The sequence below is a fragment of the Hyaena hyaena genome, unplaced genomic scaffold (genome assembly GCF_003009895.1).
Source record: "Hyaena hyaena isolate Hyena2069 unplaced genomic scaffold, ASM300989v1 scaffold_168, whole genome shotgun sequence".
In the NCBI taxonomy this organism is placed as follows: Eukaryota; Metazoa; Chordata; class Mammalia; order Carnivora; family Hyaenidae; genus Hyaena; species Hyaena hyaena.
In genome coordinates this window covers 2,716,319-2,859,119 of record NW_024080800.1, presented here as the reverse complement: position 1 = coordinate 2,859,119, position 142,801 = coordinate 2,716,319, and the positions used below count along the sequence as shown (strand labels likewise).

Genomic DNA, 142,801 nt, shown 5'->3' with positions numbered 1-142,801 from the left:
ACAAGTCCCATTTATCCCAATGTCTGCAAAATGCAGGAAGTGAGTCTATAGGATAAGATTATACCCTAACCACAAAAATAAGACTTTAGGTCAGGATTGGGCTTGATGCTAAGTTCCAAAATGTTAGACTAAAGCTTTTTAGGTTATTCTCAAATAACCTAAATAACAATTTTAGAAGTTAAGATGATTCTGAGCCTGCAGGTTAAGTCAAATGGCTGAAAATCTGGAGAGAAGATAGAGAGGCTGGGAACCAGGAAAGTCCTAACTAAGGGTCTGCCTAAATAGAACTGAATGTTGGAACTGGATATTTTAATATGTAAATTTTTCACTACTACCAGAATTTGTATTACTACATTTCCCCCAACCTAACAGCACTCACCCTAACCTGCAGTAGCTATGGATTCCCTTGATTTCTGTAGAAACATAGAGAAAAGTGAAACTGGTCTGGCTTGCCTATATTTCCTATATGTTGTTAGCCTCACTTTATATACTAATATCATAGAGGTAGGCTATCTGAGGTATGAGTCTTAGGGGGAAAAAGCCTTGAAAAAATTTTATAAGCTTAAGCCATATCTCTATGCTGCAACACCCTTCACAATTTCTTCTCAGATAAGCATCACCCCCCGTCACTGAACAAATTCATATCTCATAATAGTAAAAATAGGCCTAAAAATGAAACATGTGTCTCTGGAGGTACCACCTGTGAGCTATCTTCTTGTGGGTTCATGGCATCTTCTATCATATACCTCCTACTCTTTGGCACCAGAAAAATCCATAGATAGGTTTATCTGGGCACTCCTAAAGGCTTACCATTGAGGAAAATGACTTGATCCATAGATTTCCTCCCCCAAACCAGCTTACTTCACATAAAAAGCATTAGTAACTCAGGACAAACTCACTTTATCACAAGGACAAGAGTGGTCAGTGAGAAAACCACTAACCTGGGGAACAAAACCAGACATAATACAGGCCGGTTCCAGCCAGCTGCAGACATCTTCCTTGTGCTTGGGTGCACAATATAACTCATGACAGGGCCTTTCTCATGGACCCTTTTTAAGTGTCTCCACAAAATCCAACAGGTCAATTAGTTCATGATGCTTCAAAACAATCAAGAGAAAAACATGCAATATGTCTTATAATGCTACGTTCCTTTAAAATACAAGGGAAAATATAGAAAAAAATGGAGCATTTAAAAATAGCTTACATTAAATGAACGTACCAATCAATGATATAAATGAGGTAATATGATATAAAACAAAGTGAAAAATATGTTTAAGATTATCCTTTTTAGTGTACATAGTTCATAGCAGTTGCTGCACTCTCTGGTTGCATAAATAAATATATTTATTTAATGAATATAAGATATTAAATACTAATATATGTTGTGTAAATTATATTATAATCAATATATGATATATGCTTGATATTACCATTGCTATGTCAATGTTATGTTAATATATAGGTATAGATTTACACTTATATGTATATAATTGCATGTTCTGTTACTATGAAATGAGGCCAAAATGTGTCAACTTGTTTCTCACAGAAACCAAAAATCCACCAGAGGCTCTTTTTTCCTGTACGCTTTCACTTTGCATGTTCCATATTCTCGATGACTGTCCTCTTCTTGCTCTGACTATTCTCTTCATTTTGCCTGATCTTGCACCCAAGCATGGCAGGCAGAGAATCCTTGAGGCCCAAGATTCTACAGCGGCTGTTTGCAAAGGGGGTAGGAGGCTATGGTAACTGCCATACTGGATACACTTCTGTAAGGGGAAAGGGAAAGTACCCTGAATGCCCTGAATGCCTCTCACGTATAAAACAGCAGGATGGCAGATGCCTGTGTGGCCCAAAGAGCCGGAGGGAGCAAATTATGGGCAAAAGAATTGCACCCAAATGCTGGAAAAGGAAACATTTGCTATCAGCTGTGTCTTCCAGCTCTCTGGTATTTGCTTCTAATGGGCAGAATTCATTCTGCAAAGCATCAGGCACTGAACAGGACTCCTACTGCTGGAGGTAGACAGGAAGTAACATGCATGAGTGTAAGAATGCGAGATCAAGACTCCTCCCGGAAACAATGCCTATATGAAGGAGAGAAGAGAGATCCAAGCTCAACCTGGCTCGGCCCAGCCCAGTCCAAGGAAGGTAGGATTCAAGGAGGAGAGCCTTGCACCACATTGTTCCCCACAAACTTCACCCTACTCTTTAACCAGGTTATGAAAAGAGCTCCTTAATCCCTTCCTTTGTTCCTTAAAAGCTGCGGTAAGTTCACTAATCAAATCCACTAATATTATTTCAGAGCCCCTTTAATTGTTCAACCTAGATGTGCCTTTCCTTTCTAAGGATTTTAGTTAACTGTATATATAATTGTAAGTGTAGAATACAGATGATAAAATGTAGTACACAGAACATTAACTATTAATATAACTATTCATTATATTAAAGAACACCTCTAAGAAACATTGAGATGATTTCCCTAACATAAGAATGTGAGAGAAAGTGAGACTATCACATCTGCCTTATAGGATGAGGTAGCACTTAGGTGTTGTTTTAGTTTCCTACCACTCCTTCCACCAATCCCGTCTTCTTGTTGGGAATCTGACCTCCCTATTGGCTACCTCATACCTTTAAACTGCCTGCTTTGTGACATCATTCTCCCACCAAACCCACTACCACCTGGTGGAATCTTGGGGTTTCCATGGAGTCGTCTGTAAATAAATTTGGATCATCGCAAGTGACCAGTGACCAGTGACCAGTGAGCTTCGTACTGGACACATGCGCTCTTTGGCTTCAGCCACTCAGACATCCTCTAGTATCGTCTCCTCATCCCTTGTATCCGGAGTTGATGTTTCCTCTTCTCTGACCATGTCTGGTAAGGAAAGAAACTTTTAACACTTTTTCATTAGAATTTTTTTTTTTGCCCCTAAATTTAGTAGTAGATTTAGTAAATTTAGTAGATTCAAGATAGCATAGAATCATAAGAGAAAGTATTGAACTAAAACTCTGGAGGCCTCATTTCAGTTTTGACTTTGGCATTTATTACCTATGTGACATTGACTCACAAAACCTGTTTTTTCTAGATCTGTTATATGAGGATGTTGGATTGGTTGTTCTCTCTGGTCCCTTTCTTTTCTATTACTGAGTCTTAAAGGGCACCCATGTAGAAAATGAAATCAGAGACTTGTTGAAGAGTGTTTCAACAGAAAGAGAGAAAACCTAGGTTATGTAGAAAACTAGCGATATTTACCAATATGTTTCATCTGTAATGGTTCCTCCACTAATATTTTAACTTTAGTATTTTTAAGTTAGTGCTGCTCAAAAACTCATATTCACATGATTTGAAGGTTTTTTTTTAAACTAATGTAGGTGTAAAGGGAAAACAGGAAAAGAGGATGGAGAAGAGTGGGCTCTAAGGAGGCAAGTCTTTAAAAGTAAAGAAGTTTAGGATTGTTTCCTCTCAGCACAGGCTACCAGGAACCAAGGAGGAGGGGAAAATATAAGAATGAAGGGAAGGAGCACAGGGGAGCTCTCAAAGTGGGGCAGGGGGAGGTAGTTTAGGGTAGAATACTGAAGGAAACCAAAGATTTTAAATTAAAGCAGAAAGAGCATAAAATGAAATCTGCTTAGAGCAGGATAAAACAAAGTTGTTTTTCACTAATATTTACATTAATAGACTAGGAAGGAAAGTAAGGCCGGAATCGGGCATCACTAGGAAAAACAGCTTACTGAAAGGTTGTACTCAGTTGTTGTTGTTGTTGTTGCTGTTTGGGTTTTTGTTTTGTTTTGTGTTTTTGGTATTGCCTCTCTGAACATAGACGGCACTTAAAAGTTTTGAATGTAAACACTTTAAGAAATATGCTTTAGAAATGATGCTTCTTACAAGTGGCTGTCTAGGGGGCTGGAGAAAACTGAATTTTCAGTTTTATTTCATTCTGATTTTTAAGCTATGTAGGTGTTTTGCCTATTAAAAACAAGACTAAGTTTGTCTAAAAATTAGTATCTCCTAGACTGAATCATAAGGACTAACTCCTTTGTGTGATAGGTAGGTTCCAAGTCAAGGCTTCCTTTCATCTTTGCGGTTACTTTCTTCCCAGCACAGGGAGCACACATCTGTTTTCATATCTTAGTTAGCAGCCTAAGTAAGAAAAGTCAAGCCCTACATCCCTAATTCTACATTTACCTAAAACAATCTTGTAGAGTCCTTTGAGTTTTCTTACATTAAAATTTTTTTTAATTTGATTTTACTGATGATGTTTTTTTCAGGCTTTGGGGATGACCTTTTCCTAAATGGTGAAGATGATTAAAATATAATTTTGGATAAATAGAAAACCTTCATGATGCTTTTTAAATGCTCTTCCTTTTGTTATACGATTCTATTGAAATATACGTTTGTACTAGACTTAGTATCTGTTACTTGCTGGGTAATATTTGGAAAAATGTGACTGAATGTAATAACGGAATTCCTTTACACTTATTTTCCTCTCTACTTTGTATCAGATTTTATTGTAATATTTGTCTACAAAAATTGTGACTACGTATTCATTCACATTTATGGCATTTGCTACTGCTTATGCAGTTTTTACTGATCTATCCTTCTCTGTATGTCCTGGCTAGGAATTCATTCAAAATCATTTCCTATTGTGGGCTCCGTTTTGGTTAACAGTATTCAGCAAAATTGGGTAGGCAATATTCACTTCTGTAATATCGTATGTATGATACAGAACTTTATTAGTAAACTTATTATGCCTTGATGCTTGCTACATATCCCAGTGTTCATTAATATCTATATATTTCTTCTTAGTTTTGTAATGTATGTTTTTCATGATTTTTCTCTATTTCCAGAACATATATCTTCCTTCATATAAATCAAATGTAATATATCGCTTTTACTCATGTGCGAATTATTACTACCACTGTTGTCATTGCTATTATAACCACTTTATAGATGAGTAAACTGAAGTGCAAAGAGAACTTAAATTAATTTTTCTATCAAAAAGCACTTCTTGAGAAACTTAGTTTCAGGTAGTCACTTTAAGGTAAGATCAGAAACCAGGCTTAAGAAGAGTGACCCTTAAAAAGAAAAGATTTTATTTTTAAGTAATCTCTATACCCAACGTGGAGCTCAAACTGGCAACCCTGAGATCAAGAGTCACATGCTTCTCTGAGCCAGGCAGGAGCTCCAAGAAAGACCCTTTAAATTTACTGGCTGGACTGAGCTGTATGTAAACTGCACAAGCAAAACAAGACCCTGAAGATTACAATGGTAATATTGCATTACCTTTTTTGGACCCCATTTTCTAATGGGGGGAGGAATCTATATTTGTTGTATTTCTCCTGGTTTCTGGCAGTGCAATGTTTAGAGTAGGGTCCTGGCAAGGATGTCACGATACTTGGGTTCTGTAACCTCGTGATGAGACCTAACATAACGAGAGAACTTGAACAAGTCGATCTGACTTTCTTGGCCTCTGTTTCCTCACTCATGAAATGAGAATATAGAACAGAGTTTCTCTAAGGACCTCCAGAGACGGAAATGCTTCACTTCTAGGAAACAGTATGTAAGTGGATGCTAGTTCAGGCTCAAGGGAAAGACAGGGCAGGGAGAAGGCTGCTTCTTGCCTACGGAGTGATGTACGAAGCACACCGCCTGGGTCTTCCACACATCTGTGCCCAAGTTGGGAGCACGGGCAGTTAATATAGAAGAGTACCCACCAAACTACTTCAGCCCTTGCAACCATCTTTTTTTTTTTTAAGATTTTTTATTTATTTCTAGGAGAGAGAGAGAGAGACAGCGTGAGCAGGGGAGGGTCAGAGAGAGAGGGAGATACAGACTCTGAAACAGGCTCCAGGCTCTGAGCTGGCAGTCAGCACAGAGCCCGACACGGGGCTCGAACCCACGAGCCGCGAGATCATGACCTAAGCGAAAGTCGGACGCTTAACCGACTAAGCCACCCAGGCGCCCCACAACCATCTTAAACGGTTTGATTTTTGGTATCTCAGTAAGTATTGGTATTTAGAGACTTCTTGGTAGCAACAACTTTAAGATAACGTGGTTCCTCAAACATAGTGAGAATTGATCCATCTCCCTGATTTTTCATCATCCTCTTGTTCTCTACAGAAAATTTCCAAAATCCATCTTTACTTGGAACTCCAAACTCTCTGCAGCTCTCTCTCCCTGTGGTGAGCAATGCAGCTTCCCTAGCAGGAAGTGTCTGCAACTTCTCCAGAGTCTCTGCTCCAGCAGTCAGTTCGGCATGGCTACTGCCATCAGCTTCTGGCACTTCTTTCCAGCCACTCCTGGGTAGTGCCCACCTTTACCAACATTCCAGTACAACTATGTTGTCTGGAGATACTGGCCAGAGCCAGATCTCCACTTCAGCTGCTTCCTATCCAGGTATTTTTGAGTGGGATATCACAGGAAGCACTGAAAAGAAGTCATCTTCACTCGGAGACTTCACTGTGACTATCATTGACCAGGACACAGCTGTTTCTTCCATGTCTATGGCAGCCCATTATGATAAAACTTTAGAGGCCAATAACATGGTCCATGTGTATCCATCACTTTCTGCCACCCTTGTTCAGGGAACACCATCTCAGATTCCAAATCAGGGACATAGCCTATCACTTCCCTACCAGGAAGGAAGCCAGGTATATTACTATAATCAAGGCACACTGGGGCCTCTACTGTCTGGAGAACTTAGTCCCTGCCTGCAGTCCTATGGCTCTGTGTCATACATGGGAAGTAGGGCCTCTGCCCCCCAACCAGAAATGGTCATGGTACTAAAGGAGATTCAGCCCACCAATGTCCTACCACCAGCCTCTACCTCTGGAATCTACTACTCTGTATCTGCTCAACCCATCACAGAAACAAGTTTTCAAGGTGAGTAGAAATAGCAAGAGGGAAAGAAATAAGGTCAGCATTCAAAAACAGGGTCCAATCTTCAGCCAAGAAGCAGTGAATCTACAGATAAGCAGAATTTTAGTCCTGAGACTTTAATAACCACTACCACGCTCAGTGCTCTCCATTTTCAGACTCTGTATAAGAACACCAAATAAGGGTGGGAAGGTGGGACACTGAAATGGCCATCTATGCTACAGGTACAAGAACCCCATGTGCATGCCAAGGGCTACCACACTTCACTGCCCTCTCTGATCAGTCCCTAGTACTACCACACTGTAATGAACTCCCTTCCCTTCAGCCTCTTTGGAAAGCATTTCGGAACTCTTATTGTGATAGTGCCACTTTAACTTCCCTTCACTTCCTTAATTTACACCAGGATTTAAGACCTTGCGTTCCGACATCCTGTCCAAAGTGAGCAGGCTAAGAATCTATTCTTATATATTTTATCAGAAAGAGCTCCATTTCCTCTCCTAGTCCATTGTGTGAAGTGTTCTTATTCTCTAAGGAAAGTAGAGAGAATTGGAAGGATTCTGTATAAGAACACTAGGTTTTGTAGAAACATTTCATAATTTAAAAATCACCTTAGCTTCTTATTTGACTAATAACAACCCCATAAAATACAAAGAAACCCAAGAATCAATGACATCAATTGATCACCGGTAAGAACTAGGAGTCATCACCTATCTCCTAGCACAGGGTGCTGTCCTTGATCCTTAAGAAGAGCTGTTAGAACCACCTTGCCCATTGCTGGAAGGTGCATGATTCTGTGTTGGTGTCTAGGGGGAGCATCTCATTTACCAGGGAATGACTTCTTCCTTGATTTCTTTGTAGTGATGGAGACTTCCCTGGGATTGCAACCTCCAAGTCAGATATTTTGTCTGCCCCAAACTCCAGAATTCCCCAAGTCCTGCAGTAGCAGAAATATCCAGATACTTGAAAGCAACCCACCACCTGAGCTTGGAGACATCTCAATGATAGCTCCTGTCCAGAGTTCCAGTAATCTGCTGGCACTGCCTCCAGCTCCAAGCCAGGAACAAACTGAGAAAAAGAATTTGGAAGGTATTAAAACCAAGCTTTCAAAGCCTCTGGATGCCTACCAGATCCCATTAGAAAATCAAGATCCTCCACTACTTCCTTTAGAAATTCCTGATATTCACCAGCTCCTGGCCTGCATTGATCCCCTTGGCCAAGAGGAGCAGCCTGGTTCTGAAAACGCTGATATGGGAAAAAATGGCCTGAGTCTTGAGGACCAAGGGACCCTTGACAATGGGATTGAATCTAGTGGTGGTTTCAGAGACATCACTACACTAGTGGAGGACATTCATCTTCCCCAGCTCTTTAATTCCTTGGAAGACCTCGATCAATCCAAAGGTCCCAAGGTAATCAAAGCCAACGATACCAGAGTCATCAAGTTGAATGAGGTGCAAGAAAAGCCAAGTGTCATAAAGTTCTCCTCTGATCAAGCCAGGAAGAATAAACGCAAAACTGCTGAGCCTATCAATGGTACTCTCAAGACCAAAATCCAGGCAAAGAACCCAGAATGCCTGTTAGGGGGAGAAGCAGTTATTTGCAATGCCGCAGATAGTGACAGGGCTCCTGTGAATGCAGCTAAGCATTCCAACAGCAAATCTCAGAAAGCTGCATCAAACAGGGTCAGCAAAACTAAGAACCATGGGCAGGAAAAGACCAAAAGGACCAGAGAAAACAACCTCAAGAAAGATGAAGTGAATAAGCAATCAGGGAACACAGTCAAGGCAGAAGAGAAGCCAACCATTCCCAAGGTTAAGCGGAAGAGAAATCAACCTGAGCTTAGCCAAGAGACTTTTAAGAAGCCTCGAAGCTGCCTAGGCATGCACATGCTGGAGTCTGTACAGGTTTTTCATGCGCTGGGGAAAAAGAATGATAAGAAAATCAGACTCTCTTCCTCCTGGGCCCTGGGAAACTCCAGCAACCCTAAAGATGCCCAGCCATCCCCAGTTATCAAACCATGGCTGGATACCCCACGTGAGGGTAAAGGTCCAGAGAAAAATCAAATCAAAGTCCAGAAACCTGACAGTGGTGCTGACACAGAGTGTCCATCTCCATCCCAGTATGAGCTGCCACCTCCTGGGAAGGTCAGGTTGGTGCCTTTGCCTTTTCCAACCTTGGAGAAGCCTCAAGCTCGACCTGCTCCTCGGAGGCCACAGTCTCTGGCTTCACATCGGTCTGCGGTGGCTTACCCTGCCCGGCCAGGGTCCACTAGCTCAGCTCAATCTATTGCAGTCAATTCATCCCGGCCAACCCCTGCCTCCTTGACAGGTCCTGCCAGAGCAGTTCGGCCAATTTCAACCAATCCAATCCGACCAGGTTTGACCAACCCTACCCGGCCTAGTGTCCCTCAGTCTGCTGCGTCTAGGCCTGCACCCTACAAAACATCATCTTGCACTTCTCTCCAGCAGGAGCCCATTCCTACTGCTGTGACCAAACGCCAGTCCCCACCAAAAACTCACACCCAATTTCTACTCCAAGACTTCTGCTTTCAACCAATTCCATGGAGGAAACCCAATGTTCCTGAGCCAGTAATGTCAAAGCCCATCACAGAAGAGCAAAGGCCAGAGCGAGAGGCCATGAAGAGGCAGGCTCAACAAGAGCGTGAGAATGCGGCCAAATACACCTCTTTGGGGAAAGTGCAGTTTTTCATTGAGAGAGAAAAAGATATGGAAATTGCTCGATACTATGGCTATGCAATATAAGAGCTGCTACATGTGTTGGTACTACTCTGGGTACCAGCCATTTACCCATAGATAGATAGATAGATAGATAGATAGATAGATAGATATAAATTCCTCTATTTATTTGGATATATTTTAAAACTTAATAAAATGTAATAAATATAATTAATAGATGAGAAATAAAGAAGCCTTTTGAGTTCTGAGATGCTGTTAACTGGGTTTTTCTTTGGTGGGGTTGGGATCAAAGTCTGCATGAGAAAGAAAGAACCAAAAGTTGGATGGCAGAATGAGGGGAAAGGGAAAAGAAGAAAAAAGGAAGGAACTTGGTCCAGGGCCATGAAGGCCGAAAGGGGAGAGATTTTCTGGATTTCAAAAGGCAGGAGTGGGGGAAATGGCAGAAGCAGGGTCTGAGGTTAGGGTTAAAAGAATAAAGAGGGTTGAAGACGACAGAAGATGAGTCAGTGTGGGCTGAACCAGGATAAATGTAAAGTCTTTTGTGGAGGCTGGCCTTACATCTCATGTCCACCAGATAGTTATTTTACAAAACAAGAGATTTAAGACACACCTCCAAAATGTGGATAGACACACCTATCCACATATGACTATAGTTGGGTAAGGTTAAGTACAAATCATAGGGGAATGTACCTGATGGATGGCAAGGGCTCACGTTTATCGCGGGGGAGCTGATCACTGGAGCCTAGCCAAGCCTACTGCTGCAGCAGGAGGCCCACCCAGAACAGGGCCTGGGATATAAACCACTGTTTATTATAAACACCTCTGCACCAGGCCCGTGAACGCACTACTTCAATTAACCGACACAACGACATGCAAGGCTAGTATCACTGTGCTACTTTACTAGTGAGATTCAGCAGCGGGCTAAGGTCACACTGCAGGCAGAGGAGCAAGACTTCAATTTGAGGCCTATATATGCCCCCAATGCCTTCAGTATTAGGAAGCGCGGGTAGATGGCCAACCTGGCTTTCAGAGCGGAGCAGCCGGAAGTTATACAGTGGTGGAGATGAACTTCCGGAAGGACTTCAATGTTAACCCGACGGGCCTGCCAAGTCTCCTCCGTCGACACCCCGTGTCCGTGCCTCTGTCTCTAAAACTGACCAACCAAAGCGCGGAGGAAAATCCGCCGGAGGGGTCCATTCCCACAAGGTAAGAGCAGTGGGGACATGAGGGCACTCGGTAGCGCTCCAACGGCTGCAGCACGCAGGCGCCAAAGGTCTGGAGGTGCTCCGTGGGACTTAGTGGGACAGCTAGAAAGAATCTGGGGGTGAGGGGAGTGGGGGCGTGGAGGGGGTGGGGCAGGAAAGGAAATGGAGTGGGGGGAGGGGAGAGACAGGGACTGCGGAAAGTCACCATGGAAAAATTGGCAATTTGCTTTTTTTTTAGTAATTTGCTTTTTAAAAATTATCTTGTATTGAGATATAATGGACATACAATTCACCCTTTGAAACTGTAAATTCAGTGCCATTTGAAACTAAATTCACTGCCATTTAGTACAATTACAAACGTGCACAGCCATCACCATTATCTAACCCATAACATTTTCATCACCCCAGAAGGAAACCCTTAGGCACTAAGCAGTCGCTTTCCATTCCCCCAGTCCCCAGATTCTGGCAAAAACTAATCTCTTTTCTGTCTCTCTCAAGTTGCCTTCTCCCTTTACGTCTGACTTCTCTCATTAGCATTATGTTTTCAAAGTTCATCCATGTCCTGGTGGTATCCACTTCATTGATTTTATGACTATAATATTCTATCGCCTGGCTCTACCATATTTGTTTATCCATTCATCCGTTGGTGGACATTTGGGTTGTTTCTGCTAGCATTTTATATTTAGTCAGAGTTTATTCACTCCACTCCACAAATAATAAGCTAGGCTTGGAGAGGGTCAAAAATATGCCCAAGATTAAGAGCTAGCGATTGGGAGTGTTGGGGTTTGAACTCAGGCAGTCAGAATTCAGAGGTAATAAAGTCACGTGACAGAACAAGGTACAAAAGGTACTCAGTGGAAATACCCAGCTGCCATTTCCCTGCCCCCTTAGAGACATCTACTTTTGCAACACTGTAGGTGAATCCTTCCAGAGAAGCTGTTAGTCTCAACATGAATGTATCACAATGTATCGACTAATCTGCCTCACTGATTTATAATGTCACTTTGATAGCACACTATCTTCTTGTATGTATTTGTATGACTCTTTTAAGAGTTGTGCTGGAGTTTTTGCCTTTTATATTTGCCATTTCTCTCGTATTCTTTTTATCTTCTTTTTCATTTTTAAAAGTTTCCCACTTTTCTTATTTGTTTCTCTTAGGGCATTATCCATTATGCTCATTCACTCTTGTATTATTTTTCATTTCTTTATTTCTTAATTTTTTTCTTTTCTTTTTAATTCTGCCCTGAGCTCTATCATCCCTCCTAGTTCTGATTTATGTTGTTCTTTCATCTTTTTTTTTTCATTATGGCAGAATATACACAACACAAAATTTACCATTTTTTAGTACATAATGTAACCATGCTTAAGTACACAACTCAGTGGCATTAAGTACATCTATGATGAAGTGCAACTATCACCACCATCCACATTTAAAATAATTATGTCAAAAAACTGAGCAGGACCCCAGAAAGATGGAAGCAGCAGCATCGTTTTTGGATGTCTCCAACTGCCTCATGGAAATAGATCAACAAAAACCAAATACTATTTCCAGAGCTTTTTCATCACCCCAGACAGAAACTCTGGAGCCATTAGATAATCACTTCCCTCTCCTTCCCTCCCTTACTCCACATTGTTTCATCTTATACATTGTTTCTTCTAATGTCTTTTAGCTTGTTGTGAATTTTTTTAATATTTGTTTATTTTTGGGTTGGGGAGGGGTAGAAAGAGAGAGAGGGAGACACAGAATCTGAAGCAGGCTCCAGGCTCTGAGCTGTCAGCACAGAGCCCCACGCCGGGCTCAAACTCATGAGCTGTGAGATCATCACCTGAACTGAAGTCACACACGCTTAACTGACTGAGCCATCCAGGTGCCCCATCTTTTAGCTTGTTTTGAAATAGCATGTTCCAATTTTGATCTGTTTTGTGGCCCTGTCTTTTCGGTCTTGCTTTCATTGTCTGAAGGGATGCTGTTCTGCTCATTTTCTTATGCTACCTTTAGAGGCCACTTTTAGAACACAGGCTTGAGTGATGGAATGTAGAAAGGGCCCACAGCGACCACCTGGCTGAATACAGACAAAAGGACCCACAGTGACCTCCAACCATCTGGCTGAATCCAGACTGGCTCATCAGGTGACCCACCTCAAAATATCCATAGGCCCTGACTAATGAATGGGCTACTTATAACCAAGCACAGTTAGCAAAAAGGAAAGTTCCACATGTCCCCATATCTCCTCACCTTCCCCTTTTAAATATTGCCCCCACCCACTGCCTCCTTGCAAACAGTCTCTCCTGTGCTGTCCTGGTCACTGCTCCCTTCTGGTGTGTTCAATAAACTTCTATCGCCTTTGTTCTGCCTCAGGTGAATCCTTTCTCCTCCAGTGCCACCGGCTTCCACCTGATTGCTGCCGGGCATGTGAGAATCCCCCATCCTACTGTGTAGGACTTGATCTCAGTCCCTTTTCTGTTACCCACTTTTTAAGTGAAATCAGTATTAATGCACTTTGAAAAGGAGTTGTGGTTGAGGATCACTTTTCTAACTTCACAGTATTTGTTTTTTCTTTTCTCCAAATGTAGTATTCAAAAATGGGTGGCTTCTTTCTGAGGTTTTCTGGCTCTGTTCCCTTCTCCAGACTTTTATCAAGACATTTCTCTTTGTGTCTGTCGTTGCTGTGGGAAGTTTCTCCTCTGTGTGGGCCACCCCTGGAAAGGAGCTCTGGCTGCTGAGCTCCAAGACAGAGAGGGGGAAAGAGCACCCCTAGTCCTTTAGACACCCTCGGGGGCTCCTTGTACTTTCTCACTTTGTGGGTGGACTGCATCACCGGGTCTCAGCTGCTGGTCTCACATCAGCCCACCTGCCCAGTGAATGCCAGCTGGCAGGCTGAAGGCCTCCTGACCTCAAGGCCATCAGGTGCTGCCTCCAGTCTGCCACTGCCGTGGGTGCAGACATGGGAACCAGGCGGGTCTGTGCCTATTGGTGGTGCTCTTCCCCAGTGTCCTGTGTGGGTCTCAGCCTATCAGCAGCCAATGTGGTTGGACCAGTCTTCTGGTTCTTACTGTGATTTCTAGATGTCCTTTAGCAAAAACCACTAGGAAGTTTTGAAAAAATAGAGGTTTATTACTTACACAGTACACCTGGGGCCACACAGTGAGGTCTCAGGTAGAGACAGAGCACTGGGACCAGGGCTTCGAATCAGGACCAGGATCAAGAGTGGGGGCCTTAGTGGTGAATTTAAAACAGGAGTGGGTGGGCATGAAGCCTACTTAGACAAAATTGGGGTGCCTGAGTGGTTCAGTGGGTTAAGCGTCTGACTCTTGATCTCAGGTCAGATCTTAGAGCTGTGAGTTCAAGCCCTGAGTTGGAGTCCATGCTGAGTGTGAAGCCTACTTAAACAAAAAACATGGGAGTAGGGATTTAAAACACAGGGAGAAAGAAAAGACAAGTGGCCCAAAAAGTCAGTTATTGCAATTGACCAAGAATTCTACATCAAAGAAGTTGGGGGAAGGTGGCCTGGCTATTTATCCCATGTGTGGCTAGCACTGTGTTTGCTGGGGATAGCTGTCTTTGAAGTGGATGCCTCTTTGAAATTAACCGGCAATCAAAGCTTAAGTCAGCCATGTGCATTACAAAGAAGAAAAAAAAGCAACTGTTAAGGCTTATGTTACACCTGCCCTCTTGTTTTGGGGAGTTTCTAATTTCATGGTAAATGCTACCAGTGGGCATTTAGTTTTGATCTATTTCCATGAAAGTTTGGGGATAAAAAACTATGCTGCTGCCTCTTCTTTCTGAAATTCCACTCCATCATTTTGCATAATTATTTTAAATTTGAGGGTTCTGTAATTTTCAGCTCCTCAAAGGAGAGCCCCATTTGTCCATACTCTTTAGGACTCTGGCTGGGATGAGGCTTTCTAAGTCTCCTCTGTGTAACATGGAACCTCGTGTCTGTATTTGCTCAGTCCATGTTTGGAATAAGAAGCCAAAACATGGGTGGTGTGACATTTAACCACCCTGAGAGGTAGAGTAAGCCTGTGGGCAGGTGGAGGGTCTAGAGACAGGCCCTAGTTAGGAATGCTCATATTTTCCTTCCCTTTGTTCCTTCTTTTTGTACTGATTCTCTAAACATGTACAAAATGGAACCATCACTCTGCTCTCCTGCCCGGCAAAAATTCTGATCCATGCACTGCTTTCTTCATCTTCATTTCTGTTTCTGGAAAAAGTGGAAGGGGCCTTTGCGGTCTCTTTTTCCCTGCCAACTGCACATCCAGAACATCAGCACACTCCATCTGTCTTACCTTCAAATCCATCTGTCTTACCTTCAAATTGTATCTGGAACCTATCTACTTCCAGCCCCTTTTCTCCATTTCCACTCAAGTCCAAGCCCCCATCATTCCCTGTCTGGATTATTGGCAGAGCCTCCTAATTCAGAGCTTCCCAAACTTTATATATTTACAGAGCCCTTGGTGTCTCACCTATAGGTTCAAAGAACTACTTCACAGTCCCATTTATTAAGTAGTTAGGTGCCAAAAAGGTAGTAAGGATTTATGCCTGTAGTAGGCTGGATAATGGCCACCCAAATTGATCAGGTTGTAATCCCTGAAACCTGTTAAAATTACTACCTCATTTAGAAAAAATTTCTTTGTGTATGTGATTAAGGATCTTGAAGGGCACCTAGGTCTCACTCTTCCTGAGTTCGAGCCCCACATCGGGCTCTCTGCTGTCAGTGCAGAGCCTGCTTCAGGTCCTCTGTCTCCCTCTCTCTGCCTTGAATATGCACTCTCTCTCTTGCTCTCTCAAAAATAAACATTTTTTAAAAGAGGATCTTGTTATGGAGAAATTATCCCAACTTAGCAAGGTGAGTCCTAAATGCAATCACATATATCCATTTATATATGTATGTATTTAGTAATCTCTATGCCCAACGTGGGGCTCAAATTTATGACTCTAAGAGTTGCATACTTCACTGACTAAGCCAGATAGATGCCCTTCACACGTGTCCTTATAAGATTGAGGCAGAAGGTAGGGTGCCTGGGTGGCTCAGTCAGTTAAGTGGCTGACTTTGGCTCAGTCATGATCTTAGGGTTTGTGAGTTCGAGCCCCGCATTGGGCTCTGTGCTGACAGCTCAGAGCCTGGGGTCTGCTTCAGATTCTGTGTCTCCCTCTCTCTCTGCCCCTCCCCCGCTCACTCGCCCCCCCCCCTCAAAAATAAACATTTTAAAAAATACTTTTAAAAAAAGATTGAGGCAGAAGGAGATTTGATACAGATAGCAGAGGAAAAGCAAGGTGACCAGGGATGCAAAGATTGGAGTGTGACAGCCAACAGCCACCAGAAGCTGCAAGAGGCAAGGAATGAACTCTTCCCCAAGAGCCTCTGGAAGGAGAGTAGCCCTGCTTCCACCTTAACTTTCTCCCAGTGACACTCACTTCAGACTTCTGACATCCAGAACCGTGAAAAAATTAATATCTGCTTTTTTAAGCCAGTGAATCGTGGTGATTCATTAGAGCACCCACAGGAAAAATGCTCCAATAACACAGTACATTGTACAGTAACACAATGCTCCAACAACTGAGTAGACATTTGGAAAATAATAGCTGTAAGTGAAAAGAAAAAAATATTTTTATTTCACTCTTAAATAATCACATACACTTGCTGATGGAGGGTGCGCAACTGTTGGGCACTGCACAACATTTCAAACCTTGGAGTTAAATTGAATGCTACCAGCCTCATTTCCTTCTCCACATTGATTTTCAAAGAGTACCAGCTTTTTTTTTTTTTTTTTTTTTTTACAAATAGTTTATTGTCAAATTAGTTTCTACATAACAGTGCTCATCCCCATAAGTGCCCTCCTCCATGCCCATCCCCCCTCCCCCCCACATCCATCAGTCCTCAGTTTTTGTCAGCATTCAAGAGTCTCTCATGGTTTGCCTCTCTCCCTTTCCCCCACCATTTCCGCCCTTCTTCTCCCCCTTGGTCCTCCGTCAAGTTCCTCCTAATCCTCCTATACGTGCAAACATATGATATTTGTCCTTCTCTGCCTGACTTATTTCGCTCAGCATAACACCCTCAAGGTCCATCCATGTTGCTACACATGGCCAGATTTCATTGTTTCTCATTGCCATGTAGTATTCCATGGTATAGATAAACCACATCTTCTTGATCCATTCATCTGTTGATGGACACTTAGGCTCTTTCCATGTTTTAGCTATTGTGGAGAGTGCTGCTATGAACATTGGGGTACATGTGCTCCTATGCCTTAGCATTTCTGTATCCCTTGGGTAAATTCCTAGCAGTGCTATTGCTGGGTCATAAGGGAGTTCTATTGTTAGTTTCCTGAGGAACCTCCACACTGTTTTCCAGAGGGGCTGTACCAGTTTACATTCCCACCAACAGTGTAGGAGGGTGCCCGTTTCTCCACATCCTCGCCAGCATCTAGAGTTCTCTGATTTGCTCATTTTAGCCACTCTGACTGGCGTGAGGTTCAAAGAGTACCAGCTTTTTATTATAGGTACTGCGAAAAACCCAGCCTCAGAAAGATCTGACAGCACTGAAAGGAAAATAGCATGACTTCATGCTGCAACTGTGAACTCTACCTGCGAGCTGGAAGCTCACATGGTGTCTGACAGAAGTCACATACTGCTATGAATCCTTCAAAAATCTAGACAACCCTGCTACACCCTGATCTTTGCTGTGGCATCTTGGGGGCATCCCAGCATCCCTTATGAACACAGCACTCACTGGCTTCTCAGCGACCCCCCTTGCCTCTCTAAACTTTGCCAACACAGTCACCGCAATGATCCTTTCAAAACATGAGGCAGATCTTGTCTTCCTTCTGTGACAACCCTCTCACGGCTTATCATTTTTCTCAGTCAAACCCAATGTCCCTACAGTGGCCTGTAACGTCCAACCTACATCAGGGGTCAGCAAACATTTTCTATAAAGAGCCAGACAGTAACGTTTGTTTTTGTGGGACAGATTGTTTCTGTCTCAATTACTTAACTTTGCAGCTGTAGCATGAAAGCAGCCACAGAAAACATGTGAGCAAATGGGCATGGCTGTGTCCCAGTTAAACTTCATATACGAAGACGAGCCACAACATCATTTGCTGACCCTTACCCTACGCAGCCTATTGCTTTGGCCCCTGTTCCTCATCTCCACTCCAGTTGCTCCAAGGCCTCACTGTTCCTCATGTACACCAGCAAGCTCCTGGCCCAGAGCCTTTGCACTTGCTGTTTCTTGCCTGGAATGCTCTACTTTAAAAAAAAAATTTTTTTTAAGTGTTTATTTGTTTTTTGAGAGAGAGAGAGAGAGAGAGAGAGAGAGAGAGAATGAGCAGGGGAAGTACAGAGAGAGAGGGAGACACAGAATCCGAAGCAGGCTCCAGGCTCCAAACTGTCAGCACAGAGCCTGACTCGGGGCTGAAACCCACAAGCTGTGAGATCATGACCTGAGCTGAAGTCGGATGCTTAACTGACTGAGCCACCCAGGTGCCCCTGGAATGCTCTTCTTACTCTCAAGTCTTCACTCAAATTTTTTCAGTGAGGGTTTTCCCCACGGCACTATTTGAATCACAACTGTCTCCCTGTGCTTCTCTTTTCCTTCAATCTGTTGTGTCGCTTTTCTCCCATAGCCCTTAGAATCTTCTAATGTACTATGTAATTGACTTGTTTATCATGATAATTGTTTACAATCCATCACTCCGTCACCTATCACTAATATGTAAGATCTTTGAGGGCATTGTTTTCTGGGGGTTTTTTGTCTGCTTTTTCACGGATATATGTCCAAGACCTTGAGCAATGTTTGGCCTATAGTGAGTACACAATAGATATTAGTTGACTGAATGAATGAATACTTTTCATAGTATAAACATAGGGGCATGCAATTTTTTTAAATCTCCCATTCAAAGTTATAATGCCTGGTTGTATGGCAGTGGTTTTGCAAAGCAATGTGTCAACCAAATACAAAATGATAAAATCCCTCAAACCAAAGTGTCCAATTCAAATAGCCCTATAGATTATAATGTCATTTAACCTTAGTTGAAATTTGTAATCTTCAGATTGCCAATCTTAACCTAAAACAAAAGGCTTTGAATTATTAGGAACCCAATTGTATAACTCACAGCTAACTAGCAAATAAAAAAGGAATAAAATATGTCTAAAATTGATCCCTTATGTATATATTTAAGCATTAATGATAACAACACACACAAATTAAAAACCTTCTCAAGCATGCGTAAGTACTCATTTTCCCAACTAGACATTTTTCTTGGCAACAGAGACACCAGTCTTCAAACAGACTATAGGTGGAGCTCCAATCCTCAGATTCAGCTTGATGTTACCAATTTTACCATAGTTGTCTTCTCAAGGAACAACACTTCTTCCTCAGGTAATTCCAACTTCAACTCAGAAGGAACATGATTTGCATGTGTGTGCAATGTTGCATATGTTGTAATATATAAGCATTAAAGATCCCAGTGCGCTTGCTGCCTTTCCTCTCTCTCTCTCTCTCTCTTTTTTTTTTTTTGGAACAGTTCATTCTACATCTTTTTTAAAAAGGTATTTACTTTTAAAATTCTGTTTGCCATTTTATATTTCCAATGGATTCACAGCAAAAATTTTAACAATGTGAACAATTTGTCTTTTGTACACATTCCACTTCTGCTTTCAGAGCACCCCCATTCCTTAGCAATGTTCAAAATAGGCTGTTTCAGTGTTTCAGGGGATGGAGCTCACCTAGAATCCCCTTGAGAAACTTAATCTTTTAAAGATTTTTTTTTCTCTTCTGATGGCTCTAAGCCCTCATCTGTTAGGCCCTTAAAACAACAGAAACTGAGTTTTTCATTGTTATTATTGTAGACCTATTGCCTGACATTCATGAACATGAGACATGCTCAACAAATATTTGCTCAATTAATGAATGTGTCTACCCATGGTGGTTTTCTGCTCCTACTTAAAAAAAAAATTAAGTAAAACTGTATGCTTTCCCTATGACCAGCACCGCCAGTGTCTCAATTTCTTTAGGCTCTGCCCACTATGTTTACATTCTGAAAGGAAAGAGTCAGTAGAGAAAGAGAGTTTTGAAGACAGAACAGAGTGTCCTTTACATCTGTCTTCCCAGAGTTATCTTCAGAGGACCCAGGATAATTGATAGTGGATCCTTGCACTGACATGCCTATTTATGCTTTAGGGGAGAAAGAATCTGGTAAGTGCTTTCAGCCATAAGACTGGAAAGCCAATGACCACATAGAATCACTTTGGGAAAATCCCAGAGACAGATACACAACAGAAAGCCAGAGAAATTAGAGGTCTGGACACTGACCTGGTAAAAGGGCTAACACCTGTACAGGGGCTTTAACCTAGACCTTGAAGGATAGGTCATGTCATCACATTAATGGACTTACAGATGGGGTCCCCAAATTTGGTGGGTAAAGTATCCCCAGAAAGTATAACGTTTCAGTGGCAACATAAAAAATCTCCTGAGACTGTTACCAACAAAATTTAATAGAATAATAATAATAAATCTCCTGAGAGAAAATGAGTAGCAGGCCTGAAGTGAAAGGCCTCTTGTGAAAGAGGCTGTGCATATATTCATACATACACACATCTATATACAGAATATGCCATTGTCTGGTGTAAATAACTATTTCATGTAAGTAACTGCCTGTCCTGGCTGTAGGGGCAGGAACTGTGTCATACAGATCACTGTGGCTCCACTGCTTTGCACAGTGACCCTTGGAAATTAAACACTCGATTTCAATAAATTGTGTTGGTGTTCTAACATTAAAAAATTAGTCTTGTGGTGCCTGGGTGGCTAAGGTTAAGTGGTTAAGTTGGTGAAGCGTCCAACTTCCCTTGGGGTCATGATATCACCATTCGTGGGTTCGAGCCCTGCGTGGGGCTCTGTGCTGACAGCTCAGAGCCTGGAGCCTCCTTCCGATTCTGTGTCTCCCTCTCTCTCTGCCCCTCCCCACCTCAAAAACGAATCAACAGGTTTTTTTTTTTTTTAAAGTTAATCTTAAGTTATTTTTCAGGCAATAGAAAGTGATTGAAGCAATTAGAAGCCTAATACCTCAGTCTATCAATTTTGTGTAGGCAGTGACACAGCAAGCTAATATTTTAAGGAGTTTTTCTTTCATGGATTTAGAAACCCTGATCAGTTTAGCCAGGTACTTGCATCAGTAATCTCTCCTTGAATGTTGATTTGTGGATTTGAGTGAGTGTGGTATAGGGGCTATCTGGCAGGAAACTCGATCCCAAATCATATTAATTCTAAAAACACAAGCGAGCTTGGTCATTGGTTCCTTTAATTACTTGCCTCCCTTATTCCTTGTTGTTTTTCCTTTACCAAGATGGCCGTTGTGGAGCCCTCTCCTCATTGGTCGTATTTTCGCAGGTGGCGAGTTTAGCCCCGCCCACCAGCTCGCCCCTCCCGGGTACGAAGTTCTTAAGCGTATCATGAGTATATCAGCGCGGGCGGGCGGGTGCCGGATGTGACGTTTCCGGAAGCTTCGTGTGGCGTCCGCGGGGACAGGTGGGGAAGGGTCCTGGGAATGGGGTGGGGTTGGGCCGCTGAGCTCGGTCGGATTCTGAAGGGGAGCGGCCGCCGTGAGTGTGGGGCCTGCAGCCTTCTCCTCCCCCCGCACCCCCTGCCCGGCCCGCCGCGCGCGAGGCCACCGATAGCTTCTGTCCCAGCCAGGCCCAGTGCATCCCCGCCTGCCGCGCTTGAAAGACCCGAAAACCTTGGATAATTTTGCCCTGGGTTGGCAGCTTGGGCCTTCAAGGGGGCCTCAAGCAAGTGTCAGGAGGTCCCTCTCCACTGAATACACCCCCTCTGCGTATTCCTGCTACTTCCTTGACCTCCTCCTCGTCTTTCCTCCTCAGTCCTTTATGCCACCTTCCCCCCTCGTTGGCGGATGCCGCATCTCCTCTTTGGAGGGTTGCTCAGCCTTGGAGTACCGGGCACCCCTTGGTGGCCTCGGGAGGGGGTTCCATTCTCCTAAAGAGCCTCTCCTCAGAGCTACTGAGGCGCAACAAGCATCCCTGGCTTTAGTTAGCTCTAATGAGCTCTGCACGGAGTTTACTAATTAGGAAACCCGGGAAAGTTTTAGATTTGCTAGCGGCTTTCTGAGCCTCTGCAGCGGCTTTGGGGAGATGGAATGCCTGTGCATCCCTGGTCCTCTCCCCTCGTGAGGGTGTTTAGATAGGAGCTTGGGGAACTGTGACCTAGAGATAGGATGGCCAAGAGAAGTCTCTTGGGGAGGGTCTGGAATGGGAAACAGAAAAACAGTGGCCAGACAACTGAAACAAATGTGCAGATTTCTGGGCAGATCAGAATCCTGGCTGAAGGAAAAAAGATCTCTGTTGGGAAGGAGTACGTTTAAGATTGAAGACAAAATGGGGCCAGTGGGCTTAGGGTCTTGAATTCAGTATATACAGTTTGTACGTACCAGATCATGCTGGCTAGGGTGTGCTGGTATTCAATGTGTAACAAATATCCAGATTCTTTTTGAAGATGATGTCGAGTAATATCTGATTGGAAGGTGGAATCTGATTCTAACAGCAGCAGTATCTAGAATGTAGAATTACTGCAGTTTGAAACACAGGAAGGGAAACACAGGGTTTTTATTGGCTTATTTTTTTGCGTTCAAAGTTACCTTTGTGCCCTTTTGTTGTTTGAAGAATGCTTGGTCTTTGAAGATAGATTTGAGTAAATTGTTTTTTTCAGATCTAAATTCCTTACCCTGACATGATGAATGATGTTGTGGATTGACTGGAATAGTGGCTTAGTGAGCAGAACTAGGATTGTGAGCCTTTGTTCCCAGACCAGTTCCCCTCACCTTGTGTTCAGATGTGAAAAAGCACACCACCGAAAAATGTCAGTGACTCTCGTTAAATAAAAATGATCAAACTGGAAATCAGCTAAAAATCCTCATGAAAGTTCCTTGAGTATACTGTGTCAAGTACTGGAGTAGATGGAAATGGGTAGCTGGTAGGAGAAATAATGCAACAAACGTAAGGTACCATCCCTCCTTTTATGGCAGGGCCACCTAATGATAGAATGATTAACATGAAGAGTAGAACCAAATGCCCATTATAGTTTACTCCCTGTACCGCCTAATTATGGCACAGGGATTGTAGGCTTTTGAGTCTGCCAGTACTTCTGTCACTGTGATGTGGGCTTCCTTGAGGGTCTTAACCTTCCTGTGGGAAGGAGACTTTCTTTCATACAGACCACAGTGTATGGTATTTTTCCCTTAATTTCTTCATAAGGTAGAGAGAGGTTTGTGGGATAACCAATTACTGTGTGCTAGGCTGTGATGGGGACCGTGGTGCTGATGCCACCTGTTTTTTCTGTCTCAGAACTTCTTGGTCCTGATGTCTGACCATGGAGACGTGAGCCTTCCGCCCGAAGACCGGGTGAGGGCCCTCTCCCAGATGGGTAGCGCAGTGGAGATAAGTGAAGACATTCCACCCCGACGGTACTTCCGCTCTGGAGTCGAGATTATCCGAATGGCATCCATTTACTCTGAGGAAGGCAACATTGAACGTGCCTTCATCCTCTATAACAAGTATATCACGTAAGACACCTCCAGGTTCCTTTTTCTTTTCCGGTGACTGATGCCTCACTCATTCTGCTCATGTGCTCATTTATTCTGCCCAGAATTGCTAAAACTAGAGAACTTTACAACATCATTAGCATTAATCATTTTTTGCAGGCAGCTCCTACATACTGACTGTCCTTGACATTCAGAGTCATGAGTACTGAAAGTGTTATTTTCATGACTCAGTGATTTCATGAGTAAGAGACCTAGCTTTTCTGGCCTGTGCCCACATGGCCCAGCTGTTAGGCAAGGGAGATGATGGTTACACTACACATGTTTTGTATTGATGAGTGTTTTTCCTGTCCTCTGTTGAGGCAGCTAATCATAGCATTATTGCTGAGGTGTAGCAGAGCCATACTTCCTCACCTCGATTTATTTTGTCACAAATTGAGTGATTCAGGAAAAAAGGTTTTTCTTCTTAACCTTTATATTACAGTCACGCAAATCATCAAATAAGTATTGACCGCCTACAGTTCGTGTGACTCATCATAAGACCTTTCCCTTGAATTACTTAGCTTCTTAGGGTAGGCAGCATACATAGATGTCAGTACAATTAAGAGGGAACAACTTCTAAAGCCCCAGTGATGATGAAATGATGTATAATTTAGGAAGGGAATAATTCTTGTTTATAATCTCTGGTCTTGTTCTCTCATAATACCAGGGCCTTTAAAAAAACAATAATTATAATGTGTGTGTATGGCTCTTCATAGTTCCTAGGGTATTTCACCTGCATTATTTCATCTGATCTTCAAAGTTGTGTGTGCATTGAATAGGACACATCATCCTTCCATTTTACACGTGGAGAAACATGCTCTGGGCTTGGTGATCTGCTTTGTTCCGCACTTTAGAGTGACAAATCTCAGATTTCCTAACTCTTTAAAAAATTTTTTTAAATGTTTATTTATTTTTGAGAGAGAGAGAGAGAGAGTGCAAGTGGGGGAGAGGCAGAGAGCGAGGGAGATGCCGAATCTGAAGCTGGCTCCAGACTCTGAGCTGTCAGCATACAGCCTGATGCGGGACTCAGACTCACAAACCATGAGATCATGACCTGAGCCGAAGTCAGACACCAACTGACTTAGCCACCCAGGCGCCCCAGATTTCCTAACTCTTAATTCAGGACCCAGTCTACAATATAGGCCCTGTTTTTGTTTGTTTTCTTTTTGGTAATCTTCTGTGAATTGAAGCTAGAGTTGAGATCATAGTTTTGAGCCACACTGACCATTTTTGGTTATTTTTAGGTATTTTTTGAAAAGGTAACATTGTACATATGGTACAGAATTCAGAAGGCACAGAAGGATGTATATATTTAAAAATGGTCTCCCGATCACGTCTCTTCCCCAGACTCTCAGTGTCCCTCCTCAGAGAGAGTCACTATTATTAGTTTCTTAAATGTCCTCCCAGAAATGATCAATTCAATTCAATTGTATCACATTAAGTCTTTGATCACATACTACTCTGCGGCAGGATTTGTCAGTCTTGATATTATGTACATCTGGGGCAGAATAGTTCTTTGTTGTGGGTACTGCCCTGTGCATTGTAGAGTGTTTAATAACATCCTTGGTCTCTATCCACTAGATGCCTGTAGCACCCCTCCCCCCTCGCTCAATTGTGACCACTAAAAACATCTCCAGATATTATTGGATAGTCTCTAAGGGGCAAAATTGCCCTGGGTGAGAACCAGTACTCTAAAGAAAAGTAGCACAGAAGCAGACTTCCTGGGATTCATGCTGTGGTTTTAGTGCCCCGTTAGTAGAAAAGGGACTGCTGTTGTCTCTTTTTTAAGTTTAGAAGTAGTGCCTGTCTCCTCAGTGATCATGCAGTCCATCCATGCCATCAGGCCCTGGATCTGACCTCAGTGTTGATAAAGTTTCATAGAGTTATAATTACATTTTTGCCTCTCTTTGCTATTGTGAGTTTTTCTTTCCTTGGCACAGTGGGCACAAAATTTATTTTCCTGAGACGTTTCTTTGACTACTGTCCCTGTCTTTTGCTCCTAGTGGAAATAATATTCTTGTGTGTTTCCAGCAATCTTGTAGAGAGTTCTCCCAGAATGAGGCCCTAGGGCACAATTTTTCAAAGAATCATAATTGAGGAAGTTAAGTAGAATCACAGAATCACTCTACCAAGTATTTTCTGAAGGACCTTCTGTATCCTGTTTTCTCTGAGGGCAAGGACCATATTCATTCAACAAATACATATTGCATACGCCTGCTACCTACTTGGCACTGCTGTAGGTCTTGGACACAGGAAGTAACATGGCCCTTGCCCTTTCTGGTGTTCCTTTCTAATTATAGGAGAAGACGGTAGACAGGTAAGCAAGTAAACGTCTAGTCACAAAGTAAGGCAAATGCTATGAAAGCAACAAAGACAGTGCTGTGACAGAGTATAACCAAGGGTGTCAAATAGAGTAAGGTCGGTCTGAGAAGGTAAGATTTAAACTGCAAGTTGAAGAATGCTATAGAGTTGGTCATTCCAGGAGCAAAGATCAGAGTGTTTAAAACAGTTGTAACTGTATTCATAAGCTCTTGGGTAGGAATTACCTTAGTGTGTTCTGAGGATTGAAAAAGATCATCGTGTTTGGAGAGCAGCAGGTGAGGGGGGAGAACAAGGTGAGGCTGGAAAGCAGGTGGGGCAGAATCGTGCAGGCCACAGTAAGGAGTTTGCATTTTATCTTGACAGCATTAGAAAGCCATTGCGAAGTTTTAAGTGAGGTTATGACCTAATCTTTTCTTCTGAAAAATATAAATTTGGGCTGCCATGTGCAAATGGTGAAGGGTGTGTTAAGAGAAGGCAGGAAGATTAGTTAGGAAACTCTTATGGCTATTCAAGAGAGAGGCTGATGGCTTGGTGGAGTGTGGCAGCTTGGGAAGAAGCAGGTGGATTTGTGTTCTGGGGGTAGAGTCCATGGGACTTACTGATAGTTTGGGAGGGATGATAGTGTCAAGGTTGATCTTGGGTTTCTGCCCTGAGCAACTTAGGATGTGGTGGCCCATTTACTGAGATGGGGAGAATCATGTAGAAAAGGAGTTGAAGAGGAAGGATATTCAGGAATTCAGGCCTGGCTTCTTTGACATGTGAAGCTGTTAAGTTTAAGCTGCCTATGAGATATTCAGTAGGAAGTTGGATGTACCCATCTGACCTGATGAGAGGTCTGGGTTGGAGTCAAACCCAGGAGTCCCCTGCATATAGACAGCTCTGGAGCCATGAGAACTGCTGAGATCTTCTGGCATATAGGAACCCCACAGGGATTGATTGATAGAATTTAGGTTCCATGAATTTGGTTGGGAAAAAGTTTTCTTGTTTTTTGGTTTTTTTTTTTTAATTTTTTACAAATAGTTTATTGTCAACTTGGTTTCCATATAACACCCAGTGCTCATCCCAACAAGTGCCCTCCTCCATGCCCATTCCCCCCGCCCCCCATCAGTCCTCTGTTCTCAGTTTTCAGGAGACTTTCATGGTTTGCCTCTCTCCCTCTCCCCCATCATTTCCCCCCTTCTTCTCCCCCTTGGTCCTCCCTTAAGTTCTTCCTAATCCTCCTATACGTGCAAACATGATATTTGTCCTTCTCTGCCTGACTTATTTCGCTCAGCATAACACCCTCAAGGTCCATCCATGTTGCTACACATGGTCAGATTTCATTCTTTCTCATTGCCATGTAGTATTCCATCGTATAGATAAACCACATCTTCTTGATCCAAGTTTTCTTGTTTTTACTAACCTCTAATTGAAAGTCAGCATTTCCTTCAATTTTGCACAATAATATTAATAATATTTGTAATGTCACCAATAGAAATCGCTATTTTTATATCACGTGACGATGCTGATATCTCGAAATAGCATTTACACTTGCCACTACTTCTGAATTATACTGTTATTAAGGCCACAATTAGATCCTTTTTTAATGTATTAATAATATATTAATAAAGAGGCACATGTTACAGTTTTGTACTTTGCTATTTCAGTAGAATTGGCTTCTTTTGTTTTTAAAAAAAAATTTTTTTTTTTTATTTATTTCTTAGAGAGAGAGAGAGAGACAATGTGAGCAGGGGAGGGTCAGAGAGAGAGGGAGATACAGAATCTGAAGCAGGCTCCAGGCTCTGAGCTAGCTGTCAGCACAGAGCCCGAAGCAGGGCTCGAAGCCCCAAACCATGAAATCATGACCTGAGCCAAAGTCGGACGCTTAACCGACTGAGCCACCCAGGTGCCCCAGAAATGGCTTCTTTTGTAATCCTTTCTATTTTGTATTATGTCTTTAAAAAATTATTCTGAGGAGACCATGGGCTTCATCAGATGACAGAAGGATTCCTGACACATTTAGAGATCAAGAAAGCTTGATAATAAGACTGTAGAATAGGGGCGCCTGGGTGGCTCAGTCGGTTGAGTATCTGACTTCAGCTCAAGTCATAATTTCATGGCTTGTGGGTTCGAGCCCCGTGTCAGGCTCTGTGCCGACAGCTCAGAGCCTGGAGCCTGCTTGAGATTCTTTGACTTTCTTTCTCTCTGCCCCTCCTGGCTCATGTTCTTTCTCTCTCTATCTCAAATATAAAAACATTAAAAAAAACTTTGTAAAATAATAATAAAAAGAAAAAAAAAGACCGTATAATAGAAAAGGCCTGAGGTTGGTTGGGGACGGAAGGTGAACCACCAGTGGGAGGTTTGAGAGGCAGGAGGAAATCCAGGAGAGAATGGCGTGCTTGCAGGAGAGTGGACAGGCTGCGTCAGAGTGGGTCAGATGGGGTGTGTGAGGTTTGGGGTTTGGTGTCATGATGTCATTGGTGATCTTAGTAAACAATTTCACCAGAAAGACTAAGAAGATACTAGATTGGAGTGGGCTGAAAGGTCAGTGGACAATGAGAAAGTAGAGATTCTGAGTATAGTCCAGAGGTGGGCAATGTTTTCATATAGGGCCAGATAGTACACGTTTCTGGCTTTGCAGGCCCTTTGATCTGTGTTACAACCTCTGCCTTGTAGTGTGAAAACAACCACTAGATAATACATGCACGAATGGGCGTGGCTGTGTTCCAACGAAACTTCATTTACAGACACAGATGGCAAACCAGATTTGACCTATTAGCTGTACTTTGCCAAGCCCAGGCATAGATAACTCTTCGGAGGAGTTTGGATAGGAAGTGAAGTGGAAAAATTAGGAAGTAATTGAAGGGAGACAAAGAGTATATGAATGTGTGGTGTATTTTTTAAGATGGGAGATTCTAGAGCGTATTTTTTTGGTGATGGAAAGGAACCTGTGGAGAAGAAGAGGCTGATGGTACAGCACCAGGAGAGAGAGGTTAACTGTAGCAGTAGACGCTTGGATATGCAAGAGGGGGTAGGATTAAGAGCACACAAATACTTAAACTGATTTTGTTCTGTGACTTGGGGTTACTCTGAGTGACATGAATGTCCATGTTAACAGCGAGATCAGTATGGGGAATGTGTCCCTGTATATGGTGCCCACTTACAGGACCATTTAATATGGTGAAGTAGGGCCTGGAGGAGAGCTCAGTGAGAAGGTGGTGGCGTGTAGCAGCTCATTGACTTAATTTGCTAGATTTGGAGTTAAATTTGGGACTTTGTTGGATTGGCTTGACCTGAAGTGAAACAGGTAGCTACTTTCATTTTTCTTGCAGGTATCGTCAAGACCCTCATTCTGATTCTGTGAACTGACAAGCCGTAGGAGTTGCAAAGAAGTTCTGGTTTAATATTCTCAGTCTGTTTTTCCACCGCATTTTACTTGGTATATTCTTGTCAGTAACAGGGGCTCACTTTGGCAGTTATTACAACTGAGGAGAGAGGAGGGAAGGGAGCAGGCATGTACCTCACCTCCTCTGCCTCCCCCACTATTGCAAGTCATTGTTCTAGACCTTTTGTGGATACTTCAATTCCAGGTTTTAAAAAGCATGTTTGTTCTTTTCCCCGGGGCAGTTCAGGCATCTTAGTGATCTGAAGCACATTTCCCCCCCAGAGTAGGCAGGCTTTGCCTTTTGCAGACCCCAGCACAGCAGGATCTTCAGCGTATTAAATCAGTACATATTTTCATGATGAGCACAGACAATAATCCAGGCAGTGAATTCTTTCACAGCTTTTTATGGTCATTGACTAGGCTACATGGAAGGAAGTTACAGAGGACTTAGGCACTTCTCGTCTGCTGTGGGAGCCTCCTATCACACAGACCTGCTTTCTGAAAATGGTCTGTCCCCTGCATTGACAGTATTTTCCACGGGAGTTGGGGTTTATAGACTGAAGAGAGTTCTCACCTGTGATCGTGCTCACTTTGCTCAGTTATTTCTAAGATAGGAAGACACAAGAGGAGAGTCCTTCAGCCATCCACATTATAGACTTTCTGCTTGGCTTTTTAAATTAATTTTTTTTCTGAAACCATCCAGCGAGGGAAATGCTAAAGCAAAAAGAAGAGTCATGTCCACCAGAGGTGACCACTGTCCTTTCGGATGTGTCCAGGAAATTGTATATGTCTGTGCAGGCACATGGGCTCACATGTTTATCCTTTTTTGCTTAAAGTGTGAATGAGACCATACAATATATCCTGTTCTACAACTTGCTTTCTTACCAGTCATGTCCTTCCATACTAGAACATATTGATCCCTCTCGTTCTCCTCAGGGCTGTTTCTTCTGCCTGCAACAGTCTTGTCCCGGATCTCTTCATGGATTCCTCTCTCTTCCAGTCCTTAATTAAATGCCATCTTCTTGGCGAAGCTTTCCTTAGCTGCCCTATCTAAAATCTTACTCCCTCCCCTGTCACTTCCTATTCCCTTCCCCTATTAATGACTTTCTCCTAGCACTGATTATCTGTATACTGTTTTGTTTTATTGTCTGTACCCCTCGCTGTAATGCATACCCTCCGGTGGGAGGGATTTATGACTATTGTTCACTGCCAGATCCCCAGCCTTTACAATAATGCCTGACCCCATAGCAGATACTCAGTAAATATCTGTTGAATGAATGAGGGAATGCTTATGTTGTTTTTCACATTTGGATGCAACATAATTTATAAATATTCGCCTATTGATGGACATTTAAGTTTTCCGTTTTCTCTACTGTTATGACCAATGCTATATTGAATAGTCTTATACATATATCTTTGTACTGTTGTGTAGGATAAATTCCTGGAGGTGGAATTGTGAGTTTAAAGGATAAACAAAACTTAAAATTTGAATAGTTGTCTCCCCTCCCCACTCTCAAGAAAATTACAGTCTTGCGATGATACAGTGTATTATCAAGTTACAGCCCTGTTAAGAGTGTAAAGGACACCCATTTCCAAACACCCTTGTGTACACTGGTTACAATCAACCTTTAAGCCTTTGCCAATCTGATAGATGGAAATGGTACCTCATCTTAATTTGAGTTTCTTTCATTATAAGTAAAGTTGAATACCATTTCATAGACTTACCTTTTGTGTGTCCTTTTCTGCGAGTGTCTTTATCCCCATCATCCTAATAGTTTGCTTTGCTTGCGTTTTTGCCAACACATCTTTGCTTTGGTATGTTTCCCTCTCTAGGCTGCAACCAGATCTAACCCAGAGAACAGTATACCTCTGGGCCACAGGTATTCTACACCTAGAATGCTTCTAGCCTTGGTGTTAGCATCTTCATCTGTTCTTGCTCACACTTTTTGTTTAGTTATTAGTAAAAACAATCATATAGCATACAGAGCAATCACAGCGGATGTTGCCAATGTGCTAGGCACTGTGTTCAGCACTTTTTTTTAACCTCTTTAAGTGTCACAGCAACCCTATCATGTAGTACTAGTTTGTCTCCATAAGGATAGTGAGACTGAGTAACTTGCTGGACTTCACACAGCTTGTAATGGCCGAGCCAAGATTTGAGCCTGGGCAGGGTGGCTCCGGAGCCTGCTTCCTAACCGCTGAGCACTGTTGCCTCTTGTTCAGGCATTGGGCAATGTTGCCAGTTCTGTTTTCAAGAGACCCTTCTGCCCATGTGTTCCCCATTCAGAAAATTGACTACAGTTGTGGAAACAAGGGAAAGGTATTCATGTACAGGTTGAGAAGTTTCATCTTATAAAACATTTTTTTATTAAAATTTTTTTTTAATGTCTATTTTTGAGAGAGAGAGACAGAGTATGAGCAGGAGAGGGACAGAGAGGGAGACACAGAATCTGAAACAGGCTCCAGGCTCTGAGCTGTCAGCACAGAGCTCAACGTGTGGCTCAAAATCACAAACCAAGAGATCATGACCTGGGCCGAAATTGGACGCCTAACTGATTGAACCACCCATCTTTGACGAGGCGCCCCTCATCTTTACTTATAAACTAGATTCCGCTGCATAGTTCAAAATCAAAGTGGTAGGAAAAGGTATATGGTGAGAGGTTTTACTCCCACTCTTGTCCCATCTACTCTCTTTCCCCTGACCTCTACTTTCCTTTGTTTCCTTACTTTGTACTTGGAAGTAAATGTATGTGTATGTACACATACAGAGTTTTCCTCCTTTTATACTTATAAGGTAGCATGCTATATGCACTTTTTTATACTTTGGGGTTTTTTTACTCAGCTCATCTGAAGGTTTTAAGACCATTTTATTCCTCAGATATTTATTGAGTGCCTCTTCATCCAGGCACTGTCCCAGCTTTAGAGAGACATGCAGAGAAGCATGAGACCCAGGAATCTCTGGCCTCAGGGACTTCACAGTCTTCAGGTTGATAGCACAAGTGAATATAAAGTGTGGTGTTTATATGACACGGTACTTTATTGGCTGATTCGGGCTTCCATACAAAGCACCTGCAGCCTGCTAACGTTATGAACAGGTACCTTGGTCTTTTAGGGCCAACAGAGACTCACTAAATTATAGGTCTCTTGAACACAAGAATTACCCTTACTTATCTTAACATCTCTTTCAAGACTCTATGGGTGAACAAACGAATCTGTTTATTTTATTTAAAAAAAATTTTTTAATGTTTTATTTATTTCTGAGAGAGGGAGCATGACAGTGTGAGCAGGGGAGGGTCAGAGAGACAGGGAGACTCAGAATCTGAAGCAGTCTCCAGGCTCTGAGCTGGCTGTCAGCACAGAGCCTGACGCAGGGCCCGAACCCATGAACCGTGAGATCATGACCTGAGCCGAAGTCGGACACTTAACCGGCTGAGCCACCCAGGCGCCCCCGTATTTATTTTAAATACAGACTTCAAGGAAACTGAACCCAAAGGGAAGAGTTTTAGAATCATTTTGATTTTAGAATTTATCCATGCCTGAACGGTCTTGTCAAATTGGATTAAAATGAAAATTTCATGTGCCTAATAAAGAATCAAGGGAGGAGGAATCCTCTAAAAAGAGTTTGCTTTGGGGCGCCTGGGTGGTTCAGTTGGTTAAGCGTCCAACATTGGCTCCTGTCATGATCTCACAGTTTGTGAGTTTGAGCCTCACGTCAGGCTCCGTGTGGACAACTCAGAGTGTGGAGCCTGCTTCGGGTTCTGCGTCTCCCTCTCTCTCTGTGCCTCCCCCGCTCTCAAAAATAAATAAATTTAAAATTTAATTAAAATTAAAATTTAAAAAAGAAAATTAAAAAAGTAAAAAGAGTTTGCTTTGGTGGGGGTCATCTTCTTTCCCCTTACTGAGGTTTCCTTCTCCGTTTATTCCTACCCATGGGCAGAAAGGAGAAAAGAATCAGTTAGTTCCAACTATAGTACAGTATTTTACAGCTGTGGGCAAGCTCCCCTCAATTGATTTGTCTTGGGCCTTAGCTTGTATTTATTACAACTTAATTCTATTAAAAGATGTCTTTGGTCAGTACCACCACCTACCCCCTCACCCCCTCAACAGTTCTGGACGTTCCAGGAGCCATGTGGAGGCAGTATGATACAATGGTTAGAAGAGCAGACTCTGGAACTCGTCTGCTGGCATTGGAATTCTTAAGCTGCTACTTTGGGTTGTGACAAGTTGTGACAAACAAATACTTCTTTTTGCTTTCACTGTCCCCACATAGACATCATGAATGTTAGAGATCTGTGAATTGATTCAGTTTATTTTTCCCACTGAGCTTTACAGCCAAGGACAAAACAGAAAGAGAAAATCTAGCCCTTAGATTTCTCTGAGAACTTTTTGTCAGGACCATAATGCAAATTACAATGTAACATGCACTTATTATATACATATAGTGCATGTACTGTCTAAGCATCTTAATGCTTAGTATGATGCAAGGAATATTCTGCTTTGAAAGAGGATGACTCCCAAAGAAATGAAAGAAGCCAAGGTTAAGGTCACAGGGCTAGTCATAGAACATGGGTTTCCTGCCCTTGGCTGCCAAACTGTTATTTGAAGAATTTGTGACAGAGACCCTTTCCTTTGGAAGCCTGTCACTGTAAAAAGAATCTCTTTGGAGGTATATTTTTGGGCACAAAGTAGGTTTGCTTTTCTCCCCTCATCTTTTTAGTTGTGGGAGTCTGGTGCTTCCTGCATACCTAATTTGGGTGAGGAGGGAAACATAGGGTTAGGTTAGACATGTTCCCCACATGGACACTGGGTGTGTGTTACCCCTCCCCTGCATGTCTGGAAACCCATCTTGCAGTGGGTGCAGGACAAGGGAGTCCCCTTGCTTCAGAGTCTGTTGGACATTTTCTTTGCATGATAATACTTCTGATCCGTTCTTTAGGCTCTTTATTGAGAAACTACCAAAGCATCGGGATTACAAATCGGCTGTCATTCCTGAAAAGAAAGACACAGTAAAGGTGGGTCTTCACTCTCACTGTTGCTCATCTAAAAGCTTCACAGCAGCACAGACTAACTTCAAGGTAAAAGTAGTGGTGTCCGCATCTGAGCATCAAATCCGGCAACGGGAAATAAGGCCATTTCACCAGATCAGTTATGAAGTAGCAGGTATGGGACAGTAGGGGGTATTTTACATTGTTTTTGGAAACATTGTTGCCATTGCCAAGTTGTCGCAAAGTCTTTTGACCTCTCTACTTCATTAGCCGGGAATTATTCTAATTCTTAGTTTTTGATTTTTTGTGTTTCAGAAGTTGAAGGAGATTGCATTTCCCAAAGCAGAGGAGCTGAAGGCAGAGCTATTAAAACGATATACCAAAGAATATACAGAATACAATGAAGAAAAGGTAAGTATTTAACAAAAAGGAAATTATTTTGCTTCCTTACACTGTGCCCTAGGATTGTGATAGGATATTTTCCCAGATCCTGTGACTTTAGTGTCAGAGTTTCTTTTTTTCAGCAAAGGCCAGGAACTCAAAAGGGTAGAACACAGGTGTTTAGGGTGAGGACCCTAACAGACCTTGGCTGCTTGTCCAAGAGGTGATTTGAGGGACAGAAAGTCTGTTGCTTATGTGCTATATCTAGAGTAAGAACCTAAGAACAGTGAAAATTTTCACTAAAACATAGGTTTTTAGATCACCGAATTTTGGGGTGTTGATTCACATTTGGTTATAACTGTTTATAATAATTGACTGTTTTTCAAGCTATTTTCAAATGATTCTTGTGAGGAAGAGTTAGTTAGAGCACAGAGAAACTCCAAAGGCACTGCCTGTGGTCTGTGTCGGGCGTGAAATTCACACTGCCGACAATTCCACAGTACCGTGCAGTGCTCTGCTGAGCCCTATTCTGGGCTCTGATGTTGAAAATCAGCAGAGAGGTAAACAGCTCTGAGGCATCTCTTTCTAAGGTACTGGGTGAGTGAAAAACCTTAATGAAGGGGATTGGTATTTGTTAGTTTAAAATGTCACTTTGTACTGAGCTCATCACCAGGTAAATTTTAGAGGCTTCCTTTTGGGTTAAAACTCAGTAAAGACCCCCTTACTTGGGATACAGAATGTATACACGGCAGAGTTAGAGAATAAAACCATGTCTGATACAGATTATGAGGCGTGGACAATAAGTTGCATCAAGATTTCAGTTAAGGAGATCTCTTAGTAAAAAGCTGTTAGGGAAGGGTGCTGAGGGGGTCGGGACCTTCACTGTCCTTGAAGAGTACGACTGCGGTGGCCTGGTAGACATGAGTGGTGACCGCTCTGGGCAGACACCAGCTGCTGAGGGAAGTGCGCATTCGGTGTTGGGAAGTCGGGCCCGAGCAGGGGTACACTTTAGGAAATCCCTGCTGCAAAGCCTTGTCCTCCTGAGGTGTGAAGTCACCCGAGTGTCACGTGTTACGCCTAACTCCTTTCTTCGTAGAAGAGGGAGGCGGAAGAGCTTGCCCGGAATGTGGCCATCCAGCAGGAGCTGCAGAAGGAGCGGCAGAGGGTGGCGCAGCAGAAGCAGCAGCAGCTGGAGCAGGAGCAGTTCCATGCCTTTGAGGAGATGATCCGGAACCAGGAGCTAGAAAAGGAGCGGCTGAAAATTGTGCAGGAGTTTGGGAAGGTGGACCCGGGCCTAGGGGGCCCACTGGTGCCTGACTTGGAGAAGCCCTCCCCTGATGTGTTCCCCGCCCTACCGGCCGCGTCCACACAGCCTGCGGACTGTAATACAGCGGGAAGGCCTGCCAAGCCACCCGTGGTGGACAGGTCCTTGAAACCTGGAGCGTTGAGCAACTCAGAGAGTAGTGAGTCCACTTGCTCGTGTCTTCTCCCATCTCAGGGGCAGCCAAACAGAGCGTCATTCTGGGGGGTTCCCCTAAGATTTTGTCCGTGATTCCACTCATTAGGCTCTGGTCACAGAAGCGCCTTTGATCACTATTGCCATATTGTGTCCTGTCACACTGGCCATAGTATGAAAGTGGCCTTTGCTTAAGCCGTATAACTTACCTGGCACCAGGTCGATTTTCTGAAGAGCTCATAATATCATTGAAAGTCAGACCCTCAACTTTTAAGGATTATACAGACTCGAAAGCTTCAGTGAACCAGAGACCACTGATGGTTCTCTGGAGGGGAAATTTTACAGTACCAGGTACAATTCAACAACTGATGTTTAAAAAATGAAAAAGGGTTATTGAATTGTGTTTACCCTGAAAGTGTTCCCAATCCTTATGGAGCTTAGTCAAGGTAAATACCATAGATAGTTGGTGATAATTCAGTCTAGTCATAACAACTATTGGCAGTCTTTCCTCCTCTCACCAATGATCGTCTATCTGAGAAACTAACAATTGTGGTAAAATGATGAATATACCTTGATTATTAGAATAGCTCTTTTGGGGACGGAATTTCAAGTATTACATAAGGAAGTCAGCTTTGCAGAAGATCCACTTCACAGGACAACATAAGAGCAGGCAAGGGTTTCCAGACTCCGAAGCCTGGCCTTTAGGTTTCTCCCCAGGCACTTGGCAGGCTTATCTCCTACCACTGCCTCTTCCTTCACACATATTCTGTGCTTCAGTCAGATTGGACTGTCATGTTCCTGGGGCATCCCCTGGACTAGCTTGTCCGAAGGGGGTTGTTAACACTTGCCCTGAACCTAAAATCTCCTTTCTCTCTCTCTGCCTTCCCTGCTTTTTTAAAAGTTTTGCCAGGTCTCCTTCCCTTCAATCAAATTGATTCTGTTCTTGAAACTCTCAGGGCTCTTATTATCTGTAATACAGTTGAGATCATTTACCCAATAGTGTAGTCATTTGTCAATAACTAGATTTTAACTTTTCACTGGTTAGGGCTTGGGTCTTATTCATATTTGTGTTTCCTGGGGGTTATTAAGCACAGTGTATGCACTGCAATGCACTCAGGAAGTGATTATGAAATTGAAAGGAAAGGACTGTGCCAAGCCTTAGTTCAGAATCCTCAGATACTGTCAACAGACTATCATGTGACTGTGTGGTCCCTGGTCTTGTTACCTCTCCAGCAGTTCAGAACTTGCTGTTGAACGTGCAGAAACAGAACATGCTTTTGCATTTTTATTTTTTTTTTTAGTGAAAAGTGACTGTGACAAACAGCCCCTAATTTGAGCCTGCGGGCTCTCTCCCATCGCTTCTCCCTGGTGTCCGGGGACTGGGCCCATCCTTGGCATTCTGAACCAGGCTTGTAAGCTGCTCTGTGCATTCATGCCTCTTTTGAGGACCAGAATGTGTTTTTTGTGGTTTTGTTTTGGTGCTTTAACGTTCTTCTAGATGAATACATTCAGAATTAGTTACCCAAAGTATTTTCTGTTACGCAGGATATATCTGGTGTATTTCTTTATAAGCTGTACTCTCGAATATTCTTATCTGAGATAAAGGACTTAAAAGCTCAGTTAAATGAGGAGGTTATTTTTTTTTATCCCTTGTGTTAGACTGTGACAGAGAATTCCTGGATAGCTCAGGAACTTGTTTGTTTGCTTTTCTCTCTTTTGTTTTTGTTTTAAGTAGGCTCCACACCCAGTGTGGAGCCCAGTGTGGGGATAGAACTCATCACGCTGAGATCAAGTGTCAGATGCTTAACTGACTGAGCCACCTAGGCGCCCCCAAGAGCTTGTTTTAAGTAGTAGTTTATCTTTGTCTTAACTCGAATGATTAAAGCCTGTTTTCTTGAAGTAATGTACTTGCGGGGACTCTGGCCACAACTCTCTTCCTTCTGCCATTAGGATGAGGTCCCCACTCACCGCCCAGAGTCCAAGGAACCCTAGTGATTTGGCATTGCTCTCCCAGCTCTGCCGACTCCGGGGTCTGCTTGGGATATCTCTCCCTGTGGTCTTAGACTTTCCCCCTTTCTCTATTACAGCTCCTACAATCGACGGACTGCGCCATGTGGTGGTGCCCGGGAGGCTCTGCCCACAGTTCCTCCAGTTAGCCAGTGCCAACACTGCCCGGGGAGTAGAGACATGTGGGATTCTCTGTGGAAAACTGGTAAACAACAAACGTTTTCCTGAGCTGAGACTGTTTCTTCCCCCTTGGCCTCCCGTGACTGTCAGAGAAGATATCCAGGGTCAGTTACTCTTTGCAACGATCCCTCTGCAGAAAGAACCATGGATAGCATAATGCAGCGTTACTCTGGATTTGATGATCTTGTGTTTCATTCATTTACTCAGCCCCTTGAATCAAAGGGCTAATACTAGTAGTAAGAAATAGCTAATTCCAAACTTGAGGGGAAGAGTCAGCGTTACCTATATGTCAGTTTTTGACTACCTGCTTTAAACTGAACCTTTGGGGATGAAAAGGACTAAGAGAAACAGTAAGAGGGAAACTACCTTAGACATGAGCAAAAGAAGAGAAATGGTACTATCCTGGAGCTTCTTGGGAATCACAAGTAGATACTTGTGGCTGTGGCCGGAAATTCCCACAGGGCTGTGGTACCCTGTGGCCTTGCAGAGTGCCCTCCACAGTGCACATGCGCAGCTAAGGTTGGGAGCCGCCGAGGTGAGGGACTCAAGGAGCATGGGGACTCTTGCTGGGGCGGGAAGGGCCTTGGCTTGTACCACTGTTTAACTTGCCACTGCTGTGACCACGTGGGGTTGCACTAGTGCCAGGGAGTGGTGACGGGCTGTTTTCTCCTTTGACAGATGAGGAACGAATTCACTATTACCCACGTTCTCATCCCCAAGCAAAGTGCCGGGTCTGATTATTGCAACACCGAGAACGAAGAAGAGCTTTTCCTCATACAGGACCAGCAGGGTCTCATCACACTGGGCTGGATTCATGTAAGCAATTCCGAGCTCTCTGCGGGGCAGTCCTCTAGTCTCTCACTGTGTTGTAAACACATTGCTTGTTTCTTCCTCGGAGCAAAGTGAGCTGTATCCAGATTATTTAGATGATCGTTTTTCCTTCCTTCGGATGCACACTTGACTTTCTTAGCGTACTTGACTGCTTCCACTCCAGTACTGATTTCTGGGAATTACTTAGGGATTTTTCATTTTCTTCATTTTAAAAAATGTTTTAATGAAAATGAACTTATTCCCCTAAAGTCTCAGATTCCCTTTGAGTGTGAATGGTGTTAAGATGCTGGCCTAGAGTATATGTGAATATTGACTGTAGAGGCTCTGCCTACTCATACAAATGAGGTTCCTGAAAATATCCTGAAAATATTTTAATGAGCCAAGGAAGTTAGTTAATTTAAATGCTTGAGTTTGGTCTTTGTTAAAGCAGCATACACCTTTATATAAACCAGTAGGGTCCTTAATATAGTGGATTTTCAAGTGTCTACTTATCATATGCAGCCTTCTGGTGATATTTAGGTATAAGGTAACTGTTCCTAAAGAATGTTTCTGCATTTTCCTTCCTGTTTCTTTTCAGCCCATCACTCCACAGACCAAGCTACTTTTTATGTTGTGTGATACGCTCACATACAAACAAGTCAGCTCATTTCTGAATTTGGGGAGATTACACATGCTTGTATGTTAGAACGTGGGAAATACTGACCTGGGAGGCAGTCCCATGTGCCTCTGTCCTTTCTTCATTCCGCAACATAAGTATTTGCCTTCTATTGTGTATTTTCTAGAATAGTATATGGGAGATAGGAAACTTGTTTCTCATCTGCTGGGGGATACAGAGTTGAGAAAGATATGACTTTAGTTTCATAAAGGAGATTAGACAAAGAGACAAGTTATGACTCTTCCAGGGAGGCAGGATGTGCCAAGCGCCTTGAGAAGTACAAACAGCACAGTCGAATGCAGAGGAGGGAAGGACTGCACCTGGCAGGATCTACTAAGATTTTGACAAGATAGAGGCTAAGGGAAAATTCTGGACGTAGAGGGCAGCGCTGGAATAAACAGACTGTGTTCCTGAGATGTTGAGAGGTCCAGTTTGGGATTTATGCCAGGAACCATAGTAGATAAGTAAGCTTTAACGTGATCCACTGGAGCAAGGTTCTTGGGGGTAGGCTCTTGGGTGGATAGGGAGGATAGTTCTGCTTTTTAGTAAGTGGAGAACTTTTAAATATTTTTGAGTAGAGCAATGAATGATTTGATCAAAGCTATTCTTTAGAGTATCTAACATAAAGGCAGTTTTAAAGTAGGTGGAGGCAGGGAGATCATTGAAGAGGCTAGTGTGCTGATAAGATCTAATGATGAGACTGAGGGTGATGGCATTACGTTTGGGAAGGAGATGAATGTAGAATTTCAGAGGATGTGGGGAATGAGTAAGAGGATGATGAGTAAAAGCCAGTGATGACTTAGAGAGCAGGCCTGACTCACGGGGGTGGCAGTGATCATCCCATAAGCAGAAAGAGGGGCTCCAGGAGGGTAACTTACTTGGGAAGTAGGGCTGATTGTGTGTTCACTTCTGAGCATGTGGAATTTAAAGTGTATGTGAGACATTTTGTCTGTGGAGGTAGTTATCAGGCAGTTGGCAATGCGGCTGGCAATGGGGGGTAGGGTCAAGGTTGGAAAGAGATCTGGGAGACCTCTGCATAGAGCTGACCTGCGAAGCCTTGGCACTGGAGGATAATGGATGGCAAGCTTGAGGGCAGACCGCCCAGGGGAGTGCAGGGAATAGTTGGTAATGAAGCAAAGAGATGTGAGAGCAGGGCAAGGGCAGTGTGAGCCAGAGGGCATGGAGCCAGAGGAGGAAGAGCCCTGTGAGGGTTTAAGGAGTAATGGGGATCGAGGATGTGGTGATAGTGAGATGTGCACTGTATTTTCTTTAAGATTTTATTTTTATGTAATCCGTAACACCCAACCTGGGGCTTGAACCCCCAATGATCACGAGTCACATGCTCTGCCGACTAAGCCAGCCAGGACCCCTACACACTAATTTTTTGAAGAGTTTATTTAGCTCATAGGGAAAGAAAGAAAATGGGATGGTGGCTTAAGGAGTAACCAGATTGAGAGATATTTGCTTGACTTATGGTTTAGTCTGAAAGGCTTGAACACGTGTTTTGTTTTGATTTTGTTTTTTTGAGACCTTTGTATTTGAAATATAACATATAAGTACATAGGGGTAAATGGACATTTCAGTGAATCATGAAACAAACATCTAGGTATGTGTATGACGCAGGTCAAGAGAAAACATTGTGAGAGCCATGGTCCCACCTCTGTGTTCTTGCCCTGTCCACTTCCCCTCTGATACAGACAATCTCTCTCCTGACTTTTCCAGAAATCCTTTGCTTTCTTTACAGTTTTGTTACCTAAATGTATATCCCTGAACTCAACAGTTTAGTTTTGCCTGTTTTTGAATGTTATATAAATAGAATTATATGATATGTATTCTTCTATGTCTCGCTTCTTTTGCTCAATATATTTTTTTAAAGTTTATTTTGAGAGAGACCGCGACAGTGTGAGTAGGAGAGGGGCAGAGAGAGAGAAAGAGAATCTTACGCAGACTCTGTACCGTCAGCACAGAGCCCCAGGCAGGGCTTGAACTCCTGAAACTGAGCTCATGACCTGAGCCAAAACCAAGAGTCATATGCTTAACTGGCTGAGCCACCCAGGTGCCCCTTTTGCTCAACATTTTTAAGATTCACCTACATTCTTGTGTGTAGTTGTCTGAATATGTTTGTACGCCCAGTGAGCCAATGGAGCTTAGTGGAGCATAGTGGAGTCAGGAGAGATGTAAAGGGACAGAAACTAGGTAATGTAGAGGTAGGAAAGTATTAAATCAAAAGTGCAAAAAGGGAGCTCATCTTCACATGGGGGAGAAAACACTCATCGCTCAGAGACAGAATTGAAGGAAGAGAGAAAGATACAGAGATTTTGGAGATCTATTAGGAGGGGTTCACGGAATTCTTTTGAGTCAACAGTGTTGCAGTCTAGATCCACTGCCTGGCAGGAGGGAGGGGGTGGTTTTAGGAACTGGAGTAGAGTGGGGATTGTTTGGAATGATTATGGTTTAGACTGCAGGTAGAATTCAGCCACAAATGAATTAAAGGATTTCTAAATCAGTGAGGGTCCAGCTAGGAACAAATTTAGAGCCGAAGTTGATAGTAGTATTTCAGCTCTTTTCTCCTATGATAATTTCTGTGCCATTCCTAACTGGAGATTAAAAGCAAACAAAAAAGCAAACTCTAAGGTTTGCTCAGATCTTAACATTGGCAAGAGCATTATGCAGAAGATCAGTTCTTCCTTCTGTACTTTGCCAGCTGTAAAATCAGGTTCCCGGAGCCAAAAAGTTTAGATGGTCATGTACTGATCATCAACTACCGTGTGAGCCTCCAGTTCAGTATTTGAGAGTCTCCTTCAGCTGGCCTCAGCCCTGCCTTAGCTCATATTGCTGTCCCGTGGCTGCTCTGCTCCTACCCAGGCACCAAGGCGCCCCCCGGCATCCACTGTCTTCGTTCATTTCGGGTCCCTTGGTTCATTGTTTTCTCTTCATAAAAATGCCTTCCTCTGTCTCCAGCATGATGGACACAACTATTTTTTCAAGAAATCCAATTGTTAAGGGAAGGAAAAAGAGAAAGCACAATAGAGGGGAACAGAGGCTCAAGACAAGGTTTTTTGATTTAGTTTAACAATTATTTATTGAGCTCCTATGTGTCCCTATATTGTCTTTCTACTTTAGATCAGAGGCCTGGATCCTCTTGTTCCACGGACTTGTTTGTTCCCAGTTGAAGTTCTTTGTTCTAACTGTGGGATGAAAGGTGTTGGCACAGGCCATTTGTCCCTTGCAGTCTATAGGATCATATTGTTAGGTGGAAACTGCTTTTCCCTTGTGGTCACCAAAGTTCTTCCCTGCGTGTGGAGTTGCGGTCAGCACTCAGCTAACGTGTTCCCGGGCCTGCAAGCCTCTTCCACAGTGAGCTGGTCACAGCATTCCGTGGCGCGGTGCTTCCCGGATGCTGCTGCACAGAAGAATTGTTGAATGGCCTTTTTTTTTTTTTTTTTTTTTTTTTAATTTCAGGATGGCTGTTTCTCGGAGTGGGGCACAGGAGCCTGTGGTTTTGACAGGCTCCTTAAGAGTCTCATTTTGTACATGGCAGGTTTGAAGATACTGATCAAGTATACTTATTTCTTTGCTGTGCTTTCTGTCAGTGAAGGTGGGTGGACTTTTTGAGTCATACTGGGTCGTCTTTTTCCATTCTTGTTCTCTACAGTCACACCCTTCTAAGGTGAACATGAGACATGATGTGGTTATTCATTTGTGCACAAAGAATGTGCTCAATCAAACATTAAATGATTGAAAACAAACGAGAGCCGTTGAATGCACCTTTTGAGGGTGCTTTAACTGATTACCCTCAAATTCCAATATCTTGGTCCTTTTCCCAAACAAGATAGGGTCCTCTGTGTGATGTAACCACTCTTGCCTCTGCTCCTCTTGTCCTCGGCTGGTATGATTTTGGCCACAGGACAGCTTTTGTCATTTTTACCCTTAGAGCTCCACACCCATGCTTGACCTTTTAACACCTCTGTCTGGAAGAATTCTTCATCCAACCATGGTTTGTTAAGTCCTTGACTTCTACCATGTGCAATATTGGACAGCATATACCATCTGTTCCAGAATGGATGACCCTCCATTGCCCTGGAAGAGCTTGTGAGGGGCCAAAGAAGTCTTGATGGTCAATTAGAAATTATGAGTTTCCTCTCAAATACTCGTGTCACACTATACTTGTTTACAGTGTTCAAAAGTAATGAACTTTAGGCGTACCCCCTCGTGGCTGCCAGTGACTTTGTACTTGTGAAGGGGATTGTGGCCAGCTATTGAGAACCATTTGGCTCTGTTTCCTTCATGGGCCAGGCTTGGCTGTTTCACTCAGAGGGGTCTCTGACGTGTTTTTCTCTTCTCAGACTCATCCCACGCAGACCGCCTTCCTCTCCAGTGTTGACCTACACACTCATTGTTCCTACCAAATGATGTTGCCAGAGTCAATAGCCATTGTTTGCTCCCCCAAGTTCCAGGAGTAAGTACATAGATGCGGTTCCGGCATTTCAAGGAGACAGTGGGGAAAAGCATCTAAGGAAAAGCTCTCTATTCAGACAATCTTGTTCTTTGTAAAGTATATAGATTGTGGTATTAACTGGCTGTTCTAAAAGGTTTCCTGTTAGGCACCATATCCTGATATTCCTACTATGCTTGTTTAAAAAGATATCAAAGCAATAATTTTGATGCTTTTCTAAGAAGAGGACATAAGCAGTTTGAAGTGTTTGACTTGAAGCAATGAGAATTTCAGAAGGCTGATGTCAGATTAGAGAATTTAAAATCAAACAGATTATCTCAGTTAAATTTTTTTCATTCTAAAGCCTGTTATTTACTATAAATTCTCCCAGCAAAACTAGTATGGTGGCAGTGGTGAGTCATTCCCGAACTCTGATTCATTCACCAGGGAAGAGACCTGTGCGCCAGCATAGTTTTGAAGCTGTCTCAAAATGAGTTCTGTGTGTGTGCGTGCATGTGTGTGTGTGTTTGGGACTGAGTAGACACCTTTGCTTGATTTGGCCCTGCTTTTTCTTATTGCAGAACTGGATTCTTTAAACTAACTGACCATGGACTAGAGGAGATTTCCTCCTGTCGCCAGAAAGGATTTCATCCACACAGCAAGGATCCACCTCTCTTCTGCGTATGTATCTGTGTAGAAGAAATCAGGGCTGTGCTTCAAGCAGGGAGGATGGTCAGAGCTGATGAGGTGCATTGTCCTTTCTGACCCATGTCGAAGATCAGCCTTGTCACTTATATTTGTGAATCTTCCCAAAAAGGATATACATGGGAAGCAGTGTGGGATAGCAGTGGATTTGAGGTGTAGCTCTGCCATTGAAGGACTGTCTGACTTTGATCAGACTTCATCTTCCTGGGCCTCAGCCCACTCATCTGTAAAGGGGGCTGACAATGATGATAATACCAACCTGATAGAGTTATTGAGAGGATTAAATGAAGTAATTTGCAGAAAGTACCTGGTGCAGTAGCTGACTTGTTAAATGTTAATTTTTTTCCCCTTCATCAACACCAGTTGCTAAGCCTGTATTTCAATAAGAGGTTTGAATTCAAAGGAAAAAAGTCATTTAAGATAGGTAAAGTACATTTGATTTTGCAATTTGGCTTAAAAGGGGTTTTTATGACCTTTTTGGGACGCTTTTTTTCCTCAGCTGTCAGTTTCAGTTGCTGTTAGAGCAGTGTGTTTCAACTTGCCCTCAAACCTAGCGTGATAGGCTGCCTCACTCCATGCTGCCCATGGAGTGTGGTTATTTCTCTTGGCTTCATTAAAAAGTGACCGGTATAGAAAAGAGACTCAGAACTTTGTCACATAAAAGGAACTGGGGATGTTTGTTTATTTATTTTTAACATTTATTTATTTTTGAGAGAGAGAGAGAGCAGAGGAGGGTCAGAGAGAGAGGGAGACAAAATCTGAAACAGGCTCCAGGCTCTGAGCTGACGGCACAGGGCCCGATGCGGGGCTTGAGCCCACGAGCCATGAGATCACGACCTGAGCCAAAGTCGGACGCTTAACCAACTGAGCTACCCAGGCGCCCCGAACTGGGGATGTTTAGAAGCGAAACCTCAGGGAGGCTCTGAAAACCGGCTTTAAGTATTAGAAGAATTGTTGTATAGAAAGGTATTGAGTACATGTCATAGGACTCTCAGAACTAAAACTAAGACCTTGTGGAATGACAGTTTTCAGCTGAGCATGAGAAAGCACTTTCTGACAGATCTCTTGAAAATAGGTCGGTCTGCCTTGAAATGTAATAAGTGTCTAGGTACCAGGAGGGCGAAACAGAGGCTGCAAGAAAAGTGCCCAGGTTTTCTGTTATAAAGGCCTCTTTGCATGTCAAAAGTAAGTGTTCCCCATGTGACAGTGGGCATACTAATAGCTGGTTAACATAGTGAGCCCCCACCCCAAAAAACTAATGAATTCAGCAGTCCTTTCAAATAAATGGGTATTTTGTGAATGACTCTAGAATATACATCCATTTGAAAAGTAAATGAAGATAAACGGGCCCACATTGATTCAGGCGACATACAGGGAGGGATTAGAGAGTCCCTGATTCCAGACCTCTTACCGTAAGTGCCATTTAAGTAGCAGCCCGGCTTCCAGACTGGGAACCACTAGCCAGAAAGCATGTTAAATCAGCAGTTTGAACCAAATGACTTCTTAGAATTTTTCAGGACTTTCCCTCTTTCCTTTTCCCCCCGCTGTAGAGCTGCAGCCACGTGACCGTTGTGGACAGAGCAGTGACCATCACAGACCTGCGATGAGAATTTGACTTGAACACTTCCCAAGAACTATAAAACCATATCAGTGTACTGTAGCTCCTTAATTTAAACTTTCCAGAAAGCTCTGGAAGCGTTTTTAGACAGAATTGAAAGTGAGTATCACCTGGGGGAGAACTGATTTTCTGTTTCTGGTTTGAAAAGAAATAATTGGCTGTATTTCTTAGGCAAGTGTGGAGACTAGCATGATCCTGCTAAGACAACTTTTCAGTCTGTCTGCAATTAAAAAATTAAGTTGATAGAATGGTGTAGTGAACACTTACATACCCTTTGTTCTAGAGTCACCAGTTAACATTTTTTTCTTCTCAGCTAGCCTTCCGATTTCTCCGCCGATTTGTTTATTGTTTACCTTTGGGATTATTAAGGGCATCTATGCAGAAATTTGGAAGCCATTTAGAAAATCTTTGGGTTTTCCTGTGGTTTATGACAATATTAATGAAGCTTATTACAAGGATGAGGGACAGCTCACTTTGTCTGACCAGGCTTGAAAACCCTAAAGAATGATTTTTGTCCAAAAGTATTGTTATTTAACAAATATTTCAGGATATTTTTTCTTCTACAATAAAATAACCATTAACTTATTTTGTGCGTGTATGTGTGCTCCGGAGGGATCTGTTTGATCAAGCGTTGTCTAAACAGGCTAACTCAAAGGTCTGGTTGTTTGGGGAAAGGTGAGGGGAAAATGGAATTTGAGCTATACTGACATTGAAGGTGTGTCCCAGTTCACAGTTAACTGTTAAGTGGTTTTGTCTGCCTGTTGCTGCCTTCCAGGGCTGTGAGTTCTCTGTTCTTTTGGTGTAGTCTCAAGTGGGTCATCCCATTCACTTCCTCTGTCTGCCCTAAAAGCTTTCAGCTAAAGAGAATAGAGGCTTTATTTGGAGTGCCAGGTTACCCTCCAAATGAATGATTACATTCCTTTGCCACCCCACCCTACCAATTTTATTGTGTTGTCTATTCTTTTCTGACTCGGGCAACAAGTAGGAAGGTGTTTGAAGCTGCAGTTGATTCTGTATTTTCCTTTCTGTGAGTTGAGCCTAGTGTTGTAAGGTGGCCTAGAAATAATGGTATTGTGTGTGACCCCTCAGGTGAGGGCAGGAGGGTAAATGCCTCGCCTAAGAGAAAAATATTTCTTTTTATATCAAAATTCTATAGGAAAGAGTCTGCAAATGTATGAAGTTTTGCTTCATTTTAAAGTTTTGTGTCCTTATAATTAAGTTCTTTATCACGTAGGTTAGTGTTCTTGAACTTTTCCCCTGGAAGAACCAAGTCCCTCTATACTTCTTCTCTTGGGTTCTTAACTCCCAGGGTATCAGAAACTCTTTCTTCTGTAGTTCTGGTGCAGGTGGGAACGTGGGACCAAGCGCGTCTGGGAAGGAGGATGAATTCTGTCACTGCCTTCCTTTCCCTCCTGTGCCTGCAGAGGCGGCCTGGGCTGTTCCACCTTGCCCAGTCTGTGATTGCCCCAGTCTGGTAGTTTCTAGGAAATTCATCCTTTTCTTTCCATGCTCAGGACTTACTTGGACTGGTGCAGTAACAGGTTTCTACCAGGTCTCTCTTCTCTCTCTCTTTTAGGATTTCTTGACTCCAGTCTGTTCTGCCCAGTACAGTCAGGAGATGCTTCCCACATTACAGCCCTCCTCATGTTTCCTCTCTTGCTCCAAAACCTGCAATGTCTTTGCATTGCCTCAGACTTAACGTAACCTTTACTTAGAACTTTCTGCATATGGCCACATAACGCTCTTGCCCCTGGCTACACATTCAAATACTCATAAAAAAATACTGATGCTTGTGCTCAACCCACCACCAGTGAATTCCGAATCTCTGGGGTGGGGCCCCAGACAGTGTTTTTTGTTTGTTTTGTTTTTGTCTTGGTCTCTAAAGCTGCTAGGGCGCAGCCAGAGTTGAAAAGCACTGCAGGAGTCATAGTTCAGGGGCCACTAAACCTGAGAAGTGGGAGCTCTCCTATCCACCTCTACACATCAGAGACATTCTGCAAAAGTTTGTTGAACCAAAGTGAACTGATATGTCATGTGTCACAACCGCATTGATCATTTACTTTCTACCAAATGACCACTTTTATTTGTTTATTTACTCATTTATTTTGTTTTTTTGCCTCTGCACCTGTGTACAAGAAATCTCAGAGGCCGCCCAGGAGCAGGAAACCAGTCTGCACATGCCCTCTTTGCTGCTGAAGTACAGCCACTCTACACAGGGCGGTTTCAGTGTCTCTCCCCCTTAGCTCTGGGGGAGAGATGTGGTATCAAGCCAGCCCACAAGGAAGCAGGGAGACGGGGCAGGTGCATGAAAGAGAAAAGGAGCTAGAGCTACAAGGAGAGGAAAGGGTCCCATATTGTGAATGAAAGGGAATCAGACCATGGAACCTGGCGAAAGCAGCTTCTATTGAAAGAGTAGCAACTGCTCAGTAGAGAGACTGATTCCTGGGCTCCCGAAAGCCTTGCCGCTCTTCCAAGCCACAGGAAGGAGTGCCGTGCATAATGGTCGGGGCTGAGCAGGGAGAGAGAGGCAGTGTCTGGTTGCATCCCAGTTGGCTTCTGAGGCACAGAGCCTCCAAAGTACCATGGCCGGGTGCAGAGAGACTCCGGGGACGCTGTCCTCCTGGGGTTTAGGGCAGGACTGGGTTTCTTCAGATGATCACTTCCACACACTCCAGTTAAACACCGCCAGAGAGGAAGAAGAAATCACTTGTGCCTTTGTGTTTGCTTTCTCAGGTAACAGACACCTTAAAAGGCAGCATGGGGAGGAGCGTTGCCTAGTGGGGCTAGTGTGGTAGGTATTTGTTGCTTGAGAGGCTGGGGTCTCAAGTTTCATTTTGGCATCCCTGATTTTAAAATCATGATGCCTACCCCCTTTGATCGCTACTTCAGGGTTCCAGCTGCCCCAGTGGAAGGAAAAAATTTTCGCGTGAGGATTAGAAGAAATGGAGACCCCTGAGAGTGAAGCTTTAATGACGTGAAAGCCCAGTGAGTCTTGCAACTTCGGTCTATTTCAAATAGATTTTGAGAACGGTTTTAGGAACAGACCAGTTGTTCCCTAAAAACCGTTTGTCAGTTGGTATTGTGTCTCCTGACTCCTCCCTCCATGGTATTAACCCCACCTGGGTTTGGAGACCAGTTTGTCCAAGATCTTTCACACTGGTGACCAGAAGTGGAGCTTCTGAGTCAAAGCTCGTTCCTTTTTGCAAGCTTTGCCTGGGGCACTGCGAAGGCCTGTTTGGATCAGAACCATTGGAAAATTATCCTGTGGAGAGGAAGTGCCACTCTGAGCACGTAAGACCTTGCTTTTAGGCCCAGCTCTGTATTCACCCACAAATCACTTAACTTCCCAGACTTTAAAAAAAAAAAATCTATAAAATGGGATCAGCCTGATACATCTACCTCAAATAAAGACAAAATGAAATTCATGTGCAAGCCTGAGAGTTATAAAATGCTCTAAAGATTGAAGGTACCTGTTTTTTTGTATCTCCAGAAATGTTAGAGACGAGGTGCCATTGCTTCTACCTATTAGACTTTTATACCACCCGACTTCCAGCTAGAAGACTCTTGAGTCAGATCCACGTTCTTTATCACTAGCTGGGCCTGAGCTCCAAATAGCTTATCTGGTCTGCCCTGATGTTCTGAGCTGGAAAACTGAGAATCTCAAGAAACAGAAGAAACAGTCCAAATTTCTTCTCAGTTCCCGTGAGACCCAGAGCAGAGGCAGGACCCAAGGAGATTGCACCATATCTCTTATGCCGTGGTTTCATCCCACTCTTGTTTGAACCTCCCACTTTGTCGTTCCAGCTACTTTTTGAGATGAAAGAAGAGGAAGAGAACTCTGACCCTCTTCACGAAGTCTGCATTCCTTAAACCAGGGTTGAATTTTTGGGTTGACCTTAACCTATTTGGGGTTAGAAGCAGGGCCGTATGCTTGTAGGATGTGTCCAGTATCATTCACTGTGCCTGTTAGTTCCAGAAGCCAGGCCAGTTGCACTGCAGAACCATGGGCTCTTGTGTCCTTCTTTGGTGAGCAAACCTATTTCCTGTAGGGCCTCGTTCAAGTTCTGCCTCTCCTAGTGCCTTCTCTCCCTGGTAAATTCACTCTGAGAGCTTCCTTTTTGAATTCCAGTAGCATTTATAGGCTGTTTCCCATAACGTGATGTGCGGATTTTTTTTTTTTTTTTTCTGTTTCGCAGTGTTTTCTCACTGTCTTTCTATGTGGGTCACGTCTGAAGTTACGTAAATTCTATAAGGGCATGGATCACGCTTGTTTTCCAGCACTGTGTTGAGTGCCTTTCAGTCAGTATAGTACCTCCTTACTTTATTGTGCTTAGCCCTTATGTGAAATAGAGTCCTTGGTGTTGAATTGTGCGTTGGGAAGCCAGCTGGACCTGTGCCCTCGTTGAGGTCTATCTCCACTTCGTGGGAAGCCATCTTAATGCCTAGCCTCAGATGTTGCTTTGGGGGCCTGTGCTGCCACCCCACTGTCACCTTGTGCCGAAGGTCTGAATATGAGCAAGAGCTCTCAGCAGAGGCAGCCAGCAGTTGAGCTCTCTCCCAACTGCCAGGACAGATGGTTATCCTGCCCAACAGGCTCATTCTCTGGGTAGTCAAGAGAAGATGCCAGGAAGGCTGAAAGGGGGGAGGTCAGAGAGGCAGGAGGAGGCCAGGAGATAGTGGCACCACTATCTTATCACGGAAACCAAGGAAGGCAACAGTTGAAAACAAGTGGAGACGCCTGGTGCCAAATGGCTCAGGAGGGGTTTTCTGGGCTAATGACCAAGATGAGTTCATGGGCTGTGGCAGTTGGCAGTGGTCTCCCCTAACAACCCCATCTAAAGCACCTCCACCCCATCACTCTGCTACACCTCCCTTTTACTCTCTGAGTAGCACTGTCATTAGCTAAAATCATCTTGTTCTTTTTTAGCTTATGTATCCGAAGTCTACTCCTTGAGAACTGCAGCTCTGTCTTGTTCCCCCTTGTATTCTCCACTCCCAGAATAGTGGCTGACACTCAGAAATGTAGGAATACATGCACAGACTTGTCCAAAGTCACCCAGCTAATAAGCGGGACATCTTTGGGGGTTTGGGGGAACAGAGCAGTAAATGTGCATATGTTTTGAATACTGATTTTAAAGATTGTACAGTTTAAAAATTAACAAGTTAATCATAGAAGATTGTCTCTTAGGAGGTAAAAGAAGGAAAGCACATGAGAATAAAATGTGCATATATAGCCAGTTACTTATTTAGAGATGAATGATAATGCAATATCACAGATTAAAACATCTGGAGTTTCTACAAATTGTATAGAGATGGAAATTTAGAACTTTAAATGCTATAACTATTTAATAAGAAAGAATAAAAAATGAATTAAGCATTTGACTCAAATTAGAACAAAAGAACAAAGTATAGACTAGGAAAGTCCAGAGGAAAGAAACACATACCAAAGCAGAAATTATTGAATTTTATTTATTTTTAAAAATTTTTAAATGTTTTTTATTTATTTCTGAGAGAGAGAGAGAGAGAGTGTGTGTGTGAGAGCAAGGGAGGGTCAGAGAGAGAGGGAGACACAGAATCTGAAGCAGGCTCCAGGCTCTGAGCTGTCAGCACAGAGCCTGAGGCGGGGCTCGTACCCAGGAACCGTGAGATCATGACCTGAGCTGAAGTCGGACACTTAACTGATTGAGCCACCCAGAAATAATTCAGAAATTATTGAATTTTAAAATAGGAGAATTGGTAGATAAAGTCATGTCATTTAAAAAATAACTGAAAAAGGAGAAATAAAAACATACAAAATTAGAAATGAACAAGGGTATACAACAAATGTATGAGAAAGTACTACGTGTAACTAGGTTAATGAATTTGCTGCTTAGTGAAATAGGTGATTTTCTGGTAAAAAAAATTGCATGAATGAAACCAAAATTATCTTAATTATCTTAAGCTAAGTGGAAGACCTGAAAGATCAATTATCAATGAAGAAATGGAGAAAAGTGTACAAGTATTATCTCCATATGCTTCTATGAGTGAGTTCTTTCAAACTTTCAAAGAACAGGTAATTCTCATGCCATTTTCTTTATCGTATCACCATTCTGATTTATTTTAATTAATTAATTAATTTAACTTGAGGTATTATTGACATACAACATTATATTAGTTTCAGGTGTATAACATACTTATTTGGCTTTTTTTTATATTGCAAAGTGATCCCCTTAATAAGTCTAGTTAGCATCCATCACCATACATTGTTAGAATTTTTTTCGTGATGACAGTATTATTAATTATAGTTGCCACATTTTACATTATATCCCCATGACTTATTTATTTTATAGCTGATAGTCTGTACCTTTTGACCCCCTTCACCCATTTCCCTCACCTGCCACCTCCTCCTCTGACAGCCACCAGTCTATTCTCTGCACCTATGAGCTTGTTTTGTTTCTTAAGATTCTATATGTACGTGAGATCATATGGTATTTGTCTCTTTCTGACTTATTTCACTTTGCATAATGCCCTCAAGTTCCATCCATGTTGTTAAATGGCAAGATTTCATTCTTTTTAATAGCTGAATAATATTCCAGTGTGTGTGTGTGTGCGTGTGTATCTCACAATGTACATGTGATTATGTATATATTACAATTTTAAAATTATGTTCTGTGTCTTAATAATATTCCCTTGCATATATATGTATATATAAAGAACATATAAAGAATATATATACACACTTTAATATGTTCATCCATTAGTGAATGTTTAGATTGTTTCCATATGTTGGCTATTATAAATAATGCTGCAGTGAACATGGTGGGTGCATATATCTTTTTGAACTAGTGTTTTCATTTTCTTCAGATAAATACTCAGAAGTGGCTGCACTGATTTATATTCACACCAACAGTGTACAAGTTTCCCTTTTCTTCACATCCCTGGAATAAATCCTGCTTGATCATGATGTGTGATTCTTTTAATGTATTGTTGAATTCACTTTGCTAATATTTTGTTTAGGATTTTTGTATCTATGTTCACCAGGAAATTGGCCTTTAATTTTCTTTTCTTGTGGTGTCCCTGTCTGGTTTTGGTATCAGGTAATGTTGGCCTTTGTAAAATGAGTTTGGAAATGTTCCCTCCTCTTCTGTTTTTTGGAAGAATCTGAAAAGAATTGGCATTAATTCTTTGAATGTTTGGTAGAACTTACCTGTGCAGATGTTTGGTCCTGGAATTTTGCTTGTAGGAAGTTTTTACATGACTGATTCACTCTCCTTACTAGTAATTAGTCTATTCAGATTTTCTCTTTGACTTGGTCTTGGAAGATTGTATATTTCTTAGAATTTATCCGTTACTTTTACATTGTCCAATTTGTTGATACATAATTATAGTCTCGTAGTAATAGTCTCGTGATCATTTGCATTTCTGTTCTATCAGTTGTAACATCTCCTCATTCATTTCTGATTTTATTTGTTTGAGCCTTTTTTCTTCTTGGTGAATATAGCTCAAGATTTGCCAATTTTGTTTACCTTTTCAAAGAACCAGCTCTTGGTTTCATTGGGATTTTTTTCTATGTCTTTTTAGTCTCTATTTAATTTATTTCTGCTCTGATCTTTATTTTCTTTTTCCTACTAACTTTGGACTTCATTTGTTCTTCTTTTTCTAGTTCCTTGAAGTGTAAAGTTGGGTTGTTTGAGATTTTTCTTTTTTCTTGAAGTAGGCATTTTTTGCTGCTAACTTCCCTCTTAGAACTGCTTTTGCTGCATCCCATAAGTTTTGGTATGTTGTATTTCCATTTCCATTTGTGTCAAGGTATATTTTGATTTTGCTTTGATTTCTTCATCGACTCATTGGTTGTTCAGTAGCATGTTATTTAATATCCACATACTTGTGAACTTTCTAGTTGTCTTGTAATTGATTTCTAGTTTCTTACCATTGTGATTGGAAATGATGCTTGGTATGATTTCAGCCTTTTTAAATTTGTGAAGACATGTTTTGTGGCCTAATATATCATCTATCCTGAAGAGTATTCCATATGCACTTGAGAAGAATGTGTATTCTATTGCTTTGGGACAGAATCTTCTGTATATATCTGTTAAGTTCATCTAGTCTAAGTTTTGTTTAAAGCTGATGTTTCCTTATCAATTTTCTACCTGGATGATCTATTCATTTTTGTGAGTGTGTATTAAAGTCCTCTACTATTATTGTATGCTGTCTATTTCTTCTTGTAGATCTGTTAATATTTGCTTTATATATCTAGATGCTCACAGGTTGTATGCATATTTACATATGTTAAATTCTCTTGTTGGATTGACCCCTTTTATCATTATGTAACGCCCTTTATCTCTTACTGCAGTCTTTGTTTTAAAGTCATTTTGTCTGATGTAAGTATAGCTCCCCTAACTTTCTTTTGGTTTCCATTTACATGGCACATCTCTTTTCATCCCTTCATTTTACATCTGTGTATGTCCTTGCATTTGCATCTGAAGTGAGTCTCTTATAGCAACGTATAGAGGAATCTTGGTTAGTTTTTTTTTTTTTAATCTGTTCAGTCACTCTGTCTTTTGATTGGAGGATTTTGTCCATTTACATTTGAAGTAATTATTATGGAAAAAGATCACATAATATAAAATTTTCCATCTTAACCATTTTTAAGTTTACAGTTGAGACTGTTAGGTATACTCATATTCTTGTGATAAAGATCTCCAGAACTTGTATATCTCTCCTTCCCCTCTCCCCAACATCCCCCCAGTCCCTGGAAACCACCCTTCTATTTTCTGTCTTAATGAATTTGACTTCTTTGGATACCTCATATAAATGGAATCATACAGTATTTGTCTTTCCATGACTGATTTGTTTTACTTATCATAATGTCCTCAAGATTCATCTGTGTTGTAGCATGTGTCAGAATTTCCTTCCCTTTTGAGGCTGAATAATATTTCATTGTATGTATATATCACATTTTGTTTATCCACGCATCCATTGATTGGCACTTGGGTTGCCTCTGCTTCTTAACTATTGTGAATAGTGCTGCTGTGGACTTTGGTGTATAAATGTCTCTTGCTGTTTTAACTGTTGTAGAGCATGGGAAAATAAGAAAACCAACCTAATATACTTTTATGAACACAACCTAATAAATTATGTACACACACACATACCCACACTTCACACCATACTCTAATATAGATGCATACATCCTAAATAAAGCACTAATGAATGTATCCGTATAATAAAGGAATAATAACTACCATTGGACATTTATTGTTCGTCCCATGATGCATTAGAACTTAGAACACATTAGGGACACCTGTGTGGCTCAGTCGAGTAAGTGTCCAACTCTTGATTTTGGCTCAGGTCAGGATCTCACGGTTTTGAGATTGAGCCCCATGTCGTGCTCTGTGCTGGGTTGTAGAGCCTGCTTAAAATTCTCTCTCCCTCTCCCTCTGCCTCTCTTATGCTCATGCATGCTCTCTCACTTGTTCTTTCAAAGGGGGAAAAAAAAAGAGCTTAGAACCCAGTACTTTGCTCAGTTAGTAAGAGGTAGGCTAGGATGGCATCCCAGATCTACCCAGCTCCAGAGCCCTGATGCATTTGGTGAGTTTGTTGAGAAGGTAATGATGGCCCCATAAATGAAATCCACTAATATCATATTTCACAGAAGTAGGTCAAAGGAAAAAAAAACAGACTTAAGAGTCTCTCATGGATAATAAAGTATCTGAAGATGAAAATCAATATTGTTCTCTATTTTTGAAACTCCCCTAATAAATTAGGGGAAAAAAGAAGCTTTATTAACATAAATCTGAAAGAACATCCAGCATCATTCCTTTATTTTTAAAATTCCAACATAGTTAACATACAGTGTTACATTAGTTGCAGGTGTACAATATTGTGTACAATATTGGTGTACAATAGTGATTCAACACACCCAGCATGCACCTTTCTTAATAAAGAAATAATGTTGTCAGGGGTAAGACAGACCCATTCTAACCCCTATTCTCTCATAGTATCCTGCAAGGATAATCTAGCCAATGTAATGAAGCAGGATAAAGAATTTACTACTGGAAAGGAGACACAGTTTTTAGCTGCAAACTAACTATCTACCTAGAAACCTAAAGATAATCAACCCTGAAAAATGGTTAGACTTAATAGGGAGCAGCAGCTGTCCACTGAAACACATACATAAACTTTCTAAAATAGCTTTCTGAGCGCAAGAAGCAACCAGTTGTGATCTAGAGAAAGAAATCTCATTTGTCCTAGCAACCAAAACTATAAAATACCTTGGAACAAAATTAACAGGAAATGTGCAAGACATACAGGAAGAAGACTACGAAGCTTTACAGAAGGACGTGAAGAAAATACATGGAAAGGCAGATATGCTATATTCCATGAAGGGAAGACTTAGTGCTTTAAAGATGTTCATTCTTTTTTAATTGATCCATAAATTTAAAATGCAAGTCTATAAAAAAAATCTCGTTTTTTTAACTTGGAAATATTATTCTAAAACTAATTTGGAAAAGGTGAAATAACCATTTTTAAAAACTGAAAGGAGAATGTTGGGGGAAATTTTATTACTAGATAACTTATTGTAAACCTGTAAGTTAAAGTAATTATCTTACTGGTGGTGGACTAATTTAAAAATTAACAAACTTTATTGTTGAAGGAGTTAAGATTTAAACAGATAAGTTGCCAAAGACCACAGAACTCTAAATGAGTGGTGTCAGACTTCCAAACCCACACTCTTCACCACAATGCAATACTGCCTTCCTAAAATATACATAGATGCACGTATTCATAAAACAATGAGAAAGAAGCACACCAAAATATTAATGTTAGTTATCTGCAGATGAGGGACTTATGGAGTGATTATTCTTTTTTTTCCCCTTTCTATCCTTTTGTTGAATTTTCCAAATATTCTATGGAGAACAATATTGCTTTTATAATTGGACAAAAAGGACAATGCCTGCTATTTTCAGAAACCAAAGCTCCACTGCCCCTTCAATGTGGGAATTTGGCCAAGATCTTATTCTTGGACAGCATCAGTGAAAGGGCCTTGGGAATGCTCCTGGGCGCAGCGGCAGAGACATGTCATATATGGAAACCTTCCATTAGGATGACCTCACTGCTGGAACCCATTCAACATAAACCTTGCCTGTAAGAGCTAGCAGAGATCTTTGGACAAAACCTGGAGGGTAGAAAGCTGAGAGAGAACTGACCTAAAGAAGAGAGAACTAGGCTTTTGACCTATAGAAGTCCTCTGTATCCATCCAGGCTCAGCAGGTCTCTGTGATCAGTTCCTAGGGAAGGATTACTTTTCCCCATCTCACTCTCCTCCAAAAAAAGAACTTCTGCAATGGCCAAAGAGTTATTTCTGTCTCTTTCCTGGGCCTGAGTGAGAACGTAGGTTGTTACTTGTGTTGGAGAAATAGTAATGGGTTATTAGTGGGTGAAAGAGGTGGAAACATCACCTAGACTAAAGGAAGTAACACTATTCTTAGATATTCCTCAGCCATTCCCTGTGGTTATTTCCTGATTCTGGGCAGGCTCCTCTCTTTACCTCACCTTGCCTTCAAAACAGCACTGGTGCCTTTGCCACCTTGAACAGCTCTTAAGCTCTTAACAGCTCTGCTTGCCATGCTTGAACATCTGTGTCTAGAACTTCTCTCACTCAACCTAATGTTCTATACTTCTCCCATGGCTTTGGAGTTTTAAATTCTTATATTTTTCAAGTAGGCTTCATGTACAGCACAGTGCCCAATGCAGGGCTTGAACTTACAAACGCTGAGAACACAACCTGAGCTGAGATTAAGAGCTAGCCACTCAACCAATTGAGCCACCCAGGCGCCCCTTATATTATTCTTAATTGAGCCATAGTAGACTCAGGATAAGTTTGTGCAAATATTTTAGTTCCCAGTCTTAGTGTTGTTCTGTAAGCACAAGATTATGGCCTTTGGAACTTAAGTGTGGCCTAGGAGGAGCCCATATAATGAGAATGGAATCCTGTGTTAGTTTGAACTATTTTCATTGCACTGGCAGAAACTCAATTCAAACTGGTGTTCAGGCACAGCTGGATCCAGTGCTCACTGTCATCAAGATTTGGGTTTTTTTGTTTTGTTTTAAAGATTTTATCTTTTATTTTTTAAAAATTTTAATGTTTATTTTTGAGAGAGAGAAAGAGAGTACATGCAGGGGAGGGGCAGAGAGAGAGAGACAGAGACATAGAATCTGAAGCAGGCTCCAGGCTCTGAGCTGGAGCTCAACGTGGGGCTCGAACTCATGAGCCATGAGATCATGACCTGAGCCAAAGTCAAATGTTTAATCGACTGAGCTACCTAGGTGCCCCAGATTTTATCTTCTTTAAATGTTTGTTTATTTGAGAGAGAGAGGCAGACAGCACAAGCAGGGGAGGGGCAGAGAGAGAGGGAGAGAGAAAGTCCCAGGAGAGACAATCCCAAGCAGGCTGTCAGCACAGATCCTGACACAGGACTTGATCTCATTAACAGTGAGATCATGACCTGAGCCGAAATTAAGAATTGGTCACTTAACTGAGCCACCCACGTACCCCTGTTTTAAAGATTTTATTTTTTAAGTAATCTCTATACCCAACATGGGACTCTAACTCACAACCCTGAGATTAAGAGTCACATGCTCCACCAAATGAGCCAAGCAAGTGCTCCAAGACTCATTTTGTATTCCTCTCTTGGCTCCTATATATGCAGTGTTTGTTCTTTAATTAAGTTTTTGCAATATGGTAGCTTTGATGGCTATAAGTTTATATACTATTGTTTTAGTAGTCCAACAAGAAAAAGAAAACTTCTTTGTCCAAAAATTCCCCAAAAAAGTCCTGGAATTCAATTGTTGGGTCATGAGTTTGGTCATGACTTCGTCTAGGACCAATCACCATGGCCAGGGGGATAGAATGTTCTAATTGGCCAGTCCTGGGCTATGTGCCTATACACCATCTGAACCACCTGCACTGATAGTGGGAGGGAATTCATCCTCCAAAGAAAAATCACAATGGTATTAAGAGTAGAAAGAGGAGTGGATGGTGGGCAAGCAAAGGCAACAGATGTCTGCAGCAGGTGGCTAGGAGAAAAAGTGAGGGCCTACCTTCGCCACTGTGGGCAGTATGACCTCGGGTAAGCAAACTAAGAAGACAGAACTGGGAACACCAAGTTCTACAGGCTTTGGATAATACACCAGAATCGTGAGGTAGTGACCCCTTCACTCCCAAAAAGGTGTGTCACACATCCAGGCCTGGGGTCTTCTGTTCATTTAATTTGCATTTAGTGAGCTCCTATTTTGGGCAGAGCACTTTTCAAAGTACACAGAAGTAAATGCCGTGCTCTCTGTCTTTAAGGAGCAAATAATGGAGTGAGACGAAGGAGCCATACTCCCATGAAACAGCACAAGAGCAAATTGTTCTAATTGATGAGTATACACAGGACAGGCAACAACTTCACATACGAGTGTGGAGGGAACCCAAGCAAGGGAGAGCTGAATGTTTTCACTTTATTTGTGCTCTACTTTTATCATTTAACTCATACTTTTTATAATTATAATTTATTTGTACTCCACCTTTAACTCTTTCAACAAATATTTGCCATATGCCTACCAAGTGTCAAGTCCCCAGACTCTGGAGACCTAGCAGAAAGGTTTTCCAGGATATGTAAAATATTAGAACATAAATCAGTTGAACATGGGGGCAAGTGAATATAGAATACAAGGATGCAACAACGTGGATCCAGTAATAGAGCAAAAAATGTAATCCACAATTGCTTACATTCCCATTATGGATGAACCCCAAGCAACACATAGAGGGTTCTGTTTTGCCATGTAAAAGATGGCACAATATATAGTAAAATATGTGCATATTATATATCTAATATATAATATAGCAGGTACAATATATAGTAAAGCACAATATAGAGTAAAAAGGAATTCTGCTGGAACTCAGTGCAGGCATTGGGGCAGTATACAGAGCAGCCCCAACAACTAGCTGTCTGCTAACCTAGCTTAACCTAGATGGTGGACTGCATGAATTTTAAACAACTCCAAGTTCCTTTTCAGTGACATTTTAATAAATATTTAATGACAGCGAACTTGGAATTGTAATCTTTGGCAAGTGCTTGGGGGTGCAGCTGCCAATCTTTATTGGTGGCCGAGTAAGATCCAAGGCTCTCAACTTTCAAACTGTTCTTGTTTTGTTTTAACAGCTCACCAAAGTTTAGTAAGACAGCCTGTGGGCCACTTTCTACATCAGTTCCCCCTTCACAGCAGAAAAGGAACTTGCAGTAACCACAAAGGGTTTCTGTACAAGCAATTTTGGGGAGTCAAAATTTGGACTATGTGGTTGTCTCCTTATTTGTGAAGTTGGGAAAAACATGGGAATACCTATGTGGGGAATACCTACCCAAAACCAGTCTTTGAGGTTTTGATCTTGTAGCCTTTCTTTCTTTCCATAATTGGCTAACAGGGTCTGTTGTATATACAAACCATTCTTTGTCCAGGAATATAAAGCCCTATCATCAGAGTAAAAAAGAATATCTTCCTTCCTTCCTTCTTTTTTTTTTTTTTTTTTAATAGCAAGGGGCTCTGCAACCAGCCCATCCAAAGATAGTATCAATTTTTTTTTTTTTTTTAATGAGTGGAAAAGTACTGGTGTTGGAATTCAGCCTGGATCAGCCCTCAGGAAAACTGTTCTTCCCCCTCTCCACTCCCCGTTCTGGCCCATGAAGTAGAATAGCAGTACCCAATCAATTTGTCCATGGCCCAGACTAAGGAAAGGTCAATAAAAGTTGCAGATAATTTGATATAATTCTTGCCACTGTAGGGCAAAAATTATAGCAGTGACCTGTGGTAGAATTGCTTTTTAAAGCCTATCTGTTCCTTATATCCAATAATCATCTGAGAATTCTGGATTTTCACGACTTGTGAAAGAGCTGGCATAGAATTAATAAACTAACCGGCTTTTTAAAAAGAAAGTTTAACATTCTTTTTTTAAGAAACAGAGAGAAACAGAGTGTGAGTGGGGAAGGGGCAGAGAGCGAGGGAAACACAGAATCTGAAACAGGCTCCAGGCTCCGAGCTGTCAGCACAGAGCCCGATGGGGGGCTTGAACCTCACAGACCGCAAGATCATGACCTGAGCTGAAGTCAAACGCTTAACCGACTGAGCCACCCAGGTGCCCACACATATCAACTTTTAATTTGAGTTAGAGGAGGCACAGATTGTTCTCACTCAAGAAAGTGAACTGGATTCTGGGTTTAGCTCAACACAGTGAAGTCCAAAGAATAAAAAAATAAATAATAAACACAATCAATACAACCGGGGATGGGATCCCACGGTTGAGGAGAAGCATTAACGACTCCAGAGGCAAAAATTCCCTCGTGGGTGCTTTCTTTAATCAAATTTTTAAATTGTCTGGGCAGTGAATTGGGCTCTAGTCAGAGATCGGCCTCATATTTATAAAAATGGGGACAGTTGACCTTATTTTGTGAAAGCCAGAGGAAGTGAACTTCCTAGGTGTTTGGTCCCACATAAACTCACTTTCCAGAATAACAGCTCAAAACCTTCCCGAGCCTGCCCTTGTCGCCAGAGTCCATTCTCACCACAAGGTGTTATTGAAGTAAAGTATTTTTAAGGCGGTGAAAAAATGTATTCTAAACTTTAACTTTTATGAGGTCCTGAGTGGCCTTTTTCTATTTTGGGTTTTCACAGCTTCTTCATTTGATGTGTTAAAGGTGGTTTCAGCCAACCAAGAATTCTTAAACCAAATGTAGGATAAGTAGGACCCGCGTATGCTGTAACATTTTGAAATTAAGACTGATTCTAAATTATCCGCACAGTGTTGTTATGGGAGAACCTCACCCTCAGACACTTCTAGTAGTTCTCAGCTAATCCCATGTTGCAAGTATATTTTTCCTCTCAGCACTAGGGGAGGGCATAATGCTCAGGTTACGATTGGGCTCCAGAGCCAGACTGGCCTGGGATGGATTCCTGGCCTCCTCACTTACCAGCTATGTTATTTCAGTAAGTGCTTTACCCTCTCTAGCTTCAAAGTCCTCAACTTTATGAAATGTGAATAACACCAGGAGCGAATGAGAGAAGGCATACACGGGGCTTCGTATAATTCGGGGCACAGAGACACGACTCAATAAGGGGTAGTATTGATAATAACAATCATAGTAATAACGATGAGGCCTAAGCCAATAGTTTGCTGTGAATCACCCTCTGGGGACTCTAATTGTGCAAGGGAAACCTCTTTCTCTTGCCTAGAGAGATGGGCAGAGGATCCTATCACCCCAGGGAAACCATAGCCCCTGATCACAAAATGAAGGGGGACAGTTCCTGCTTTCACTCACAAGCCAACTTTCTGGGTGGTCAGTTCCGAGTGTCAGGTAGATCTTGACTTTTAAAAGAACCATCTAGAAGGGAGGCTATCAATCCTGCTTTTAAATCCTGTCCCCCTGTCCCCGCCCCACCATAACTCACCTACAGCTCTTCCTATCTGAGGATGAGGGTAGGGACCTGGGGCACCACGCTCCAAGGGTTGGTGGGAAGGACAGGATGACGGCAGGAGTCACAGGAATGCACTGCCTGATAATAAATAAAGGCAAGAGTGGGGATCCTGGGGGACCTCCCAGGCCAGCCCAAGGCTGAGACACTTAGAAAGTCCAAAGGAGTATAGTCTGTTTCTAGTTTCTCTGAGGTCAGGGGTCATCTCTGAGGGCTGGAGGGGAAAAGGACATGTGTCTTTTTACTTAGATGTATGGTACATTTCAACATTCTCCCCTTTGGCTGTTACTTCTCTCTCCATTTAGCACCGACTGTCAAATGCTGGCTTTCTTGCAGCGATCACATGTGGAGTTTTGTGTGGGTCCCGTACAAAGCGCACCACCCCACCCAAGCTCACACTTCCTTGATATGGGAAGTCTGGCCTAGTCCAGATGCTCTCATCCGCCCGTATCCCCACCTTCTCCAGTGTTCACCCACGGCCTTTCTCTTGGGTGGGGCGTTGGCAACAACACTCCAGCCCCATCACCTTCCCTGTGCCCATTGGTCCTATGAGCCCCAAAGCTGAGGGCGTCCAGTCTGCTCCACAAACTTCCCCACTGTCTGCCCTGTTATCGCCACCCCCCACCCCAGCATCTTCAGGTGGCCTCAAGGCAGATCAGTTCAGCCAGTGCCCCCCTAGACACCCAAACGGAAAATGCAAAGTATTATGAGCACCTGTGTCCCCCAAACTGTCCTCTTGGGGACACTTGGGGGACATAGCCCTCCCTCTCCACAGAGTGATAGAAGCCCCTCACATTGCAACACTGCTCTTCCCCAAGGCTGGGGACTCAGCTGGGAACACCCAGTCTCCATCATTGTCTGGCTTTCCCATGTAGACACCTGGGGGATGGGACACCAGAAAGCCAGTTGGCTGATCTGCCTCTCAGTCAGCCCTGGGGGAGGTGTCGGGCTCCAGTTTTGGTGGCCTCCTAGAGCCTGTTGTTTGCAGTTGGGGCCATAGCAACAATTTCAGGGAAACAAAAATGTTCACTCAGCATTCTGTACCAGATAAGGTTTAATCCTGTTATTCAAATACTCTGTATCTTTCTTGATTTTTTTTATCTCCTTGTTCTATCAGTTACTGAGAAAGTTGTGTTACTCCCAGTATGATTACAAATGTATCTATTTCTCCTTTTCGTTTAATTAATTTTTGTGCTCTCTTCTGTGCATACATACGTGTATATATGTACAAGTACACACTTATACACAAGGCTACTAAGTGCATACAAATGCGGAATTGTTACATTCTCTGGTGGACCTCTGTCTCTTTCCTTCAGGACTGCTCCTTGCCTTCAAACATACATTGTCTGATGTTGGTATAACTTTCTTTTGACTAGTGCTTCTTACTTTCAACTTTACTGAATCTTTGTACTTAAGGTGCATCTCCTCTAAGTAGTGAATTATCAGTTTGATATCATCAAATATCCAAACAACCTTTATCTTTAAATAGGAATTTCTACTCAATTTAAATGTAGTGTAATTACTGATGTATTTGGGTATAGGCTCACCACTTACAATTTGTTTTCTATTTTTCTCTCTTCTTCCAGGAAGATCAGTCTTTTCTGTTAAGGTCATTGCTGCCTGGATAAGACCCATCCATCCCTATTGTGGAGGATAATCTGCATAACTCAAAGTCTACTGATTTAAATATTAGTTTCACCTTTTATTTTTTTACAAGAAGCATACTAAATCTTTTTTAAATGTTTTATTTTTGAGAGAGAGAGAGACAGACAGAGTGCAAGTTGTGGGGAGTGGGACAGGGAGAGAGGTAGACACAGAATCCGAAGTAGGCTCCAAGTTCTGAGCTGTTAGCACAGAGCCCGACTCAGTCCTCGAACTCACAAACCGCGAGATCTTGACCTGAGCCAAAGTCAGACGCTTAACCCACTTAACTGGCTGAGCCATCTAGACACGCCAATGTTAGTTTCATCTTTAAAATACCTCCAGAGAGGGTTGCCTGGGTGACTTGGTCAGTTAAGCATCCAACTCTTGATCTCAGCTCAGGTCATGATCTCATGATTCATGAGTTCAAGCATTCTCTCTCTCTCCCCCCACCCCAAATAAATAAATAAACCTAAGATATTAATAATAATAATAAACCTCCAGAGAAACACCTACATTGATGTTTGGCCACATATCTGGGTACTGTGACCTAGCCAAGATGACACATAAAGGTGACCATCAGGTCCCAGTGGAAAGCCCAGAGTGTTTGACCGTCCCGTCTCCACTGTGGCTCTGAACTCCCTTGCCCCATAAGTCTGGCAAAAACATTGATAAGCTTCTTAGTCTCTTAGTTACTGCTTCTTGCTCAACTTTTTTTTTTAAGATTTTATTTTTAAGTAATCTTTACACCCAACATGGGGCTTGAACTCACAACCCTGAGATCAAGAGTCACGTGTTCTTCCAACTGAGCCAGCTAGGCACATTGCTTCTTGATCTTCTTCTTCTTCTTCTTTCTTCTTTTTTCTTCTCTCTTCTTCTTCTTCATTTGAGAGAGAGAAAGAGAAAGCATGCACGATTACGAGCCAGGGAAAGGGGTCAGAGGGAGAGAGAGAGGATCTTAAGCAGGTTCCATGCTCAGCACAGAACCTGATGCAGGGCTTGATCCCACGCCCCTGGGATCATGACTTGAGCCAAAATCAAGAGTTGGACACTCAACCAGCTGAACCACCCAGGCGCCCCAGAACTTTAACTTCTTGGTGTCTTCCCTGTGCTGCTCTAATGTGGAAAGACATCTCAAGAAGAAGATGGCACAGAATATCAGATTTGCCCAAATGAGATTCCTCTCTCTAGAAACGTGGCCTTTTATATCTTACCTCTTTGATAGTTCTGGGTGCCTACAAACAGGGATGCTTTCATAGTTTATCTTAGTGGAGGATCATTCAGATGCTGAAAAGGGCATTTTATGAACTCCAACTCCCAAGGAATAACTCTTTTCTTTTTTAATGTTGATTTTTGAGAGAGAGAGAGAGAGAGAGAGAGAGAGAGAACAGAGTGTGAGCAGGAGAGGGCCAGAGAGGAGACACAGAATCCAAAGCAGGCTCTAGGCTCTGAGATGTCAGTACAGAGCCCAACATGGGGCTGGAACTAATGAACTGCGAGATCATGTCCTGAACTGAAGCTGGATGCTTAATTGACTGGGCCACCCAGATGCCCCATCCCAATAAATAACTCCTAAACCTAGAACAGAGCAATACTTCCTTAAGATGAAAAATAATGCAAATTATATGAATAATGCTAGAGTAGGGTCCTCAGTGGTGTATTGGGAAAGAACATGCTTCAGTATTATCTGTGTAGCTAACAAAGCACAGTCACCTGGAGCCCCCCGCCCCCCTCAGATTTAATGAACTAAAACCTGTGGAGGTCGGAGGGGATGGGTTGAGAACATTGAACTAGACACATCTTCATTAAAGACAAGAATGCCATTTGGAAGGGCAAAATATTAAACATTGTTCTGAAAGTTCTAAATAGTGTGATAAAAATAAGAAAATAAAAGGTAGAAATATTGGTTGAAATAAATATTTTCAGATGATAGATTACCTATCTAGAAAAGAAAAACTTCAAACTAATGCATTTAAGTAAGATGACCAGATATGTGTATATAAAATATGTGTATATAATAAAATGTTTATATTTCCTACATGTTAGTAATGAGTTAGATAATATAACAAAAATGTATGGGGCACCAGGGTGGCTCAGTCAGTAAAGCATCCAACTTCGACTCAGGTCATAATCTGGCAGTTAGTGAGTTCCAGCCCTGTGATGGGCTCTGTTTTGACCCCTCAAAGCCTGGAGCCTGCTTTGGATTCTGTGTCTCTCCCTCTCTCTTTCCCTACCCGACTTGTGCTCTCTCTGTCTCTCAAAAATAAATAAACATTAAAAAGGAAATATAACAAAAATGTTAATGTAGTAGCAAATAGGGGTGCGTGGGTGACTGAGTTGGTTGAGCATTCAACTTCTGCTTAGGTTGATCTCTTGGTTGGTGGGTTCCAGCCCCTCATAGGGCTCGCTGCTGTGAGTGTGGAGCCCGTTTGGGATCCTCTGTCCCTCTGTCTCTGCCCCTCCCCTGTTTGTGCTCTTCCTCTCAAAAACAAAACAAACATTTAAAAAATATACATACAGTAGCAAATAAAAATATAAAAACCTAGTTAAGGAAAACAGAACTGTGCGGGACCTACATGATGAAATCTTTGCGATGTTATTGAGGAAGATAAAGTTTTGAATACATGGAAAGACATAAATGGGAAGTCCAACCATATAAAAATATGAACAGTATATAAATTAGTATAAAATTCAATGGAATTCCAGTTCGGATCTCAAATTTTTTTAGGGGGATTTGGTGAAAGAATTTCACAAAATGGTTTTAAAGCTTTTCTGGAAGAATAAATGAACAGTTATAACGAAGAAATGTTTGAAAGAGAGTAGCAATGCAATATTTACTTCTGCAGATATTAAAACCTAGAGCTGTATTTAAAATGGTGAGATACAAAGATGCCTGGGTGGCTCATTTGGTTGTGCATCTGGTTCTTGTCTTAACTCGGGTCATGATCCTGGAGTTGTAGGATTGAGCCCCGCATCAGGAGCGTGGGCCCTGCTTGAGATTCCCTCCTTCTGCCCCTCTCCCACACTTATGTGTGCTCTCTAAACAAACAAACAAACAAACAAAATGGTGAGGTGCTAACACAAAAATAAGTAGGCAGATAGAGGAAGAAAGCAGAGTACAGAAAGAGAGAACATTTCAAATCATGGAGATGGTGTTGACTGGTTTGTAAGTGATATTGACTAGTTAACAAATAGTGATGGATAGTAGCTCTTGGAGGAACAGAAAAGACAGGGAAGTCTGAACCTATCTCATAGTTTACATTAGAATAGATTTCAGCAGGATTCAGTGGGGGTTTCAATATAAGATATGAAATAATAAAAGTGTCAGAATAAAATATAGGCGAATATTTATATAATTATGAGTTGAGGAATGATTTCTTTAAACATGGCCCAAAGGTACATACCATGAAGGATAAGACAGATGTTTTTATGTTAAAGTTAAAACTTTATCAGAGTAGCATTTATCTTCGGAGTATTACTGACTGGGAGAAGTTACACGCAAACCTGATTTGGGTGTGGTTACGTGGGTGTAAAGACTCACTGCACACTTAAAATTTGTTTGTATGTGTGCTATTCTTCAATTTGAAAAAATTTTAAGTAAACTTCTGGTTGGAAAATGATATCAAGAAAATAAGTTTTGAAAAAATGAAAAATAAGAAATATTTGCTATATTTACAATATACAAAAAGTTAATTAATATCTCTAGTATGTAGTTATTGTAAATCAATAAGAAAAGATTAAACACCCTAATAACAATTAAAAATGCACAAAATGAATACATATTGAAAAGAAACAAGAAAAGATGTATAACTCATTAATAACCAAATACATGCAAATTTAAACCCAAGATAGCATTATTTTTTACCTATTAGATAGCAAAGATTAAAAGGTTTGATGCTCTTAGCTAGGTTGTAAGGAAATGAGCACTCTTGTACTTGAGTGGGAGAATAAATTGCAATTACTTTCTGGAGGTCTGGCTTAGCAAAATGATTTATAATTAAAATGTGCATTCTGCTTGACCAAGAAATTTCTCCTTTTGGAATGATCCAAGGAGATAATCCCACAGGTACACAAGCATAAGTAAATACATACTCATCGCAGTATTGTCTATAATAGCGACAAGTTGGAAACTAGTTAGACAGCCAATCAGAAAAGGACTGAAATACATTGAAATATATACAGCCAATAAAATAGATGCTACTGAAAATATATATACTTATGGACACAGAAAAAAGAAATTCCAAGATATCATGTTAAGGGGTAAAAGTGGGATTTTTTTCATTTCTTCATGTAACAGATATTTATTGAGTGCCCGCATATGTGAGGCCCTCCGCCAGTCACAAGGGATGTAGCAGTGAGAGAAAAAAAGTAAGAACAATTACTGCCTTCCCGGAGCTAATATCCTAGTGGCAAATGAAAAATAATAAAAACTGGAATAAATTATGTAGTTATAAAGCAGCGTGTACAGTACAATAGCATTTTTCTAAATGTGCATTTGTATGGAAAATGTCTGCAAAGAGTTTAATTCATAGTGGCTTTCTGCATGGTGGGGATTTTCATTTTCCACTTCATACTTCTTTTTCCCCTGAAATGTCTTGAGTGCGCACTCCTTTTTAATCAGAAGAAAACATGAATCTCAATTTTGACAAAAAGAAAACGGTAAAAGGAGTATCTGAATAAATTATATTTGCCAGTTTCCTTCCCCCACCCCCAAGAAATGAAAAGATCAACAACTCCCAAGTGGAAGAAATTTTTTGACATGAGAAAAAAGTGCTCAGATACAACTCAAGACCACAGTGTGTGGAGCACCATTGCTGGTGGGGATGCGAAATGGGTATAGCCACTGTGGAAGGCCGTTTGGAAGTTTCTTACAAAACTAAACACACCCTCACTATATCACTCTGGAGTCACACCTCTTGTATACAAATGGGTTGAAAATTCATGTCTCTACAAATACTTGCTCAAAGATGTTTGGAGGAGCTCTATTCATAATTGACAAAACTTAGAAACATCTACAATGTCCTTCTGTGACTGAATGGATAAATAAACTGTGGTACCTCCAGAAAGTGGGCTGTTATCCCTCACTAAAGAGAAATGAGCTATCAAACCATAAAAAGACATAAGGGAACCTTAAATGCATATGATTAAGTGAAAAAAGCCAATCTAAAAAGTCTTCACAAAAATAAAATAATAAAGATGCTACATAGTGGGTGATGAACTATATGACTTTCTGGAAAATCAAAACCATGAGACAGTGAAAAAATCAGTGACTGCCAGGAGTTGGAGTGGGTGAAGACGGATGAATGGATGGAGCACAGAGGGTTTTTAGGACAGCAAAACTATTCTGTATGACACCTTAATGATGGATACATGTCATCAGACATTTGTCAAACCGTATGGAAAGCACAACATCAAAAGTGAACTCTAATGTAAACTATGGTCTTTGGGTGATAATGACATGTCAGCGTAGGGTCATCGATTGTAGCAAATGTACCAGTCTGGCTGGGGATGTTGATAGTGGGGGAGGCTATGTGTGTGGAGGGCTAGAGCATATATGGTACATCTCTGCACTTTCTGCTGAATCTTTCTGTAAACTAAAACTACTCCAGGGGCGCCTGGGTGGCTCAGTTGGTTGAGCATCTGGCTTCAGCTCAGGTCATGATCTCATGGTTTGTGGGTTCGAGCCCTGCATCAGGCTCTGTGCCGACAGCTCAGAGCCTGGAGCCTGTCTTCAGAATCTGTATCTCCCTCTCTCTGACCCTCCCCTGCTCACGCTGTCTCTCTCTTTCTCTCAAAAATAAATAAAACATTAAAAAATTTAAAACTACTCCAAAAAATAAATATTTATTATTATTATTATTTTTAGAACACACAAGAGATATCACCTCACACCCATTAGGATGGCTGCTATCAAAAAATGCCAGTGTGGATGTGGAGAAATTAGAACACTTGTACACTGTTGGTGGGAATGTAAAGTGGTATAGCTGCTATGGAAAACACTGTGGTTGTTCCTAAAACAAACTTAAAATAGAATTGCCATGTGACCCAGCAATGCCACTTCTGGATATATATGCCCCAAAGAATAGAAAGCAGTGTCTTGAAGAGGTATTTGTACATTCATGTTTATAACAGCATTATTCACAGTAGACAAGAGGTAGAGATAAACCAAGTGTCCTTCGATGGATGAATGAATAAATGTGATATATACTTGGAATGGAATATTACTCAGCCTTAAAAAGGAAGGAAATTCTGACACATGCTACCACATGGACGGCATTGACCACATTGAGGACATTACAGTAAGTAAAATAAGCCAGTCACAAAAAGACAAATACTGTACGATACCACTTACATAAGATACCCAGGGTTGTCAAAGTCACATAGACAGAAAATAGAAGCGTGGTCTCCAGAAACTGGAGAAAGTTGTTGTTTCATGGGTACAGAGTTTTATTTTTGCAAGATGAAAACATTGTGGACATTGCACAGTAAAGTGAAGTACTTAACATTACTAAACTGTACACTTAAAAATGGTTAAGATGGTAGGGGCTCCTGGGTGGCTCAGTTGGTTAAGCACTGAATTCAGCTCAGGTCATGATCTCACAGTTCATGGGTTCAAGCCCCACACTGGGCTCTGTGCTGACAGCTCCGAGCCTGCAGCCTGCTTCAGATTCTGTGTCTCCCTCTCTCTGCTCCTCTCCTGTTCATGCTCTGTCTCTCTCACAAATAAATAAACGTTAAAAAATATTTAAATGGTTAAGATGGTACATTTTATGTTATGTATAGTTTACCACAATTAAAAATAAAATAATGAATAAAAAAGTAAAAGAAGCACCCAGCCTTCCTAAGAGCATTACGAAACACAGACAGCAAAACGGAAAGAACTCTGATAAAATAAACTTCAATAAGGTGAGTGCTTCCAGACAAAATAAAAAAGCAAATGTTAAACTGGAAGGAAGATACATATTTGCAACTGTTGGGATAGGCTAAAGACTAATAGTAATCACTGATGAAATGTACCAAGAACTCTTATAACTCAAGAAGATTAAAGTGAACCATCCAATGGAGAAATAGATGTGAACCAGCCATTCTCAGAGAAAGCCCCCTCCTCCAAAAAAAGTTAGTAAACGCCAAATGATTTCATTCTCATTAGTTACCTAAAAATTTTACATTTCTATTTTAAAGCAAGAAGGTGGCAGGCCACCTGGCTGGCTCATTTGGTAGAGTGTGCAACTCTTGATCTCGGGGATGGGAGTTCAAAGCCCCACATTGGGCATGGAACCTACTTTAAAAAATAAAAAGTGGGGTGCCTGGGTGGCTTAGTCGGTTAGGCGTCCGACTTTCGCTTAGGTCATGATCTCGCGGTTCGTGGGTTCGGGCCCCGCGTCGGGCTCTGTGCTGACTGCCAGCTCAGAGCCTGGAGCCTGTTTCAGTCTGTGACTCCCTCTCTCTCTGACCCTCCCCTGCTCATGCTGTCTGTCTCTCTCTCTCTCCTAGAAATAAATAAAAATAAAACATTTTAAAAAAATAAAAAGTAAAACAAGGTGCTAAGTTTCTCCTTTTGGATTAAGAAAAATTTGAAAGACGGCTGATTGCCACATGGTTCTCTAGGGCACAAGGAGAGCCACAAAGGCTCAGCTGGACAACTACCTACTGAAGAATATAACTCAAGATGCAAACATCAATTTCCAACTTTTCTTTTTAAAGAAAAGCCATGGGTGTTATTACTTTTATAAGTGGGGGGCGGTTCTGGTGGTGGAATGCTTCTAAGGTGATGAGTCATGAAAATTAGCATTTTTCCAAATGTAATAAATATAATGGACAAAAAAAAATCATTGAAAAAAATCATTGATACTCAGTGTCTGAAGTGTGTGAAGAAGGAAAGGAAGTGGTCTCAGACACTATTGGCAGGAGCAAAAACTTGTACAACCTTTTAGGAAGACAGGTTGGCAGTTTCCACCAATATTTCAAATGTTCTCGTCTGATCAAATAATTCTGCTTTAAGAAAAATTATATAGATACACACACAAAAACATGAAAGCACATATATAAAGTTTTATTACTTTTAGCAATGTTTACATAAGAAAGAAATTGGAAATGATCCAAAAGTCCATCAATAAGATATGTTTAAATAATTCATAGTATATCCCTACTATGGAAAACTACACCAAGGTTTAAACAATTACCTGAACTGATTTGGAAAGACATCCAAGAATGTTATTAAGAGAACATGGCAAGTTTCAGACAGTTGTAAAGAGGTGTCTGGGTGGCTCAGTGGGTTGAGCCTCTGACTTCGGCTGGGGTTATGATCCCCTAGTTTCTAAGTTCAAGCCCCACATTAGGCTCACTGCTGTCAGTGCAGAGCCCGCTTCCAATCCTCTGTCCTCCTTTCTCTCTGCTTCCACCTCTCAAAAAAAATAAAAGCAAACATTAAAAAAAATTAAGAATAGTTGTAAAACCACATGTTATAATTCCATTTTTATAAAGTGATATAAAAGTGTAGAAAAATCTGGAAAACATTGGAAGGAATACACATCATACTGTTAACTGTGGTCATCTTTGACTCAGGTCTATGTGAGATTGCAGGAGATGTTTTCTAAAATACACATTTTTGTACCCGAGGTTTTTTTCATTGATTTTTTAAACTGGGGGGGGGGCATAAACAAATTTAAGGGTGGGTTTCCTCATAGTATAAAATACTGAGTACCTCCAGTACCTCGTTTAGCCCCTTGCCTTCCTACCCTTCCTTCTCTCTATCAAAGTCAAGGCAGCCCTCACCTCCCTAAGAATTTCCTAAGAGCTTCAATTTATTCAGTTATCCTTCCTTTCTGATCTCTGGGTTCTTTGGACTATGAATCACAACTAACTCCCTTTGATCATAGGCTTTTTATTGTTTACCAGCTCACTGTGCAAACAAAGGTGTATGTCCGGCCTCAGAGCTAAACGCTTAGAAGGAAACAGAGCCAGCCCTGACACTGTGAAGGGAAACGATGCCCTCTTTGGATTCCTGATCAGGACGAGAGACACTACCGCCCTGTCCCCACCCAAGGAGGGAGACTCGGAAGATGAGCTCATGACCTGGGCACTCGCTCTCAGCTGCCTCGGCCGGTGAGGACTGACAGCACTCTGTCCCTGCTGGACAGCTCCCACTGTATCCGCTGCCTGGCATGGCCCATCATCTAGTGAGGGCTTTCCAGGAACCTGAAAGGCTCAGGGAAGTTTCCTATGGGGCCTGGAGTTTAGACTTCACACTAAGCACTCAGTTCAATTGTCAAAAGGTAACTATACCTCATGATGGCTACAGTGACCCTTCTCCACAGGGGACAATCACAAGCCCTCATGTACAGCCTTCACTAACCTATCCTCTGGGATTTCCCCCTCCGTATCTACATCTGTTAATCCTCAGTTAATGAGGAAGACAGATCTGCACCAGGCCACTGCACCGGGTCACCCAAAACCATGTAGAACTCCCATGCAGTATCCCCAGAGTGGGTGCAGTTGTGCCTCTCTGGACAGCTAAAAGCTGAAGGGAAATGCCATTCATACCTGGAAAAAAAGTCCTGTGTGCCCTACTCACCTGCTGCCCACCCCCACAAGCTCCTTAGTCTGAGCTGAGTCACAGGGTGGGAGTGGGGGAATGTTCCCCAGGACACCTTAAGCAGGTATTCGATGCATGCTTCTTCTGATAAAGGGTAGGTATCCTGGGCACCCCCAGAGTTCCTAAGTCCACCCATTTGGGTGAAGCATGAGAATGCATTTCTAGCAGGTTACCCCGTCATGTGGGCGCTGCCTTCCAGTTAGGCTGGGGCTCTTGGGAATCACTGGGTTTGAAGATGGGGCAGAGTCAGGAAACCCAGGTGGGAAGCTGGGTCAAGACCAGAGCCTGAAGCAGAGGGGGGCCAGCAGGGGTGGGAGGGAGGCTGCAGAGCTGAGGGACATCTCCAAGGGAAGGCCACCAGGAAGAGAGCCCAGCTGGCTGCACTGCATGGGAGGAGGGTGCCTAGACTGACTTGGAGTTTCTCACCTGAAGGACCAAAGGGAAAGATTCTGAGGTGTGGAACCCAGGAGGCACAGAAGCTCTGAAGAGAGGACAGGGGTACAAGTTTGGAGGGTCATCTGGGTAAAGATGCCCGATAGGCACTGGGTCATTTCAGCCTGGATTAGGCATCAGGTGTGAGGACTGTGGGAATATGGGAGCCGAGGGTACTTGCCACAGCGCTGACGGCTGATCATGTGGGCAATGGAACAGCTACCCAGGGAGAGTACATGACTTAGGAAAAGAAGAGCAAGAGCCACACAGCTGTGGAAACTTCTACAGGCTTGTGAGTCTCATTAGGGGTGTTAAGACAGCTCCCTTGGTCTGTAATTCCCCAAACTTAGGGATCAGCAGAGGGAAATCCAGGGGACAGTGAAGTTCCAGAGGGGGCTGAAGGTGTCCTTGGATGCCCAGGTTGACTCAGCCCAGCATTTAGTAGCTCGTGTGAGGGACAGTGGGTAAGGAGGGCACATGGGATTTCCTTCTGGATGGCATTTCCCTTCAGCTTTTAGCTGTCCTGGGCTTGTACCAGACGAGGCACGACTGCACCCACTTTGGGGCTCAGCATGAGTGTCCCAGGCCGACCCGGGGTGGGGGTGGGGGGCTGCAGGCAGCAGGGCCTAAGGAGGGAGGTGCGGAGGGAGGAGGCCTACTGCCATTCTTGGTATGGTTCTCTCTCCAGGAGCGGAGCCGTATCTGGCCTCACTCTGGGCAGCTTATAAGGCCTGGTGTGAGTTTTGTTGATGCAAGTGCAGCATAAAAGGAACAAATCCGCCAGCACCAGGGCTGTTGCCACTGGAGTCCTTTTGCATACATTTCTCAAATGATAATTCACTCTACCCAGCCCCTTTCCCCACCCCCCAAGGCCGATTTATTGAAAAAACCACCTTATATGGTAATATTGTTAACACACCGTCAGCTGGCCTTTTTAGGGACTCTGTTTAAAGAAGATCCGCCTCTGGGGTTTTATATTGCTCTGGTATTTATGCCAAAGACACACCAGCCCTCCGTCACTGGGAGAAGGACCTCTCGTACACTCGGTGAGTACTATACACAGAGCTTCTGCCATCCCTTCCTTTCTGAGGCTGCCTGGCCCCCTGGGTGCGGGAGGCGCCTCCAGATTGGCCTGGCCTCCGTGACGCTGGCCCAGCTCACACGTCAAGGCACTCGGTGGGCAGTGGGGCCTCCGAGCATGCTGCTGTCTTCCAGGAAAAGGCATTTCTGGCCATGGGGCATCCCAGACAGCCCTGCAACTGGGTGTCGGGTGGGATATAGCACCTGTGGTCTCTACTCACCCTGTTCACCTGGGCCACAGCAGACCCATACCCTCGCAGCCTTTGGCATGGCTCTGAATGCCTGGGAGGCTGTTTTAGGGGACCAGGATCCGTGAGATGTCTGTGCTGGGAATGGAAGTGTGTTTCCTACAGTCCCCTTGTGGGTCTCACTATTCTTTGATTCGTGCTTGGCTGAGATGAATGGAGAATTTTCTCAGTCCTTGAAGGCTTCAGGGTCACTGGGGGATGTGCAAAGTCAGGGTTGGGGCACGGGCTAGTGTCCTGAGGCATCATGCAGATTTAGGGCCGGCGGGAACAGGAGAGCCATCTAATTTATTCTGAGGGCACTGAGGCCTGGAGAAGTTAAGTGACCTGCCCAAAAGGCTCACACCCAGCTGTGAAACTACCTACCAACGCCTTTACCCTGCCTTCCCATCCCCCTGCAACACACCCACGCACAAATCATTAAGAGGGCTGTTTCCACTTTTGTGACCAGAGTGGCTAACATCGGTTTGTGGCTGAGGCAGCTTGGTGCAATGGTGGAGCCCTTGGAGGCAGACTGCCCAGAGTCACTCAGTGACCTTAGTGTTCTCACCTGTAAAATGGGAGTGCTAGTAATAATACCTTCTTGGTGGTGATGTTGTAGGGATTAAATGAGACAATACCTTTATAAAGTGCTCAGCTGAACACTGTCAGGCCCTGGCCTTGAGTGCTTTAAGTATCACCTGCAGGGCTTGTTAAAACACTGATTGTCCTACACCCCGCCCTAGATTCTGATTCGGTAGGCTGGAGTGGGGTTTGATAATCTGCATTCCTAATAAGCACCCAAGTGATGTTGAGGCCGCAGGTCTGGAACCACAGTTTGCACAAGGAGGCACTCAGTGCTTGCTTTTTACTATTCAAACAAGTTTAGACTTTGAGGTTAGCGGAAAAGAAATCGAGCTTCCTCTGGTGGAGACGGATGGGTACTGGAGAAAATGCAGTGATCAATGAGATACTACATGCCAGGTCTAGGATACCATATGGGCAGTATGACATCATGACTTTGAGGCTAGAGTTCTTATCTCCTTTCCTTTGCTCATCTCACCAACATTTATTGAGTACTTATTATGTGCCAGGTTCCTGCTCTTTAGGGACAGTGTAGAGGCTTCTGCAATCACTAGGAGAGATGAACAAACAAACAGATAAAGCCTGGGAGTAGCCCTCACTCAGCCCAGGAGTTATCTGGGAAGGCTTCCTGGAGGAAGGTTACCTGACCTGGGTGCTGAAGTAGGACTGGTCCCCACATCAGGGAAGCATAGTCTTTGAACTGTTTAAGTGGCTCAACCACACTGAATTTAGATTTCAAGACAGGAAGCAGGGACAGTTTAGGACAGAGGGGCAGGCAGTGCTGGATTACTAGGGCTTCCTACACGAAAGGTTTAGGCAAAGGGGGACCACAGAAGCGTGACCGCAAGAGATCTGCTCTTTGAAGGGACTGCTCTGTCAGCGGTGAGGAGACTGGACTGGAACAGGCCAAGAAGGCTACCACAGGGTGCAGGGGTCCTGAGCTGGGGCACTGCTGAGTGGCGCGGAATTAGAAATAAGAAGGCCTGAGGATTGGTTGGGAGGTAAGTGGGAGGAGTCGGGGTGCTGGGCGTGGCCTCCAGGGTGGGCGGTGCTATTCTCTCGCGGTGCGGGGGCGGGGGGTTCCAAGTAGAGGATGGAGATGAAGGCCGAAGCCCCGGAGATGGAGTCGAGGGCCTAGTGGGTCTGGGGTATCGATGCCCCGCAGGCAGTCGGAGAGGGGTCTGGACTGGAGCGGAGCCGGGCAAGCAAGTGAGAGAGGCTCGGGTAAAAGAACAGGCCCAAACGGCAGATTCCTGAGGATAAGAAATATTACTAACCAGAAGTCATTTTTAATTTAAGTAAGTATACCTACCAAGTCAAGATAACATAAAGTTGATTAGAGGTGCTGCTGCTAGAAATTTCACCTCAGGAGTGTTTTTCGTTAAATTATTTCTCTCTGCCGGGCTAATTGCATGGATATGTGCGTCTGCAGATTGTTACAGGCAGCTGCTGAATGCCGTTTGAAGCCCTCACTCCAAAATATTTCTCCCACTCTTGAAGTCCCACCATCTGAGAGGCCTTCCTTTTAGGGCTTACGTTTTGCACTGAAATGAAAATGCCTTTGGAAAGTGGCGTAAATTCTGTCTTCCCTTCAGTAATCATTGATCTGTGAAGTGGATGGTTCAACCCTTCCAATATGACAGACTTCATTTGTGGGAGCAAGTTCTGATGGAGAAGAGTAAGAGGAATCATAAGAACTATGATTTTGCAGGGCTTGGCAAACTTTTCCTGAGGAGGGCCAGAGAGTAAATATTTTACGCTTTGCAAGTCTAAAAGTTTCTGTGGCAGCTACTCAAGGCTTCCATCGTAGGGATAGCGGCCATAGACAGTCTGTAAATGAACAGATGTGGCCGTATTCCAATAAAACTTTATTGATAGGCACTGAAATTCAAATTTCATATATTTTTCTCAGATCATAGAATATTATTCTTTGGCGTTTTTGCAACTATTGATAAAATGTCAAAATCATTCTCAGCTGGTGGGGTGCACAAAGATAGGCACTAGTTTGCTGTCCCCAATTTACAATTTTAAAGCGCTTTCGAAATAATGGCATTTCATTTGCTCCATGATCCCAGGAGATCGATGTTAACCCTTTCCGTCTTACAGTTGAGGAAACTGAAGGCCAGAGGGGGATTCAGGGGAAGGGGGTGCCCTGAGAGAGGAGAAGGGGAAAGAAAGCGGAGCTGGAGGGAACTCTGAAGCCAAATCTCCTTCAGAGTCTCCAGAGTGACAGGTTGGGGGGTGGGCGAGGGCTAATGTCTCTGCCCTCGTGTTTGCCTGAGGGTGGCCAGAGAGATGAGTAAGGTAATACATTTTTTGCACTCACTGTGTCTTTGGGTTTGGGCCACCCTAGGGGCGGGGATGGAGCTGGGTTTCTAACTCTGTGAAATCCTCAGTGAAGACCAGATGTAGTACGTGCTGAAAGAGCCAGAACAATTCTGTTGGCTTTCTGTGAGTGCAGAGCGGTTGTGACCCCAGGAAACCGCAGTGACTTTGGCTCTGGTTCAGCTGACACGCTCCAGCCTAGCCACAGATTACCAGCAAGCAGCTGAGGAAGGTCTAGAATTTCTCTTGGCAAAGCCATTCCAGGAGAGCCTGGCTCCGTGGTGAAACCCTTCTTCCCAGGCAGTGTGGGGCCCCGTGGAGGCCCCGCCCCAGGCCAGCAGCCCTACCCCTGCCTTCACCTCTGTCACTTCTCATTTGGTTCTAACTTCAAAAAAGCAGATTTAAGTCCAGCTAAAGTGCTGCAGGATGGCATTGTCAACTTGACAGCTTTAAGTTGCTTTGTGGCTTGTCTCAGCTGCTGCTCCGCTTGGGAAACAAAGTCCAGTACTCTCTTTCTGTGTGTGGGGAACTCAGCGGGAGACAAAAGGGTTCATTGAAAAGCCAGACAGGCTTGAACTACAAATCACACCAGAGAGGGATGCTGAGGGGACCCTAGAGGGAGATAGTCACAGAGATGCAGCTTTGCCTCTCGGCCAACTTCTAGCTTTTGAGGTGGTTTTCCCTTCACGGTGGACCACCTGCTGGAACAGGGCAGTGCAACCATTTGCCAATCAGCTGGTGGAGAGAAAACTGTCCCCATGTGATTCAGATCAGGCCCGTGTGAGCAAGCTGTCAGGAGACTGGACTGCGAGGACACAGGGATCCCAGGGGCAGGGCAGATCAGGTCTGGGAAGGGGCCACTCAGATGCTGGGGTTATCACCCAACATTTATTGAGCACCTGCTGTGTGTTAAGCACTGAGTTCAGTTTGGGGGCTGTAAACATAAACCCAAACTTAGTCCTGGCATAGGAGGGGTGCAGAGGCTCAGAAAGAAGTGAACACAGATCCTTTTGTTTAGGGCTTTTGCTGCCAACGGCTCTAGAGAGATGGAGAGGCAGAAGCAAAAACACCAAACATGGAGAAGTTAGGACAGTTTCACTAAGGAAGGTGGCAGCTTCCGGCCTTGGAACCTGTTCTGAGTTGATGCCAGCCCTGCCTCTTCTTGGCTGAGAGACCTTGGGCCAAGTTCTGTCCCTTCTCTGAGACTTGGTTTCCAAATCTGTAAATAGGAATAAGAATATCTTCCCTTGGGGCTTTTATGAGGATTAAATAGATAATCTATGTGAAGAGTCCCACAGTTTCAAAAATTAAAAATACATTTTTACCAAAAATGGAAACATGGAAAATACTGGTATGTTTCACCTAGCAATGCCGCTCATGCCTTTTCTGTTGCATTCACTGTTCTGTGTTCTCCATTGTACAAAGGTTTCTGGCCATTACTTTACAAACCAATTTATTGTTCAATAACTTCTTTTGATATTAGGTGGCTTCTAATTATTGGTTATTATAAGCTGTGATGAACTCGTTCTTAGCCAAATCTTTGAGGGTCTCCCAAGGATAAAATCCTAGAAGTGCCTTGTGGAGTCAAAAGTTAGGTACATTTTTAAGACTGCTGACAAGGTTTTTAGAAGTTCCTTTTTGAAATGCAGTACAATTTGACACTCCTCAGTTGTGAATGCAAACCTACCTTCCCACACCTTTGCCAGCTGGCGGGGGTGGGAGGGCGGGGGGGCAAGAATCAGACATGGGAGTCCAGCTAGAGGTGGGGTTAGCTTTTATCCTGGCCATAGAGTACTGCTCCTTGTCCATAACACCCCATGTCCTGCTTACAGATGTTGAACAACAGCTATCACAGTTTGCTTATTTAGACCCACATGCAAAACCTTGTATCTACCCTATTAACGTTTAATATTATTTGACTTGGCTCCTTTTCTCTGTTTCTTGAGATCATCTTGGGTTTTGATTCTTTCATCCAACATATTTAATACTATACTCTTTTCCAGCTCCGAAAATTTGTTCGGCATGCACTCCATATTTTCATCCAACGCATTTATAAAAATGTGTGACAAAGGACTAGGAGTGGGGCCTGGAGGCATATTGCTGCCTCCAGGTTGATGTTGACCCATTAATTAACACCTTTCAGTGACAGTAATTCAGGCAGCTTTAAATATGCCTAACTGATTTATTGTTCAGCCCACATGGTTTTATCAATAGGGATATCACAGGAGACCTTGTCAGATGCCATAATCAAGTTAAGGTCAATATCTCCCACCTTCTCCTGCATTCCCAGCCCACAGCAGTCCTGGGGGTAGAAGGGAAGGCTGTCACTCTGTCAACATTTGTTCTTGGTAAACCCTAGTAATTATAAGAAATCACTGCTTCTTTAATAATGCTTTCTTCTTTATAGTACCTTCTGGAAACCTGCCTACCTTGCGTATTAAGATTAACTGATGTTTTTGAAATCTGCTTTCTTTCCCTTTTTGAGCATTAGAACAAACTTTGCCCATCTTCATTTTCCACTCTTCTAATGAGGTAGGAAGTTAGGGATCCTCTCAGCAATCCAGAAACTGCTCAGACCAGAAATAATATCGTTTTAAGAAGCTCAGGGAAGGTGCTTTCCTTCAATCTCCACCTCATCTTAAACCTTGATTTCCTGTTACCAATGTTTGGTCTATCGTTGTTATTCCAAAAATCCTTCTCCTTAACACCCATTGATTAATTTGCTCCTTCATTTGGATGACAAACATTTAAGAGCACAGGCTGTGCCAGACATTGTGTTTGGGACACTGAAGAATCACGGGAGAACAGGACAGACCCAGCTCCTGCCTTTGCAGAGCTACAAACCAGCCAGGATATGCAGAGTTGCTCACTGATCACTGCAAGTTCAAGGTGCTGTGGGGCCAAGAAGAGGGGTTGCTGACAGACTGGTGGGCCAGAGAGGCCTCATGAAAATACAATGTCCAGGCAGAGGCCTGGCTGGTGATGGAGTGAGAGTAGCAAACAGGTGAGGTGAGGGTGCTCCAGATCCTGCGTCTAAAGGTCCAGCAGGGAGGGAAGACAATACAGTTCAGAGAATAGGAAGAATGTCCACATAGGCAGAGTGAGAAGGCCAAGAGGGGGCAAGAGAAAAGATGAGCCTGGAGACGTAGGCCAGGCCAGACTCTGGGGGGCTCTGTGGCCTGAGTCAGAGGGCTGGGACTTGACCCATGGGCATGGGGAGCCCCGGGGAACAGGGACACAGGCAGAGCTGGATTCAGGAAGTCACAGCGGCTTTTCCCTAGTGTGCACTCTGCTTTGAGTATAAGGGGGAAGAGCTCCCTTTTAGCCTTAAAATTGTGTTACTGACCTTCTTCTCAGCCTCAACTTTTGCCTTTCTGACCTCTTATTCACACACCTGGGTCTCTGTCTCCTCCTTGCCTTGTCCACCTTTGACGTGAGGCCATGGAGGGGCCAGGGTTACAGGCTTCTGTAGCGTTTATCTCCTTCCCGGCCAGTGATCGAATGTTCTGAATGAAGCTTCTAGGTGCCTTCCTCCTCAGCAGCCACCTTCTGTTTCCCCTGGACTGCTGAGAGTTGGCCTCCCCGAGCCCAGGGCCTTTCTATCTTCTATAGTGCACCTCCCCCCCCCCCAAGAAACCCCCAGGCCAGGAGTCAGTCTGTGCACTGTCCCCTGAGCTTCTGTCATCTCCCCTTTGTCACTAAATGCCAACAAGTCGTCAGCTGTTGTCTTTTATCCTCCCCGAAAGAAAGAAAACCTGCAATAGATGTGGGGAAAATGAATGCCCTCACCACTCTGCTGCCATCCCAAAGCAGCGATGAGCATCGGCTGACAGACTACTGCTTTCTCCATCTGAAGAGGCAGGGACTGGGCTTCCCGTCCAGAATCCTCTCTCCTCTCAGGCCACCCTTCCTCCGCGAGCCGCTTCTAATGTCCTTATCCTATAAAGATAGCCATCCTGTTAGATTAGTCATATGGAACACCAGTCATATTAGACTAATGACTTCATTTTGCCTTAATTACCTGTCTGAAGACACTACTGCCAAATATGGTCCCACTGTGACACACTGGGGATTAAGACTTCAACATATGACTTGGGGCGGCAGGGACACAATTCAGCAGGGACAGCAGGATAGAGGGAAGAAGTCGGGCTGCCAGGGAGTGGGAGTCCAGGTCCGTGTCTGCTGTTTGTGGAATTGGGCCCTGGTTTGGAGATGGAGTCGAGCTTCAGAACCGAGAAGCCTGTTTCCAGCATGATTTTTGACAAGTGGCTGACTAGTTCTCTTCTGCCCCCGCCCCCTAGGTGCTCCAGCCCCCAGTTCACTTGGCCACACTCACCATGTGTGAAGAGGAGACCACTGCGCTCGTGTGTGACAACGGCTCCGGCCTGTGCAAGGCTGGCTTCGCCGGAGACGATGCCCCCCGGGCTGTCTTCCCCTCCATTGTGGGCCGCCCTCGCCACCAGGTATGTGCTCATCTGGACCCAAGGCTTTGAGCCCCTAGGAGTAAGTGCTGCATGGTGGAGACCACCTGAGGTCTGTGTATGTGCACGCATGCATGCGTGAGCTTTGTGAGTGCATGTATTGAGGGTAGGAGACCCTCTTCCAATTAACTAACAGAGTAAGACCCTTCAAATAGAAATAACCAAGACCAAACCCGACATAACCCAGGCATGCAGGGATGGTATTATGTCTGGCTTAAGTCTTTGGAAGAAACTTATAAAAAATACCTGCAAGTAAATAAGAGCTTGGCCTTTAAGAAATGTACACTCTTTGAACTAACTTGAGATCACAGGCTACAATAGAGACAAATATTTCACCAGGGGGAGCACAAATGAGGGAGAGATTAAATATGAGTGGAGGGACCAGAGAAGGAGAGACTTTGTAGAAAAGGGATAGCTGAGGATGAGGGTCTCCTCAAGTGGAGAGAAGAGCAGGAGCCAAGATTTGGAGACGTAAACATGTAAGCAGAGGGTATCCGAGGAGAGCAAGTACTAGCCCCGTGTGCGTGTGAGGTAAGGGAAGAAGTGTATGGAAGGCCCTGCTCTCTTGGAAAATGATGTTGTCTTAGGAGAGAGGAGAGGAGCCCACAGGAAACTTCCACCTTCTCTCCACGCCACTTCCACATTCATCAATACCTGCCTCACCCTTGTCTCCTTCTGTCCTGTCTCCAGGGAGGAAAGATAGCTTTCCTATCTGCATCCTTCTTCAGAGACCCTCCAATGCCTCGATCCCCCTAAGTGGAGCCCTCAGCCAATCCGCTTCTTCTTTGTCTTTTGTATTACAGGGTGTAATGGTGGGAATGGGCCAGAAAGACAGCTATGTTGGAGACGAGGCTCAGAGCAAGCGAGGGATCCTAACTCTCAAGTACCCCATTGAACACGGCATCATCACCAACTGGGATGACATGGAGAAGGTATTGGTGGACTCCTCCCTTTTAGTATAATAATATGTCGTCATGACCCTCATCTCCCACAGCCCTCTGTCTTTTCACGTGCTTCCTAAATGTGTCATATCCTTCCTTCTTTCTTGTCCATCCTCATGGCCACTCCCCATGGGTCTGCCAATGGCTCTCACTGGATGGCGGCAATGGCTTTCTGATTTCTTTGTCTCCAGCCTCGCCATCGAAGTGAATTCTCTGCACTGCTGCAAAGCTTGTCTTTCTAAAAACAGATCAGATCATGTCACTCACCTTCTCAGGAATCTTCAGTAGCTCCTCGTTAACTGACAGTAGGTTCCTAACTCCCTATCTAGCATCTGAGGACCCGTCCTACCTAATGCCCAGCTTCATCCTTTCAAACAGCTTTCGCTCTAGCAGGTTGTTTAATGCTGCTGCTGCCTCCACGGGGGCAAATGGTTTCTCTCCCTTTCATTTTTCCTGTCATGACCTCAGGCAGCTGCATTGAAGCTGTGTTGTTATGATTCTCTAATGAAAGTTTTAAGTAGGACTCTCTAGGGGTTTCTAGAAGCTTGTGTGTGTGTGTGTGTGTGCGCGCACACACACACGTGCGCACGCACAAGAAATTGCAGGGGTGAGGGGAAATATTTTAAATGGTAGTTTGTGATCAACAAAATCACAAGTGGGAAATGCTAATAGAACCTTTCTAATATTCTTTTGATACATTCTGCTGACATCTGTCTGAGAATCCTTGTTTTTGCAAGGAGTGCCTTTTGAAGTGTCACAGAGTGCTTCTCGAACAGACTGCGACCAGAAAGGAGGATGTTGCTGTGAAATCTGTAATACGCTCTACTTTTGTCTAAATCCCAGATTCAGTTCACAGCACACCATGGAGTGGCTACGAGCACAGACCCTGGAGTCTGTGGCAGGGAGGTCTGGGAGCGAGTCCTTCCTCCTGAGCCTCAGTTTCTCCATTTGTGTAGATAAAAACACTTCCTTCATTAGGGTTGCTTTGGAGATTGAATTAGGTACTCAATATCCATCCCAAGGCATGAACACCATGCTCAGTAAATAGCATCTATTACTCATATGGATCTAACAGAATCTAATTCAAAAACATAATAGACAAAATATTTTAGTATAAAAATATTTTATCACAGGAGTAACAATGTGTGACCTCTATAAAGAAATTCCTAAAAATATATTGTGCACTTCAAAGAAAAACAGAATAGGGAAAAGTTGTCAAATCTTCCCAAATTCATTTATAGGCTCCTTGCCTTTCTAATAATTCATAATTTTAAAAAATTGTATATATTTAAGGTGTACAAGCTGATGACTTGATATACATTTATATATGTCAGAGTCACCATATTCCAGCTACTATCACCTCACATAGTGACTTTTTTCCTTGTACTGAGAACACTCAGGAAATACCCTCTTAGCAAATTTCACATGCACAGGACAGCATCGCTACCTACAGGCACCATGCTGTACATCATATCTCCAGAATTTATTCATCCTGCATAAGCCTTTGTACCACTTGACCAACATCTCCCTGCCTCCCTCACCCCCCTAGCTCTTGGTAACTACCATTCTACTTTCTGTTGCTATGAGTTTGAGTAAAAAAAAAAAATCACAATTTTTAATTCTGCAAGGAAATCATAAATTATGTTTGGAGAAATAAATAAGGCAAAATTTATGAGAACAAAATGAGTAAGAAAAACTATGAGAAGCTTGCCATGTTCACATATTAAAATATAACATAGTATAAAAATTAAAACAGTTTGGTACTAGCACAAAGGTAAAGAGGAAATGCATGATAAATGAAATTTTTGAACACCAAAGGTGAAAAGAATTAGTCAGTGAATTATTCCAGGACAACTGATAAGTTATTTGGGGGAATGGGAAGTCTTTATTGCCTCTACTTTATACCATTTCACCAAACACATATCAACTGATTATAAAAGTTAAATATAAAAGTTCAGATGGTAAAAAAAAATACAGTATAGTAAGCATGAGCATTTATCAAATTTCTGGTGAAAGAAGTGATACAGGGAAAAAATGACAAATGTGATTCTTAAAAAATCATAACTCCTAGTATGTGAAAAACATAACCAAATGTAAAAGGCAAACAATAAGTTGCAAAAAAAATTCACAGGGCAGTGACAGCTAATGTAAATTGATCATTAAAGATACAACGTCTCCACCAGATAAATAAAAAAATGACATGAACAGATAATTCGCCAAACAAAAATTATAAAAAGTTGCAAATCTGAAAAAGCTTAAACTCATTTGAAAGAATTGTAAATTTTCAAAGTAAAAGAATAAGGTATTCTATTTCCCTATCAACTTATTTCTTATATTAAGAGTGAGAACCCTGGATGCAGATAGGGGCAAAATGGGCTTTCTTATTTTGGAGGAAAGAGTAATTTAGCCTTTTTGTTGGTAAATAGAAATCAAAAAGTTTTCTGGGGTGCCAGCATGACTTAGTTGGTTAAGCATCTGAATCTTGATTTTGGCTTAGGTCATGATCTGAAGTTTGGTTTGTGAGTTTGAGTCCGTATTGGGCTCTGCCCTGCAGCATCTGCTAGGATTCTCTCTCTCCCCCTCTCTTTCTGCCCTTCCCCCCTTTCATAAATATATATGTTTTAAAGTCTTCCAATCACCATGCTTATAGCCTAGAAATTCCACTTCTAAAATTCTTTTCTTTGGAAACGCTCTAAATAGAAAAAAGAAAATATAATCTGCACAAGATAGCTATGATAGGATTATTTATAAACAAAAATCAAAGATACCATGAATAGTAATATGATTAAATATATGATAGCATGATGAAATATTGTGTAAGCATTAAAAATAAATGTTCGATTTAAAAAAGAAATATTTACTGTGAAAAAGGAGATTATATATGTTATACTCACAGAAAAGTGTCAGGAAACAAGATTGAAGGTAAAAACATAAAAATAGTATAACAATAAATAAATATAAGTATATGAAATATATAAGTAGTGATAGTAATAAATTTGAAAATGCTTAAAGGTGAAAGATTAATAAGAAGAAAAAGCCAAAATGTTAACTATTCTTAGGTGATGGAAATGTGGGAGACTTTCACTTCTCTTAAAAATAGTTCTGTAATTTTAGGGCGCCTGGGTGGCTCAGTTGGTAGAGCGTCTGATTTCCGCTCAGATCATCATCTCATGGTTCGTGGGTTCGAGCCCCACGTCGGGCTCTGTGCTGGCAGCTAGCTCAGAGCCTGGAGCCTGCTTCAGATTCTGTGTCTCCCTCTCTCTGACCCTTCCCTGGTCACGTTATCTCTCTCTCTCTCAGAAATAAATAAAGCAATTAAAAATTTTTAAAAAATAGTTCTGAATTTTAAAATTATCAACATCTTCAACTTTTAAAGTAATTTATAAAAGCTCTAAAAAGTGAAATGAAAGTGAAGTGAAGGTATTTGGCTTCAACAGCCACGATTCGGATTCCTGGACCTGGAGTCCAGCCTGGGAACCTGCACCCAATGCAATCCTCCCAGATGGTTTTGCAGCAAAGCGTCTGGGGCCCACATTTGAAGAAATACTGACCTCACTCAATTAAGAGTCATTGCCATTCACATCTCTGTTGTGAAATTTATACAGGTGGGGCCTTGGCTTATACCATTTCCTCTGCCTCAACTGCGCTTCTCTCAGCCTCTGGAGACCTTCCTTTGCCTACAGGGCCCACTCATATCCCCCAGATAAATGAACTGTCTTCTCTTTTACTCAAAATGCAGGTGTGTCTTTGTATTTTATCTTCTTGGCTGTTTTCCTCCCCTCTGGACTTTGAAAGCAAGATCAAGGGACCGTATCTGATTTCATATCTGTCCTCACCACAGTTAGCACCATCCTAGCACAAAGCTAAGCGTCCACAAATATATGGGTGCAATGGAAGTAAATGACCCTATGCCCCGCCTCTGAGGAAATCAGAGCCCTATTAAGTCCCTGTCAGTCTGCAGAAGGCCTCTGAAATAAAGAGTCCTGTTTGGTTGTCTTGGATCATTGGACACAGTGAGAAGAAATAGCTTCCTCTAAAGCAGTGACTCTCCACAGAAGCAATTTTGCCTCCTGGGAGATGTTTGACAATGATTGGAAACATTTTTGCTTGTCATAGCTGGAGAGGTGCTACTGGCACCTAGTGGGTGGAGGTCAGGAATGCCCAGCATCCTATGATGCATAGGTTAGCCCCCCATATCGTGGAAGCATCCAACCTGAAATGGGGAACCCTGCTCTAAAGCACCAGCCTGGTCAGTAATCAACAGTGACAGGTCAAGCGTATCTGTCAGGTTCCCATAGAGAGGTGTGAGCAGGAGGAGGGAACCAGAAAGGGATGTTGAGGCACCTAAGTACCAGGAACAGAGGAAAGCTCTTACATCCTAAACCTGAAGGAGTGGGCAGAGTCACTGGAGTTGGAGGAGGCACCACCCAATAGGACCCTGGCTCACGGAGAAACACCCTGACCTCTCTCCCTCTTCCCACTCTCCAGCCTCTTGCGGATGTCTTCCATCCACCAAGTATAGCCAGAAGCCAGGAAGCAAGGAATACTGAGAGATGCAGTGTGTCTGGCCCCCAGGAAAAAAAGCCAGGGGAGATAGAAGACAAGTAGAGAGGAGGGAAGTTCCTGTGGAAATAATCAACATGCTAAGTATATTGGCCCCAGGGCTGAGTCCTGCCGAGGGCCCTGTTGAAAACGAATATAAAAACTCTAAAGGTTAAGCAGAAATTCCCAGGACTGACAGTCTCCTATCCAGACCCATCCGGTGCTGTGGACATTGTGTCCTGCTCTCCCAGCATGCTTATGCCAATTGGAAATTTATAGGAGACTCCTTGGCTCATTTGACTTTTGTCTCAACCAGATCTGGCACCACTCCTTCTACAATGAGCTGCGGGTAGCACCTGAAGAACACCCCACCCTGCTCACAGAGGCTCCCTTAAATCCCAAGGCCAACAGGGAGAAGATGACCCAGGTAAGAGGCCAGGAAGTCTTAAGTACGAGCACAAGAAAGCAGAATAGATCCCTTCTCCCTTTCATGCATCAGTGCACCAAAAATTTCTGAGGACATACTATGTGTGTAGTCTATGCCAGACCCTACGGGAGGTGGGGGTGGGGTAAAAAGGCACAGCCCTTGCCCTTAATAAGGTTACAAAGCATCCTGTGAGCCAAGAGGTGCTGTGATTTCTGCCAAATCATCCTTTATTCTTCATTGTCCTTTCAGATCATGTTTGAGACCTTCAATGTCCCTGCCATGTATGTCGCCATTCAAGCTGTGCTCTCTCTCTATGCTTCTGGCCGCACAACAGGTGAGCAGCCTGTAATCCGATCCCTTCCTGACTGGTGGGGGTGGGGAGGGGTGTGCTATAGGGAAAGCTGGGCTCCTGCAGAAGTTCCTGCTCAAAAGGATCAAAAGTACAGCCAAAGTCCAGGGAAAACCCTGCTTAGGGTTAACAGAAGGGAAGCCCGTGTGGAATGCATTCAGGTCTACCCAGTAGAGCTGGCAAGAATTTATACGAACAAAGCATGACAAGTACATCCAGCAAGGGCGTTTCCCTCACAGCAGTCAGCTCCTGAGCTTACATACACTTTCCTGCAGTATTGGAATGTTTCTGCTCATGTACCTGTGATGGTGGATGTGGATGTGCCCTTGGTATAGAAAGGTGCTCAGGGAAACAGAGGGAACTTCAAGATAAAGCATTTTGTAATGGGAACTTGATAGCTTCCATGAACATTGTTCAACCTTCAAGTATTCATTGATTCAATGATTCATTCATTCATTCTTCAGACATTTTCCATTACTCCCTACCAGGTACCAAAGACTGCACCAGGCCATGGGCACACAATGACAAACAAGACAGCCCTGCCATTCCAGAGCTACTGCTCTAGTGGGGGAGAGGCAAAATGAAAAGATAGTTTCACTGCTGGTGACAAAGACACTGATGGGGGATGTATGATGGTTCTATAATTTACTTATTTGTTTTACCATTTCTCTACTGCTGGACTTTTAGGTTGTCTCCAGTTTTTATTTTCTAGTATAAAATATGCTGTGGTCAGCATTCTTGTACAAGTGTAAGCTACTGGTCCCTAGATATTTATTTTGCATCAGGCCCTTACTGAGGCATCTTATTAGCTCTAACCACGTCTCAGTTGATTCTCTTGGGTGTTCTAGGTATACAGCCTCATCATCTGCAAATGACAATTCTGTTTCCTTTTGATAATACCTCTTATTTGTATTTTCTGTCATATTACATTGGCTAGAACAGAACATCTAGGACTGTATTAAATAATAATAATGTAATAACAATGTTACAGTGTCTCTCCATCAATTGTGATATGGATTGAAATTTATTATGTTGAAAAGCTCATTTCCCTTCATGGTTTACTAAGTTTCATCAGTAGAGAATGTTATTTTTTTTAATTGGATGGTTTTTATAGTCCCTTCCAGACCTAACATTCTCCATGCAGGTGCATATGTGTTAGTTTAATGCCAGAAGGATGTGCAAATTACCCAGTCTCCTTAAAGAATGTGCAATTGAGATGCACATTGACAAGTATGCCTTACTATGGAAGTGTTTCAAGGAATATAAGAAGGGAAGATGTTTTACTTGCCTTCCAGAAAGCTACATTCTCATTTGGGAGAATAAATTGATGTACACAAAAATATTGTTGATCCTTATGGTGGGTGAATTTGCTTAGCTGCTAAAGAAAAATATGGTAGTTGAGGATCATTTGGCAACTGGTCCCAGAAAGATGAAAGACAAGAAATTTTCATGGATCCTATCCCCTCTGTCCATAGGCATCGTGCTGGATTCAGGGGATGGTGTCACCCACAATGTCCCCATCTATGAGGGCTATGCACTGCCCCATGCCATCATGCGCCTTGACCTGGCTGGTCGTGACCTCACCGACTACCTCATGAAGATCCTCACAGAGAGAGGCTATTCCTTTGTGACCACAGGTATCCAGCCCCTTCTCTGATTCTCACTTGAGCTCAGAATGAAGTCTGATCTAGGACCAGATCTTCTCTGATGAGAAGTTTGTGGGCCCCCTGCCCTCAAACTCTCCTAGGGTAGATGAGGAGGCCCCTAGGCTGGGCCTGGGCTTCTGGACAAGACCAGGTAGTCAGCGCAGCCTTATTTATGGGGGAGGTTTCCCAACCAAGATGGCCTGGGGAGGGCAACAAAGCCTCCTTAAGTGCCCTTTCAGATCATTCCCTCCTTCCCCAGGGACCTGCTACCTTTGTCTACACCAGGATCAGAGATGGTTTTTACAGGGCTAAATGGTAGCAAAAATCTGATGATGCATTTTATTACTTAGGGGAATTTATGGTTTGTCTGAGGACACATGGAATAAATAAGGTCTGAATTTCTAAGGGGAAGTTGTCATGCCTCCGTGGCCACACTGGACAAGAGGAGATGTTAGGCAGCGCCCTTCCTAGAGTCTGTAAGATCACAGCAAATCCTCCTACATCTAGACCAGAAATGTGTCCCGTAAGGCCCTCAGGAAGGCCTGTAGCTTTGTCAGGGCAGAGTAAAGATAGCAAGGAGAAAAGCCCATGCAAAGTTTTGCCTGGGAGATTTTGAACTTGCACTTTAGGAAGAGGAATGAAATATTAACTAACATTTATCCTAAGAATGAATTCAAAGTAGAGGAGGAGGTTTTCATGGAGATCAAAACAGGACAAACTAACAGAACATAGTATCTACTTTCTGTCATTTCTCCTCTTACTAGCTGAGCGAGAAATTGTGCGAGACATCAAGGAGAAGTTGTGCTATGTCGCCCTGGACTTTGAGAATGAGATGGCCACAGCAGCCTCCTCTTCCTCTCTGGAGAAGAGCTATGAGCTGCCAGATGGGCAGGTTATTACCATTGGCAATGAGCGCTTCCGCTGCCCTGAGACCCTCTTCCAGCCTTCTTTCATAGGTGAGGTCCTGCCCACTGTCCCTGCTAATCGAGAGAGGAGGGGAGGTGGAGCAGTGAGGGATGGAAGGAGAAGCACCAGGAGCCACCTGCACTTTGTTTATGGTTTATACATAGCCCATATTTTTCCAGGAAGGGCCCAAAACACATCAACAATACAACTAGATACAATCTAATTTTTTTAAATGTTTATTTCTTTTTGAGAGAGAGAGACAGACAGAGTGTGAGCCGGGAAGAGGCAGAGAGAGAGAGAGAGAGAGAGAGGGAGGCACAATCCAAAACAGGCTCCAGGCTCCGAGCTGTGGGGCTCTGAGATGTGGGGCTCAGACTTGTGAATCAGGAGATCATGACCTGAGCCGAAGTGGGATGCTCACACCCACTGAGCCATCCAGGTGCCCCAGCAAAATCTAATTTTAAATAAAAGTATAGGAAAATCAAAATAAAGGAAAAGAAGAATAGGGAATATAACATAACACTAAGAATAAGGTTAATTAATACATAAAACACTTCTTGGATGGCCCAACAGCTAGGTCACTGGGGCCAAAACCCACCATGGTAAACAGGGTGGGTTTGGGGGCAGACTTGGTCTCACATCCTGATTCTGCCCCTTCAGACGCTGTCACTTTGGACCTGTTACCTTCTTCAAACATCCGTTTCCTTATCTATAAAGTGGAAATAATGATAGTACCTACTAGACAGGGTTGCAACAAGGATTAAATAAGAATATTTAATACAAGGACAATTACTTTCTTGAGGGGTGTATGGGAAGAGATGGGCCTGTGAGCAAATGCTGATAGTGTAGTGTTACATGCCGACTGCACAAAGTGACAGAAACCTAGGAAATCAGTGAAGGCTTCTTGGAGAAGGTGAACATTTGAACAGAATCTTAAAGAATGAGTATCATTTGATGGTATCTGGGGACAGAAGGAGTACAGAACGGGAGTGGCCTACAAGGTGGTTGGAAGGCTACATATAAAGACATGGAAGTGTGAAAGGTCATGCTCTATTTGGGACATGATAGGAGAAGCAGGGGTGTGTGTGTGTGTGTGTGTGTGTGTGTACGTACTTGCGCACGGGAAACTGGAGAGTTGCTGGACCACACAGAGAGCATGGTGTTTAATCATATTAACAGTGAAGATCTCTGCAAGTTTTTAGGCAGCAGTGTAGCAAGGTCAGGTTTGTATTTTAGGAAGATTCCTCTAACCTCAGTGTGAAATTCTGTCACACGGAGAAAAGACTAGAGGTGGGTAAAGCCAGGTAGGTGGGCACGAGCTGGTTGGGCATGCAGGCCTTTCACTGTGGAAAGTCCTGGTGGCAGGCTAAGGTAGCTAGATGTAACCAGTAAATTAGGGAGGCTGTCAAAGATGGTATGATGGATATATCCATGCAGTAGAATATTGTTTGGCAATAAAAGAGAATAAAGTACTGACACAGGCTCTACCATGGATGAACCTTGAAAACATCAAATGAAATGTTAACATGAACATAACATTAAGTGAAAGGAGCCAGACACAAAAGGCTGCATATTGTATGATTTCATGTATATGAAACGCCCAGAACAGGCAAGTCTATAGACACAGAAAATAACTTAGTGGTTATCTACAGCTGGGCAAGGGGTGATGGGAGAGATGGCAGTGTCTGCTAACGGGTATGGAGCTTCTTTTGGGGGTGCTAAAATGTTCTGAAATTTGATTTTGCACAATCTGTGAGTATACTAAAAAACTACTGAACTCTAAAGGGCTGAATACTATGATATATGAATTATAGCTCAATAAAGCTTGAAAAAAGACGACACAATTGAAGTGTTCCCTCAGAAATATATCTTGGGTGGGGTACCTGAGTGGCTCAGTCGGTTAAGCGTCCGACTTTGGCTCAGGTCATGATCTCACAGTTTGTGGGTTCGAGCCCGCATCGGGCTCTGTGCTGACAGCTCAGAGCCTGGAGCCTGTTTCGGCTTCTGTGTCTCCCTCTCTCTCTGACCCTCCCCTGCTCATGCTGTCTCTCTCTCAGATATAAATAAAACATTTTAAAAAATTAAAAAAAAAAAAAAAAAAGAAATATATCTCGGGTGATAAATGTGAAAGATCAATCAGAACAGGAGGAACCGGGAGCCAGTTAGAGGTCTGATCTGGGAGGCGATTAAGGGTCTGAACTAACGTAGCTGCAGCAGAAGGGTCACCTGAAGAGCTAGAAGTCTGGGTATTTATGGAGTGATGGACGTTGACGAGATACTATGACTTGTGCTAGGCATGGAGTCTGCCGGGATTCACGAAACCACCTACAATTCCATCATGAAGTGTGACATCGATATCCGCAAGGACTTATATGCCAACAATGTCCTCTCCGGGGGTACTACCATGTACCCTGGCATTGCTGACAGGATGCAGAAGGAGATCACAGCCCTGGCCCCCAGCACCATGAAGATCAAGGTGGGTCCTGCCCCACTTCCCTCCATCCTGTTCTTTGGACAAAGACCTGCCCACTTGGGAGATGCCCAAGTCTGTCTGCCAGGCCCATAACCTGGTGGTCTCCTGGGCTCATCATCGCCCTGGGCTGGGGCAGATTTCATCTCAGGGGGTTGTGGCCCTTGGGCACTGGTGACCTGGAGACGTGTTTCGCATGGGATCTCAAACGTAATCGCATGATGTCATATGAGAAGGGGGTGAAAGAGTTTGGGATGATGAGAATATTGAGGGGGTGGAGGATGCAATCAGGAGGAGGGAAACAGAGGGAAAGAAAAGAAGGAAGCAACACTACCGCATCTTTAGGCTTTAAAAGGGATGCAGGTGTTACCTCGGAGGCTGTCAAAGTTTCAGAGAGAAAGTGTGGCGTGGGCCAGCTTGCTGGTTCACTCACAGGGACACCACTTGATTCCTGGACGGCCTCTGATCTGTTGTCCCCTCTTGGCTCCAGTCCTCGCCACGCGGCTGCTCACCAGGGCGGCTCCCCTCACGGGCCTCATCAGAATAGGGGCCCGCTTATCGTCTGCTTCACCCCAGCCCAGGCAACCATACAGAGCGTGTTAGGGCTTCTAGGAGATTTGCTGCTAGCAGGTTCAGAAAAAGAGTTGGGAATTGAACAGAGATAACGAACAGGTGAAAAGTTACAAAGTCTCACAGTCAAGGGGGTCTCTGGGAATAGGCTTGATCTGAGGAAATCTATTCTAAGAGCCTTTTTCACAAAGGAAGGCTGTCCAAGGCCTTCCCCCTTTCTAGCATGTGGGAAGCAGAGTGGGTCACCGGGGGCCACAGGAGCAGCTGTACTGACTGAGGCTTGCCATACCGGGGGTGTTGTGGCAGCCTGGGGGTGGGGGGCAGGGGCTTTTTACCTTGCCTCATCCCCAGAGTCTGGCTCAACAGATTTGGGGTGCCCCCATCACCTACACTGATAAACGAACACTAGGGTTTTGACGCATATCCCGATTTGTGAGCCACTGCCCTGAGTTTAACAACACGTACCACCTTTCAAGGAGTTTAGGACCTAATTCGTAGACACAATCAGTGAGAGGGTGACTTAAATAAGACAAGAGGAGGGGAAAGGGCGCTTAAGGGAGGGGACATAGAGCAAAGGTGCCTCGGGGTGTGTGTATGCAGGTACAAACACCCCCAGCCAAACTGGTCAGCACGATCCATACAGAGGAACTGGGGAGGTGAGACAGGCCACAGGGATATGGAAGCAGAGATGTGCAACTGGGGACTGCCAGCCCAGGACAGCCCAGAGTTTTCTCACAACCAGAGCAGTGCGGCAATAAAGTGGCTGTGTTGTCCTTGAGGTGTCAGTCCAAAGAGTGACTGAGTGACTTTCGTCTGACTGAATAATAAAATAACTTCTAAAGACTCTTCTTCCTCTCCAATTCCATGATCTCTGCAGTTTAGGAAATATGTAGAGAGCGCCTAAGGAGACAAAAAAAATAAATAAATAAATTCAGTGTCTGGTTTATTCTAGCACTGAATTCTTAGACCCTTTAATAGCAGTCTTTCTGGATCCGCTTGTAGGTGGAGTTCGAAATTGTTTGACAGGACCACCAATTTCTAAAGGCTAAGCGCAGGACTTGCAGGGGCAAGGACAAACCATGTGTGTATGAACTTGAGAACTTGTCAGATCTTAGTGGCTGTTGACAGATGAAGCTCAAGACGCAGGGTGTGAGTGGACTGGCTCACTGAGTTTAAGACTCAGACCGGCCAAGCCACCCTTGCACCTGAACCCCAGGCAGGAACAGAGCAGCACATTCCCTATAGGTGTTTGCATCGGTCATCTATTGCTGAGGCACACGCAACCGTGAAATCCCAGCGACATAACACTAAGTATTAATTCCCTGTGCCTCTGCAGGTCAGCTGGGAGTCGGCCAATCTAAGTCAGGCCCAGCTAGGCAGCCCTGCAGGTCTAGCCAGCTCAGGTCAGGTCCGTATCTCGCATGATGGGGCCCAGGCAGAAGGGCCAGCAGCTTCTCAAGGGAAGCCCTTCCCTTGAAGATGACAGAGGCACCAGAGAGCCCGCCGGGCTGCAGCCTGAAGCCATTTCAAGCTCCTGTTCTTACCACATCTGCTCACTTCCCATTGGTCAGAGCAAATACAGGGCCCAGACCAAACTCACAGGGTGAAGCAGCACATCCTTCCCATTGGGGGTGGGGGGTGGGAGTGGGGGGGAAGGAGGAGGAGGGAGGGAGTAAAGATCTGAGCAACAATCTAATCTACCACAAGATTTACCCTGTTTGTTTCTGACCATGGAGGCTGTCCTTATCTGAGGCAGCCTGCTCTGTAATGAGAGGATTCCTGGGCCACCTCACTATTCCCTTGGGGACTAATGGTGATACACCACATTTATTCTTTGCAGATTATTGCTCCCCCAGAGCGGAAGTACTCAGTCTGGATTGGAGGCTCCATCCTGGCTTCTCTCTCCACCTTTCAGCAGATGTGGATCAGCAAGCCCGAGTATGATGAGGCAGGGCCCTCCATTGTCCACAGGAAGTGCTTCTAAAGTCAGAACAGGGTCTCTGGGGATCCCCTCGAGACGGCTCTGTTACTAATGATGAAACATTAAAACCTGCAAGCCTTACTTCTCTGTGTGGGGCTTTTTCTCCCCTCCCCACCCTCCTGGGCTTTTACATGGTGCTATGGGCTTTTCACACCTTACTTTTAATCCACACAATGATCCTGTGAGTTACATACATCTCCATATTACGGATGAGGAAATTGAGGCTCAGAGAAGTTAAGGACTTGCTGAAGACCACAGAACCAAGACTGAAATCCAAGTGTGTCTAACTCTAAAGCTAGCACTCTTGCTCCACTACCTTGTTTCCTTTTCCTTCAACGTGAGTAAGAATGAGGGCGAGATGACTCTTGGAGGAGGGGGGCCACGTGTTAAGAAACCAGGGCTTTCAGAGATGTCTGTCCTTGTACTCAAAGGCGATACACAGAGAACACAAACCCCAAGAGAAACACAAGGTTTATAGGCTGTGACATATGAATGGTTCAAACACAATGTTTGAACTTGTGTGGAGGAAGGTCATCGTGGCTTAAGATCTCTATAAAGTCCTTTGTTATTGAGGATTAGGCTGTATCTTGCCCCAAAGCTAAGAAAAGAGCAGCACTCTTAGGAAGAATTTTTCTTTCTTTCTTTTTCTCCTCCTCCTCCTCCCCCTCCCCCTTCTTGTTGTTCTTCTCCCCCCTTTTCTTCTTCTCTTCCTCCTACTCCTCCGCTTTCTCCTTCTTTCTCTCACATTCTCTTTTTCTCTCGTTATTTGCTCCCCACTCTCTGCTCTTGGTCAATTCTGTTTAATTTCACAAGTATTTACTGAATTTTCAGCCTCTACTATTACTGGGTAAGCCCCCACAAAATTTGTGTATCCAGCAAAGATGGTTCCTGCCCGTCAAAGTCTCACTGCATAAAGCCAGATAAGACATAGGGAAGACAATGATTTGAGGTGAAAGAGAAGCACGCAGAGAGTACTGTGAGAAAGTAAGGGATCATAATAGCTAACATTGGCTGAGTGCTTACGATACATGAGGCCCTAGGTTAAGAGCTTGACAACGATTTCCTCATTTAATCCTCACCGTAACACTATTAACAGATACTAGCATCATTCCCGTTTTACAGCTAGTGTATGAACTAACTCGTTCATCCAGCTAGTTAATAGGACTAGATCCCCACTTTTGCCTGGTGTACCCTTCACTCTCTCTGCCTACCCAAGTCCCATCCTTGCTGCCCCTGAGCAGAATCCGCTTGGCTGGGAGCCTTCCCAGACACACCTATTTGGAGACAGTGGACCCCAGTGGAGGTGCACAGACCTGTGTCAGACATTCTTCCTCCACCATCCCCACACTTCCCCTCCAGGAGTGGGGTGAAGAAGCATGCTTTGCAAAAATCCCTAGTGGAGTCATGTTTTAGGACAGGTTTCCCAAAAGCAGACCCTGAAGTAAGGATACAAGGCAAATGATTTATTCAGGAAGTGCTCACGGGGAAACCAGTGACCAGAATGAGAGAAGCAGAGCAAGCACTTAGAGGAAGACCAGCAGGGGACTTCTCAGACAAAGTCCCACAGAGGGTGGCCTCACCCTGATTCCCCCGCGCCGCTCCGGTGTAAAAGCCTGACTGGTTGCAACCAGGCTTTCCCACTAGCCCATCAGTGATGGGTGAAGACGCACCCTGGGGGGAGGTAAAGTCCCAGGCTTTCCACCTGTTCTGGGAAAGGACTTCAGTAGTATGAGAGCAGTATCGCAAAGAAGAGCTGGCGGCACTGGCTGTTGGGAGAGAGAGCAAGGGGAGGAGGCCAGAGGGCAGCCACACACACACACACACACAGGATCCGAGGAAACGTGGGGCACCGAGCATCCCTGCTGTAGAGGGTACATCAGAATCACTCTGTGGGGGAAGACAGGGAAGCTGAGTGGTCGTTCCCCACCTGGTCTTGCCCCACTTCAAGAAGTGCTGTCCTAGAAGTCTTCAGTGGAAGTCAAACTATGTGTTGATAGTGAGGGGGGCATGGGTGGGTTACAATGGCTTGAGGAGAGACGAAATACAACAGGTAATCAACTAAAGATAAGTAGCAATCATGTCCCAGGCACGGAGGGCCAAGCTCAAGGCAGCCATCACTTATTACGCAATGTGTATTGGGTGGTAACAGTGTAGCAGGAGGTTAGTGCTGCTTGTAGATTATCTTTCTTACCCCTCACCCCTGGCTATCAGGAGCCCACACTCCTAATCACTCCCTAAATGCCTCCCTTTCTGATTAGGTCTATCAGTCAGAGTGCATTAAGGGGAACAGAGTCACCTTGCACATTATGGGAAGAAGGGGCTTATTATAGGAATGAGACTTTACCCAAAGATGGGAACAGCTGGGGAAGCGAAGTTCTGGAAGCAACTGTAGGATGATCAGGAAGGAGACACTAGGGCTTTGAGGACGAGCTGGGATCCCTGTGTGAACTCATCTGTCACAGTATCTGAAAGAGATCTCCCCAGACGATGGCTAAGGTGCTGCCTTCTAAATATTACACCTGGTCCTCTTTTGGCCAACTCTAACTCAAAGCAGGAGGATTCTAGAAACATACTTCCTGGCTTAACCAAACTGAGTTTAGCATCATCTAGCATGTTAGAAAATTTTCAATGAAGATGAGAATATAACTGACCAGACATCCAAGCGGCGAAAGAAAGTCAGGGTCACATTGGTGTATGTTTATCTTCTTATTTTTTGTGGCTATGTTGTAGCATTTTTGTAATATGGGTCTGTATCTATTTGTCACAACAGCACTTACAAACATTTGAAAACTACATCCTTCAGAGCTGTACTCTAAGGACTAGAAAGAGTGCCTGGTACATAGTAGATGTTCAGCAGATATTGGTGAAGAAATGGATGCTGAATGACAAGAGTCCATGTAGTGTAGTCAACCCTTATTCATAAATCCTGGTAGATATCTGACAAACCCCAGGAGCGTAAAGTGGCCTCATTCCTGTAGGCCAGTGGGATGTAATTCAGTTCACCAAGACGCTGCTGCTTTTCGTGGCCATTACCCTGTCCGCTCCTTCCAGGAGGGATTGATCACCACCTTTTCAGGATGTCTTCCTTGCTCACAATGATTCCTTTCATTGTCTTCCTTCCTAATGCACGGAGTGGGGCAAAACACTTTGTGTTCGTTTCATGAGACCCTACCTTTTGGGCACAGCTGGGCCAGTTAGATTCTCTCTCCTGGGAATTTGGAATTAGGACCAAGAAAGATGTGAATACATGATATAATAATGAACACTACAAAATAAAAGGGAATAGAGGGGTCATCACTGATATCAGGACAAGTGACAGGCAATTTAGACCATCGTAGTTTTTTACTTGCACTGAACACCAAGGAAATTTGAAAGCTTTTTAAAAGCAAGGAAAAGAATGAGAAAATATTCACAAAGGACTTTATATTCAGAATGTACAAACAATGGTAAGTAAAAGACAGATAACCAATAGAAAAGTGGGCACGGGACTTGACGAGGTCCTTCAAAACAGAAGTTTCTGAAATAGCCAATAAACATACGAAAGAGTGTTTCACTTCACTAATCATCAGGAGGATGCAGATGAAAACTATATACAGCAGACTGGACAAAAGGAAAACGCTGACAATATGAACTGTTGTTAAGAATGTGGGATGACCACAGCGCTCACCCATGATGGTGGCAGCGTTGACTGGGACAAACACTGTAAAAACTGTCTACTATTTGGGAATATTTACTAAAGCTGAACATACAAATAACCTATCACATAGCAATTCCACTCACAGGTATTACTCAAGGAGACTGTATGCTTAACTTCACCAAAAGACATACTCGAGAATATTCATAGCAACCCTGTTCATAATACCCCAAACCTAGAAACTCATACATGTCCATCAATAGTAGAATAGATAAAATACATTGTGGTATAGTGACATATTGGAATACTATACAGAAATGAGAATGAACTACAGCTACATTTATAGCATGGATGAATCTCATAGATATTAGATTGAATAAAAGAAGTACTTACTATATGATTCCATCTATCTAAAGAACAGGCAAAACTATTATCTGTTGTTAGAAGTCAGACTATGGATTATTTTGGGTGGGTAGTAACTGGCAGGACAAATGGATTCTGGAGATACTAGCAATGCTTTATTTCTTTACCTGAATCCAAGGAACACATTCAGTTTGTGAAATTTTTATTAAACTGTATACTTATGATGCACATGCTTTTCTTCACTACTTATTACCCTTCACTATAAAATCTAAAAACACAATAACTTTCAGTGGCTCTAATTTTCAGGAACAGGTTAGTTGCCTGTCTTCACCTAAGGTGGTCGACAATTTCCTCATTTAACTTTCCGGATAACCCAGGGGGACCTTGGGGGCTCAGAGAGCCTCTCAAACTTGTTTGGATGAATATTTTCCAAGTCTGAGTTTCCATAGCTAAAGAAATGTAAGCAGTAATTTTACACGGAGGTGCCTGTGAGAGTGGGAGCAGAGGATGGGACAGACCTTAGTTGTTCCATATCTATCAGTGCTGCATCCAGGTTATCCTAAATAAATTTATAATCTATACTTTAAAATAATGTGCTTAATATATGAACTTCACTTCAACCATCCCATATAAACATAAGAAACATAAGAAAAAGGTCTTGTCCAATGGAACAGAATTGAGAACTCAGAAGTGGACCCAAAAGTATACAGCCAACTGATCTTTGACAAAGCAGGAAAGAATATCCAATGGAAAAAAGACAGCCTTTTTAACAGATGGTGTTGGGAGAATTGGACAGCAACATGCAGAAGAATGAAACTAGATCATTTTCTCACACCATGCACAAAAATAAACTCAAAATGGATAAAGGACCTGAACGTGAGACAGGAAACTATCAACACCCTAGAGGAGAAAGCAGGAAACAACCTCCTTGACCTCCACCGCAGCAACTTCTTACTTGACACATCCCCAAAAGCAAGGGAATCAAGAGCAAAAATAAACTGTTGGGACCTCATCAAGATTAAAAGCTTCTGCACAGCTAAGGAAACAACCCAGAAAATTAATAGGCAACCAACGGAATGGGAAAAGATAGTTGCAAATGACATATCAGATAAAGGGTTAATATCCAGAATCTATAAGGAACTCACCAAACTACACGCCCGAAAAACAAACAACCCAGTGAAGAAATGGGCAGAAGACATGAACAGACACTTCTCCAAAGAGGATATCCAGATGGCCAGCAGACACATGAAACGATGCTCAGCATCCCTCCTCATCAGGGAAATACAAATCAAAACCACACTGAGATACCACCTCACTCCAGTCAGAGTGGCTAAAATGAGCAAATCAGAGAACTCTAGATGCTGGCGAGGATGTGGAGAAACGGGCACCCTCCTACACTGTTGGTGGGAATGTAAACTGGTACAGCCCCTCTGGAAAACAGTGTGGAGGTTCCTCAGGAAACTAACAATAGAACTCCCCTATGACCCAGCAATAGCACTGCTAGGAATTTACCCAAGGGATACAGAAATGCTGAGGCATAGGAGCACATGTACCCCAATGTTCATAGCAGCACTCTCCACAATAGCTAAAACATGGAAAGAGCCTAAGTGTCCATCAACAGACGAATGGATCAAGAAGATGTGGTTTATCTATACCATGGAATACTACATGGCAATGAGAAACAATGAAATCTGGCCATGTGTAGCAACATGGATTGACCTTGAGGGTGTTATGCTGAGCGAAATAAGTCAGGCAGAGAAGGACAAATATCATATGTTTGCACGTATAGGAGGATTAGGAGGAACTTGACGGAGGACCAAGGGGGAGAAGAAGGGCGGAAATGGTGGGGGAAAGGGAGAGAGGCAAACCATGAGAGACTCTTGAATGCTGACAAAAACTGAGGACTGATGGGTGTGGGGGGGAGGGGGGGATGGGCATGGAGGAGGGCACTTTGGGGATGAGCACTGAGTGTTATGTGGAAACTAATTTGACAATAAACTATTTGTAAAAAAAAAAAAAAAGAAAAGAAAGAAAGAAAGAAAGAGAAAAAGGTCTTGTGCTTGCTATGCAAGACAGGTGTCCCAGCCCCAAACCCTTCCCCAACCCATCGCAATCAGATCCCAGTTTCCTAAAACCTCCCCCATCTGAGAGCGCTGCCTGAAGGCTGGTTTAACTGTTGGATTCCTGGTTTGACTCTTGTGGTTTCAATGATGGAAACTGGACAATACCCTCTGACAACATTTCATAAATCGTTAGTTCTGAGGTCTTTATGACAATGCGGGTGGTGGCAGGACAAAGCTAGTCAGGGCCTCACAGGGTGGCGGCAGCTCAGAACTGTCCCTGCCCCTCCACAGAGCACAGCTGTCCACCGACAGCGGGACTCCAGGTTTATACACCAGCAAGTCTCTCTAGCCCCGGCTCCGCTCATCCTTTTACAAGTCCCACTCAGAATCCCCACCACCCCACGAGGGCCTGCAGCTCCCCCTTGCCATGGTTCACACCCACAGAGCCCAATCTATGGTTTAAACGAGTTCCACTCATATCCTGAGCCTCCACCCACTTTATCCTAATGGGATTTTTGGCTGCTGTGCAAATCGACAACGAACGTTTATTTATTCATTCAAGAGACAAAATAAGGGGTGGGATGTAATGAACTAATTTGTTGATTTATTCAGTAATGTGCCAGCATTGTGCTGCGCGTCACCGTGAATGGGAAAAAGTTAACTTGTGTACATCATCAGATTGCGTCATTTTCCTGCTTAAAATGGTCCAATTTCTACCCCTATTAGAATAAAAAGCAAACAAACACCTGGAAAAGCCTCGCTTAAAGTCACAATTACTTTGTCTTTAGTTACGACTTAAAGTTACACTACAAAGGTGAGGAGATTGTTGAGAGTCCGTCTCTTTTACAATGTTGCTCTTCCGACAAACAAGCACGGAGAGGCTAAGCCGCCCAAACCACTGCAGTTACTAACGCTCCCGCACCCCAGCACCAGCAGTCTTTTCCAACTAGCGTTGCTTCTCTACAAACTTCGCGAGAACAGAGCTGTCCCTTTGGCCCCTCCCCCAAAGCCGGCTCAACTCCACCCACTCCTTGCCGGCGACCTCCTGACGTCATAGGCGCGCCTGAGCGCTGGCACAGCGGTGAGGAGGGGGGCGGAAGAGTTATTGAAGGAAGTGATATATAGCTGCGCGAGTCGTGGGTGGGATGACCACGGGTCGGCTCCTTCGAAGGCTGTTGCGAGCACCCTCCAGTTCCATGGCTCAGAGCCGAGTCGGTGGCGTGTCCCCCTCCAGGGGCTTGCACGCGGAGCGCGGGCCTCGAAGGCTCTCCATCGAAGGAAACATTGGTAAGGGCCAGAAAGTGGCTGCCAAGCCTTTGCCTCCCCCGAGCTGGTGGCTGAAAGGCTGGGAAAGGGAGCTGGGCCAAGACCACTCTGTCCCGCGGTCTGATAGGACGGGGCCTTTCCCTTCCCAAAGAGGCCATTGCCTCTTTGATTTTTCGGATGTCAGGCCTCAGTACCCTCCCACAGTCACGAAGTCCGTAGATAGCACAGGAGTTATTCCAGCTTGTTCTGATCGAAAGGGATGAGAAAAGGAGCAGTGTGTAATTTCTTTGTTCTCCTAAGTTAGGATTGTCTGTTTGGGGAGGAGGGAGTGCCACTTAAAATAGGATTTCAGATAACGAGTCCTGTTTTATTGTGTGTCCTATGCAATATTTGGGACATACATTAGAAAAAGTTTTTATCGGGGCGCCTGGGTGGCTTAGTCGGTTAAGCGTCCGACTTTCACTTGGGTCATGATCTCGCGGTTCGTGGGTTCGAGCCCCGCGTCGGGCTCTGTGCTGACTGCCAGCTCAGAGCCTGGAGCCTGTTTCAGTCTGTGACTCCCTCTCTCTCTGACCCTCCCATGCTCATGCTCTCTCTCTCTCTCTCTCTCTCTCTCTCCTAGAAATAAATTTAAAAAAAAAGAAAAGAAAAAAGAAAAAGTTTTTTATCTACGATTAAAATGTACTGGCGTCCTGTATTTTCTCTGCCAGCCCTACCCTAAGTTCCTAAAATTCAGTCATTCAGATACCATTTACAGTAAATTTACCATGTTTCTCTTCTAGTCCCAAATAATTTACCAATTTTCTTAGAAGAAACTCACTTTTTAAACTTAAATTATGTTTTAAAAGTAACCGTTACGAGAGTAGAGACCTGCTATCTTAGATCAAAAGGAATCAAAAACCAAAATGAATGTGTAACAGTTCAGTTTAACGTTACTAAATTCTGATTTTATGCTTTAGCCTGCTAAGGTGCTGATCAAGTGTTGAAAATTGAAGACAGCCTAGCAGCAAATTGAGAATTTCCCATTTTATTCATTCAGCAAATAACCCTTTGAGCAATTTCCGTATGCCAGCACTGTTCTTAACCCTGAGGATATAGCACTGAACAGAACAAATAAAAATCCCTGTTCTCATGGAACTCTAGTAAAGATAAATAGTGAGCAGTATTAATTAAGTAAATAATATGTTAGATAGTAATGAATGCGATGGGAGAAAATTCGGGGGTGAGAAATCGAGGGACGTTGCAGTTTTAAATAGGTTAGTCAAGACAGGTCTCCCTGGGAAGATGACATTGAAGCAAAAACCAGAAAAAAGTGAGGGAGTGAAACCATGTGGGTAATTGGGAGAATCTTCCAGGTAGAGGGAAGACCGAGTGCAATAGTGGATAGTGTGTTCAGGGGACGAGAAGAAAGCTGTTGTGGCTGGAGCGGAGTGAGCAAGGGGGAGAATGGGAGGGAATGAGGTCCAAAGGTGAGGGGTGGCTGGACTACATAGGCCATACAGTTCATGTTGGACTTTCACTTGCCACTGAAAAGGTTTGCGTTATCCAGTGCATTATTTGACTTAAATTATAAGAAGGTGACTTTAGCCGATATGTTGAAAGTAGAAGGTGCCAGGAGGTTATTGCAATGATGAGTTGCAGTGAGTTCAAACAGGGTAGTAACCGCGGAGGTGTTAAGAAGCAATTGGATTCCAGTTACATTTTAAGGCAGGGCAAACTGGATTTATAGCAGATGTGGATGGAAGGGTATGAGGTAAAGAGAGGTCAGTGATGACTCCAGTCATTTTGGCCTGAATAACTTGAAAATGGGAGTTCCAGATTTTCTTAAATTGGAGAAGAATGGGAAGAACAGGCTGAGGGCAGAGGATGGTTTCAAGATTTTACCTTTAGGCATGTTAGGTTTTTGTCTGCTTCTTAGATATCTGAGTGGAGATGTTGAAGAGGCAGTTCGATATAGAAGTCTGGAGTGCAGTCTCGCTGGACTGGAGGTATAAATGTAGATAGTATTTGAAGCCAGGAGACCTTGTTGTGTTGATGGAAAGGACGAAGCCATGGGGCACACACATATTAATTAGATAGAAGAAGGAACCAGGCAAAAGAAACTGAGAAGGAATGACCACTGAGGTAGGAGAGAAACCAAAAGAGAATGATATCTTGGAAGCAAAGTGAAGGTGTTTGGGGAGTGGGAATGTTCAGCTGCGTAATGCTGTTTAAGTCGTGGAGCTTTTTGGTGAACTTGAGAAGAACAGTTTTTAGGGCCAGTAGGGGTGAAAAGTCTGATTGGCATGGGTTCACGGAGAATGAGAGGTGACAGTGGATTAAGACAACAAGTGTTCCTAGAAAAGGGCGACAAGGGGGGGTAGCTGAAGTGGGAAGATTTGAGGGGGTTGTTTCCATTTTTTTCTTTTTGTAAGAGGTATTAGATCATATTTTTTATAATTTTTTGATTTAAAAAATTTTTTTAATGTTTTATTTATTTCTGAGGGGGGGGGGCAGCATGAGCAGGAGAGGGTCGGAGAGAGAGGAAGATACAGAATCCTAAGCAGTCTCCAGGCTCCGAGCTAGCTGTCAGCACAGAGCCCGATGTGGGGCTCGAACTCACGAACCATGAGATCATGACTTGAGCCGAAGCCCGACGCTCAACCGACTGAGCCACCCAGGGGCCCCTATAATTTTTTTAATGTTTATTATTTTGAGAGAGAGAGAGACAGAGTGTGAGTGGGGGAGAGGCAGAGAGAGAGGGAGACACAGAATCTGAAGCAGGCTCCAGGCTCTGAGCTGTCAGCAGAGAGCCTGACGTGGGGCTCAAACTCTCAGACGGAGAGATCATGACCTGAGCCGAAGTCGGACACTTAACCGACTAAGCCACCCAGGCGCCCCTAGATCATATTTTTAAGCTGGTGGAAATGGTCTAGTAGAGATAGGGCAAAAATTCGTGAAGCAGGAGACAGGATATAATTACTGGAGTGATTTTAGTAAGCAAGGAGTGGAACTGTTGCCGAAGTGGAGAGAGGTTGGCCTAAGCTAGGAGCAGAGTTTATCCCTAGTAAGAGCATGAGTGGCAACATAAATGAATGCTGACTCAAGTAGGTGTGGTGGGAACTTGGGGAAGGTCTTTTGGTTTTCTCAGTGAAACAGGAAGAAGGATCAGCTAAGCAGAGTGAGTGTGAGGAGAGAGGAAAGACCTGAATTAGTCTAATGAGCGAGCAAGAGAAATGTAGAGTTGCTAGGCAGCATTAAGGACCCACTTACACTTAATGGTCATGAGTTTCAAGTGAGATCAGTCACCATATCTGTGTGTGTTTCTCCAGCCAAGTCAGAAACATCAAAAAGATTGAGAAGGGAGGGTCCTGGTGGTGGTAAAGATGCTCTGCCTTTGAGAAACATGCCTCAAGAGGAATCTCTGTTCTCAGAGACCAGAGAGGTGCCAAAGTACTTCACAAAAGAAGTGCTTGGACAGGCCATCAGCTGAGGTTTGATTTTCCTGACCAATTTTCCTGATCTTTGCTTCTTAACCATTGTAGATGGCTGTGCTTCTTCCCTGTTTTCTCTTGGACCAAGACTTACTGGTTACCTACTATGAGGGTAGACTCACCTGTGGCACAGTTCCTGTCCTTTAAGGAGCTCATAACCAGGTGGGAGGAGCAGACTTCTAAACATTGTTCCTGTACCATGTGATGAGTGCCATGTTTGCCTGAGGCATGGAAACTCGGAATCTCTAGGGTAGGAATTCCCAAGGGGGTGATGAGAAAGGAATGTTCCAGGCACAGGAAGTAATGCTTGCTGAGGCAAAGCCTGAAAGAAATGTGCAGTTTTAAAACAGGGATGTGCCAGGGTGGCAGAACAAGAGGTTGGAAGGGTAGACTTGCCAGATGTTGAACCACCTTGTGGGCCACCCTAGTAGTTTATTATGTAGATGGGGGCGGGGGGGAGCGTGCTGAAGACTTGAGGCCGGTATGTGCCACAACTGGATTAATTTTAAGAAAGAAACTGGCCACAATGAACAAATGGCTCCATAAAACAGGCACTTACTTTGTATGTCTTGTTTGCTGCCGGACCCATAGTGTCTCCTGAGTGAATGAGCAGGAACAGAATTGGAAGTAGCTAGACTGGTTTTGTGGCTGTTGTTGTAGTAGTTGGAGTGAGGGAAGATGCCGGCCTCGACAGAGGGAATGGAAGGACAGAGAAGAATGGAATCATTTGAGAGATTCTTAGAAGTGAGATTGACAGGACTAGGTGGCCACTTCTAGGTATAGAAGATGACAATGAGGCTTTTAGTTTGGACACTGGAAAATGAAGATGGGAATAAAGGAAGAGGAAGTCTGGGGAGGAAGAGTGATACGTTTTAGTTACCAGATCCCTCCGAGGCATACAGAGATCCATGTGCTGAGGTGGATTAGGACATGTGCCTGGAATCAAGAGAGATGTGACTGCTTTCAGATACGGACGTTGTTGTTGTGGAGGTAGTTGTTGAAGCCTTGGAAGTGAATGCACTTGCCCAAGGAAAGTGTGACTAATGACAAGTGGACTGGGGGACCCTAATCTGGCTGTTTCCAGTTTTACCTCCTACTGCTCTCCATCACCCCACACAGCCTGGTGACTGTCCTCAGGCAGAGTTAGTCACTGCCTCCTCTGTGTGCTCCCATAACATTTTGTACCCACAAATGCTGCAGCATTTGACTTCTGTTGAGACCTTCCCTGGGTTGGCTGCTTAGTGTCTTGCTCATCTTTGCATCACCAGCACTTAACCCCTGCCCTGACCATTGTATTCTTTCAGGCTCTTGTGCGGTGACATCCACGTGGAAGTTAGTCATTGGTGCCCCTGGAGGGACTATGTTAAACTGCTTTACAAACCCAGTCAGGACTGATCACAGGTGCCATCCCCAAACAAATCAGTACCCATCCAGGAAACCTGAATAGGGGAAGGTGAACCACTGTCCTAACTGAAATTAGATATGTTTAGAAGGGCTTTTCTAATAGTCCTGCTGCTCCAAGTCCTGTTGATCCGATCCTGTAAGAGCAGACACCCTCTGCTTATGCGTCTAGTAAGAGCTATGAAGCCATCTGCCATGTGTGATTGAAAAGCAAAAGCTTGGTGCCTAGAATGCCTTAAAATCAAGAAATACTTCGCCTGTCTTCTAAGTGTATTCATGGCTACAGTATATTATTGTCTCCCAAAGCCAGTTATTTTATAATTACAAACCTCGGTTGAACAAAGGATTACAGTACGAAATACTGGCAGTGAGTCATCTCAGACCATTCTCACTTTGATTTTCAAAGCCCCAACCAGGGCAGAAGAAACTTCGTCACTTTTACAGTCTGGAGACTTGTACATAAAGCAGCAGAGACAGCTCCGCTAATAGCATGTTTCCTGCATTCTAACATCAATAATGTGCATCTGTTGCTTTTATTGCTTGTAAACAATTGGGCAGAGAATCCTAGGGGAAAAGGGACTGTTCTAAGCGTTACATTTCAGAGTCTTTGTTTCTGTGATTCACCATCCATCCCCATTCCTGGGGTGTACCCCTGGCTGGGTACTCAGGATGCAAAGGGAACAAGTTCAATCCATGTCTTCAAAAAAAAAAAAAGTGGAGAGAGTGATGGGTCAACAAATAATTATAACATGTAATACCTTGGTACATCAGAGCAGGCGGTAATTAGCTCTGCCTCTGGGTGAAGTGGAGCTAGAGAGAGTTCAGGAAGGCTTCACAGAGGAGAGAGTGAAAGGATGAATCGTGCAGTGGGCAAAGTGGGGGAGGAAGGTGTTCCAGACCAGTGAGGGTCTCATGCTGATGAACAGAGGGGTTTGGATCGTATGCTGCGAGCCATGAGCAACTTTTTTTTGGTAAACATAGTTTTCCCTGGGAAAAACAATAAAAGAAATCAGGGCAAAAGTGTATCAAGTTTCTTTTAAGCATGCTGAGTGATTTTTGTTAAGTTTGCCCAGCATGCATTTAGGGTCAGAGCCTTTCTGATCCTGGGTACTTTGTTTCATGGGGGGAGTATGAGCTTTATGAGGGCAGGATCTCAGCCTAGTTCGTTTTATAGTACCTACTACTTAGTAGCTGTTCTATAAATATCTGGTGGTTGAGTGAGTGAGTGAGTAGATGAATGTGGCATCAAATGCAGTTCCTGAAGTAAAGGCTTTCAGTTTTCTTTGGAAGACTTTTGTGTTTAAGATAGACACTTTTATATTTATTGCTTTAGTTTGCTTTTTGGTAAAAGGTTTTAGGATTGGATTTTTGCCATGTTTTTCATTTTGTTCAGGAGAGGAAAATGCCTGGAGGTGATGTATGCTTAAGAGGCTCCCATGAAATACAACTGTATTAAATTTAAAATAATACATTATTTTGGACATTACGTTCTATGTTACTGCTAGATTGAAAAAAAAATTTTTAATGTTTTATTTATTTTTGAGAGAGAGAGAGAGAGACCGCGTGAGCAGGGGAGGGTCAGAGAGAGAGGGAGACACAGAATCTGAAAACAGGTTCCAGGCTCTGAGCTAGCTGTCAGCACAGGGCCCGATGCGGGGCTCAAACCCACGAACCGTGAGATCAGGACCTGAGCCAAAGTAGGACGCTTAACCGACTGAGCCACCCAGGTGCCCCTGCTAGATTTTAGCAGAATGTAGCAATAGCAGACATCATATTTTATAGAAGAACTGGTGGAAGAAAACAAACATGACTTAGGAGAAGATGGATGCGAGCAACAGAACTCTTTGGTGCGGCTTGTGGAATGACAGTCTTGGTGGAAATACAACTCGGCATGTTGAACTAATATACTCCAAGAAAGTACCTTCCACCCTTTCTCACATCCTGGCGCATGTAGGAAAGCTCAGGAATAGCCAAGGCCAAGGCCTGAAGGAAAGGTTTAGATCTGTGATCTGATAACCTCCCAAATTTCATGATATTAAAAAGTATATTGAAAGATAACAGTGAACCTGGGATCCAACTATGGTGATAATGATGTCCTAAGAGGCTGGTGCTCTGCACAGAGACCAGACAAAGGGCCTTGTTTGCCCAGTGCTGCATAAGGAGGAGCAGCTTTTGGTGGACATGAGTGTTCTGCTTGCTAGGAGGAGGCCAGTGTAGCAGGAAGGAAGCAGACGTCACCACTTTTACGAGGCCGCTGGAACATTTGTCTTAAAAAAAGCTAACGCAACAATCAAAACCCCAGCAGGAAGAAAAAACCTATTTTGATTAGGTATTCTATCACTAAAGAAAAGTTATGCTGTGTGTGGTTTTAAAATAAATATATGACTTTGAATTCTCTTTTAAAATTATTCCATATTCGTAGCTGATGCCTGGCACAGCTGAGTTCCATTAGAACACAGCTTAAGATGACTGCCCTATGGCAAATGACACAGGCTCTTTGAGCCCTTAGAGTCACATGGATGGCACAGTTCTTAGGACCTGCTGCCACAATTTACTGTCATTCTTTGCTAAAGCCAGCTTCTGATTACTCAACTGGCTTTCCAGAAGCTTTCGAATGGGCAGTGGGGTGCAGGGTAGGGCTGTTGGCCTCGTGTAATTGTTCCAGTAATTGGAACTGTATATTTCCCATTACATCAAATTTGTTGCCATTCTGGGTTTTGTGTGCTTAAATGGCCTGAGTCGATTTCTCAGAGTCCTGACTGCCCTCAGATGAACTAATAGTGTCTGATCTCAGAGGTGAAGTTGACATTTTCTAATGCTGAGGTCCCTTCTTTTCCATCTGCAATAGTTTCTTAGATTGTTTTTAATGTTTAAAACATTTAATTCTAACAATCACTCAATCCCAGCCATCTCAATAACCTTAATCTTTTCCTGATAATTAAAATAGCTTTTCACTGATAGGAACCATGTTTTAGATTTAATCAACAACCTGCAGTCTAAATATTGACCATCTATGCCAAATATTTTAAACTAGGGACTACTCAGGGCAGGCAGACATCTGATAATATATAAACTCAACCAATTTGTAATTCCTGTCAGTCTGTTAGGTATTCATGACAAGCCTGTAGGCTTTTATTCAGTAGTCTGGTATGTGGTTTTAGAACCTATATTTAAAAAAACAAAACAAAACCTACCTCTGTTGATTTTGAACAGATTGTTCTGGATAGCAACCTCAATAGAAGCATGCATCAGGATCACTTTGGGACATGCTTATAAATGTGGATTCCTGGGTCCCAACCCCAGAGAGTCAGGTCCTGTTAGGAAACCAAAATTAAGACCCATGAAGCAATCAAAGCAATTAAATGCTAAACATATCTGAAGCAGTTAATAAATATTTCTTGTTTGATTCAATTGCCCAATATGGTAGGAATTCCATGTGAACTAGAGACATTCTGAACCTGTGGAAGAGGTGGGGTTTTAGGCTTGGTAGGAGAAAGGATTTAAACACAGGCCAGGAGGAGCAGGGGAAGGCATTTATCCACTGAAGTGTGGGAAGACTGTGGGAAGACTGTGGGAGCAGAGGCTGGATGGATGTGCAGAGGTGCGCCTGGGCTGGGTGGAGGTGGAACTGAGAGATGAGTGTGACTATATAGAACACACAGGTTCATGTTTGTTCTTTCCCTGTGTTGTTCAGACAGGAGTTGGAGTGGTGTGTAATCAGTGGCATGTACTGGATGTGTGAGCTCTTCTGAGACATCCCTTCACACCTGATCGGTAACCCTGAGTGGCTGATAGAACTGACTTGAAGGGTACTTCCCTTCCTTCTCTTGGTTCCATTTGGGTTCCTCCTGAGGGTAGAACTTGCTTGAGAAAGATCATCTCTGATAGAGGGGATTGAACTCCATACATAACCCTTTTAAGTCATTTTTTGATTTTTAACAAATGTGGGTTTCAGAGGGAACTGAAATTAGTAATGTATTAAGTGTTTCATTCAGTCAGATCATTATGCTGGGCTGTGGTTCCACTCTGCATGCCCTAGAGGAGCCCCATCTTCTACCTGCAGAGACAGAATTACGATTGCAGTGACGGATTCTTACTCAGAAGGCCAGACCAAGTGTAAAGGATGATTGGCTGATCTAGCTCAGAGGAGTCAGAGTCTGGAAAAGCTTTGTACAGGAAGTACATCTGAGCAGGATCTTGAAGATTGAGTAGGAGTTGACTAGGTAAGGAAAGGAGGTGCTCCAGGAAATAGGAGTGCATTTGCAAAATCACATTTGCAGGGAAGAACATGGCAGGATTGGAGTTCGGTCAGCAGGAGCTCAGGGTGCCTGAAGGAAGCTGAGGCCAGAGGGATAAATGCAGGTCTGTGTCTCGTAGACCATGCTAAAGGGTTGGATTTTGTCATGAAGGCAATAGGGAGCTGCCAGAGGGTTTTAGGCGGCGGTGTTTTGTGTTCAGTGTGGCTGCGGTATGCATGATAGATTGAAGAGGGCAATGTCGGAGTCAGAGAAGCAAGAGATGAGAGCCTCATCTTGAGCTTGTAGGTGGGAATGGGGAGACAAGGACAGATGGGGAAATTTTATAAGGCAATTGCAAAAGGACTTGGTGGCTACGTGAGGTTTGGCAGAGGAGGGGCAAGCCCTGACAGTGAGTGGATGCTGCTGCCATACTCGGGTCCAGGATATGGGAAGAAGGTCACTTTGGTGGGGATGACGATAACTTCATGTAGGGAGCAGACTGGCTTTGAGGTATTTGTGGGACATCCAAGTGGAGGTGTCTAGAGGGCCCTTGGATAGTGAGTCTGGAGCTCAGGAAGGCAATGGCTAGACGTTGGTGTAAATGGAAAAAGATAATTTGTTGTACTAGGTTGGTTTCATCTCCAAAATATTTCTCAAAGCGACCACAGCTTTCCATGTCCTCTGCCATCGCTTGGTTCAGGCTGCTATTATCTTCTAATTGGTGTGTCTACTTCTGTTAGATGTCTGTTCTTACACAGCTGGCAGAGTGATCTTTTGAAAATGAGATGGAATCTGGGGCACCTGGTTGGCCCAGTCAGTTGAACGTCTGGCTTCAGCTCAGGCCATGATCTCACGGTTTGTGAGTGTGAGTCTCGCCTTGGGCTCTGTGCTGACAGCTCAGAGCCTGGAGCCGGCTTCAGATTCTGTTTCTCCCTCTCCCTGCTCCTCCCCTGCTCATTCTCTCCCCCACCCCAAAAAAAAAGAAAAAAAAAGAAAAGAAAACATTAAAAATGAAATGAAATCTTATCATTTCCTTGCTTTAAATACATTGCCACAGACTTCCCATTGCCTGTAGAATAGATTTGAACTTCTTACCATGCTTCGAGGTCTTGCCTGATCTGGTTCAGCCTGCGTACCTGCCCTGCCAAACATCTTGAGCCTTCACTTGACCATGTCTCTTCTAGGCCACAGCCTTCTTTTCTGTCTTGTCGTACACCAGGATTTTTTTTTTTGTTCCTTTTCCCAGCCCTTGCTTATGCGGCTCCCTCTGTCTGGATTACTCTTCCCTCATCTTGGCCTGGCTAACTCCTCACCTTGCAGCTCTTCCCTCAGAGAACATGTTCTTTAGAGGAAACATCCCTGGTCTCCTGCGCGTTATTAGAGCCATCCTGCATTTTTCTTCCCTACCACTTAACACCATTTGTTATTCGTTACTTCCGTGTTTGTTTAGTATCTCCCATGCAAGCTCTGTGAGGGCAGAATCCATCGTGTTTTGCTCACCACTGTACCCCTGGTGCCATATAGTCCTGAGCCCATAGTAAGCACTCCAGTAAATACTGATTAGGTTTGTTGAGTGAATGAGGGCCCTAATCTTAATTTTCTTTCTTGAAAAACTTCCGGTTTTTACAGTCACAGAATAAATATGATTCACGCATTACAACTTAAGTAGCTGATTTCATCTACTTCTGGTAGTCTTACACTTTTTAGCTGTTACTTTGCCTCTGGGAGGTTGGGGCATTAGAACTGCAAGTCAGATCTTAAGGGTGTTTATTCTCCCTATTGCCGGTATTCATTATGGTGAGTTCGGTTAGTGTGGCCTGACCGATCTATCAGCCGTCCGACAGTGGTATGGCACTGAGGTTTGAAATCAGGAAAACTGGTACTTGTGGCCTTAAGTTGGGCCTTTGTGGCAGAGTTTAGTAGCAGCCTTCTCCTTCAGCCCTCATTTGGGAAGTATCCCAATACTTGCTGTTTGCGTTGCAGCTGTGGGAAAGTCCACCTTTGTGAAGTTACTCATGGAAACTTACCCAGAGTGGCACGTAGCTACAGAGCCTGTAGCAACATGGCAGAATGTCCAGGCCGCTGGCACCCAAAAAGTAAGTTCTGAGTTGTGGTGGGTAGTTGGCAGGCATGGGTGAATAAACTAATTGTGATAATCTAATTTGCTCTGAGTCGGTGAAATAGCCCAGTTTGAGTCTCTGTTTTAAAATACTTTCATTCCAGAAAGCAGACCACATGTGCCAGAAGAGGATATGACTTGTTTGAATATGTTTAGTTCTGATTTTTGTGGTTTTTACATGTCTAAATAAGTGACTGCCTCTGTTCTTTGTGGTTTCCCAAAGCATGTCCGGCCATCCCGGCCTTGTCATTCCCACCCTTAAGTATATTACTGAAGCTGACCATCAGGATTATTAATCGTTAATTATAGTGATCTTAACTTATTTATGAAGTCTGAGAAATTGGAAGGGACTTAGTGAACATCTTGTCACACTCTGAGTCAATGCAGAGGTAATAGCTAATATTTATAAAGCACTAAAGCACACTCTGCCACACACTGTGCCAAGCGCTGTGCTTTTCACTTACGCCTCGTGGCATAGGACCTAGTGTCAGGTCCGCTGCTGTGGGAAGGGCCGTAGGTTTGGTTTCAACACCTGCCACATCGGTGTGAGTAGGGTTCAGGTTGGACATGAACCTTAGAGTAGCTGAAGGCCTCGCACCACCTGGCCCCAGTCTCCACACACTCCTCCTAGGCCACCAGGAGCATTCACTGAGCAGCTTGTTCTGGTTTTTAACAACTCTGATTGTTTATTAGAAAGTTCTTGTATGAGCCACTTTGCATCCCTGTGACTCTGACTCATTGATTCAAGTTCTGCCTCTGAAGCTTTGTCACTTTCCCCCATGACAACGCTTTGTATAGTTGGAGGTAATGATTTGTTTGCCCTCTCTCCTCCATGAGTCTTCTTTCAAGCCAAACACCATTTTCCTCCAGACTATTCCTCATTCTGAAGTAACTTTGTCTAGGTGATAGGCTCTACTTTGTTCGTTTGCTGCTTAGAATTTACTAAGAATGGTACTCTAAATGGTAAAGTATATCATAGAACTTGTTTTAGGTGCCATTTTTCTGTGATTCGAACTCAGAATTGTGTTACCTCTTCAGGCAGGCACTTCATGCTTATTGTGGATATATGTTTTTTAAATTGCCTCTTCGTGTATATGTATGGGAGGGAAGTATTTGTGAAATTAACTTTCCATTTAGAAAGTAAATTACCGATTTTTTTCTGAGTATGCCACAGGTCACCTGTTACGGGGATTTAAAAATATGTCCACAAATTGTTGGATGAGCTTTCCTTTAGGAGGTAGACCCTAATTCTCTACTTGAGTGTGGGCTGGGCTTAGGGACTTGCTTCTAATGAGTAGAATGTAGCAGGAATAACAGTGGGACTTTCTAGGATAGGCCATGAAAGACCTTGTATCTTCTGCCTTGTTCTATCTTGAGCACTTTTGGCTCTGGCGATGCTAGCTGCCATGTCAGGAAACAGCCTTGCCTGTGAAAAGAGGCCCGTGAAGCAAGGAATTGAGACCTCGTGCCCACAGAGTGTGAGTGAGTCTTAGACGTGGATCGATCCTTCAGCCCCAGCAAAGTCTTCAGATGACTGGCCTCCACCAACATCCTGTCGGAAACTGTGAGAAACTCCGAGGCAGAACCAGTGAGCTAAGCTGTGCCCCAATTCCTTGCCCATAGAAACCGAGATAATGAACATTTTTTTGTTTAAGCTGCCAAACTTTGGCACATTTTGTTATGCAGCAGTAGATAATTAATACTCAGGTAGTTCCATTATCCAGAGAGAAATAGTTAACATTTTTGTTCTTTTAGATTTCTTTCTAGAGAAGAAAAAATGTATATATTTATATATACCTATGTTAATGTATAAAACACACGTACATTTCCTTTTTTAAAACAAAAAATGTAATTGTTACCTGCATGGCTTTTCATATACAAGGTCTTCCTCTCATAGTAATTTTAATGGTTGCAGTATAGTGTATAATATGATTTCATTAACATACTTAATATATAAATACATATATATTAATTTCTTCCTGTTGTAAGCAATGTTACAATGATGAATATCTTTGTAGCTACATCTTTCTTTTTTTTTTTTTTTTAATTTATTTCTAGGAGAGAGAAAGAGAGACAGCGTGAGCAGGGGAGGGTCAGAGAGAGAGGGAGTCACAGACTGAAACAGGCTCCAGGCACTGAGCTGGCAGTCAGCACAGAGCCCGACGCGGGGCTCAAACCCACGAACCGCGAGATCATGACCCAAGCGAAAGTCGGACGCTTAACCGACTAAGCCACCCAGGCGCCCCACATCTTTCTTTTTAATAGCTAAATTTTGTGCACTTTTGTGTTTCCTTAGGATAATCTACAATTGGATTTTTTTTTTAATTTTTGAGAGAAAGAGAGAGACAGCGTGAGCAGGGGAGGGTCAGAGAGAGATACAGAATCTGAAGCAGCCTCCAAGCTCTGAGCTGTCAGCACAGAGCCTGACGTGGGGCTCAAACCCACAAGCTGTGAGATCATGACCTGAGCTGAAGTTGGATGCTTAACCGACTGAGCCACCCAGGCGCCCCTACAATTGGAATTTTGATGTCCAAAAATCATACATCTTGTTGACACTTGTTATAGTTTACAAAATTTTCCTACAGAAAAGTTGTACTGCTTTCCCCATACTTCTGGCAACACTGGGTATTACTGGTTTTCATCTTTTCTAATATGAGGTACAAGAAAGTGGTGTGTTACTTTGTTTTACATTTCTTTGATGAATTCAACATCTTTTTTAATGTTTTTTATGTCATTGATTACTATGCTTTAGTGAATTACCTGTTCAGACCTCTTGCTTTTCTTTTTCCTACTGAGATCTTCACCTTTTTGTAATGGCTTCATGAGAACTCACTGTATGTTAAGTATCTTAACTCTGTCCTATATTGCTGGTACTTTCCCCATTTGTCATTTTTCTTTTATCTTTATATATGATGTGTTTTGCAATATAATGCTTTTATGTTTTTATGTAGTAAAATCTTTTTGTAATTACTGCCTTTGATGTTAACGTTTAAAAAGACCTCAATCCAAGATTGTAAAAATCTGTGCCTGCATTTCTATCTCTTACTTTTATGGTTTTATTTTGCTCTCTGTGTGATTTTAAAAGTTATAGGAGGTCAGGGTGCTTGGATGGCTCAGTCGGTTGAGCGTCCGACTTCGGCTCAGGTCATGATCTCACAGTTCATGGGTTCGAGCCCCACGTCGAACTCTCTGTGCTGACAGCTAGCTCAGAGCCTGGAGCCTCCTTCAGATTCTGTGTGTGTCTCTCTCTCTGACCCTCCCCTGTTCACGCTGTCTCTCTCTCTCAGAAATAAATAAAACATTAAAAAAAAATTTTTTTAAGTTATAGGAGGCTAATTTTCCCCACGTCATTGTTTACTTCTCATAGTAGTATTTTTTTTTATTTTTTAATGTTTTTATTTATTTCTGAGAGAGAGAGAGGGAAAGAGAGAGCATGAGCAAGGGAGGATCAGAGAGAGAGGGAGACACAGAATCCAAAGCAGGCTCCAGGCTCTGAGCTAGCTGTCAGAACAGAGCCCGACGCGGGGCTTGAACCCACAAACCCATGAACCATGAGAACATGACCTGAGCCAAAGTTGGACGCTTAACCAGCTGAGCCACCCAGGTGCCCCAGTAGTATTCTTATTTATTTTATCCCTGAGTGGTTATATATTTTCTTATTATTGTGACTGCGATCTGTTTTCCATCATCTTTTTCAAACTAGTTATTACAGTTTTGAAGGAAAGCAATTGTTGCTTTTGTCTCATGTAACTTAATTTTCATAACATTATTTTTTTGCTTTATCTGCTTGAGGTTTTAGAAAATAATAGTTTTCTCTAAACACTGACCATTTTTAAGAGTTAAGAGTTCTCCAATATCCATACTTCTGTTTTCTGTTATTGGGTAGAAATTCCCGAACAATATTAACTGTAACAGCAGTGATGGTAGTCAGCCTTATCTTGTTCCGTCTTTATAAAGAAACTACATCTAAGGCATCAGTGTTCAGTTCTGTGGTTGTTAATCGTTTCAGTAGATCATGTGGAAAAAGTAGCCTTCTAATTACTAGGATAGTAACATTTTCCTCAGGATCACATGTTTAATTTTCATCAAAAGCCCTTTTAGTACCTAGTGAGATAACCATGGGGTTTTTCTTTTTTTAATCTCTTGGTAGTAGTCAATAGATTTGATAGTGGTGCCATCTGTACATCCTAGAATGAACCCTTTTGATCATGGCACACTGTCCCATTAATTTGCTAATAAGTTGTTTGAAATTTTGCATGTATATTTATGTATTTAATTGGTATTGCTATTTTTTTGACAGGTTTTACCATGAGGGTTATGAATTGAGAAGTTTTACACTGTTTTAGTGTAGAAATTATCTATTCTTTGAAGGTACAATAGAAATCATTTTTTAAATAATAGGGATTCAATGCTGTTTGGGGGGAAGAGTTACTGGACAACTGTTTCTTCAATTATTATTCAAAGTTGGTGGGGATTTTTTTTTTACCTTCTTGAATCAATTTTGATAATTTTCTTTTCTTAGAAAATTGCCCTTTTATTGAGATTTTCAAATTTAATAGTGTAAGATTAGTACATGTATTTTTTTTAATACTTTAAACTCTTTTGTATCCAGAATTAATGTGCTTCTCATCTGGTATTTCTTATTTGTGTCAATATTTTGGGAAGGATAGATTTGAAAGATAATTACTGTTTTTTAAAGACCTAGTTAATGGATTTTATTAATTCTGTGAGGACTTGATTTCTAATTCCTTAATAATTTTTGCTTTAAATTTAATCATTTCTTTCTAAGAATTTCTGTGTATTTTTAAAGTGCTTTAGGTCAAATGATTAGTTTGTGTCTTTGTCCTTTTTTCCTACCTTAATAATAAAAGCATTTGCAACTAGAAATTTTTTTCATGGGATAAGCTTTGGCCTTGTCTTCTGGAGTTTGACATATAAGATTTTAACTGAAATTTCCAAAGAGTCTGTAATTACAGTTTTGACTTATTCTTTGCCCTAGAATTTCTTTTAAAGTATTTTACATTTCCTGAATAGATTTTGTGTATGCATTATTTTTTTACTTTTTTTTTTTGTCATGGTCAGATAACATGGCTTCTATAGTTTCTAGTTGGGAGAACTTATTGAGGTTTTCTTCATGGCTTATGTATGACCAATGGTTATGTATGACCAATTTTGGTAAATGTGCCATGGGCTTTTAAGAATATGTATTATCTCTAAGGTATGGAGTTTGATGTGACATAAATTATAAGTTGTAAGATGCCATTGATCATAATACACGTAATCAATTTAGTAATACTTCTAAGGAATAATTAAAATATCCATAAAGTTTAACTTAAACATTGTAAGATGTACCTCAATTTCAGATATGTGAAAAATAATAGTGATTCAATAATTAATGATTTAAAATAAGCCCTCATTTTTGGACTCTGCTTTTTATATCAAATTCTGAGAGGCGTATTTTAAAGTTTTGTGCTTTTGTTGTGTTTTGTCCATTTCTCCTTGTATTTTTAATTGGCTCCACTCTTATATTTATAGATTTCAGGGCTTTATTATTCCATGTAAAGAAGTTCATGATTCCTTTGTATAGTCTTTATTGGTTTATTAGTATAAAAACCCCTCTTATAGCATTTCATGCCTTTTTAAAAAATATTTTATTTAATTTTTTAATAGTTTATTGTCCAGTTGATTTCCATATAACACCTTGTGTTCATCCGCACATGTGCCCTCCTCCATGCCCATCACACCCCTTCCCCTCCCCCCCACCCCCATCAGCCCTCAGTTTGTTCTCGGCATTCAAGAGTCTCTCATGGTTTGCCTCCCCCCCCCCAACTATTTTTCCCCTTCTTCTCCCCCATGGTCCTCCGTTAAGTTCCTCCTAATCCTCCTATACGTGCAAACATATGGTATCTGTCCTTCTCTGCCTGACTTATTTCACTCAGCATAACACCCTCAAGGTCCATCCATGTTGCTACACATGGCCAGATTTCATTCTTTCTCATTGCCATGTAGTATTCCATGGTATAGATAAACCACAGCTTCTTGATCCATTTGTCCTTTGATGGACACTTCGGCTCTTCCATGTTTTGGCCATTGTTGAGAGTACTGCTATGAACATTGGGGTCCATGTGCCCCTATGCATCAGGACTTCTGTATCCCTTGGGTAAATCCCTAGCAGTGCTACTGCTGGGTCATAGGGGAGTTCTATTGTTAATTTTTTGAGGAACCTCCACACTGTTTTCCAGAGGGGCTGCACCAGTTTACATTCTCACCAACAGTGTAGGAGAGTGCCCGTTTCTCCACTCCCACCAACAGTGTAGGAGGGTGCCCGTTTCTCCACATCCTCTCCAGTCATGCCTTTTTTTTTTTTAAATACAGTTTTACCACACCTGCTTTCTTTTATTTGCATCTATTTGGTGGATTTTGCTGTCCCTGTGGCCTCAACCAATCCATGTCATGTTTTAGGTATTTTTCTTACAAATAGGATTTTTAGTTTTTACTCAGTGTTAGGGTTTACCTTTCCTGGGAATGTTTCTCTTTTAGTAGAAATATGTTTAACTTACTTCTATCATCTTTTTGTATGCTTTCATCTCTTAGTTTTCCCATTTGCTGTATTTAATATTCTTGTTCACTTTTCTCCCCTTTCATATAGGAAACTTACCTTTTTTATCCTAACAGTGGAAATGTTTACATTTAAAATGTACATGTGCGGGGCGCCTGGGTGGCTTAGTCGGTTAAGCGTCCGACTTTTGCTTAGGTCATGATCTCGCGGTTCGTGGGTTCGAGCCCTGCGTCAGGCTCTGTGCTCACTGCCAAGCTCAGAGCCTGGAGCCTATTTCAGAGTCTATGTCTCCCTCTCTCTCTCTGACCCTCCCCTGTTCACGCTTTCTCTCTCTCTCTCTCCTAGAAATAAATAAAAATATTTTAAAAAATAAAATAAAATGTACATGTGCTACTGAGCCTGGGTGGCTTAGTTAAGCATCCGACTGTGGCTCCAGTCATGATCTGATGACTCGTGAGTTCTAGCCCTGTATCGGGCTCTCTGCTTCGGATCCTCTGTCTCCCTTTCTCTGCACCCCCCCCCAAATATATAAACATAAAAGTGTACATGTTTAAACCTATATTTCAATGTTAGTCAAGTCTCGGTGAAGGGGAAAAACAAACCAGAACCAAACTTTCCTACTTTTTACCTTCTTCTCTAGATACATGTTGAAATTTTCTGAAATTTTTTAGATGCTGGTTGCTTCTACATTGTGAAATTTCTCTTTTAATGATAGAAGTTTGGCATTCAGTTTCATAGCCATTTAAATTAATAGTTCCTTAATTATACTTCACTCAGTTCTACTGGTTGATCACTGACCACTGTTTTCTCATTACCACATCTTCCCATTTCTTAATTTTTCAGTTGGTTGAAATATATTTTAGAGATTGTTTTTCAGACGGGGTGTGTGGGTGGTATAATTTCTGAGTGATTGCTTGTCTAAAAATATCTTTTTTTTTTTGCTCTGCAATATAAAAGGTAGTTTCTGTTGTTGAGAAGTATGTTATATAGTTCTGATCCTTTTTTTAATAAGTAATTTATGTGATTCCCCCTCATTAGGTTTGTGGGTGTTTTTTTTTTAATGAATTGTCGACATTTTGGCCTGAGAGGTCCAGCTGTGAGTGAGTGTGTGTGTTTATGTGTTTATGTTTATGAAAGCTATATACATAAATATGTATGAAATCTCTTCTGGTACTCAGTAAATTTCTCTGGTGGAAAGTCTCACATCTCAGAGATTTTCTTTGAGTTCTTAGTTTTAGCTTTTCTATCGATCAGTTCCTTCTTACTGTAACTTCTAATTGTTCCATGGTTTAAACTGTTGATACCTAGAGATACTACATGTTTCTATTAGACAGCAACTCTCAGTGACAGTGAAACCTGATGAGAGGGAGACACACACCTTATGAGTAGGGGTCTTCCTGTGCTCCTCTCTTTGTTGGGGGTAGCTTTTCCCCTCTCTGTGTTGGACTATTGTCTCATAAGAAGGAAAATCGTTTCCCTAGGTAGCTTTGTCTGAGCTACAGGTACTATGGAGTACCTGTTTGGAAAAGTTTGGAAAGTTGTGATATAAAGGTCTTGTTTGGAAAGTTGTTTGATACAAAATTATATTAACTGTAAGGTCGGAACTCAAGCGACATCCACACAAGCGACATCCTGATCTGTCTTTCCAGAGCACAGACAGGAACGGCAAAAAGTGCCTTACCATATATGGCAGTGTACACTGGAGCTCTTCCTTCTAGCCTGCATTTGTGTCATAATTTTCTGGCTTGTTTTTTTTTTTTTTTCCTTTTAAACCGGTTTAAGGACAGTTTCTTGAGCTGATTCCCTAACCAGGTTTACTGCAGTAAGTATATAGTGTGCTAGTTACTGTCTTCATTGAGTGCTTTGTTTGGGCAATTTCGTTTTTTTTTTTTTTTTTTAACATTTTTTTAAATTTTTTTTAATGTTTTATTTATTTCTTAGAGAGAGAGAGAGACATCGTGAGCAGGGGAGGGTCAGAGAGAGAGGGAGTCACAGACTGAAACAGGCTCCAGGCTCTGAGCTGGCAGTCAACACAGAGCCCGACGTGGGGCCCGAACCCACGAACCGCGAGATCATGACCCAAGCGAAAGTCGGACGCTCAACCGACTAAGCCACCCAGGCGCCCCTCGTTTTTCTCCTCTAAGAATGTTCTTTTCATATTTTCCTTTTTATTTTTTTTTTATGACCGCCTGTTTTTATCAATGTGGCAATCCCTTAACCCTCATTGAGATTTTTCTCTTTTCTTTTGTTTCTGGCAACAGCTCTGTCTCCTAAGAGGCTGCTTATCCTGAGCGCACACACTGGTTTTCTCCTTTTGAATTGCTGAATATTTCTGTATCCAATTATTGTCTCTCTCTTTGTTTATATGTTTGAAGGGATGTCTGCATTTGTTCTGTAGCCGAGATGGGTTCTTTCAGAAATTGTGTAGGCCCCGTACAGTTTTTTGTTCTGGAACAGCCTCTTTGGTAGCCCAAAGCTTGCTAGTGGAATAGCTCCCACCCAGTCCACCAATACATCTGTACGCACAGCAGTGCACTCCATCCAGCGGGCTTCCATGCAGTCTGCTAACTGTGCCAGACCCCAGGGCTCTCTACAGTTTCTAGTGACCCCATCAGGGACTCAAGTGGATTCTAGTTCAGCCCTCTGCTTCTACTTCCAGCCCTTAACCAGGAGCTGTTCGTGAGGCTGCTGGCTGTTTGCAGGTTGGAGGATTGAAAGGAGGGAAAACATGGTGTGATCCATTCTGCTCTACCTGCGTTGCTCCCGGTGAAGCCTTTCAAAGGGCTGGGATTCTCCTGTGTAAGCTAGGGTTGCTCCGTAGCCAAACTGGACGACTAATGGTTATCTAACCCCTCTCTCCACCCAAATGCTCTCTTAATCCCCATTTCCATCTGTGGAAATTCCATGTATCATTTACTTGCAAGGTTGTCTTTCTATAGAGAAACATTAGAATGAAGTTAGAGGAAGCCTGATCCTCATTTAGTCACCTTGAGACCTTGGATAAATAAGTTACTTAACCTTTCTGAGTAGACTTGCCTTTCAGGAAAATGAGCCTAACAATAGTGCCCTTTTCATGAAACTGTTGTGAAGATTAAATGAGATAACAACATAGTGAACGCTGAAAATAAATCTTAGGTTTGTTTTCTTATACCCCTTACAGCATGGAGCCCAGGTAGCGCCTCCACCATGCAGGCCCTAATAGTGGTTGGGTGAATGCAGAGCCAAAGTGCTTTGCACAGAACTCAGTTTTGTGCTGAGTCAGTGGCAGAGCCCAGGAAAGAATCAGGGCTCTTGAATATCTGACCCATGTTACCACCTGCACATGCCAAGTAAGCGGGTCTTCAGATAGGTTTCATAACGCCTCTAGAACGGAGGAGGAAGGTCTTGCTTGGTTGTTTTAATCCCTTCTTTGAGAGAGAGAGAGAGAATTCTGTTTGGTTGGTTTGCTGGATTTTCAAATAATCAGCTGCTTCCTTGCCTTGGTTGAAGTGTTAGAAAGAAATAGCCAGGGATGGAAGCTCAAGAGAGAGGCAACATAGTGTTACAGTGGAAAGATTTGATTCCAAGCAGTGGTTGGCACTGAACTTGTCATCAGACTCCACAAACCAGTCAGTGAATGCGCTCGTGCTGCATGTGGTGCTTCTGCTCTTCCCTGGTGTGCTGAGGGTGGCATGTCCTCTCCCTCGCAGATTCTCTCCTGATCAGGTGGGGAAACCTCTTCCGTGTTTATGTGGCTTGGAATAAACGGGGGGGCTCTGATTGTATCTTTTTAGAAGGAAACTTTTGTAATTGCTTCCCTCCTTGATTATTAAACCGTGGGGGTGGGGAGCAAACACCATGAAGTAAACATACTTTCTAGGAAATTCTCCTCTTCTGTAACTTCCCCTCTAGGCCTACACTGCCCAAAGGGTTGGAAACTTGCTGGATATGATGTACCAAGAACCAGCACGATGGTCCTACACATTCCAGACGTGCTCTTTCATGAGCCGCCTGAAAGCACAGCTGGAGCCCTTTCCCAAGAAACAGTCACAGTCCGAGAAGGCGGTACAGATCTTCGAGAGGTCCGTGTACAGTGACAGGTAAGCCCCCGAGCCCTCTGCTGGGCACGAGCCCCATGCTCGGCACCGTGTGGTTTCCCTTCTCGCTCAGACCCCGCTCTGCCGTGGTTTTTGAAAATTGTACTTTGAAAAATGCGTCCTTTTTTTCAAAAAATGTTGAAGTTTATTTCTTTTGAGAGAGCGAGAGCACAAGTGGTAGAGGAAGAGAGAGAAAGAATCCCAAGCAGGCTTCATGCCCAGTAAGGAGCCCAGCATGGGGCTCAGTCTCACAATGGTGAGGTCATGACCTGAGCTGAAATCAAGAGTCGGACACTTAAGTGACTGAGCCACCCAGGCTCCCTGAAAAATGCTGCATTTCATTGTCCCTTTACTACCTAAGACGTAAGAAATGGTCACTCATTTACTTCCAAATTAGACAAACTAGTTCTACTTCTTAGTGTTCCATAAAGCCTCCTATGGGGAAAACCTACAGGTACACTTGTAAATGTCATGTAATTTTTTTAAATATCTCAAAACAATGCAAGATATGCAAAACAGTACAAGATATGGGCTTCATATTCCTTCTCTACCCCTAGAGAGAGCCTGCTGAGAGGCACCTGGGTGGCTTAATCAGCTGAGTATCCAACTTCATCTCAGGTCATGATCTGGTGGTTCATGGGTTCGAGCCCCATGTTGGGCTCTGTACTGACAGCTCAGAGGCTAGAGCTTTCCTTGGATTCTCTGTCTCCCTCTCTCTCTGCCCTCCCCCGTTTACGTTCTCTCTCTCTCAAAAATTAAAATAAAAAAAAAAAGAGAGCCTACCCTTTATAAAAGCTAAATATGTGAATTACAGGTAATTGGGCTCTAGATTTTGGTTCTTCTCAGTTGTTGGGAAGTAATACTATTACATATTTTTCTCTCCCCTTTCCCAAGCCATGCCTCTTGGACTGGGAAGGTGAATTACATATAATAGCCCTGGTTGCTTGGAAACATATTCAACATGGGTTTTTTGATTTCCAGCCCTATAGTGAAGTAGGCTTATGAGAGACCCCTCAGAAAAAAGAAATACTTTGTTTAGAAGCTATAAGATCTTAACATTTACTTGTAAAGAAAGAGAAGAGAATTGGTTTTGCTATAGGCAGCTATACGTTCTAGATGTTTTCTTCAGAGGGAGCATTTTTGAGATAGAAAAGATAATTCCGTATACATTCTAATACTGATGGTAACTTAGGCCTTTTCCCTTTTTTTAATTTTCTATTTTAGAGAGCGTGCGTTAGCGGAGCGGGGCGGGGGGGGAGGGAGGGAGAGAGGGAGAGAGAGAGAAAATCTTAAGCAGCCCCTACGATCAATGTGAAGCCCGACATGGGGCTTGCTCCCACGACCCTGGCATTATGACCTGAGCTTAAATCAAGAGTCAAATGGACACTCAACTGACTGAGGCACCCAGGTACCCCCAGACCCTTTCCCCTATCTATCTATCTATCTATCTATCTATCTATCTATCTATCTATCTATCTTTTCATCCATCCATCCATCCATCCATCCATCCATCCATCCATGTATTTTCCCCTTTCCCCTAGTTAAAGAACTCATTCATTTGAGGCACCTGGGTGGCTCAGTAGATTGGGCATCCAATTCTTGGTTTCGGCTCAGGTCATGATCTCATAGTTCATGGATTCAAGTCCCCCATCAGGCTCTGTGCTGACAACACAGAGCCTGCTTGAGATTCTCTCTCTCTCCCTCTGCCTCTGCCCTTCCCCTGCTCACGTACATGCTCTTTCTCTCTCTCTCTCAAAATAAATTAACACTTTGAAAAAATTCATTCATTCATTTGCTCAGCCCAGATTTTTTTCCAGGTATTCCTTTTTTTACTATTATTAATTAATTATTTATTTTTTTATTTACATCCAAGTTAGTTAGCATATGGTACAACAATAATTTCAGGACTAGATTCCTTAATGCCCCTTATCCATTTAGCCCATTCCCCCCACAACCCATCCAGTAACCCTCTGTTTTCCATATTTAAGAGTCTCTTATGTTTTGTCCCCCTCCCTGTTTTTATATTATTTTTGCCACCCTTCCCTTATGTTCATCTGTTTTGTATCTTAAAGTCCTAATATGAGTGAAGTCATATGGTATTTGTCTTTCTCTGACTAATTTCGCTTAGCATAATACCCTCTAGTTCCATCCACATAGTTGCAAATAACAAGATTTCATTCTTTTTGACTACTGAGTAATACTCCGTTGTATATACATGCCACATCTTCTTTATCCATTCATCTGTCGATGGACATTTGGGCTCTTTCCGTACTTCGGCTATTGTTGATAGTGCTGCTGTAAACATTGGGGTGCACGTGCCCCTTCAAAACAGCATATCTGTATCCCTTGGATGAATACCTAGTAGTGCAGTTGCTGGGTTGTAGGGTAGTTCTGTTTTTAATTTTTTGAGGAACCTCCATACTGCTTTCCACAGTGGCTGCACAAGTTTGCATTCCCAAGTACAGATTTATTAAATCCCTATATGTTCAGACACCAGGCTGGATCCTGGGGCTGCAGCAGTGAGCAAGGCAGACCCAGTCCCTTCCTTCAGGGTGAGTGTACTCTAACAGGACTCTGAGACTGCACACGTGCTTGTGTGTGTGATGTGTGTCTCCAACGAGGAACACAGATTGTTTGGGAGAGGGGACGACTGGGAGAAAGAAACCTAAATCTTTCCTGTTTGAGTCAAAAGAAACAAAAGCATGCGGTTTTAGAACAGTGACCCTGATGCCTGAGTCCTTACACTTGTTCTCTAGGGCACCTACATGCCCTCCCTGAGCTCTCTGTACCCCGGCCTTCTCCCTCTCTTCGTGTCAGCACTAGCTGTGGAGAAATAGGTGCTCATCCTCAAGAAAAATGTGGACCCTCCCCTTAAAGGGCTTGTAAAAGATATGTCTTTTCTCTTTATAAAATTTTAATTTCTGAATTGTGAAGAAGCTGAAAATATTTTTTAGAAACTGAGTTACAGAAGTCACCTTTTTGTTGCCCTCAGCAAGACCATTCCACACTGGGAGCTCCCAGGTTCATTTCTTTATGGCCTAGCGAAGATGTAGGCATGGTAACAACTACGATGTCGTGAAGTCTATGCAACAGCCACTCCTCCAAGCACCTGCACTACAGACAGTCCTAACAACAATTCTGAGTTGAGTTCTACCGTTACCTCTTTGTGTAGAGGCAGAAATGGGCTCAGGGAGTTTGATGACTTGCCCGTGGTAACACAGCTTAGGAATTTTGGGGCCAGGCTCACACTCAGGAATGTGACACCCATTCTCTCAATCGCCAACACTTGCAGCTTTGTGGTGTATACTTCCCTGGGCCATTCGTACACAAGAACTCTGAATTTCATTTTCCCAGAAGTGGCCAGTTGCTAAGCGTTGCCTTAGAAACTGGTGTTCACTGTTTAGGATGTAAATTGTGTTTTGTATCAAGATGTGCCTGAGGTTTGAAAGCAGAATTGACCCTTCTGAAGCAGCAGGTTTCTTGTTAGCTCTGATTTCCTATTTACCAGATGCTCCTTTCATTGTGGAAGCAAGCAAGGAGCAAGCTAGCTTGATTCTTAGATTAGCTTTCCTGTACCTGGATCAGAAGCTCAGCGACAGAGGAAGCAAGTAAAGAAGAGCCCGTGTGTGCTTGGGGGAAGGTCTACTCTCTTGGTAAGACTGCAGTTAGTAAGACCTGCATTTCCTGCTGCAGAGCTGACACCACTTCGGTATGTTTCCTTCTCCGCTCGTTAGCTATACGAGAGGTGGCTCCATAGCCTGGAGACTCAGAAGCCCTAGATTGGTGTTTTCTGTTTGTTCGGAGGCTTGCTACAATAATAAAGAACTCTCAAAAGTTTGAGTTTTCATGCACCATATGCCGTATGTTCTGACTGGTTTCCAGCAGGGAAAATTGCTAGCGACCAGTGATATTCTTTCCCAGTGCCCCTTTTCTCCTAGTGGATCAATCCTCTTGGAGAGCTGTGATTTTTGCCTTCTAAAGTCTAGATGCTGTTTTCCCATCTTACTGTTGGACAAGGAAGGAGATCTAGGTTAAGAATTCAGATTTCTTAAAGATTGATGAGGAGCTAGAAAGGTTAAGTGGTTTGAACAGACGTGGAACAAGTTGGTTATTGATTTTTCTGCTTCTCTCCCTCTTGCCTTTCATTCCCTTTCCCATTCTTCTCCCCTCCCCCAATCCCACTTACATTTCCAACCAGGTATATCTTTGCAAAGAATCTTTTTGAACATGGTTCCCTCAGTGACATCGAATGGCATATCTACCAGGACTGGCATTCTTTTCTCCTGCAGGAGTTTGCCAGCCGGATCAGATTACATGGCTTCATCTACCTCCAGGCTACTCCCCAGGTAATGCAGAACTTCAAGCTGTATGAAATCTATAGGTGACAGTCTCCAACCTCTGATTTTCTGGTTGGAGAAATTACGTTATGGGTATTATCAGGAGCATGGAGATTAGAGGGTAAATACCCTCCCATTCTGGCATCGAGCATCCTGTTTCCCAAAATCTTTCTGCAGTAGATGGCTAAAGCAAATGACTGATAGAAAGGGACTCTCTCAAGGTAGTAACAGCATGGGGAAAATTGGGCATTGTCTTTATCACCCAGGGTTTTCAGATTGGCTCCTCTGACCAGGTCAGCTGTACTCTGTTGCCTCAGCTTTTCCTTCCCTCCAGCTGGGTCATCCATCATAGTCTGGGGTGGTCTTGATGGCTTCCTGAATTGGTTGCTGGGAGGCAGTGGAGAGTCTCCTCACCTCACCCTGATACTACCGTAATTTATAGCTGCCTTTCAAACCTTGAGGATGCCACTGGTAAGTCCAGATGGACTACAGAAGTTATATTCTCTGACTTGGACACTGGTGCTGGCCTAGCATGCAACAGGGTGATGTCATGGAAGGAGCACCAGGGAGGAGAATCTTTGGCTGGCAGCGACCATGGACAGCCCCTGGACACCTTTCCCCTGGAAGGGTCCTTGTCTGTCAAATCCAGTGGCTCAGACTAGGGGTCTCCAAGGGCTCATCTGGAGTGGGATTCTGAGTCAAGGCTGGAGGTATTGTTTGAGAGTTGTGTTACTCTCAGCTTTTGAGACATGTAATATAAAGTCAAATGCCAGATATACTGCATAATCTTGGGAGGCAAGCTCCCTTCTGACTAGAGGCCATGCTTTTTAGAGATGGGACTGAGCCTTGTGGACAGCAGCAGGCCCAGCAGCAGACCGAGCAGGGTCAGAAGATAGGCGGGGAGCTGGAGAAAAGGCCAGCAGGAGTCTTCCTCACTTGTTTGTGCCCTTGGAATGACTGTGAGAAGTGATGACGGTGGTGGTGGTGGTGGTGGTGGTGGTGATGGTGCGGGTGACACACCTTTGTGGAGAGACTAACCAAGGTCTTTCAGCAGGGGTGGAATGAGGGGGGGGTGTTGAAAAAAAGAATGAGGGGCTTTGAAGGATTCTTGCAATGTAATGGTAGAAAAAAACAGAAAAGCTTTAAGAGTAGATGTGGATTTTGCTGGTCTTTTGTTAGTTTTAGAGCCAGAGACCCAGGAATGCTGATATCCTTCCCCAGAGTCACCCCTGACCCCTCCTGTGAGATTCAGAGGTGGCTGTATCCAAGGGAAGAGAACAGAAGGGAACACATCTGTGCGTGAAAAGCCATGCCAGTGCCCAATACTCTGTACAAAGTCCTGGGGAAATATTGAGTTTAGAGCATGTGAGATGGACTTAAGTGGAGTGTTTCACTCCTTTCTACCTGCTCTGCCCTAACTTCTAAAAAGCAAGCAAGCCTACCTAAAAAAAAACAGAAGAGAAATGTCTGTGCCTCAGTGTCCCCACCTAGCCCCATGGAATCTGGAAGGGAGTGCAGCCAGCCAGGCCCTGCCAGGGACCATCGGCAGCATGGAAATAGTGTGCCGGAAATGCGTGGTACACGTGACACCCGGGTATGGGCTTGGGAAGCAGAGTGGCCAGACCCACTAGCAGTCACAGTCCAGTTGTCCAAGCAGCCTCTCTTCCTGGGGTGGTTGGTGAAGGGGGTAAATCGGCAAGAGGATCCGCCCTTGCTGTTTGCAGCTACACCGGCTTTCTTACTCACATTCAGATGTGTCCTCCCCATGAGGACTGATATCAAGAGACACAGGTCTAAAGCACTACTTGTATAGGACTTTTTTAAAAAAGAATTTGTTGACGGGCACCTGGGTGGCTCAGTCGATTAAGCATCTGACTCTTGGTCTCAGCTCAGTTCTTGATCCTACTGTGATGAGTTCAAGTCCTGCACTGGGCTCCGTGCTGGGTGTGAAGCCTACTTAAAAAAAAATTGCTGTAACCATACTAGTAAAGCAAGAATTCTGCCAAATGTTCAAAGTAGGAGTTAACCTCTTAATCATGCTCCTTGGAATTTATTCCATAAATATGCTCCCAAATGGGCACAATGGCTCATGGGCAAGACAGCAGAGTTTGTAATAGCAGATTATTGGAAACAACCCAAGTAGTCATCAGTAGGAATCAGTTGAATGTATTGTGTTCTATCTATACATTGGAAAACTCTAAAGCCATAAAAAAGATAGGAAAACACTCTACTGATGTAACAGTCTCCAAGACATTGTTAAGTGAAGAAAAGCCAGCACAGAGGATGTAGTGGGACACCTTTTATGGATATGGTGTTTTTTTAAAAAAGTGTAGGTAAGAATGTGTATATGCATAGAATATTTCTGAAAGTATACAGAATTAACCGTGGGTTGCTCGTGGTATCGAGACCTGGGCAGCTAGAAGTCGGGGTGTAAAGCGGTGTGACGGGGAAGGGAGGAGAACAAGGGGAAGCCATCAGCTGTAAGAGTGGGGTGTAGAGGAAGAAGAAAGCAGGTTCATGGTGAAGGGAAGTGGAAATGGAGAAGACGAAAGCGGGAGGACAAGGCTAACGGAGCCCGGAGACTAGGGCAGAAATGCACACGGCAAACGAAGGCAGGCGACAGATACCTCACCGACCACTGGCCGTGCCGGCCCGGCGCTCAGCCCTGAACGAGACGGACTCTGACTCCCAGACGCTGTGCTCTCAGAGCTCCCCGCACACGCCTTCCTCTGTCGCCTGAGACAGCTGACATGCCACCGGCGGCCTGTGTTTCCCCAGGGCCTGGCACAGTGCCGGCTCTCTGAGCAGTGCTCAGGAGTTGGTACCAGAAGGAAGGGGGGAACCGCAGCCTCCTCCTGGGAGGAGGGCACAGCTGCTCCCTCCCTTATCTGAACTGCTCCACTGAAGACAGATCTGAACCTCACAGTTTAGCACCTGATTGACTGTTCTACATGTTGTTTTACTTACTATCGAAATAAATTATAAAATCCCAAGGACGAGGACTTCATCTGAGTCTGGGATGATAATTGATTAGGGGGAAAGATTGTCCAGAAGGAATAAGTGCTAGAAGTATTAACGTGTCAGATCTGCCTCTGTTAATCAGTTTGAAAAGTTGGACATAAGCTCATAAATGAAATGTGTTTACATGACTTCGTCTCCTTAGAGGAGAGGTGGAATGAGAGGGAAACAGCAAGGACCCTCTGTGTCTTTGGGAATATTGTGTGCTTCATTTGAGGCTAAAGTTTGCATTTAAGATAAAGCTTTTTAAGTGTTTGAAAGAGGGTAGTCCTAGATCAATGGGTTACTGCACCTGTTCTTCCCAGGACAGATGACATTGTATGATGAAATGTTTGCCAGGTGGAGAGAGGAAGGAAAGCAGTCAGGCAAAACAAACATTTGGGGCAAAAGTCTCAAGGTGGTAAAGAGCGTGGCCTGTCATGTGAGCCCGATCTGGCTAATGCACTGAGTCCAGGGAGGTGCTAAGGATGAGCAGGGCTGGGAGGGCCGGCCAGGACCGGGGATGGGCCATGTGACAGGTAAAGGAGAGGAAGACATTCTCTGAGCCAGTGTGTTTCAGACTTTTCTACCAGGTAGATGAAGGCAGAATGGAATCATGCACTCTCTGGAAAAAGGGAGGAGGGAAGGAGAGTTAGCTTGAAGCCTCACTTTTTTTTTTTTAACTTCATGGTTTTATATTTGACCTATGCAGAGTTTGCATTCTGCTCCAGAGTCATTGAGTGAAAGGATATGAAAGGCGTGTTTCAGATGTTCCATCTTGTAAATATGATGCTCCTCACGCTTCCTTGAGCCTGGGGCTCTATAGCTATAGGCGGCACGGAGCCCGGGAAGTCTTCGCAGCAGGGAACGCGCCACCATTCTCTTGCAGCACTCAGGAAGGGTGGGTGGAGGGGTCTCGCTGAGAGGAGAGAACAGCTTTGGCCAGGAACTTGACGCACCTGACCTTGGTGAGTCCTCACAACCCCCAGTGGGTTGAGTGGAGGGGAGGAAAGGGAAACCCACAGAGATCGTACCACTAGTACAAGGCAAAGACAGGAACTGAATCTTGGATTGTCTGACTTGAAGGCCTGTGCTATTTCCATGCACCTCACCGCCTCCAGAAAGCAGAGAGCCAGAAGGGTCTTGCCACCATTCGGGTGAGAGGCGATGAGGACCTGACTAGGGCAGAGGTGAGAGAGATTAAAGAGAATTTAGGGACTTCCTGGATGGGATTGACAGGAGGAAAAAGACGGGTGGGTGAAGCCTGCCATTAACCTGTGACTGAATAAGAAAATCAGACAGTTGAAGCAGAGTCATGGGTTCTTGTTCTCAGGATAGACACGAGTTGAGTCTGAGAACCCCTGAGGACTGCATCATCACAGCTAGGATAACACAGGAGCTCAGCAGGGCCTGGGGATTGTCTTTTAGGTTTGCTGGGAGAGACTACACCACAGGGCCAGGGAAGAGGAGAAGGGAATCGAGCTGGCATATCTCGAGCAGCTTCACGGTCAACACGAAGCCTGGCTTGTTCACAAGACAACCAGGTAAGCAGAGAAGAGGGCAGCAGCACCACATGACACCTGCCTCCCTACAGCCAGCTGCCCAAACATGAGTTCAGCACGCAGCACCATAAGAAGGTTCAGAATGTACCAAGTGGTTCTGTATCCAACTCAGAAACTTAATGTTAGATGTAATCTGTATATTCTAAGAGACTTTTTATTAGATTCTGTTTCTCCAGCTTTTTTGTTTTTTAATGTTACCCTAGATTGAACATTGTGATCGATGACAGTGATACAGGTAGCTCAGGGTGAAGGGCTGAAAATTTTTAGAGAAATTGTCCTTCTTACTAAGTTGACAGTCCTAGTTTTGGTCTTTCCTCCCTTTGGGCTTGGGATGCTGTCCACTTAAAACATGTGGGGCTCTGAGCCACCCTATCCATCTCAAGACTAACGAGAAATCTCAGCCTTCCTCTTTCCGGCCAACTTTATTAAACTCTTTTTCAAATTGCTATTCACATGCAATTTCATTGAGAAGCCATATGATTTTAGATCTCTTCTATGGATTATTAAGACTTGGTGAGTATGTGAAGGTTGGTTCAGCTTGCTTTTTTCTGTCCCCTAAAACATTCATGCTTCTTATAGGCTCCACTTTGAGGCTCTGCTGAACGTTCCAGTGCTGGTATTGGACGTCAATGATAATTTTTCTGAAAAAGAAACCAAACAAGAAGAACTCCTGAAAAAGGTGGGGAGGACCTTAACTCCTGCTTCTCGTGATTTTCCTTTATTGCACTATTTCCTTTGCTTCAGACTTCGGTATAATGGTCTTATGCTTTGTGCTTCAAATTGCATTTCACACTCCAAAGCCTGCGGGAGCTTGTACATGTCACAAATATAATCCCTATTCTCTAAAGTATTTTGGGCTAATAATTGTTAAATAATTGACTTCCCAGCTAACTTCCTCCTCAAAGGTATTTTAGAACCAGGGAAATGCAATTTCCGCATTCTGTTCCCAGCTCTGCCACTTGATACTATATGACCCTAAGCAGGTCCCATTTCCTCCCCATGCCTATTTTTCCTTCCTCACAGAGCCTTGTGGGCTCGGCAACATACACGGTGTGGATGGACTGTTGTAGAGTGCTAAAAATGTGAAATTTAACTTCTGGCTGTTCTCTGTCCCACAGGTAAACACCTTTGTAAATAATCTGTAACCAGTCCTGGGATGCTCTGGCTGTGATCCAGGTTCCTCTGACTTTCGAAAGCTGGAAAAATCCCAAGTCATGTACCTTTCCATCACCTTTTACCCCTAGCGTGCTCTGACACTCAGGTGCATGGTTTGGGTTAGCCCGCGACTTTGCAGTTATTGTCTTTTATATCTTAAAGACTTCTAAAATAAAGTGGAAGTTTTGCTTATTCTGCTAATCCAGTTGTTGGTTTATTTCCACACGTGTCTCCGGGTGCCCATGCTGCACATCCCTCTAGACGAGCCATTTGCACCTGAGAACAGCCGAAGCTTTTCTTGACTCCTTCACCACCCAGACTTACCTGTGCACTCACTTGTTCCCTCTGACGTGCCCAGGCTGGGGTTGTTCCCAGGACTCCCCACCAAGCCCTGCCCTGGGCATGAGAGAGGGAAGGAGAGGGGTTCAGGAGAGGGTGGACACTCAGTGTGGGTTCCCAGCACTAGGGAATGGAACCCCAACTCCAGGACACTCCTGTCTCTCTTCTCACCCAGCACTTTTGCTCGGGGGCATCGAGCGATCTGACCTTTATGCTTGAACTGAAGAGCCTGGGCCAAAGGAAGTTGGAGGGAGGGAGAAAGCAAATCAGGAGCCCAAAAGTCCAGCATCTGGCATTTAGGATTCAGTCATCCTGGCACTCTGGCCTGCCCTAAATATACCCAGTGAGTTTCAGGTGATCTTAATGGAGTGACTGTGCTGGAAAAAGCATCTTTTGTGCTGCACTTGAAGCTCCAAGGACAATTTATTGTTCAGAGAAAAATGTATGGCTCTGTAGAACCGAAATGCTTCGTTGCAAGGAGCCTGCATCTCCATGAATCCCTGCACTGAGCCCTTGATGGTCATGCAGGCACACGGGAAAACGAGTAAGCTCAGAAGTCAGTGCCCCAGGAGACAGAATCCTATGATTCTTACGCTTGGGAAAACGAGCGTGACATTGGCTTCTGACAAGTGTGTGCTGTTGTGCGATGGAAGCACCGCGTTTCTTTATCCTACTTAAATATTTAACAGCTTTATTGAGATATAACTCACATACCATACTGTTCACCTAATTAAAGTGTACAACTCAGTGGTTTTTAGTATAGTCCATAGGGTTGAGAAACTATCATCGTGGTCAATTCCAGAAGGTCTTCAGCGCCCCAAGAAAACTTGCCAACCAACTAGCAGTCACTCCCCGTCCCCCATCACCCCTACTTCTCCCACCCCAATCCAGCTCAAGGCAGCCACCAATCTACTTTCTATCTCTAGATGTGCCTCTTCTGGACATTTCATATAAATGGAATCACATAATATGTGGCCTCTAGTGACTGGTTTCTTTCACTTTCAAGGTTCTCCATGTTCAGGCATGTTCTAACATGCATCAGTGCATCGTTCTCTTTTATGACAAAATATTTCATTGTATGGATATACTACATTTTATTCATTCATGTATCGATAAGCATGTGGAGTCCATTTTTTGGCTGTTATGAATAATGCTATGAAAATTCATATACAAATTTTTAGATTTTAATTCTTCTTGGGTATACCCCCGGGAATGGAATTACTGGGTCAAATGGTAACTCCATATTTAACTTTTGGAGGAACTGTTAAACTCTTCTAAAGTGTCTGCACCATTTGACGTTCTCTGCAGCAACCAATATATGAGGGGCCCCGTCTGTTCCGGTCCTTGCCAACACTTGCTGTCATTTCAATTATAGCCGTCCTAGTATCCTATCACGGTTTTGATTTACATTCCCTGATGGCTAATGATGTTGAGCGTCTTTTCACGTTATTATTTGTTACTTGTATTTCTTCCTTGGAAAAATACTCAAATCCTTTGTCCTTTCTTCAGTTAGGTCATTTGGCTTTTTCTTGTTGTAAATATTTTTTTATTGTTTATTGTTCTGGATACAAGTTGTTATCAGAGCCACGATTTATAAATATTTTCTCCCATTCTCTGAGGTGTATTTTGATAGTGTGCTTTGAAGCACAAAAGTTTTGAATATGGACAAAGCCTAGTTTGCCACTTGGGCTTTTGGTGTCACGTCTAAGAAACTTTTGAACCACGCAATGTGACAAACATTTGCTCCTGTGTTTTCTTCCACGAGCTGTATAGTTTTGACTCTTCCATTAGCTCTGTGATTCATTTTGCGTTAATTTGTATTTGGTGTAAGGATTCAACTTGGTTCTTTTGCATCCGCATAGCCAGTTGTGCCGCCATTTGTTGACAAGAGTCTTCTCTTCTCCCTCTGAATTCTCTTGTTACTGTTGTCAGCCCATTTGTTCCTGTGTTTGTTTGCCGCTTCAGGCTTTGGACAAGACCAGGGATGAACACTGGGTGTGAGGTATGTTTTGGAAACTCCGTGGTTTTGGGTCTTTAGCTTTGCGGGGCCCAAATGTTTAATTTCCCGTTTACATTTCCAGGAAGCACTAATGCAAACCCAGGATATGAGCACTAGGCCCCCACTCTTCATTCATTTAATCAGTCATCAAATATTTGTGAGTATCTCCTGTATGCTAGAGACCAAGGAGCTAGCAGCAAGCACAGCGGAAGGCAGACTGTCCTTACCTTGCAGAATTCGCCATCTAATGGCAAAGGTGAAAGAGCGGGCAAGTAATCGCAGGTGTGGTGAGCGGTTCAAAAGGAAACATACGGCTGTTCCGTGGGGGCCTGTGAGAGAAGGAGCCAATATAATCTGGGACAGCCCCCCCAAGAAAGTGGCAACTCTTCTGAATTCTGAAGAATGAATGGGGCAGGGTATTCAGGCAGAGAAAAAAGTCACGTGCCAAGGTCTTTGTGTGAGAATGAAGCATGAGGCCCAACTTGTCAAAACCACATGAGGCTAGTGGGTTTAGAATTTAGGAACATGCTCCTAGCCTTCACCTTCTTCACTTAGAAAGCCTGAAGATCTAGAAATTCAGCATATCTTTCCCTGCGTAAACTTTGCCCTTTAGAACGTGAGTGTTCTGGGGAACCTGGGTGGCTCAGTCAGTTCAGTGTCCTGACTCGATTCTGGCTCTGGTCATATTAACACAGTTCATGGGATCAAGCCCTGCGTCGGGCTTCGTGTGCTGACAGCACAGAGCCTGCCTGGGATTCTCTCTCTCAAAATAAATAAACTTAAAAAAAAAACGTGAATGTTCTGTAAGACTGCATCATCGACTGTCTCACCTGGGTGAAATAATTTGCCATTTTCTAAATTGGTAGTGAGATGGTGTAGAGAGAGTGTTTTAATGAGGATCCTAAGCACTCAAGGAGGGACAGGTCTGGGAGGAGTGTTTAAACACGGAAACCGGCACAGTCACACCAAGGCCGCTGGCTGCCCCACTACATTTAGGCTGTGCTCCAATGTCAACACGGATTAACCCACAAAAATAGCTAGAGTTCATTCTGGCTCGTGATCAGCGGTAAAACCTGCCCGCTCTTCCTGAACCAGAATATTACCTTGATGGGTTTATAATGTGAACTGAGACTGTGAAAGTTCTCAAACTCTCAGGCTTTCAGCATGAAAGGAAAAAGTGGTGGTTTCAGGGAAAAGGCTGTTTGTTATACGAACACGCTAGAATCACAGGACGATGAAGCAAGGGAAGAACATGCGCTTTAAAATGAAAGACCGCTTAACCTTCAGCCTTCACTTTAAGGAGTGGGCAGTTTAAATCTGGACCACTTTCCCCTTGGAACCTTCTCCTCCGTCTCCTCTGTGTTCCACTCTTTGGTGCCTTCCTTTCTGTGTCCTTGGCTGACTCCTGGTTTCCTCCTCTCCTCTCAAGTGTTGGCGTCCCCAAGGCACCCTTGGTTCATTTCTGTCTTTACCCGCTGTTCTTGGATTCTTTTTTTCTTTTTTTTTTTTTGCTGCCATCTCAAGTTACCACAAATGTGGCTTAAAGTAGCACAAGTTTATCTTCTAGTTCTGTAGGTCAGAACTCTGACGTGGATTCTCTGGAGGACAGTCTGTTTCCTTACCTTTTCTGTCTTCTAGAGGCTGCCCACATTCCCTGGTTTGTGTCCCCGTGTTCCATCTTCAAAGCCAGCAACTACGTCTCTGACCCTTCTTCTGTGGTCACATCTCTGTCTGACCACAACCAGGAAAGTTCTGTGCTTTAAGACAGAATACTCTCCCCATCTCAAGATGGTTAGCCTTAACTACATCTGCCAAGTCCCTTTTGCTATTAAGGTAATGAATTTACAGGTGCCAGGGATTGGGGTGTGGAGGTCTTCGGAGGGCTGCTAGTTACCCCTGTGGAGATCTCAGACACCGTCGTGGCTCCTACTGTTATCAGGGGGTGAGTACCTCTCGAGAACTTGGAAATGTGGAAAATGTGAATTGTTTGCAATAGCGAAGGGCATAGTGCAAGGAACTGTATCCCCATTACACAGACCCTGGCCCAGTCAGCCTCAGATCACCGGGAACAAACCTGTAGTTTGACAAAATCAGATTTATTAATTCATTGCAATGAAAGAGACCTCACCAGAGGAACTATGGGTGTCTTGCCAAACAGGAAAGGAAAGAATTATAGGATCTGGGGGAAGGATAGAGTTTAGGTAAAAATGTAAATGAAGCAGTGCTTTGATGCGCTCAGGTCTACATACACAGGAGACAACGCCTGGTCCGAACCGCGCGGCAGACGCAGGTTCATTTCCTTCAAAAGTACAAAGTTAAGATAAATGTAGAATGTTGTGTTCAGAAGCCCCTTATCTGAAGCTCCAAACCTGAATTACAAATCAAGACCGTTTCTTTGTGTCAAAGTGACTTAGATCCTCCCAGCAACAGAAGGAGGTTTCATTTTTACTGATAAAATTTCAAACGGGCAAAATTTCTGACGGGCCATCATTTCAGATAACAAGGTGAGCTCAGTGAGTCAGAAAGCTGTAGCCACGCAAAGAAGCGGTTGTAGCTGGCCTTACCTATGCTGTCCTCCCCACCTGAGAAATGGCAGCACGGCTTTGGTTTTCTTTGTCTGAGCTAATTTTTACTTTGTCACCCACTTCAGTTTTCTACTCAGAGCCAGCTTTGTGTCACCTGTAGGCAGCCCACCACTCAATTGTTTTGCAGCAAACCCCAGACAGGAGGATGACGTTTAAAGCCAGATCCATGTGGACCTCTGGGTGTCATTACGGGGCTCTCCCTTCTGCTCAGTGTGTGCAAAACAAGAGTTCTCCCCCCTCTGCCTCCCCTCCCTCCTCCCCCAGGGCAACAAAGCCTGTTTAATCACCAGGTTGACCACTTAGAAGCCTTCCGGTCATCCTTACCCTCCAGCTCTCTTCCAACATGCTTTCCCGCCAAATTCTGCCTCTTCCTCTCGGAAATCTCTCAAACCTTCCCTGCACCTCAAAGCCTGCTCTCTTGTTGAAGATGTAGTGGATGGACATTGCAGTTGACTCCCCCGAATTGACTCACCCCCTCCCTTTCTTAGCAGTCACATGGCTCCCTTCCTAGCATGGCCATGCCAGGAGTGACTACAATGCCCACCCCTTACCCTGCCGGCCCATTGCTACTACCAGCAACCATCTGTTCCCCAGGCCACCTCAGCTGATTCCTGGCCCTTATCCACAGGTTCACATCCCGCAGCTCAGTTACCAGCAGTCAGCCATGTTCTGGAAGCCGATGATCCTCCTCGTGGGAAAGTCCATAGTAGCCTAATGCCATGTCATAATGCCTGTCATTCACCTCACTTCATCTCATCATATGGGCATTTTATTATCTTATCTCTTACATCACATGAAGAAGGGTAGAGTAAGGCACAGTAAGATATTTTGAGAGAGATAAGCGCATTCACAAAACTTCCATTACAGTATATTGTTATAATTGTTCTATTTTGTTATTAATTATTATTGTTAATCTCCTACTGCACCTAATTTATAAATTGGGCTTTACCACAGGTATGGAGGTGTAGGAATAAGTATAGTGTATTTAGGGTTTAGTACTGCCTATGGTTTCAGGCTTCTACCGGGCGTCTTGGAACGTATGCCCCTCAGATAAGAGGGGAGACTACTCTACACAAAACTGTAGCTACTGTATAAAAACATCGCTTCAAGTCAGGTCTTCTGCCAGCCCCTGCCCCCAGACGGCTGCCCCTCAGCTTTCTGTGTGGAAGCATTAGAGCTGCCATGTTTTTGTAACTTTACCTCCCACCACGCAGACGGTAAACCCCACAGGGCTACCTGTGGCTCTAGGAGACATCTTGTGTTTTCCCACATAATGAAATGCTTCTCTCTCATCTTCTCCCACTCTTTTTTGCTGAAAGAGCTACTGGTTCTGCCGGTCCCAGGTCTACTCCTGTCTCTGGGAAGCTCTTCCCTCGCACCACCCGGAAGGAACCAGTATTGGTGCTCTTGGACACACTGCCGATTCACCTATGTCCAGCTGTGTATCAGACATGAATGAAAGTTGTCTGGAGACCTCTCCTCCCTCCTGCGCTTTGCCATTTTTGGCACAGACCGTGTCTTGGCCACTTAGTGCCTGCGCTTCTCTGCTTACTGCTATTTGGTGATATAGACTTGCCTAATACAGACTGGGTAAATAAATGAATGATGTAAGTGGAGACATGATGTGCCCTTTCTGGGGCCATTGGATGTGTG

At 43.4% G+C, this 142,801-nt stretch overlaps 4 protein-coding genes and 1 non-coding gene across 10 annotated transcripts; all 5 read left to right on the top strand.

Moving 5' to 3' along the window:
• Positions 1 to 1,486: 1,486 nt before the first annotated feature.
• On the top strand, positions 1,487 to 9,690 carry CUNH2orf78 (chromosome unknown C2orf78 homolog). 2 transcript variants are annotated; one of them, XM_039240156.1, is made up of 3 exons: positions 1,487 to 2,145; positions 6,116 to 6,877; positions 7,730 to 9,690. In XM_039240156.1, exons 1-3 carry the CDS (start codon positions 1,830 to 1,832, stop codon positions 9,628 to 9,630), a joined length of 2,979 nt encoding a protein of 992 aa, XP_039096087.1. In that variant the 5' UTR covers positions 1,487 to 1,829; the 3' UTR covers positions 9,631 to 9,690. The 2 variants fall into 2 exon arrangements, with proteins under 2 accessions (XP_039096087.1, XP_039096088.1); XM_039240157.1 differs by lacking the exon at positions 1,487 to 2,145 and adding an exon at positions 2,629 to 2,872.
• Positions 2,846 to 46,882, top strand: LOC120237024 (STAM binding protein). Of its 3 annotated transcripts, none has more exons than XM_039240160.1 (10): positions 2,846 to 2,872; positions 23,122 to 23,339; positions 33,980 to 34,055; positions 34,344 to 34,439; positions 35,506 to 35,872; positions 37,953 to 38,077; positions 38,731 to 38,868; positions 43,885 to 43,997; positions 44,555 to 44,654; positions 46,229 to 46,882. In XM_039240160.1, the coding sequence occupies exons 2-10, from the start codon at positions 23,137 to 23,139 to the stop codon at positions 46,283 to 46,285; spliced, it is 1,275 nt and encodes a 424-aa protein (XP_039096091.1). In that variant the 5' UTR covers positions 2,846 to 2,872; positions 23,122 to 23,136; the 3' UTR covers positions 46,286 to 46,882. The 3 variants fall into 3 exon arrangements, with proteins under 3 accessions (XP_039096091.1, XP_039096089.1, XP_039096090.1); XM_039240158.1 differs by lacking the exon at positions 2,846 to 2,872 and adding an exon at positions 21,222 to 21,292; XM_039240159.1 differs by lacking the exon at positions 2,846 to 2,872 and adding an exon at positions 21,297 to 21,366.
• A 28,572-nt stretch (positions 46,883 to 75,454) lies between these two features.
• On the top strand, positions 75,455 to 97,063 carry ACTG2 (actin gamma 2, smooth muscle). The gene is made up of 9 exons (XM_039240132.1): positions 75,455 to 75,501; positions 82,971 to 83,132; positions 83,954 to 84,082; positions 88,950 to 89,060; positions 89,310 to 89,394; positions 90,885 to 91,046; positions 91,820 to 92,011; positions 94,256 to 94,437; positions 96,842 to 97,063. Exons 2-9 carry the CDS (start codon positions 83,007 to 83,009, stop codon positions 96,983 to 96,985), a joined length of 1,131 nt encoding a protein of 376 aa, XP_039096063.1. The 5' UTR covers positions 75,455 to 75,501; positions 82,971 to 83,006; the 3' UTR covers positions 96,986 to 97,063.
• TRNAG-UCC lies at positions 87,209 to 87,293 on the top strand. Its single transcript has one exon. It is a non-coding gene; the product is annotated as a tRNA-Gly (tRNA).
• Positions 97,064 to 104,106: 7,043 nt separating the features above from the next.
• DGUOK (deoxyguanosine kinase) lies at positions 104,107 to 136,426 on the top strand. 3 transcript variants are annotated; one of them, XM_039240143.1, is made up of 7 exons: positions 104,107 to 104,329; positions 115,404 to 115,516; positions 125,990 to 126,177; positions 130,373 to 130,520; positions 134,937 to 135,052; positions 135,650 to 135,749; positions 136,189 to 136,426. In XM_039240143.1, exons 1-7 carry the CDS (start codon positions 104,188 to 104,190, stop codon positions 136,213 to 136,215), a joined length of 834 nt encoding a protein of 277 aa, XP_039096074.1. In that variant the 5' UTR covers positions 104,107 to 104,187; the 3' UTR covers positions 136,216 to 136,426. The 3 variants fall into 3 exon arrangements, with proteins under 3 accessions (XP_039096074.1, XP_039096077.1, XP_039096075.1); XM_039240146.1 differs by lacking the exon at positions 115,404 to 115,516 and adding an exon at positions 112,877 to 112,991 and having other exon boundaries at positions 104,243 to 104,329; XM_039240144.1 differs by lacking the exon at positions 115,404 to 115,516 and having other exon boundaries at positions 104,252 to 104,329.
• Positions 136,427 to 142,801: the final 6,375 nt, after the last annotated feature.

Coding starts and splice junctions, on each gene's coding strand:
- CUNH2orf78 (XM_039240156.1), top strand. CDS start 1,830: ATGGCAGATGCCTGTGTGGCCCAAAGAGCCGGAGGGAGCAAATTATGG. Junction 2,146..6,115: donor CCCAGCCCAGTCCAAGGAAG/GTAGGATTCAAG, acceptor TGTTCTCTACAG/AAAATTTCCAAAATCCATCT. Junction 6,878..7,729: donor CACAGAAACAAGTTTTCAAG/GTGAGTAGAAAT, acceptor ATTTCTTTGTAG/TGATGGAGACTTCCCTGGGA.
- DGUOK (XM_039240143.1), top strand. CDS start 104,188: ATGACCACGGGTCGGCTCCTTCGAAGGCTGTTGCGAGCACCCTCCAGT. Junction 135,053..135,649: donor CTTGTTCACAAGACAACCAG/GTAAGCAGAGAA, acceptor TGCTTCTTATAG/GCTCCACTTTGAGGCTCTGC. Junction 135,750..136,188: donor AAGAAGAACTCCTGAAAAAG/GTGGGGAGGACC, acceptor TCTGTCCCACAG/GTAAACACCTTTGTAAATAA.
- ACTG2 (XM_039240132.1), top strand. CDS start 83,007: ATGTGTGAAGAGGAGACCACTGCGCTCGTGTGTGACAACGGCTCCGGC. Junction 89,395..90,884: donor TGCTTCTGGCCGCACAACAG/GTGAGCAGCCTG, acceptor CTCTGTCCATAG/GCATCGTGCTGGATTCAGGG. Junction 91,047..91,819: donor CTATTCCTTTGTGACCACAG/GTATCCAGCCCC, acceptor TCCTCTTACTAG/CTGAGCGAGAAATTGTGCGA.
- LOC120237024 (XM_039240160.1), top strand. CDS start 23,137: ATGTCTGACCATGGAGACGTGAGCCTTCCGCCCGAAGACCGGGTGAGG. Junction 34,440..35,505: donor CAGAATACAATGAAGAAAAG/GTAAGTATTTAA, acceptor CTTTCTTCGTAG/AAGAGGGAGGCGGAAGAGCT. Junction 38,078..38,730: donor GGATTCTCTGTGGAAAACTG/GTAAACAACAAA, acceptor CTCCTTTGACAG/ATGAGGAACGAATTCACTAT.